At 46.9% G+C, this 142868-nt stretch overlaps 5 protein-coding genes and 4 pseudogenes across 8 annotated transcripts; 5 read left to right on the top strand and 4 right to left on the bottom strand.

Annotated features, from left to right (window-relative positions):
• Positions 1-19139: 19139 nt before the first annotated feature.
• Positions 19140-25759, bottom strand: LOC136549956 (uncharacterized). Its single transcript, XM_066541386.1, has 9 exons — positions 25625-25759; positions 22679-25424; positions 22338-22552; positions 22068-22226; positions 21789-21968; positions 21511-21705; positions 20887-20985; positions 19896-20516; positions 19140-19772 (listed from the first exon to the last, which is right to left on the bottom strand). Exons 2-9 carry the CDS (start codon positions 25392-25394, stop codon positions 19428-19430), a joined length of 4530 nt encoding a protein of 1509 aa, XP_066397483.1. The 5' UTR covers positions 25395-25424; positions 25625-25759; the 3' UTR covers positions 19140-19427.
• Positions 25760-38126: 12367 nt separating this feature from the next.
• LOC136549954 (3-hydroxy-3-methylglutaryl-coenzyme A reductase 3-like) lies at positions 38127-42109 on the bottom strand. The gene is made up of 4 exons (XM_066541385.1): positions 41059-42109; positions 40616-40797; positions 39135-39481; positions 38127-38490 (listed from the first exon to the last, which is right to left on the bottom strand). Exons 1-4 carry the CDS (start codon positions 42003-42005, stop codon positions 38218-38220), a joined length of 1749 nt encoding a protein of 582 aa, XP_066397482.1. The 5' UTR covers positions 42006-42109; the 3' UTR covers positions 38127-38217.
• Positions 42110-51265: 9156 nt separating this feature from the next.
• On the top strand, positions 51266-55325 carry LOC136552043 (cinnamoyl-CoA reductase 1-like; annotated as a pseudogene).
• Positions 55326-80406: 25081 nt separating this feature from the next.
• On the bottom strand, positions 80407-82499 carry LOC136548782 (uncharacterized; annotated as a pseudogene).
• A 424-nt stretch (positions 82500-82923) lies between these two features.
• On the top strand, positions 82924-85754 carry LOC136552042 (phenylacetaldehyde reductase-like). 3 transcript variants are annotated; one of them, XM_066543590.1, is made up of 6 exons: positions 82924-83280; positions 83380-83549; positions 83731-83916; positions 84007-84139; positions 84618-84807; positions 84895-85754. In XM_066543590.1, exons 1-6 carry the CDS (start codon positions 83160-83162, stop codon positions 85088-85090), a joined length of 996 nt encoding a protein of 331 aa, XP_066399687.1. In that variant the 5' UTR covers positions 82924-83159; the 3' UTR covers positions 85091-85754. The 3 variants fall into 3 exon arrangements, with proteins under 3 accessions (XP_066399687.1, XP_066399685.1, XP_066399686.1); XM_066543588.1 differs by having other exon boundaries at positions 84007-84199; positions 84895-85752; XM_066543589.1 differs by having other exon boundaries at positions 84037-84199; positions 84895-85748.
• A 2328-nt stretch (positions 85755-88082) lies between these two features.
• On the top strand, positions 88083-90902 carry LOC136552041 (cinnamoyl-CoA reductase CAD2-like). The gene is made up of 6 exons (XM_066543587.1): positions 88083-88266; positions 88391-88560; positions 88739-88924; positions 89084-89246; positions 90327-90516; positions 90611-90902. The coding sequence occupies exons 1-6, from the start codon at positions 88149-88151 to the stop codon at positions 90801-90803; spliced, it is 1020 nt and encodes a 339-aa protein (XP_066399684.1). The 5' UTR covers positions 88083-88148; the 3' UTR covers positions 90804-90902.
• A 4114-nt stretch (positions 90903-95016) lies between these two features.
• Positions 95017-103360, top strand: LOC136552040 (cinnamoyl-CoA reductase 1-like; annotated as a pseudogene).
• Positions 103361-109821: 6461 nt separating this feature from the next.
• LOC136552039 (cinnamoyl-CoA reductase 1-like) lies at positions 109822-111796 on the bottom strand. Of its 2 annotated transcripts, none has more exons than XM_066543585.1 (6): positions 111593-111796; positions 111347-111516; positions 111039-111227; positions 110763-110925; positions 110451-110640; positions 109822-110360 (listed from the first exon to the last, which is right to left on the bottom strand). In XM_066543585.1, the coding sequence occupies exons 1-6, from the start codon at positions 111708-111710 to the stop codon at positions 110063-110065; spliced, it is 1128 nt and encodes a 375-aa protein (XP_066399682.1). In that variant the 5' UTR covers positions 111711-111796; the 3' UTR covers positions 109822-110062. The 2 variants fall into 2 exon arrangements, with proteins under 2 accessions (XP_066399682.1, XP_066399683.1); XM_066543586.1 differs by having other exon boundaries at positions 109823-110252.
• Positions 111797-117478: 5682 nt separating this feature from the next.
• Positions 117479-139421, top strand: LOC136552038 (cinnamoyl-CoA reductase 1-like; annotated as a pseudogene).
• Positions 139422-142868: the final 3447 nt, after the last annotated feature.

Below are 142868 nucleotides of genomic sequence, written 5' to 3'. Positions count from 1 at the left end.
CTTCACCTGTTTCGGGCGACGCATACCACCAGGCCGATGGGTATGACGGGCACGAGGAAGGCGACGAGGATCGGCGGCTGCACTCTCCAAGTGCGTCAGGACCGGCTGAACCTCTACATCCTAGCCCAACTTACGTCGTCCAATCGTCGCTGGTACTCCAGCTGGTTTTACCTCCGCAACGATGACGGCGGGCTTCCTCCTTATACTGGGAGGGTAGTGGAGGTTCAGCCGGAGCACTGGCGGTATGGCGTCTCGAGCGAGGAGCAACACAGGCTGCGGCCACTGCTGAAGGCACTAGAGAGGCTGCGCGATCATGGCCTTACGGTGGCGGTGGCGATGGCGGCCTTCCATCGCCGAAGGGTGCTGCCGCTGATGGCGTGGCGGCGACGTTTGTTCGAGATGACGCTGGACGAGCCGATCGACGGCATCCGGATGTCCACCGCGCCCCTCTCCGACGAGGAGGTTCTGCGCCGGGTGAACGAGGCGATCAAGGGGTGGCAGAAGATTGGCGGCCTATCCCCGTTCCCGATGTGCCCGACGCCGGGGTACCTTTCCCTGGTGAGTTGTGTGCGGCTGCAGCCTCCGAGGCCTCCTTGTTCCTCTCCTTGGCCTGAGCCCTTATTCGTATTCGTTGTTTTTTGCAGGGGATGAGGGACATACGAGCCTCCCCACCGCCCGTCCCTGAAGACGCACAGCGGCGGGCGGTGAACTGAGCGTACACGGAGGCCCAGAAGAAGAAGAAGGACGCTAAGACAGCAAAACGTAAGAAGAAGATCGTTGAGCACGACGCTCTAGAAAAGCATCACCAAAAGCAGAAGCTCAAGGGTCTCCCAGTGGATGCGTCTTCGTCGACGTCGGTGGAGGATTCGAGCGGCGACGATGGTGGTGAGGTGGAGCGGGGCCCCCTCGACTGCCTCCCTAACGTTAGGGAGATGGTTCTTGGGGCATCGGCGGGCAGTCCGGCGTCCCAAGGAGGAGGAGGAGACGGCGACTCGGGGCAAATGAGCGCCCGCCCCATGGCCGAGGCCAATACGCCCGAGACGAGGGCGTTGGGAAAGCGCACCGTCAGCTCGCTGGGCTTGATGGCAGAGGTGGAGCAGGCGGCTGCGGGGACAGCTCCACCGGGGGTTGAGTGAGCGCCGGAGTCCGGCGAAGGTCGGCCGGCCTCGGCGGATACGGGGGCCGCGCCACCGCCGCCGTTGTAGAGGAGGGACGTGGTGAAGAAGCGGTTGGGCATCCGCTCGGGGTGAGTATTTCGCTAGTGAAGTCTTTTAACATCTCCTGCTTTTGTTTTGGTCGTGGGTCTAACCATGTTTTGCCCTCAGCAAGAAGCATTAGGCGGAAGTGCCTGCCTTTGCGCCGCGCAAGGCGCTCAAGGTGGGCACGGGTTCCATTGCCCCAGGGGCGGTGGAGGTACAGGAGTTGGCCGCCTAGGTAGGGGCTACCCAGGCAGCAGTGGGGTGAGAGGAGGAGGAGGAGCCTACACTCCACGAGGCCGCAGCACCTGCAGCTGTCAAGGCCACTGTGGGTGCGGCCGAGACCCCCTTGGCCGTGGAGGCCACCGAGGGCGAGGTCGAGGTCGAGGCCCCCACGGTCGCCGAGGCCCTCCAGACCTCAGGGGCCGAGGTGGTGGAGATCACGGCGCCTGGGAACTTCGGGGCCGAAGTGGTGGAGGTCGGAGTGAGCGCGGCGAGGGCAGTGGACCTCGAGGTGGAGATGGAGGCGAGGCAAGCCTCAACCCTGCCGCCAATTCAGAGCGTGCTTCCGGTACAAGGGAGCGCCCGGGAGGCGGAGGTCCGCCTGATCCCTGCCGACAATGCTTCCCAGGGGAAGGGGGTGGCTGATGCCGGGGCGGCCAGTGCCGTGGAACAACTGGCTTCGGCTTTGGGCGAGGGAAGTGCGGCCCTTGTGCGAGTGCGGCCGGAGCCATACGGGTGGGATCACCCGCGTGTCTGGTGGCGGAGCTGGGACGACCCCGAGGGGGAGCCCATCTTTGCACTTGAGGATGTGGCCGAGGGGGGTCGCTGGGACACCCTCGAGTAGTACTGCAGCCTAGTGGAACGGTCGCTGCGGACAGCGCTGTCCGTCGTGGCCAATGACCTGCCCGGGGTTTCGCAGGTACGTATCCCCCCTTTCTCGTGTGACGTCGTCTTTCTCCAGGTTTATTCGTAGTGCTCAACTTGTGTTCTGCCTATCCAGGAGCTCGAGGCTCGGTCCTTTGGGAAGTCGCTGTTCCTTCGGCGGGAGAGGGGCGTCTGGGACGAGCTCTGTCGGCAAAGGGAGCTGCTCGCCCATGCTAACGAGCTTCTGTCGGCGCGGAGCACGGAGGTGGAGGATCTCTGTCTTCACTGTGACAACCGGGAGGCTGAGGCGGCCACGGCTCAGGGTCAGGTCGCCCCTTTGGTGGCACGGGTCAAGGAGCTAGAGGAGGAACTGGCCCGGGTGGCCGACGAGCGAGACGCCTCCAACTCCCAGGCGGAAGAAGTGAGGGCCACCGCCATAGCCACCACCGGGCAGCTTGGTGTAGAGCAACAGGCGCACGAGCTGACGAAAGGTGCCTTGGCAGAGGCCACCAAGGCGGCCGAGGCTTCCCAAGGCGAGGCCCTAAAATGGAGGGAAAAGGCCGAGGGTGAGTCCTGTTCCCTTTGTCTCGTTCGTCTTTTCACGCGTTCGACACCTGACTTCTTGTCGCGACGTAGAACTAGAGAAGGAGGCTTCTAGGGCAGCCGAGGCCTCTCGAGTCGAGGTCCAGCGCTGGAAGGAGAAGGCCAAGGGTGAGTCCTGCAGACCTCGTGCCCCCGTTTGGCCTGTTTTCTTTGACGCTTAAACCCATTCTACTTGTTTTGGCGCAGGGTTGGATGATGAGGTCTCGTGGTTGACCGAGGCCTCCGTCGCGCTGCAGACAGTGCTCGATCATGAGATCGAGGAGCACAAGGTGCTGCAGAGCACAGCTCGCGCCGTTTGCGAGGCCTTAGAGATGGAGGGGGTTCAATCGGGCAGCTCCCTTAGGAGCCGCCTGACTGCGTTGATTGGCCAAGCGCGTCAGCGACTACGAGAGGCGCTACACACAGGCATCAAACGCGCCCTGGCCGTCGTCTCCTCACACTACGCCGGCGTCGATGTCGAAGGCGTCAGTGATGGCTATGTCCTGTCCGAGGATGCCGTCGAGGCCGAGGAGGAGCTGACGAAGCTGGAAGCGGCAGTCGAGGGCCCCGACACGGTGTTGGCGAAGCTATTCGAAGAGGAGGTGGTCCCTCCTTCGCCGTCTGCCGACGCGGGAGACCCTACGCCTTGACCTGGGCCGAGGGGGCCATGTAATAAGTTAGATTTATTACTGTATCATGATGTTTGTGGCCGTCGAGGCCTTTGTGAGGTGCTTTTATATATACATTTTTTCTAATCGCTTTATTGTATTTCCGAGCCTCTGTTCTCTGTCTCGCCTCCGAACGTATCATCTGTAAAAACTCCCTTGGAGCCTAAGTTGTCCCTTGGGTAAAAGGTGGTGAGGGAGTTGCCGTAGCCCGGAGGCGTAGGCCATTCTCACGGCTCGGCCGACCTTTTAGCCTTGAGACATACTTTTGGTCCTTAGGTTCTTTACAAATGATCTGTTAGAGCGCGCTAGAGAGAGTTTGGCGTAGGAATTTAACTGAAAATCGATTAAGAAATGGTGTCCGGGACTTAGGGGTTCCCCCCCCCCTTCTAGCCCCCGAGGGAGGTTTGGCCATGCGGAGGCATGGTCGAGTCTCCCTTGAAGCGTTATCGTAAAGCGTTTTACCTTCTGTTCCGATTTCTAGACAAGTCCTTTTGAAAAAACCCCCTCAGAGCCTGGGCTGCCTCTCGAGTGAAAGGTGGTGAGGGAGTTGCCGTAGCCCGGAGGCGTAGGCTTGTCTCTCAGCTCGGCCAGCCTTTTGCTCTTGAGGCGAACCTCTGGTCCTTAGGTTTCTTTTTGTAATCGACTTGTCCTGGTACGGGACAGGTTCCCCTTGATGGGGGTTTCTCGAAAAATTAGAACAACTAAAGACGCTTCTTTAATGTATTTCGAGAAACAAAATATACAATGCTCGGAAATTTAAGGGTAGAAGCGACGTAGCTGTTCTATGTTCCAAGCATTGGTGAGGACTTCGCCCTTCTCGTTGGCTAACTTGTAGGTCCCGGGCTTCAGCACTTGAGCGACGATGTACGGCCCTTCCCAGGGTGGGGTCAGCTTGTGGCGGCCCTTATTGCTCTGCCTCAGCCTCAGCACCAGGTCGCCCACCTTCAGGTCTCGGCTTTGGACGCGCCGGGCTTGGTAGCGTCGTAGGGCTTGCTGGTACCTGGCTGAGTGTAGCAGCGCGACGTCTCGGGCCTCCTCCAGTTGGTCGAGGGCGTCTTCGTGGGTAGTGCGGTTGCTTTGCTCGTTGTACGCCTGTAGCCTCGGGGAACCGTATTCTAAGTCAGTGGGGAGGATGGCCTCGGCTCCATAGATTAGGAAGAACGGTGTGAATCCTGTGGCTCGGCTCGGGGTGTTTCTTAGGCTCCAGATGACTGACGGGAGTTCGGCAAGCCATTTCTTGCCAAACTTCTTCAACCGATTGAATATTCTTGGCTTAAGGCCTTGTAGGATCATGCCGTTGGCACGCTCTACTTGGCCATTCGTCCTAGGGTGTCCTATGGCTGACCAGGCCACCCGGATGTGGTGGTCGTCGCAGAACGTCAGGAACTTGCGACCGGTGAATTGTGTCCCATTGTCAGTGATGATGGTGTTAGGAACCCCAAACCTGTGGATGATGTCAGTGAAGAATAGAACCGCTTGCTCGGATTTGATTTGCATGATCGAGCGAGCCTCGATCCACTTGGAGAACTTGTTGATGGCTACCAGCAGGTGGGTGTAGCCCCTAGGGGCCTTCTGCAGGGGCCCAACCATGTCTAGACCCCACACGGTGAATGGCCATGTGATGGGGATGGTTTGGAGGGCTTGGGCCGAGAGGTGCGTCTGCCGCGCATAGTACTGACATCCCTCGCAGGAGCATACTAGCTTGGTGGCGTTGGCAACCGCCGTTGGCCAGTAGAAACCTTGGTGAAAGGCGTTTCCGACGAGTGTCCGAGGCGCCGCATGGTGCCTGCAGGCTCCCACGTGCAAGTCCCAAAGCAGGGCCTAGCCTGCCTCGGTAGTGATGCATCGTTGGAGGACGCCTGACGGGCTTCGCCTATACAACTCGCGGTCGCAGAGGATGTAAGTTTTGGCTCATCGTGCAAGCCATCGGGCTTCGGTCCTGTCTGCAGGGAGCTCTCCCCGGATGAGGTAATCAAGGAGCGGGGTTCGCCAGTCCATACCCTGGTCGACCTCGGGAGGCTCTGCTTCGATTTCCATGACTTTAGGCTCGACTGCGGTGGCCTCAGCGGCAGGGGGGGCCTCGGGCCCTTCGACAGGCTTGACCGGTGAGCCATCTTCCACCGCCGGGGTGTAGTCGATGGAAGGTTTGCAGAGGTCTCTGGCGAAGATGTTTGGGGGGACCGGGGCCCTCGCCGACGCCATTTTTGCCAGTTCGTCCACGGCCTCGTTGTACTTTCGCGCAACATGGTTGAGTTCGAGACCGTCGAACTTGTTCTCTAGGCGACATACTATTGTGCAGTATGCCTTCATTTTGGGGTCATGGCAGCTTGACTCTTTCATCACCTGATCAACGACGAGCTGCGAATCACCCCGTACGTCGAGACGTCGCACTCCCAGTTCGATGGCGATTTGCAGGCTGTTGACGAGGGCCTCGTATTCGGCCATGTTGGTGGAGGCGGCGAAGTGAAGCCAGATCATGTAGCGCATGTGTACTCCGAGGGGTGAGACCAGGAGCAGGCCCACGCCAGCCCTAGTCTTCATCAGAGACTCGTCGAAGTACATGGTCCAGCATTTTGATTGGATCTGAGCGGGTGGCAGCTGTGTGTCGGTCCACTCGGCTACAAAGTCGACCAGGACCTGTGATTTGATCGCTTTCCAAGGCACGAAAGACAAAGCTTCCCCCATGAGTTCGACAGCCCACTTGGCTATTCTACCCGAGGCCTCTCGGTTTTGGATTATCTCTCCCAGAGGAAAAGACGACACCACAGTCACCGGGTGGGACTCGAAATAGTGATGCAGCTTGCGTCGAGCCAAGACCATGACGTAAACCAGCTTCTGGATGTGGGGGGTAACATGTCTTAGTCTTAGAGAGCACTTCGCTGATGAAGTAGACAGGTCATTGGACGGGTAGAGCATGTCCCTTCTCCTGCCTCTCGACTACTACGGCCGCGCTGACCACTTGGGTCATCGCGGTGTCGTAGAGTAAGAGGTGCTCACCCTCAGTGGGCGGAACCAGGACGGGGGGGTTGGTGAGCAATGCTTTTAGCCTGGCGAGGGCTTCCTCGGCCTCGATGGTCCAAGAAAAGCGCTCGGACTTTCTCAAGAGGCGGTACAGGGGCAGGCCTTTTTCGTCGAGGCGCAAGATGAAACGGCTTAGGGCCGCAAGGCATCCCATGACCCTCTGTACCCCTTTGAGGTCTCGGATTGGGCCCATGTTGGTCACGGCCGAGACCTTCTCCGGGTTGGCCTCGATGCCACGTTCCGAGACTATGAATCCCAAGAGCATGCCTCGGGGAACCCCGAAGACACACTTCTCGGGGTTGAGCTTGATGCCCTTCTCTCTGAGGCATGTGAAGGCAACCTCCAAGTCACCGACGAGATCACCGGCCTTCCTGGACTTGACTACGATGTCATCCACGCAGGCCTCGATGGTTCGCCCGATGTGTTCGCCAAAGACTTGGATCATGCACCGCTGGTAAGTAGCCCCTGTGTTTCTGAGGCCGAACGGCATGGTTATGTAGCAGTACATGCCGAATGGAGTGATGAAAGAAGTCGCGAGCTGGTCGGACTCTTTCATCTTGATTTGGTGGTAACCGGAATACGCATCAAGGAAGGAGAGGGTTTCGTATCCTATAGTGGAGTCGACGATTTGGTCAATTCATGGTAGTGGGAATGGGACCTTCAGGCACGCTTTATTTAGACCAGTGTAGTCCACGCACATCCTCCACTTGCCACTTTTCTTCCTAACTAATACAGGGTTAGCCAACCACTCTGGATGGAATACTTCCTTGATGAACCCGGCTGCCATGAGCTTCTGCACTTCTTCGCCGATGGCCCTGCGCTTCTCCTCGTCGAACCAGTGCAGGCGCTGCTTCGCTAGCCTGGAGCCCACCCGGACATCTAAGGAGTGCTTGGCGACCTCCCTTGGTATGCCCAGCATGTCCGAGGGACTCCACGCGAACATATCGACATTCGCACGGAGAAAGTCGACAAGCACGGCCTCCTATTTGCTGTCGAGGGTGGTGCTGATCTTCAGTCCTTGGCCGTTGGGGACGGTGGGATTGATAGGGATGAGCTTGATGGCCTCCGCGGGCTCGAAGGTCCTGACGCGTCGCTTGGCGTCGGGAACCTCGCTACCAAACTGGCTGAGATCGGCGATGAGGGTCTCGGCCTCCACGATGGCCTCAGTGTACTCGATGCACTCGATGTCGCAGTCGTATGCATGTTCGTATGTGGACTTGACGGTGATGATGCCATTGGGGCCTGGCATCTTGAGCCTGAGGTAGGTGTAGTTGGGGACCGCCATGAACTTGGCGTAGCACAGGCACCCCAAGATGGCGTGGTAAGCCCCCTTGAATCCAACCACCTCGAAGGTGAGGACCTCCTTGCGGTAGTTGGAGGGAGTGCCAAAGCAGACGGGTAAGTCGATGCGCCCGAGGGGTCGTGTGCGCTTTCCTGGCACGACACCATGGAAGGGCGTGGAACCGCCTCGGAGCCATGACTGGTCGAGCTCTAGGAGCTCCAGAGTGTTGACGTAGAGGATGTTGAGGCCGCTGCCTCTGCCATGAGCACTTTGGTAAGCCGGGTGTTGCCAACGATCGGGTCGACAACAAGCGGGTACTGCCCAGGGTTTGGAACATAATCGGGGTGGTCATCCCGATCAAAGGTGATTGCCTCCCGAGAACAATCAAGGTATCGGGGGGTGGCCACCTTGACCGAGAAGACCTCCCGGTGTTCCCTCTTTCGCTGGCGCGCTGTGAGGCATGCCGAGGGTCCACCGAAGATCATGAAGGCGTTGCATACCTCGGGGAACCCATCATCTTTATCGCCGGTGCCCCTTTTCCTGGCGTCATCGTCGTCGGGGAGCCCAAGCCTGGCGTAGTAATGCCGGAGCATGGTGCACTCCTCGAGGGCATGCTTCACCGGACCTTGATGGTAAGGACTGGGCTTCTTAAGCATGTTGTCAAATAGCCCGGGGCCCTGGGGGCCTCGGGGATTCCTACGATCTGCTATGGCGACATGGCCGGCCTCGAGGACCTCCTGCTTCCCTGGGCGACCCTTCTTCTTTCTCTTGGAGACGCGGGTGGGCGAGGCCTCGGGGGCCTCGTCCTTCTGCTTCCCCTTGGCGTCGTTGTTGGGGAAGATGGCCCCAACCGCCTCTTCGCCCGAGGTGAAGTTGGTGGTGATGTCGAGGAGTGCGGCCGCTGTGGTTGGTACGTTCCGGCCTAATTCTCGGACTAGGTCTCGGTAGGAGGTGCTAGAGAGGAATGCTTGGATGATTTCCGAGTCACCGACGCAGGGCAACTCGGTGCATTTCTTGGAGAAGCGCCGGATGAAATCTCAAAGAGATTCATCTGGCTTCTGGCGGCAACCTTTGAGGTCCTAGGAGTTCTCGGGGCGCACGTAGGTGCCCTGGAAATTTCCGACGAAGACCCTCACCAAATCGTGCCAGTCGTGGATCTGTGTGGGGGGAAGGTGTTCGAGCCAGGCTCTCGCTGAGTCTGACAAGAACAAAGGGAGGTTGCGGATGATGAGCAGGTCATCGTCCACACCACCTAGCTGACAAGCCAGGCGATAATCGGCTAGCCATAGCTCGGGGTTCGTCTCGCCGCTATACTTTGTGAGGTTGGCAAGTTGCCGGAACCAGGCTGGGAAGTGAGCGTTGCGGATGGCTCTACTAAAGACCTGAGGGCCAGGTGGCTCGGGAGAAGGACTGCGGTCCTCTTCGCTGTCGTAGCGGCCGCCTCAGTGTGGGTGGTAGCCCCGGCCGGCTCCGTCGTCGTGGCGCCATCGCCTACCAACTACTTCGTGGTCGCCTTGTGCCTCGTGTTGGTCTCTAGGTCGATCGCGCACCGAGGGGGCCCCATTGGCCGTCGGCGCGCGAGCGGGCTCGGGACTGACCGAGGCACCCTGGCCCCGGCGAGGTTGCGCCGTGGGTTGCTCCGAAGTGCCTCTGCGCCGGCGGGTGGTGGAACTTTTGGCCTGTTGCACCGTAGCGGTCTCGAGGAGGTCACGGAGCTCTCCGCGGACCTATTGCCCCTCGGTGGTGGAGGGCTCGGGCATTGCTCGGACCAGCATCGCAGCCGCTGTGACATTCTGGCTAGCGCGATTAAAGATTGGGGGTGGCTCACCCCCCTCGTTGTCGTTGATGCGGTGATGGACGTCGTGGGCCCTCCGTCAGGCTCCTCTGCCCTCACCGCGCCCTTGCTACTCCTGCTCGAGAGTGTCCCGAAGCTGTTGTAGGAGGAGTCGGTCTTGTTCGACCTTGGCTTGAAGCTCGCGGAGCTGCTCCAGGTCTGGGCATCAATGCTCCCCGTGGACGAGATTCTCGTTCCATGCTACCGGGGCTTCGAGACGTGGAGGTGTGGCATCGCCTGCCCCTGGCCGGGGCGGGGAAGGGTTGCCTGTCCTCTCGTCCTCTTCGCCCGCCCTTGGCATCCCGAGCCCGACGTGGAAGCACTCACGAGATGGATCGTAAGTCCCTTCGTCGTCGGAGTCGGAGTAGCCGAAGCAGTAGTCACTTGCAGTCATGAAGCGGCGCATGGCTTTAGGGTCACAAAGACTAGAGAAGTCTGCTCCAGCCCATGTCTCATCTTCTTCCGAGGAGTCGGCGTGGGCGTGCGCTGATGTTGCGGGGGAGAAGTCGAGAGCGAAACATTGGTGGAGTTCTGAGGGCTCTGTGTGCTTGGAAGCGTAGGCGGAAGCGAAGGCGGCGGCAGCGTTTATCAACCCGAAGGGGTACGGGGATGGTGCTACTGCCGGGCGCCGCTCCGCCGGGGCTGGCCCCTCAGGAGGTGGCAGGATAGAGCTTGATGATGAGGCGTCGCCGTGCGTCGCCGGAATCTTTTCCTTGCCCAAGCTCAGGTTAGATAAGTCCCCGACTAGGGACTCTACACCAACAGCTGGGCAAGGGTTACCGGCGGAGCGCGGCACGTCGCCCCGAGCTTGCGTGGTGTCAGAGCGTTCCTGCTCGCGTCGCGCCTAGCGAGTGCTACGGGAGCCACGGCCCGGACGCTGCCTACGCCTGGGCCGTGGGTCTGTGGTAACGTCATCGGGCTGTGGAGCTCGAGGAGCGAGGAGTACCATATCGTATCCACATCCTAGAGACATGAACTCTAGGCTCCCGAACCATACCATCGTGCTGAGACGTAATGGTCGTACGGGGTTTGCCATCCGGAACTTGCTAGGACGATGAAGCTAACACGCAGCGACCCCTACCTGGCACGCCAACTGTCGGTGTTTCGGACTGGGGGGGTCCTTAACCAATGAGTGAATTTGTGCTACGTGCCCCTAATCCCTGATGGTGATGCAAAGAGACACAAGGTTTATACTGGTTCAGGCAATCAACGCCCTATGTCCAGTCTGAGAGATCGATCTTGTATTCCTTGCACCGGAATGCTCGTAGTAGGGGGTTACAAGCTAGGTGAGAGAGGGAGCTAGCCCCAGGTCTCGGCTGGGGGTGGTGCGGGCTGCTTGAGGCGTTGTTCTCACGCAGCGTAGAAGTGTGTGGTTCTATTGGTGAGTTCCTCTTTCTGCTCGTCGTTCTCCTCGTCCCTAGAAATGGCCCCGACCCCTCCCTTTTATACTCTAAGGGAGAACCAGGACGTACATATGTTGCTACATAGCGTCCGATAAGTGGGGATGGTGTGTCCGAGCCCTGCAGCCGGCCACTGTTGTGGTATGGTCAATGGAGTGGCCCCATCCTTGTCGTGCAGAAGTGACGCGCCGGTCATACTTGATCTTGTGCGTCGTGGGGCTCCAGTACAGCTTGAGGCAGGGCATGGCGGGGTGACGTGCCGGTCATCGTGCGATGATGTCGTAGGGGGCCAAGGCTCTGCAGATGCCAAGGCCAAGCCATCGTGGGGGCTCGACGGACATGGATCCCTAGGCTGCCGAGCCCCTAAAGCAAGCTGCCGAGGCTTTGGAGGGAATTATTGGTCCTGGGTACCGATTCCGAGGCTACAGTATCCTAGTCGTGGCTCCCCATGCCGCGTTGTTCTCGGAGCAGGAGTTGGCAGCACAGTGAGGCATGGGCGTCAACCATGTGCATAGCAGCGGGCATAGTGGCGGGTAACCCCTGTCCAGTCCCGCCCCCCGTCCCGTTGGCCATTCCGCTGTACTGTGCCGAGCATGCGGCCGATGTCAGTGGCAGCAGTTGGCTGAGTTAATGCGATGCGACGTTTTGTTAGAGGGACAGGTGAAGGAAGAGGCGACGGAGTGTTGCCGAGCCTGCCTCGCGCGAGGCGGAGGGTCGGCGACCCGGCCGAGGCCTGCGACGAGAGGGGGTCGGCCGAGGCCTTCGGTGGGGGATCGCCCGAGGCCAGTGGTGAGGGGGCCTCGAGCGATACGGAGAATTGGCCGAGGCCTTTGGTGAGAGGTCGCCCGAGGCCAGCGATTGTTAGCTGGTTTCGATCTTTACGAAGTCTAAGCAGTCGTTTTTGGTTCTTGCTTAGGGTACCCCTTCTCACGGTATCCGATAGATGCTTAACTCCGGGGACTCTATTTTCCTTGCAATGAGACTACTACAAACATGATAAGCTTGAAAAAAATGTTAGTCTCAGAGCATCCAACTTGTAGAGTAATCTCCTCCTAAATTTGTGTACACAAGTATGAAATACTTGTAGGAGACATGCACATTGATTTTAGAATAAAAAATACCACTTGAAAGATGACATCACATGAATATGAGAATCATTTTTGAAGGTGATATTCAGAAGAAATTATCTACAATTTAGACTTTGACACATATTAGATGAACAATTGTAAAACAGGCTTTGTGCCATGCTTCTAAACAATTTAAACCATGTAGGTTTGCTTCAAGGGTTAAGAGTGAGACCGAGGAAGCCTACCATGAGATATACCTAGTGTATGCATGACAAAAGATATAATCATGCAAATGCAAACCTTGGCATGAAAAGGAACTAGATGCTAATTAAAATTGCAAGAAATTAAATCTAGTTACCTAACATGGGGAGGGGAATTTAGGACTATAGTATTCACTAACCCACTTGGCAATTGACATGATCCAATGTGATGCACTCCATGAAATGCACCTAAACTTTGCCAAGTCTCCAAATTCTCCGATATCCATTGGACTTCTCACTTCCCTTTTGGGATCCAAACCTTCTTGGTGCTCTTCATGTTAGAAATGATCTCCTTTGACACCCAAACTCGTTTGGGCCCCATTGTTGTCTTGTTTGTTCACCTTGATGGCCACCACCTTGTCATTTTTCTTCTTCTTCAAGAGATAAGGTGTGAAGGCCTTTTTGTCCACCTTGTTGGTGTAGGTGTTGGAGAGCTTTCTTGTTTCTTTTTTGTTTTCTCTTTCTTCTTAGCTCCTCCCACATTCTTCACATTGCACTCATAGGACTTGTGACCCTCCTTGTGGCATACGTAGCAAACCATGGTTTATCCTTCATCAAGCTTCTTCACTCCCTTGACGGTGTTATCTTGATGAAGTTGGGCTTGCTCTGTTTTGCTTTTTTACTTGAGTCAAGTCCTTGGTAAGATGAGCCACTTCTTGCTTGAGTTGCACATTCTCCATTGCAACCTCTTATGTGCATGTATCTATAACAATTTTCTCAACACAAACTTGGTTGTACAAGGGTGAGTCTAAATATAAATCATTGCAAGAAGTTGAGACATTCTTTTTAGGCATATCAAAAATTGAATTTTTCTTTTTAGATGTCCCGGTGGGGGTAGTATCGACGGCTTCAAACATAGCAACTTTATTAGTTAGCTCATCATAATATTTGCACATGATTTCCATTTTAGCAAGCAAACTTTTATAAGCATCTTGTGAGTTAGCTAACTTTTTCTTTAATTTTTCATTTTTTTTACAAGTTGCTCATCATTGATTGTGCAATTATTTGTGTTTGCACTAGTCTTAAGTTGCTCAATTTTAGTAGATAGCTCCATATTAAGATTGGCAAAAAATTCATATTGTTCAAGCAAAGTAGCATAAGCTTGTTGTGAGCTATCTAGTTTTTCTTTTAATTTTTCAAGCTCCTTTTGTTGACTAGTGCAAACTTTAGCAAAGTTAAGATTTTCTTGCACAATTTCATCATAAGAAGGTAGCTCATCATCACTATCACTATTATTGTCACTATTATTAGGGATAGACTATTTGTTACCTTGTGCCATAAGGCACATACGTGAGGTGCTTGATGATGTGTGCTTGTGCCCTCGCCTCTTGTGATGGTCTTCTTCTTCACTTGAAGAATCATTCTATGACCTTATTAATGTAAGGGCTTTGTCCTTGCACGCCTTCTTCTTTGTCTTGGATGTGGGCTTGTTTGGACAAACTTCCACGAAGTGCCCCAACTCGCCGTATCCATAGCATCATTTCTTTATTTGTTCATTTCTTTGATTGGTGAAGATGAAATCTTGAATTTGGATGGGCACACCCTTGACATTAAGCCTTTGGATCATCTTCTCCACCTTATTGATAAGTTTGATTGATTCTTCATCAAGGTCGGAGGTGGAGGAGGAAGATTAATCATCATCACTTGAATCATCATCATCATCTTCTTCTTCTTCTTCATCATCTTCACTTGAGGAGCTTGAGCTTGTCTCAACTTGCTTGCCCTTCATCTTCTTTTTCTCACTACATGTGAGAGCTTTGCCTTTGCTTGATGAAGAGGCTTCTTCTTCATCCATCTTGCGTGGCATTTCAAATGCCACTATCTTGCTAATAACTATGGTCAGGATCATGGTGCTCAAGTCCTCTATATTGTGAAGGATGATGATAATGCTTGCATATTTCTTATGTGGTAGCACGGAGATGATCTTTCTCACGATATCTGCATCATCTAGCTTTGTTAATCCTATTGAATGAAGCTCATTGATAATTAGATTCAAACGAGAATACATATCATGAACAAACTCATCATTATTTATTTTAAAGGAATCATAATTTTGTTTAGCTAGATAATATTTTTGCTCACGGACATTAGATATGTCATCATGAAGCTCTTGGAGTTTTAACCAAATTTTATGTGTCGTTTTTAAAGTGAACACTTGGTTAAACACATCTATGCTGAAAGATTCAAACAAGTAATTTTTAGCTCTATCATTGAAATGAATTTCTTTTTCTTCACACTTTGTGGGTTTATCAGGATTCTTAATATGTTTCATCTCGTCACGAGTGACTCTCCAAACATCCAAATCTACCACCTCAAGGTGACAAGCCATTCTAGCTTTATAGTAGGGAAAGTTAGTGCCATCAAAGTGCGAAAGCATAGAGGTATCCATCCTAACCACTCTAAATAGCGTCGGCTCAATGACGGTGAAGCCAAAGGTCTCAATTGAGCCAACCGGCTTTGATACCAATTGAAAGGGGACCGTGACGCCTAAGAGGGGAGATGAATTAGATAACTAAAAACTCTAACTCTAAACTATGGTCTTTTTCTATTCTTAGCAAAACCTATGTAAAAGATAAACTATCTAGATGTGCAACTATGATTTTGCTAGTGTGTTGCTATCTCTACCGCAAAAAGAAGTTATGCAAATAATGTAAATGCGGAAGCTAAAGAGTAAGGTAGAGATATGCAAATTCCTGTCGATGACTCTGGTATTTTTATCGAGGTATCGAGAAGCGCACAAGCTTCCCCTAGTACTCGTTGGAGGCCCTCGTAAGGAATCCCTCGTAAGGACCAAGCTCCCGGTTGGGTAACTCTGTGGATAGCCCTGGGTCTTCCCCACACGCAAGTGGGTCTCCGGTGTGCCTTCCGGCAAGCCTCTTCTGGACCGCTCGCCGCCGTCTTTACTATCAAGCTTTCAGCCAAAACGCCGCGGGCCTTATTCCCTCCGATACACGGTGGCGGCCACACTACAAACATGGTTGGTGTGATCTCGCAAGACTACAAGCCCCTCCGATGTACAATAATGGTGCGCAAGCACCGAGTGGTAAGAGGTATGCAAACCTCACTAAACACTAGGCCTAAACCTAGAGCAAGCGCATAAGCAGTAGTGTAATCAACCTAAGCACTTCGCAAAGCACCTACGCTAATTACCTATTGAATCACTAAGCACTATACAAGTGGAGATCACTAAAATAGTGTATAAACACCCTTGATATGTTTCCTCGGCTCCACTCAACTCAAATGCCCGGTTGGGGATCTATTTATAAGCCCCACTGAGAAAGTAGTCGTTGGGGACGAAACCCACTTTTCTGCTACTGACCGGACGCTGATCACGTCTTGACCGGACGCGTTCGGTCGTCCCGACCATTGAGTGCGCGTGCTGATCGAACTCTGGGCTGAGTCCGATCATCATCAACCGGACGCGTCCGGTCACGCTGGCGTCGCTCTAGAACTTCTCTGCACTCGATCGGACGCTGCACTTCATGCATCCGATCATCCAGTCTGCTGCGTCCGGTCACGCTGAAAACACTGCTATAATGATGAATAGCGTCTCCGGTGCGTCCTGTCACTACTTCGCTCAGCGTCCGGTCATAGCTGTCGACGCCTTCTATTGCCTGTCACCTGATCGGACGGGTCCGGTCACTCATAGGGTCGTGTTCGGTCACCTCTAACAGGCTCGTTTCTTTACGATCTTGCGTCCGGCTTGGTTCCCATCTTCGTGCTTGGATTTTGCTTGATATCTTGGCCTCTTGGGTCTTCTCTTGTGCTTCTAGGATCTTGCTTAAGGTGTTGATCATCGGATCATTATGTTGCCTTTGTCCAAGTCACGTCTTGCACCTTATTGAACTACAAACAATTACTTGCAAATTTATTAGTCTAATTTAATTGTGTTTGTCATCAAACACCAAAATCCAAAGTAAATTGGCCTAGGGTCTATTTTTCTTACAGCCCCCACCCATGGTTGTACGCACTGGAGCTCCACTCGATGCGTCCCGACCGAGGCTTGTCACCGACGATGGCTTCCACGCTAGCCAGTTTGACCACCATGCAGTTCATGCCACGGCTCCTGGACCCACGGCCGCGTCGTGTGCGTGTGGCATTCCCGCTCCTGCCACCACAGTCTCCGCTCACTTGGTGGTGCTCCCGCTCTTGCCATTGAGTTCTCCATGCCGATGAGGCATGGTCCACGATGACTGCTCCCGCGCGGCGCTCCACCGCACTCAGTTGCCTGTCTGCCGCCATCCTCCATCTCCACTGCACCCCGTGCACCACTTGCTGGCTACCGCAGTTCCCCACCAGTTAGCCTGTGACCGTCGGTGATATCGTGTTTTCAAGTGTTTTATCTGAATGTTGCGTATGTTACAATGGCTATATACGCATGTTGCAACGTATGTTGCATGTTACAAGCATATCTTTCAGGTGTTTCAAACGTATGTTTCAATTATTTCATCTGGATGTTGCAGAAGTAGATCTGGATGTTGCATAACATACATGTTGCAAGCGTATGTTTTCAAGTGTTTTAGATGTTTCATATGTATGTTACAAGTGTTTTATCTGGATGTTGCATATATTTGCAATGACTTTTTAAGTGTTTTGCAAGTGTTTCAGACGTATGTTTTAGGTGTTTCGGATGTATGTTACAAGTGTTTTATCTGGATGTTGTAAAAGTAGATCTGGTGTTGCATATGTTGCAATGGGTGTGTCACCGTGACGCGCATCCACAGGCGGGCTCGTGGATTCCTACGTGCGCGAAATGTAGCAAGCGTGGGCAGGCCCTGCGTATATGCGGGAGCAAAGCGGGCGCGACACGGAAAACGGAGTAGCATCAGTGGCATGGGAAACAAAGCAGCGCGGGATGGCCTGCACCTGTGCGATTGAATCCCGCGTATGCGCGGGCTGGGATTGGGAGCAGCGTCCAGACGAGTCCTACGACCGGACGTCCGGACGCTAGCTGCTCCGTAATTGATTAGTAGAACTCATTAGAAAAAAAATTAATTAATCTATGTTTAGCATATTATCTAATGACGGAGTCCGGTGATAAACAGGCCCTTACATATTCCTTGACTTTGTCGATCATGTGGGGAAAGGGTCATCATATCCGACTTCTCATTGGTTTTCTGTGTCGCACGGTCGCGGGAAAAAGAAAAACTATTGCTTGGGGTAAGAGGCCATCGTACGCAGGCAGAACAGAACGGGCAGTCGCTGGCTCCTTAGAAACCAGCAAGGGGCAGTGTTCGACGTGCGACTGCCCATCACAGTATCACACGGATCAGCAGCGAGAAATTTTCTCTATTTTCTCCTCTCTCTCTCTTTTTTTTTGTGGAGAAGAAATATTCTCCAGTTCACATGCCGTAGATCATCACGGCAGTGGCAACCGGGTCGTGCAGTAGGAGGATGCAGTTGTACGTGAACCTCCTGAAAGTAAAAGACGTTTGCCTAGTCCACGCAAGATAACTTTCATTTTTTTGCGACCCTGTTGGGTCGACTAAAGCTGTTCATATACAATCACCAATTCACCATACCATTCCGACTTCAATTTCAACTGCTGTTCCTTCAGGCTGTCAGCTGGCATACCTCGGCAAGTTGTCCAAGAGCTCGTCGCCATGCAAGTAGCATTGTAGCATGGAAAATGTCAACATAACCTCCTAATTATTTAAAGTGAACTATTTTACCCTCAAACTATAAAATCAGATTTTCTACCTCCTGAACTTTTTCAAAACCAATCAAATAAACCCCACCATCCCCAAACGGTTTTGGACAGGTGGTTTTACTACAGTGACGGTGGTTTTGTCTTTTTCTTTTTTATTTATTTCCGTTGAATTTTGAAAAATCATAGTAAATCATAAAATAGAAAATCCAATTTTGTTGGACTACACATAAGTAGATCTACACAGATAACATATAATACTGGTATGGTTTAGTACAAATTTTTTATTGTAGCTTTAGATATATGCTTTTCTGTAATTAAATGGAATAATTCATAGCTGCAGCTTCTATGGTCTAATTGTGGTGAAATTTTTATCGTGGACTAATTATTCTATGCTTGAATTATAGTAAAAATTTATACTCATTGGATCATGTATAACTTAGTTATAGTATAACTAGTATAGATAAGTATATATTTAACAAGCATAAACCTAAATAAATATATAACTAAGTTATACATGATCCAATGAGTATGAAATTTTTACTATAGTTTAAGCATACAATAATTAGCCCACCATAAAAATTTCACAACAATTGGACCATAAAAGCTACAGTTATGAATTATTCTAATTAATTATAGAAAAGCATAGATTTAAAGCTACAACAAAAAATTATACTAAAACATACCATATTATATGTTCACTATGTAGATTTACTCATGTAGAGTCCAACAAAATTAAATTTTACATTTTATTGATTTTTCTATGATTTACTATGATTTTTCAAAGATTTAGCGGAAATAAATAAAAAAGATAAAGATAAAACCACGTGTCACTGTAGTAAAACCATCGTTCAAAACCAGCTCGGGGGTTATTTGACCGATTTTGAAAAGTTCAGGGATAGAAAATCTGATTTTATAGTTTGGGAAATGAAATAATCCACCCTATATAGTTGGGAGTATGCAGACCTTTTCCTTGTAGCAGGAAGGCCAGGATGCTATGACCTTGCGAGATTTGTAGCGGCTGTGACTTGTGCCTACCTCGTTGAGACTATTTAGCTTCCGAAGACCATATCGATCCAAATGTAGCTAGAATAACCAGCACATGTGCATGGAATCTTCCGAGCCGACCATGGTTCAACATGCCAATTGCCAACAAGCTGAACATGGTCCAATATGCTCTACCTCTCGTCTCTACGCTGGTCTCTACGCTGGTTCTCCGACAACTACGGAGTATGGATGTCCACATCGCACAGAAGATATACATGCAACTTGCCTCTGTCAAACAGAGCGAACAACACCATTCACACTCACACCAGAGACAGCCAAAATGCCATAGGATTAAACATCATATACGCTAAGGCTACCACCAGAGGCCTATGTACAAAAAAGAATCTATAGTCATTATTATCATGTTCTAACGAATATTTCACCACCATCCGGTAATAACTTTAACTCAATGCATCCCCAACTTTCATCACAACCTATATAATATGGGAAAAATAAATACAAATCAACTGGAACAGTCGAAATAAGACGAATCCTCTAGGTAGAAAAACCAGGTTCACCGCTGACAGAATTGGCACCCCCTTTCCTACCGATAAACTCAGGAGTGAACCGACTTGAGCCGGGGAATGTAGTTGCCTGCCACGAACAGCGCCAGCACCGATAGCACAGCCGCTGCAATCAGGATGTACTGCCGCAGCTTCCTCCTGCCCCTGTTGCGTAGGGGCGCTGGCATGGGCTGCAACCTGTTCAGTTGCTTGATTGCCGCTGCTGGCCTAGACAGCCTCTTGGGAGCCGCTGCTGGTTGAGAAACCTCAACTTCCCTTGGGTTGTCTGATGCATTGCTGTCAGTATCCGCTGTAGCCAAAGCCGCAGCCTGGCTGCCGCCAACGGCGCTCGAATCTGCTGGTGCTGTGCCTTTCTTTTTGTCTTTCTTTGCTTTCTTCTGCAGATGTTTGAATAAGGTCGGAGTTAGAATTGGAAACTTGTTGCATGGATGGTCTATCGTACGATTAAGTAATGTAATAACTCAAATATCAAAGCAGAGGACATGTAGAACATATCATACCTTCTCCCTCTCCTCAGCTTCCTTGCGCGCTTTGAACTCGGCTCTTTCCTTGTCCTTCTCTGCTTTCCGCCTCTTCCTCTCCTCAGCCTCCTTAGCCTTAGCCTTCTGCTCCATCCTAAGCTGCTCCTTTTCAGCTGCATCCCTCTCTTTTCTTAATTCCTCCTCCTTCCGTGCCAACTCCTCTGCCTTCCTAGCTAACTCCAATTGTTCCTCCAATAGACGAGCCTTTTCTTTTAAAGTTTGTTTCAAATCTTCTGCCTCTGACACTATAACAGAATTGTTCTCAATTTGGGTAGAGCTACCAAATGCTTTTGATTTTCCGCGCTTACTGGTCTGGGGGGCTGCCAAAACAGGAAAGGAGTCCTCTTTGGCAGGGACTGCAGCTGGAGCAGCCAATACAGGTGCTGGTATTGAAGCTAAAGTGGACACTTCCGGGCTTGAGGCAGACAATGGATAAATGCTGCTTGGTCTTCTGCTTGGAATGACTGGAGGATCCTCATCAGGGCCAAGTCTTCGTCCATCATGGGTCCCTAATCTCTTTAGTGTGCTAACCTTGTTTGATTCAACATACTGCTTGCGGAAGTCCTCGTTTGTGTTCCACATTTCCATAACTCTCTCAATCTAAAAGAGGAAAAAAATATTGGCACATCACAAAATGTTGAGACAAGACAGTGTTGTATTTTAGAACCAGTGCACAGGAGGGTTGAACTTTAATAACAATCAAATGAAAAAAAAATGTAGGAGTCTCCACAACGCTGGCAGTTATTAGAAGGGTAGGACTACAAATACAGTGCTTAGCTATGTATTGGAATACATATAATGCGTAGAAGCACTTGCAAACATTAATAAACATTAATTGTATGAACTTGTACCATTCCTTAATTAGCAAAAAGCATATGAATATCAAACCAGCTTAATCAACAGAAACCAAACCAGATAAAACGCTGATATAGTAATTGCAGCCATATTGAAGACAGCCTGTGCGATTTACCTGACTATTACAGTGTGTTTTAAGTCCATTTGTATCTCCATTAGCTCTGAAAGTTTCTGCTGCATTCCGAGCGTCCCTGTACTTGAAAAAGTATTCATTCTGCAATCCAAAACAAATGCGAAGGAACTTGTTCAGCTTTTAGAAAACTAATAAGCAAACTTTAAACACTACAGATCACATGCTTTCCTACAAGAAACTTGACTGTGTGTAAATGATGACACTACTTTTTTGCTGGCAAGTGAAAACACCCCTACGGAGCAGCATATCACATAGAAAATGCCCGTCATTGGTAATCAGTAATTAAATTCTGATAACATGAGCACAGGCACACAACAGGTGGCATTGATGAGGACCACATCACTGATAGTGGATGACTTGATGAAATTTTAAGTGTAATATTATTCCTAATCCATCAGTTAAGCCTTTCATTCCATGTAACCAGGTATCTTCTCGAACTAATCATGTATCCAATACACCATTATATCCAGTACTTTGTATTTCAGAATATTTAACCATGTGATACTGTTCAAATTTGTGAATGGTGTAAAATGAAACAGACTGAATATTCAATAAACCACTCCCTGAACCAAATGGACAAGAACTGCAACAAGTAAAGATCCGTACCTTCTTGCTGGGCTCATTTCTAAGCTCAGTCCACTCACAGTAGGCCTTTTGACGTATTTCATTAGCTGCTCGGTGTTCCTCTGTTAATTTTCTGAGAGCTGTTCTTTCATCTTCGAAAGATTTTTGAATCTTTCTTGTGTTTTCCTCTAGGGATTTCAGGTTGGTGAATAAAAAATCAGAATCCTTCTTTAACACCTAGACATGATAAAGAAAACTAGTCAATATATAAAGGATGGAATGGCATTAAGAGTAAAATTAGAAATTTCTGCTTTCAATACCTTATGCCGCTCATGAATGTGATCTTTTTGGTCAAATGCCTCATTGATTTCAGCCTTTGAGCCCATAGTGGTGGACAGCTGCTTCCGTTGGGCTTTTAATTCATTAATCTCTTTAATTAAAAGCTTTTCTTCTTTCAAAGAAATTGTCTCGTGTTGCATAGTCCTCTCTTTCTTCGCAATCTAAGACATGAAGGAAAAGAAGAAAATGAGCTAAGATTTAAAGAACAGTGCAATTAAAGTGAAAGGAGCAAAGTAGGTACAACATTGCAGAATACATACCAGCTCATCAAGTTCTTCAACTGAATTTGCTTGGTGCAATTTCCCTAATACCGAACGTACACTATTTAAATCATTCTTCTTATCTCCATGGGCAGTCCTAGCTTCCCGCTCTTCTCGACGTGCTGCCTCAAGCTTCTCCCTGTATTGATCACATACAGCCTGCAATATTTTTTTAAAAAAATAAGAAGCATGGCATGAAGAAAAAAGAAAGAAGATGGACATTTGGAGGTTTGTTTGAAAAAAAAAATACATTTGGAAGGTTATTATTACCTTTTGCTTTTGCCTGCGACGGTTAATCGCATCTCTTTCCTGGGTCAGTTGGTCTAAGTGAGCCTGCGCAGCCTGAATCTTATTCCAGAGATCATCACCAGCAAACTTTGGAACTTTAATTATGTAAATCTTCTGTGGTCCGATGACTTGCGCATGATCTCCATGCCACTCACCAGAAGCATGGTGTCCATTGTCCTTCTGTTCTGTCACTAGTGCTGCTCAAGCATTATGAAAGTGACCCCATTTAACTCCCATGTGGGTTATAATTAGCATTTAAGGAGAATAATACATTTAAATTTAAGAAAAATAAAATGGACACCCAGAAAATAATGGCCGCATACCTTCCACACATTTGGTTTCAACCACATCAGGCTCATTTCCATTTTCATAATTGATAGTGTTGCATGACTTGTCTGAGAGGCAAGGCTCCTCAGTTAGATGAGGAGGCTCATTATGGGAACCATTATTTGCAATTCTGGATGAACACTCATCAGACATATTAATTGGAGAGGGACCTTCATTTGCAATTCTGGAGGAACACTCATCAGACATACCGGATGCATTGCAAATTTCTGACTGATTTTCCAGTGATTTGCTATCTTCAACAATCTCACTAACAGATTCACAGGTTGGATCAAAACTGGGTTGATCATCATCAACCACAACAAGTTCATCTCCATTCAGTTTGACAGGTTCAACTTGATCAACAACAACGTTGCTAGATTTTTCTTTAGATACATTTCCTGTTGCAGAGTTTATTTCAACTTCGTCAACCACCATTGTTCCATGTTCCAAAGAAGCACTGCATATAGGTTGCTCAACAGTGGTCAGAGAAATTTCTTGGGATCTGCTCTTTTCAGTTTGCACATGGTCACAGGATTCCAACACAGTAGTTGGGCTGGAATGGTTACCGCTATCAATCTCAACCAAATCAATGGACCTTGACTCATGGTGGAAAACAGAGGCCGCAGAAGCTGCAGCTTCTTGAAATGGAACGGCATCATCAAAATTCACCTCAAACTCTTTCTTCAGTTCTACTTCTGAAAAATTCTCAATTTCATGAGTTTGACAGACACCTGGTGCTTCTACCTTCTCATGCTCTATAGTTTCCATAACAGATTCACAGTCCTGCTGAAGGTGTAAAGGAGCTACATTAGCCTCATCAGCAAAAGCAAGTTCTTTTACCTCTATTTCATCAACTTCATGAGCTGTTCTTACTTCAACCATATTTTCAGCTTTCAAATCCGACTCTGCTGTGATTTCATCAACTAAATCAACTTCTGCCTTGACTTTATGTTCAAGGCTTGATTCAACATAAGGATCTGATCCTGGCCTAATATGAATTGTGCCTATATAAACTCCATCCTTGGCCAATCCACCATGCATGGTATCTTGGCTTGTATTCTCAGTTACTTCCTCTGACTCACCAACATTAACATTGGGGACAGCTTCATCTATTCTTTCCTTAATAGGAAGCTCTGTTTCCTCATTAGAGGAAACAACACCAACCGTGCGGTCATCACACAAACCCTCCTCACCGTCCTTATCCACTTCTTCAAATTCGAGAATACCACATGTGGCTTCACCTTCTCCCTGCATGGGCTTGGCTTCTTGCTCCCCAGAAGCATCAGCTGTACCTTCTACACTGGCATGCCCATCTGCGTCAACTTCCTCTTCTATGAGTCCCTCAACACTGCCTGCATAGTTCCTTTCAGTTGGTTTTAGCACTCCCTCCAATACTTCAGCTTCAGTTTTTGGAGCTTCCTCTTCTTGCTGATCAGTTTCTTTCCCATCCGTCTCAAATGAATGAGCCTTGGACTCAGAAGCAACTATACAAGAATCAGCACTCAAGGCAACATAAATATGCCCATTTGTTTGTGTTGCATCTGTGGCATCCTGTTCTTCACTGGCAGCATCGTCCTCCACTGATTCTGCAACTTCAGTCAGTTTGCTCTCATTAGCATGGTTCTCAGGCTCAGTAGTAGCTTCAGAAGAATCAACTTGGGTGTCGGCACAAAGATGCCCATTTGTTATCAGCGCTTCTGCCCTACCAACACCCTGCCCCTCAACCTCCACGACACCAGCATTGCTCTGTTCTTGTTTGCTATCCTCTCCATAAACCTCAGACTCAATGTCAGCAGAACCAGACTCGGTACAAATTAGGGCATCATCGTGCCTGCAGGACTCCACAGCAGTGTCCTCTTGACTGTCAGGCTCAGTAGCAGCTACAAATGAATCAGCCTTCATGTCGGCACAAAGATGCTCATTCTCCACCAAAGCACTTGCCCCAACTGTACCCTGCTCCTGTGGCTCCACAACATCAGTGGTACTCTGTTCTTTGCTATCCTCCCTAACAACTTCGGACTCCATGGCAGCAGAAGAAGACTTGGGAAACGATAGGGCGTCATCATTGGCAGAGGACATCACATCAGCATCTTCATCCTGCTCCGTGCTAGCTTCCTGATGCACCACCGCTTCAGCGACATCAGCAACAGCACTTCCATCCACTGTGCCCTCCTTGCCTTCAACCTCAGAATCCACAGCGGGTGCCTCAGAATCAGCACTGGCGATGGCAGGTTCGCACCCACCGGACGACAGAGCAGCTGCCCCACCGTCCTCTTCACCAACAGCCTCCTGCTGCGCCACTTCAGCAACACAATCGGAACTCGGCTTACCCTCAGACCCCTCGGAAGCACGATCACCCCCGTCCGCCGACGAAGCACCGAGTGCCGCACCCTGAGCACCCGCTTCCCCTTCTTCGGCGGCCCCGTGATCTCCGCCCACGGCCGCGTCCGGAGCTGCATTGGAGCCGGGCACGTCGTCCTCCTCGGACGGCGAGTCCTCGTCGGGCGCCTTGCCCAGATCTGAGCCGCGGTCGGAGTGCCCGTCGGAGTCGCCGCCGTTGACGATCACGAACGGCCCGCCGACGTCCTCCTCGCCCTCGCGCTCCCCGACCGCCTTCTCCTCCGGCGAGGCGGCCACCACCACCTTCTCCGGCGCGAATTCCGCCTTTGGCGCCTCGCCGGCGCCGTTGCACGCCGTCCCATCCGCCGTCATTGCCGCTCCCCCGCGGATCGCGCCCCGATCCTGCACACCACAGCAGCAAAAACACGTCCTTTGTCAGACGCCAGAGCCATACACCCCACAACACAGATCGCAGATCAGAGATCACCCCGGATTAACCACTTCCAAGGCTCCCACGACACAAAACCCAAAGCTCGCAGAGAGAGAGAGAGAGAGCCAGAGAGAGAGAGAGAGAGAGAGAGAGAGGCGTGAGAAGCACTTACAGCCGACGACGGCGAGGCGGGTCCGGGAGGCTCCTCCTACCCTCGGCCACCTCCGCGCCGAGGCGAAGAAGCGATCTGGGCGCGGCGGCGGACCCCGATCGGCGAGGGAGGTGGGGCGAGGCGAGAGATGGATCTGTCTCTACCTGTCCGTCGCGTCGCGTGTGTCTTCTGAGTTGTTGTTGTTGTGTGCGCTTTCGGGACGAGAGGTTTTTGAGGACGCGATTTAGGAGATCTGGATTTATACGGACTACGATAAGCTTGCCGTCGAATTCCGCATCACAAGACGCGGCTACTCCTACTGTCAGTGCTAGGCTCTGACAGCGTCGCGTCTGCGTCCGGATCGTAGCTACCACGGACACGGAGACGGAGCTTGGGTCCGGAGTCCGGGCCCGCGGCCGAACAGTGGTTTGGATACGGCGCAGCACGAGCCGCACCACCGACAGGCTCGAGACGGCCGGCGGCGTCTCCTGCTGCGTCAGGGCTCGTGTGACGTCGTCGTCGTCGTGAGATTTTTGGAGACTACGCGTACGCAGGCCATGGGAAGTTGGGGGGTCCAATTCGCTTATAATTCATCTTTTTTTAACCTATTTTTTAAGCTGGAACAGAACGGAGCCCGTATTTAATACAAATTCTGATGCGTGACCGTGCTCAGGTCAAGCGGTTCTAGAAGCTCATGGCCTTTTGCGCTTTTCTTTTTACTTTTTCGCCCCCATGACCATGACAATGGTGATACGGTTAGTTTGTCGACACATCGTGATGAGAGAAAGATGACAACACTCGTCATTCTTGGCCTGCTATTTTAAGGGTGGTGAGTAGTCTTATTTGAAGAAAAATAGCTGGCCTATGGCTGCTTTTGCACACGCTTTTCTTCTGTTGGAATGCGATATATATATAGAGAGAGAGAGCTTATTATTAAGGTTTTCATGGTATTATCTTTTTTTATCTTTGTTGTGTGCAAGATATAGGTTTTTAGAGCGTCGCTTCAACTCGCCGCCTCATAACCGTCTGATTACAAACCAAGGTACATAGTTTTATGAAAATAAAATATTAATTAAACCATGCAGTCTAGGGTTGACCGTTGTCTTCAAATTTGTCGTTATCTAATCGGACAAATACAATTACGACTGTATTAACTCGTGCCATGCAGGATAACGCAAGATAAATTCAAAGTATCAAATACAAAGGCACGTAGATATTGCCTGTATATTGCTTATATATCTTTCATGATACAACATATTGTTGGTAGATTTTAGGCACGCTATGGGTTTTTTTGAAACATTAGTCACGCTATGATTACTCGTTACTCATGAATCAAAGAGGGGCACCCAAAACCTCAACCTAAGTGTATTGTGTAATGATTTTGTAGCTATTTGAAGTGTAGCTAGATACATGAGCACTACTAGTGTTTTTAAGGCTCACCACATCTTTCACTTAAAAACACCACTAGCTTTAAGCATGTAATCTTAGCTATTTAACAGAAGATATATATCATAAAATATGTTACTAAATTCATTTAAATAAAACTTTATAAAGAAGTGGTAACCAAGTTACATCATGCATAACGTAGAATCCTCTCCGTAAATAGATATTTGAGGTTCGTGTTTCTACTCTCTAGTCAGGCAACTGTGTTGAAAAATAACTTAGTCATTATATGAGGGCAAGTCTTATGCTTTGAGTTTAAGAGTTAACCCAAGTTTCAATTTGCAAAGAGAAAGTTTACAATCATACCGGTTATGGCTAGGTATTTATTTTTCCTACTGTGTCTATCTATCTATACCTATATCTCTATACCTAATATTAAAGAGCCAAAATTAATTCTATTTTTGGTCCACCACCTACCAATGGCTGAATAATGGAGAATTTCCGCCCTATTTTTTTTACTTCCTAAACACTGTCCTTACACCCTCCATGTCTCTTATATCACCCAAATCCGTGACCCACACTCACACAAATTAGAACAACTCGCATCAAGCTACGATCGATACGAAGTATCAATCCAAGACGTATTGGATCGCGCCCTCCGTATCTCATATATGACACAGAATTATGATGAGTCGTGCTCGTACTAGTTATAACAACTCGCGCCTAGCGCCAATACAGAGTCTGATTAATATGTATTGAGTTTTGTTGTAACAAACGAGCACATTTGCTAGTCTAATCTACTATTTTCTATTCTAAATTATAAGACATTTGGCTTTTTTAAATACATAGTTTTTTCTATGCATTTAGATATACACTATGTTTAGATACATAATAAAAGTAATGCATCTAGACAAGCCAAAATGTCTAATACTTTGAGACGAAGAGAGTAAAATTTTAAACCAGGCAAACATAAGGTGATCCTAATTATTCGCATGGATTGAACATATCAGAGGTAAGCAGATAATGATATCTGTGACTTCATAATAAAATCTTGAAACGTGTCATTAAAATCTAGCGGTGTTTGGAGGGGAAAAAAATAGACCCTGCCCCCCTATAGAAAAAAAAAATGCACAACATACCAACGCCTACATGAATTGGATGCGTCCTTCCATCGCAATTTGTGCGCCGCACATGAAAGGGACACTTTGTTACGTATGAACGCTCGTGGCGGGGTGTTTGGCAGATGACAACGACTCGATCCACGGTATCTACCAAGACCGTTAGTTCACACGCACGTTGAGATCTTGTATCACCGTACCGTAACAACTCAACCTTTTAGCTGAGTTTTCACCGTACCATAACAGTTGGTGCGACGCTGGTGGTGAAGTATTCCACAGAAGAGAAAATACTGTATGTAGTTTCAACTTTCATTTTTTTCAACCAAAATATGAACAAATGAAAATAAATATAATAAATTACCTTTAATCTTTATCTTGAAATCTATGTCCTTGAATTTTCATGAAGCGATGAACCACGGCATTATTCGTGACTTTCATCTTCTCTTCTTTCTCCACGTAGCAAATAAGGCAATTATTCATAAATTCTCTCTCTCCCTCTCTATGAGATTATTAGGATGATAATTATCGGCTTGTTTCCTTAATTTTGGACCATAATTAATCTCCTCCTCTCAATTGATATCATCCAAACAAGAATTCTAAGGATTATTGGCATTAGAGCAACTCCGAGAGAATGGCTAAAAACACTTTCCAAATTTTCTGATTTAGCTATTCTGTAAAATAGAAACGCCTAAAAAAAGTTAGACTACTCCAACATGCTCTCTAAAAAAAATAGCTATCTCAACATTCAACCCGCCACGTCACTGGGCAACAGGCTCTACTGATTGGCATATTTCGTCGAACAGGCAACAAGCACTGACCAACTTAGCAGCTACTCTCGTCCGTCTCGTACTTGAGCTGATTCCCTCCAGCTGCTGGCACGCACACACACCAAGTTAAGCTAGCTACTTCCTACATGGCTCAACTTAGCCAGCTCACATGATGCCGAAGTCATGGAGGCCGGTGCTCAGCTTGCGTCGGCCACCAAGTGCCACGCGGCGGAGGACACCGCGGTGGCCTCCGACAGCATTGCGCAATCCCGACCGCAGCAGTGAAGCTCTTGCGCCGGCTTGTGTCCTTGAGCTGCGTCTTGTCCCTCGTCAACAGCCTGGCGTCGCCCACCATTGCCCTGTTCGCTTGTTGGTTTCAGCCAGCCCAAACCAGCCAGCCAACAGTGTTTTCCTCTCACAACAAACCTGCACCAACCAGCTCAAACCAGCCTAGAAACTAACCAGCGAACATAGCTGATAAAGACGGCAGCATAAAGGCCAGCGACAGGGAGACGGCGCGCTCGCTACAGCTGCACTCGTTCGGCCTCAGCGAGCTCCGCGGCGCTGCTACGGGCCTCAGTTGCACGTCCCGCACGCGTTCACGAACGCTGACGCGGAGCTCCGACCGTGCGACACCCAGGAGAAGAGGTCGCCTAGAGGTGGAGACAGCATGACTCGGGGTGTAGGAAGGACGAGCGCTGCACGGGAATCACGCGGGGAGGCAGCGGATGGCAAGCCGAGGAGGCTCGCTTTCTTTAGCCACTGAGAAGGACGGAGTGGCTACTTAGCTAATTTAGAATCATGGATAGAACAACTGTTGGAGGCTGATTTCTTTAGCAGAAACTCTAAATTAGCCTTTAAAGTAGAAATAGCAACTCTCTTGGAGTTGCTCTTATTAGGCTCGGGTGCTTTCCTTTTAAAATACCATAACATCAAGTAACCTGCAATTAGCACATAATAAAGGAAGGTAAACATGTAGTGCAACCCAAATAGCCTAAACCTAAAACAGTTGTAAAAGTAAAACAATAACCTATTGTGGTTTTATTTGAAAATTGAAAATCAGATTAATTCAGAAAGAAAATAAAGAAGCACGGAGCACATCTAATTTTTACCTTAAATCCTTGATTCTTGTTGGTTGTTGGGTAATCACTGAATTGCCTGCAGATTTGAATCGGCAGCCCAGCCGGCTGGCCGTGCGGCTGTGACCACGCAGCCTGCAGCTTAGCTGTCCTCGCTCCTCTGGCCTCCGGCCTCCAGGTTCCAGGCTCTCTACTTCTATCTACCTATCTCGCTGCCTGCTGGGTGACTGGTCGGTGGATCTGGTGTGGGCGACCGAGGGAGAGGGAAGCGGAGACTGCTAGAGGCGAGAGAACCGCGGCACAACTGCGAAAGAGGAAACGTAGCTGCGTCGGGATTTGGGAACTCTGATTGATGAAAATCAAAGACGGAGTGGCGTGGAGTCGAGACACGTGCCTTATGGTTGAAAGTAACGTGGACTGATTTATTGTAAGAGAAAAATACTGTTCACCAAGTGAACAGGACGACAATTCGTCCACTGGCCTTCCTGCACTTCTTTGATCGGCTGGATGGGCTGTGTGGGTGGTGCATCTTATTGAGCTATGGGTGGTGCATATAAGGCCAAATCCTAGATGCTATAAGGTGAACAAAATTTGAGTGTGGTGCATCTGCACCCACAAGGCACAATGCGCCTCCGCCCCTGTACGTAGAGGAACAAAACCAGGTCTGGCCTGACTTTTCGCCCTGGAAGGAACGCCACCTGCTGTGGCAGAGAAATTTGCCGGTGATGGAAATCAGAAAACAGCAGCCTACCGGACCAGAGACTTGTCAGCGCCGCACCATGACTTGTTCCAAATTCCCACCGTTTTCCGGCTGGTTTCCAGCTGAAATGCACGTCGGCGAGCGCGATGGTGAGTGATGGCCAGAACAGAACCAAGAACCAACCCAACCGGGCAACCGAGCACCCATATCGCGCGCGGTCAAACGAGCAAAGCCCCGAGTCCGCGACCGGGCCGACCGAGCACGAGAGGGGGGGAGGGTCCGGCGCGCCGAGCAGGCCGTCCAACCAACCACCAGGCCGGCGCCCCCGACTCGCGAAAGCGACGGCGCGCACGCGGCCGCGCGGGGTCGGGACCGGGGCAAGAGCCAAGAGGCGCGTCCGCCACCGCCACTCGCGCTCACGCACGCGACACCTCGGAGGCGTGGCGGGCGAGGGAGAGGGGACCACGACCACCCCCGACCGCGTCACCGTCACCGCCTCGCGCGCTCGCGCCGCGATCCGAGGAGCTGAGCAGGGCCAGGGGCGCGCGCGTCCGTTGGAGAGGGGAATGGTCGAATGGATCCATCGTCCATCCGTGGCGAGAATTCTCTGCCTGACAGTGACGTGGACGTCCGCGTCGCATCGAGATCGCTGCGCGCAAAGGCACGGGGCATATTCCCCAATCCCCTCCGGTGCACCAATCGCGCCGCTCTTTCACCGCGACAGCAGCTAGTTTAATCTGACCGACTGCGCTGGCGCCTGGTGGTAGCAAAAACAGACCTGCGGTGAAGGAAAGGAAAGCCTGCCCGGGGCGGGCTGGAGCTGGATCGATCGGGTGGATGGGCGAGGCCCGCAAGGCAGGCAGGCAGGCAGGCGTGCACGTGGGGTAAAGGCGTAATCCTCGGGTCGTGTCACACACCCAGCGAAGTGGATTAGAAGAAGCTTTGCTTTGTGTCCGGCCAACGATGCGTTTGACCGGACCGGAGGCACCCAGGCCGGACGGCATGGCTTTTTTCGGAAGGACTGAAAAATAAAGCAACATACGTTCCGGCTGATTATCGTGGGAGAAATACTGTTCATGTGAACAGTGAAAGTGTGCCTACGCTGATTGTTGCTTGCTTTCGCTGTTTTTGTTCTGGCTACACGCACCACTTGCTACTTGTCACTTTTCTCTGTTACACTTTCTCAGGCCTTCCCGGATGCTAACTTTTTACTTGTAGTCACAAGTAGCAATAGGATTAGATTAAAAAAAGTAGGTACTCTACACTTGTCGGAAGAGAGAAAGCGGTCCATGCTAGAAAAGAAGGGAGAAGGGAAATAAAGATGAGGTACGATGAAAGAAAAAAAAATCTTTGCAAATCATAAGTAGTCAGAGTTTGTATCATGTGAATAGTAGTTTCAACATTTTTCTAGTATATGTGGATCGCTTTATTTATACTAGAACCACCATTAGTGTTTGTCTACATGGATGGTGTCCTAGGAAAAAAAAAGAAGCAGTAGCAACTAGCACATTATCATCAGTGCCTCATCTTCATCAGCAATTCTGCAGATTGTAGTCTCCCAATCTGCCCTTCAAGTGCGTCATTAGGGTCATCGTTCACCCAGGTTGACTGTACCATGTTCGCTGATGCTAAAATTTAGCTTATGCTGATGTTTATGCTAAAATATTATAAGAGAAAAACAATATTCCATAACTGAAAAATAGTTCTGAATAAGCACATGCAAATAGGGCGATGCATTGAGCGATTGAGCCAGCTCATCCAACATTGATGTACTTCCGCTAGAATTGGATAGTCAGCATATTCACTTATTAATTTCAGCCATAGCTTATCAACTAGTCAACAGTATTTTTTTCTCATGCATCAAATCAACACCAGCCGTCAAAACCACTCGCCCGGACAGGGTCATCCGATGGTTTCCGAGAGAACCGATCGGTCATCCACTTATACTAGTGTGTGGAATCATTCGGCGACGGACGAGTCTGCTCCATGCGGCAAACCAAACGCTGCGCCTAGCCTCGGACGTAGGATCGGATGCTTCTGCACGGGTCCAGTACCCAACCCAAACACGTCGTTTGTGTTGCATTTCCGAAGAAAACGCACATGGTACCAGTACCACCACCGGCACTGTGGAAGCGCCGGTTTCTTCAGGAAACCGTTTCCAAAGCAAGCGCCGATTTTCTTCCTTGCACGGAACTCCATTTTCTAATCAGACTGCTGCTCACGGGGAAGGAACCAATTCCTGTTTTCCCCCGTCACGCAGAGCACCCCCCCACTGGCCACGATTGGGCCGGCAAGGCGCCGACTGCTGTGGCGTGCAGCGCCTGCTTCCCTGCCGTACCCCGCAGGCCGCAGCGTCGAGCGCGCGTGAGTTTGGCGCCTCAGGCACGAAACGATCCAATCCGATCGGATGGATCATCACGGGAGAGGAAAAAAAAAGACAAAACGCTTGGGCTCAGCAGAAACGCGCATGCGTTTGGCACGCGATCGCCGACAACGAGCAATTTGCCAAGGAGAGGCGCGCGTCTCGGCATGCGAGGCGTCCACGGCTCCTCGCGCCCGTCCCGTCGCTGTAACGACGCGCCCGCCCAGGCCGGCGCGGTGGCGTCACCGGGCGCACCGGCCGGCACAGTACCTACCAGCTCACCGGATCAGGATCGGGCTGTTGCTTGCAGGCATCATAAGCAATCACGCGTGCGCGCGCCTGGTGGCGGGCGTGGCCAGCCTCCTGTCGCTCGATCTCTGGGCTCTTCTGGAAACCGGCCGGCCGGCCACGGGCGGAACAGTGAGACTCGACGACTCGCGTAAATGCTCTTGGAGAGGCAGAAACTGGATCTGACATCACGGCGCGCAGATCTAGCCCTTACCCAACAAGATAAGGGAGCCACTAGTAGTCGAGTGCTCTTGTTGGGGTGTCCGATCGAGTAGTGCCTAGAGTTGCTACCATTTCGAACTTGGTATACAGTCACTTTATACTCCTACGTGTACTACTACTAATAAGTACTGTTTATATACTACTATGCATAAACAATGCTGCCGTTTGCAGCAATTTATCGGAAGAAATTCAGATGCCATGCAAGATGTATGGGGGACATGGAGGAAGATGTATGGGTGCCTAGCTTGTTTTTTTTTCCTTTTTTTGAAAGGGTCCTCGCTTGGGACTGAATCAGCCTCTGATTCTCTGAACCCTCACGCGTATACTACGATACGAGTATGAAGCAAGAAAAATAGACCTGAACAGACGTGCCCAGGACGAGTGACGCTGCTCCACTCCAGCCGATGAGATGAGGCCAGTCGTGTGCGCAATTCCTCCACCCGTTCCAGGATCCAGAGAATACAAGAAAACGCAGATGAGATGAACGAACAAACCAACAAAAGGAGAAAAAAAAACAGATGGTATGAGTGCAAAAGGTCATTAGTAGAAACAAATACTAGCCGGCCTACTAGTAGGTGAGAACAGAAGAAAAGAAAATCGTGCGCCACGGCCAGTCGGAACCTGCTCGCGTAGACCTTTTCGGTACATGTTCTCTCGGCCCTCTCCCTCAGTCCCTCTCGGCCTCGGCGCGACGCGAGAGGCCCTCGCCCTCCCGGGCCCGGCGCCATGGCCTCGCCGTGGGGAGCTGAGGCTCCCTCTCAGCATGGCGGCGCAGGGATGGACGTGCGCGATGGGTTCGGCGCACGTGACGCCACAGGTGCAGCAGATGGACGTGCACGCTCTTCCTGGCCAGGGTGTTTTTTTTTATATATATAAAATTTTATCCTAGCCAACAGCTACATAAAGAGTATGAACCTGCAGTGCAAGTTTAGAGGGCTGAATTTTGGTTTTAAGAGTTTGTGGACCTAAGTGGCACAGAGCCACAAGTTTAAGGGCCGCCAGTGTATTTAGCTCTTTCTTTTTTATTTATTTTGGCTGAATTTTTAAAAAATCATAGTAATCAAGAAAAATCATAAAATTAAAAAATTTAATTTTCTTGGACTCCACATTAGTAGATCTACACGGTTTTGAAAACACACCATATTATATGTTTACTTTGTAGATTTACTCATATGGAGTTCAACAAAATTGAATTTTCGATTTTATTATTTTTCTGTGATTTACTATGATTTTCTAAATATTTAGTCCAAAAAAAAGATAGAATCATCTTTGAAAACCACCTATAACCGGGTCAAGAAGGTAAAATAAACGGTTTTAAAAGTTGAGGGAGGTGGTTTATTCGATTTTCAAGCTAAGGGAGGAAAACTAAACTTCCAAGACAGTTCGGATGTAAAATGGATTTTTTTCAAAAAAAAAAAATCTCGGCCAGTGGTACTGTGCAACGAAGATAAACAGGACGCCTACCACACTAGGGTCTAGGGCCGTCGCACGTGAGGATTTCGCTCGGGCCGGCCCACTTGTTTAATCATGAGTTCATAACGCTCGGCTCGATGGTGCCACTGCTAGCCCACCAACCGGATGACAAACGGGGCTGGTGATCTGCGGGGTGCCGGGCCGTCGTGGTCCATTTGCGACTTCCGAGTTACGTATCAGACATCAGGCATCCCGCGTCCGTGTACCGCGAACCAAACCAACCCCAGCCAACGGCGGAGCGGAGGTGTCGAGGAGGGGACGGCGGAAGCCCGTCGTGGGAATGGTTCGGACATGCGCGCCTGTGAGTGGACCGACATGCGTGACTGCATCGTTGGTGGACAAGAGTGCATGTCGGTCCACTCACCGACGACCGGGGCACCTTCTGATGACACTGGGAAGCGTCAAGTCATCAATCGTGTCTGTACTCTCTAGCTGCTTTAGGGAGTCGTCAGGGACACGGGCAATTGATGTGGTGGCACTGTGGCAGGCAAGAGCACAGACGAGCTGATGTACTCGCGGACTGGAGCAGGTGTCTCGCCCCGCCGGCGCCGGGCAACAACAACCGACTGAGGCGGCCTTAATTGGCACTCGCACACCGTGACGAGCGATTGAAGGGTCGTTTAATCGGATCACCAGCTAGCGAGGCGTGAGGGTTGGGGAAAGGCCTGCTAAAAAGGGGGGACAGACTGCGGCAGTTAAGCCCATCTAAATTCAGAAATCCGGGGGCCATGCCGGCAGTGGACCAACTCGAGCCTTCGGGGACGCGTGAGGACTCAAGTGTGAAGACTGAAGACCAGCCTGTTCGCTGGCTCGTAAACGATCGTAAATTTCCAGCCAGAAACAGTGTTTTTCTCTCACATCAAACCAGCCAGCAGTAAATAATCCACGATACGATACGGCCTCCCGAACAGGCTGAGGAGCACGCGAACCTCGTTCAAAGGTTGGAAACTTTTCCATGTACCCTTGTGTTTGACAAGCGGTGGACCATTTTCCACGCCAGTATTCCTCGAAGGAATCTCCTTGCAAATTGCTGAAATTCCTGCGTTGCAAAACAGAGACAAATCTTTGCCTTGTTAATATTACTCCTTGTCGAGATAGAAGAACCTTTGGAATTTTGGATCCCAAGCATTGACGACCGATAGAAAATGGCGAACGGCATCTGGCTTTGCTAAAGTACCAGCTTTATATTTAAATCGTAAACCTGATCCGTGGACAGGCAGCCAACCGGAGCATGCAATTGAGATGACCACGATATAGAGAAAGCAGAGAGGCAACATGATGTATAAAACTGTTCTGAACCACACCCTTTTCTTTACAACCACATCACCGACTCCACTGACTCTTCCAACTCAAAAGGATTGGATAAAAGCAAATTTACAAAGCTGAAATACAAAGCACCCGGCAGTTGCCAGCGCAAATTTTTTCTGCGACGGAACCGCGGCAAAGCAGAGATCCATCCCGAGGGTCACTGGATACGCCACTGTGATGACAAAACCCATGGCCAGATCAGATTCTCCAATGCCCAAGGGACGGACGGGCAAAACAAGACGCAAGCGGGGTCAACGACAGGTAGAGGAACTATAACAACAACATCAACGAATTAAATAGGTCATACTCCAGGATCCACAACAGGTCTCACACCGCCTCGTAAATATGACATGTCGACTGAATTCTCTCTTTTGGCCTGAAGGGTTTTTTCCCTTTCCACCCGAGCATGCCGCAAGGAAATCATCCTGTGAGACCCTTTCTGCTCCTTTCTCCCAAGAGGCTTTTACATGTACGTCATTAAAAAAGTTTGTAATTACACATAAGTCATTAAAAAAATTGACCGCACACGAGTGCCATCGTTGTGAACTTATTTGCTCTCCAAGCCATTCCGTCGGAGTTCCGTTCGTTTTTCACCATTTAAAGTCCTGACAAGTGGGTCCGGTCAGTCAAAACGTCCATAATGCCCCTCATCCCTATCCTTTCTCTCTCTCTCTCTCTTCTCGTTATTCTTGGCCGCGGCGTCCAGCGTGCTCTTGGGAGACACCCGCCATTCCGCCGCAGCAGCCGCCCCCTCCGCCTTGACGCCGCCGCAGCCGGCTGCTGACGCCAGCAGGAACGGGTGCTCCATGCGCCGCCGTGCACCGGTCGCGCGGGTTCCTCGCGAAGCAGCAGCAGGCCAGGAAGTCCTTGGCCTCGGCGGACATCCACGCGGGCACCTCCGGCACGACGTCGGTGCACGGCCGCGGGGAAGCTGTCCACCACGTCGCTCCACGGCGCGCGGCCTGTGGCCATCTCGACGACGGTGCAGCCCAGCGCCCAGATGCCGGCGGCGGGGCCCTGCTCCTCCCCGCGAGCCACCTCGGGTGCCATGAACGCCGGCATGCCGCCGATGATGGTAGGGCGCGCGGAGGCGGAGCCGAAGCCGGAGCTGCCCACCGCCCTGGCGCACCCGAAGTCCACGAGCTTGGCGCGGCCGTCGGCGCCGACCATGACGTTCCTTGACATCCCCATGCACGAGCGACCGCGCGTGGAGGTACGCCAGGCCCCGCGCCACGTCCGCGGCGTACGTGGCCACCGCGCGCTCGTCGTCGCCGAGGCGCCCGCCGTCGCTGCTCCGAGCAGCCACGTCCGCGAGCGAGCCCCCCGGCGCGAACTCGAGGAGCAGCTGGCAGCCCCCGTCGGGCGCGGCGCGGACGTCCAGGCAGGGGACGACGTGCGGGGACCGGAGCGCGGCCAGGATGCCCCCCTTGCGCCACAGGTGCTCTGCCACGGCGCGGACTTGACCGCGAAGAGCGCCCCCGAGGCTTCGGCGGCAGCGAGCGACACCACCACGCCCGATGCGCCGCGCCGACACCACCACGCTCGATGCGCCGCGGCCGAGCATGCGGATGCGCGTCCACCCGCCGCTAATGACCACTGTTGTTCCCATTTGGTTTTGCGCGATTTGTTGCCGAAGGTGGGAGACGCGGATGAGAGAGGGAGAGAGATTGAGAGAGAGAGAGAGAGAGGATAGGGATGAGATGGGTATTATGGACATTTTGACTGACCGGACCCACTTATTAGGACTTCAAACGGTGAAAAACGAACGGAACTCCGACGGAATGACTTGAAGAGCAAAGAAGTTCAGAACGATGACACTCGTGTGCGGTCAATTTTTTTAATGGCTTATGTGTAATTCCAAACTATTTTAATGGTATACATGAAGGGGGGTATAAAACAACAACTTGATATTATTCAGCATTTCTTGGGTTTGACTGCTGTTGCCTCTGCAAGGGCCTTGGACATATCTTTGCTTGATCTGTTGTATTTCATGTGGCTATTAACGAGATGGCCAGCGGCCTGCGCAGAGATGAGGGACAGCTCCCCAGCTAGGACCGCACCGGCAACCATCGTGGCCAAGAGCCTCGCGTTGGACCCTGGAAATTCCCTGCTAGCACGTTTGACGCCAAGCAGGTCCAAGCAGCCAGACTGTGAGGCCAGCTGCGTGCCTCCACCAACTGTGCCAACCTGTGTTTGGGTTAGGACAACACCCCATCAGTTATAGCATAATGCATGGCCATAAGATAATGACACTAGCAAACAATCTTCTGCAAGTGTCTGGCATAGACCCATGCCATTCCAGATGCCATCTCAACAATAGCAAACAGAAAATTACAAGATTACACGCTAATCAAACAGACATGGACTGCTATTGCCAGCGCCTGCTGATTATGAAAACAAGAATGAACAACTGCTACATATTTTTTATATACAAATCAGATCATGTAGGAATATAATAACTAATATAGGTAAAGGCCATGATGGCAATGGCATAGACCCCATCCATTATTATTCTAAATATCATAACAGCATAGCTAGTCATCTAAACTGTACAATGATTTGATGATCAAATTCCTAGGTTCCATGTATATACTCAATGAAGGGATACTTTAGCTCGAAGCAAATAGTGTTACCATGAGAGTACCACATATTAAAACAAGGGCACTTTCTGTTATCTTAGTGTAATTACTAATTAACTATTTTCAAGTGGGGCATGGTATATAATTGTTTCAATCAATCACTAGGTCTTAAAAAAACTCATGGATGCCAAATTATTAGGGATCATAAATTCCACGAAGAGCAAGACATCATTAACATAGGAAGTTTCAAACCTCAATTGATGGCATAGTAACGGAGATGTGGAGATCTTTGCCATCATTTATAGATTCTAACATCGTGATGCACTGGGAACTCTCCACGTTCTGTGCAGGGTCCTGACCAGTGGCAATGAAGATGGCTGTCACAATGTTACTTGCATGGGCATTGAAACCCCCAAGAGCTCCAGCAACAGCTGAACCAGCAAGGTTCTTGATCATGTTCAATTCTACGAGAGCCTGAACGTTTGTCTTGAGAACCTTTTTCACAACTTCTTCCTTGATTACTGCCTCACAAACCACCGACTTCCCACGGCCATCAATCCAGTTCACAGCAGCTGACTTCTTGTCAGAACAGAAGTTACCTATTTTGTTACAGATTATATTAGTTAAGAAAACACAAGGCATCAAAGATACATGGAAAGAGAGAAATTTTCGGGTTCTAATAATGATTCCACCAAAAAAAACATATCTTCTGTTCTTCCTATCTCTCTCATATCAATAATTAATTGTTATTTTACACTTTGCTAGGCCACTTGGTTACTGTGATGTTGGAAATCAGCTCACTGCTATTACTTATGCTATGTACAAGATATGAGTTGACATTTAACATATCATTTAAAAACACTATACAGTAGAACACAGTGGTTCTCTTATTTTTTTTTTATTTTGTGTGAATTCTCCATAGAAGTACCAGGCCACGTTTAGTTCGGCGGAGTCAGCGCCGCCCGAATCACTGTAGCTACACTGTAGCTACGGTGTCGTTTTGTTTTTATTCGGTAATAATTGTCCAATCGTTGACTAATTAGGCTCAAAACGTTCGTCTCGCAAAGTACAACCAAACTGTGCAATTAGTTTTTGATTTCGTCAACATTTAGTACTCCATGCATGTACCGCAAGTTTGATGTGACGGAAAATCTTCTTTTTACATAGTGCCAAATTCTGGAATTTGGGGAACTAAACACCCCCCTAGTACTTCAAATGTTCATTGCATATTGGTGGAGGAACCGGACAGAAAGGCACAACTGCATAAGTGAGAGCAACTGAAGTCAACATCAGTTACTGGGGTCATGCCTAGAATGTTCCAAGTCTATATGAGTTAGAAAAAATGGCATTCACAAATAATAGTCCATCTAGGTTTGTTCCAAGTCAAACCTTTTTTTTTACCTTTGTACTATCAATATTTAAGATTCTTTATAGATTTCCAACATAAGATAAGCATGCTAGACTGATTATGAACAATATTTTTCATCATAAACTATACTTCTTTCATTTAAGATATTGTATTTCATAGATGATGCTAGCCATAGTGTCGTATTAGAGATCGTGTCGATGCCTGAATGGACTTATATTTCCGATCAGATGAAGTATAATTGGTGAGAATTTTTCTACCTGGTTTCTGAATTTGAATGTGCTTCTCTCAAACAAAAACAATTAGATGCACAATAAAGCAGGTAAAATTCGAAAATAGAATTTAAGAAACTATAACATAGGAAAACCTGATATGCTGATGACATCCATATCAGGGAAGTCAGCCTGGAGGTAGTCCAGCACGTTCTGTACACCTTTGGAGACCATGTTCATCCCCATGGCATCCCCTGTGCTGCAGCTGAACCTCATGTACAGGTTCCTCCCTGCAATCGCACACTTCACTCCCTGCAGCCTTCCAAATCTGCTCGATCTGCACAAATATTTCCCAAAACAGGCCGGTCACATGATCCCAGTCTAAATCCTCAAGTTCAAAAACAGGGCAACAGTACAGGCAATTTATGGGTTCAAAAATTGTCGGATGGCAACTGTTGCTTTGATCGGGATGGATGCACAGAGACGTGTCGCCAAGCACAAAAGCCGCCCTAGCCTAATGGCAATCGTTGAGCGCGTGGAGCATGGGCGGAAAGCGAAAGGGACAATGTGACGTTGCTTTGGAATCTAGCGTTCTTACCTGTTAAACACCACAGCCAGGGTGTCAAAGTTGGCTGGGTCCTCCAAGAAGGCCTTGAGCTCGGCGGCGCGGCGTGCAGACGGGAACCGGACGACCGGGGCTCGCGTCATCCCGTCCTTGAGCACGACACTAGAGGCGCCACCGGACTCGGCAATGGCCTTGCATCCGCGGTTCGTGCTGGCGACGAGGCAGCCCTCGGTGGTTGCCATTGGTACGTAGACGCGGCGGCCGTCGAGCAGGAGCGGGCCGGCGACGCCCACGGGAAGCTGGACGTACCCCACCGGCAGCTCGCAGCACTGGCCGAGGATGGACGCGTAGTCAAACCCGTCGAGCGGGAGCCCGTCCATGTCCCTCCCGGTGATCCGGCGCAGCGCCTCCCGCCTGATCCCGGCGGCCCGGCGGCAATCTCCCAGCCTAGTCTCCAGCACGTAGGACGGGATCTTCCCTGCGACAACCGCGGCCACGATCTCCTCGTCCTCCTCCGGCATTTTCTCGGGCGCGGCGGCGGGGCTCCCCAGCAGAGCGCACGGGGCCGGCGCGGGCGGCGGCGGCGCCGCCCGCGCCTGCTTGTGGCGGGAGTCGATGATGAAGTCCTCATCGTCGTCGCTGTTGGAGACGACGGAGTGCACGAAGGCGATCCCGAAGAAGCTGAGGAGGTAGATGAGCGACGCCACGAGGCCGCAGATGGCGAAGATCTCGGCGAGGGAGACCACGTGGAGCGGCGTGGAGGCGCGGATCTTCTCCCGCCACCGCCGCATCAGGTACACCAGCGACGCGGCGAGCAGCGCCGAGAAGATGAGGTTCGTGTGACGGATCGGCAGCGGCAGCGGCAGCGCGTCCCCCGCCTGCACACGCACCCGCTCCCCCTCGCCGCCCCCGGTCGCCGGCTGGCGCCGCGGGGCGCTCCCGTGCGGCGGTGGAACCCTGCGGCCGACCTCCATGGCCATAGGGCGGGCGAGGCAGCGGCGGGCTCGCTCGTCGGCGCTCGACCGCGCGGCGGAGCGGAGGAGGAGCAGCAGAGCAGTGGCCGGGGGGTTTGGGGATTTGATTTGGGAGGGATCGATCTCGAGCCGGGCGCTCTCATATAGCTTCGCCGCCGCTACCCTGAGCTCAGAGGACTCGTTGACAGGCTGGGCCTACCACGGTTCGTTGGGCCCCAGCCGTGCCTGGCCTCTCCCTCGGCTGGATTGCTGTTGCTAAGGATGGCCATAGGTAAATCCTCATCGGGTACGGTCACTTCAGACTTATTTTCGCTATAAAAAATTAATACCGTCAGAATATCCATATTCATCATTGGGTGGAGAATTTTCCCCAGACCTATACCTGGCCGAGTAAATCATACCCGTCGGGTCACCCGTACCCGCCAACAATTTATTTACGCACATGAAAATCAACAATTCAACAGCAACCACCACTAACCAGAGGACATAAAATTAGACAAATAATAGCATATAATAATATCTTCTGTAAATTAAGGCCCCGTTTGGCAGGGCTTCTCCACCGGCTTCAGAAGCCGTTGGAGCCGTTTTCTGCCAAATGGGGTAAAGTGAAATAGCTTCACTGGTGAAGCCCCTAAAAACATGCCCTCATAGTGATTTGGGGTGGGATGGAGCAAAAAAAAAAGTGGCTTCTTCCGGCTCCTTCTCCAGGCCCCTAAAAACATGCTCTCACAGGGAAGCCATTTTACCAAATGGTTTACCAAAACCGCTTCAGCTCCACTGGTGGATCTGTTCGTAGAGCTGAAGCAAAAAAAATTGACTTCACTAGTTAAGTGAAGCTCTACCAAATAGAGCCTAAGATTCCTTTCTATTTAGTTACCCTGTTCGCTTGTTGGTTTCAGCTAGCCTAAACCAACCAGCCAACAGTATTTTTCTTTCACAACAAACCAGCACTAGTCAGCCCAAACTAGCACAGAAACTATCCAGTGAACAGGCCGAGTTTCTCCTCTACATTAGTCATGATTAATGTAGAAGTTATTGATTATAGAAATGGTTTCGGGACTTTCAAGTAGAGTATTGGACTCGTTGACTCCAGAACAAGTGATGCACTACAACACTGAAGAAGAGTGTAGCCATCTTGCAAGTACCCTACCTCCTATTGAAGCAGCATTGCTTGAATGGGTCATCAATCTCATGGCAGATGTGGTGGAAAATGAAAGCTACAACAAGATGAATGCTCGCAACATTGCTATGGTTTTTGCACCAAATATGACTAAGGTTACTGGCAAGCATATTTGTTTCTCGCTACCTGCATTATTTTTCAGAATTTGTAGTCTAACCACGGAGCATTGATCTCTTTCAGATGGCCGGGTATTTTTCACCCATGGGTAAACGGTTACGGGGACTGCTGGAACATACCCATACCCGCGTACCCGATGGGTGAAGGGTTTGGTCCATTTACGTACCTGTGGGTAGTGTGTTTAGTCCATATTTAGATCCTAATGGAGTAAATACCCATCGAGTATCGGATCGCGGGTCCCCATTGTCATCTTTAGCTGTTGCTGCTCTGCTCTCGCCCTGGCCCGGGCCGTCAGATGGAGGGGTTCTGCCGTTTGGTTTGGCTGGGCCTACCACAGTTCATTTGGCCGTGGCTCATCGTAAACGATCGTAAATTTTTAGTTAAAATAATATTTTTTTCTCATATAAATCAACTAGCAGTGCTTCTTCGTGAACCAGGCTGAACTGTTCTCTTGTCTGTCTGGACTCTGGACAGCCGGACATGTATGCACGCAGCACGCCTAGATGGTGTCCACTTTCCAGCCCGTTTCTAACTTCGTTTCTGCTAGCATAGGAGTATAGTGCACTTCCGTTGCTAGTTCCAGTGTCACGTACGCACGTTACGTGACTTGAAGGGCCAATGCCCTCTCTGCACGTCCTAGCGAGGTAGGTACCAACGGGTTAGTCGAGTGCCGCCGTCAACGAGAGCGGATTCTCTTCTCAGAGCTCTAAATTATAAGGTAAAATTTTAAATAAATGGTCTAAAAGTTAGTTATAAATTTTAACCCACCTTACATTAAAGCTTTAGAGTTCAAAAGTAAGATATAGTGCTCTAAAAAATTTAAAGCTCTAAAGTTTAAAGAGGTGATATAAACAGGCCATAAGTCTTCTTTGTTTGCTAAACAAATATGGCTCCTGTTTTTTTTTTCAAAAAATAATTGTAAAATATATTTTCATATTAAATCTACCGAAGGCATAAATATTAATATTATTTTGTTTATAGACTTAGTTAAAATTACAAAAGTTTCTTTATAACAAATGGTCTTTGATGTATCTCGATAGAAAAAAAAACACTCTTTGATGTGTGTGTTGTTATCCTCATTATTTCATTTTTTTCTCTATGGAGGTTAATTGTTTGCCAATTTCTTCTATCCCTCTACCAAAAAGAATGCACATCTTTTAATTCTTTTGAAGTATCAACATTTGTATCTCTCTACATATATGTTTATTATGAAAAATATATTTCACTATTAATCTAGTCATACTCATTACGAACCATAAACATTATTTTTTTGTAAATTTGGTCAAACTAAAAAAATGACTCCTTGGAAAACAAGATTTATATTATTTTTTAGAAAGGAGAGAATATATATGAATAAAAGCATGTACTGTCGTCTCAATTTTCTGTTGTGTTCAAATTCTTAGAGAATAATATTATTGTTTGATGACATGCCTGGTTGGGATTGCTGGCGCAATTATGGCTTGTTTGACACAGCTCAACTTCACTAGTAAAGCTGTTTTTTTTTAGAAAACAGTTTCATAAGCAACTTTCTAGGTGAAGCTGAGCTATTTTGGAAAAATTATTTGACAAAAACAGATTCACCAACAGCTTGATGCATGGATAAGAGAGAGAAATGAGGGAGAGAGTTAGGATAAGCTACTTTTTTTTAGCTTTACCCCAACTCATGTCTTTGTGAGAAGGGGAGAAAAACAACTTCATAGGTAAAACTGTTTTGACAATGAGTGTTTGGCAAATAAAACAGCTGATAACAGCTCATGAAGCTACTGTGAATTAAGCTCATCTAAAAGTTTTCGTACTGTGTCCACGTCCACACCGCCATAAAAGGGGTCGTCGCAAGTCGCTACACGAACAACGGCGTCGGTCAGCTTTCGTTCACCAAATTGCAGTTTCCTGTCCCAATTGATTGAATCGTCGACGGTCGTCGTCATATACTCCTTTTGTTGTAGCCGTTTTTTTTTTCTCCCGATATATACATGAGAATACATTGTGTTCCTGTACTAGTAGGCTACTACGGTGTACGGCCGACGAGGAGTGCAAATTACTGTAATAAGTGTAAACTCGTTTGCCGATCCCTATCTATTTAGCATTTTAGCCGGCGGCGGCCAGTGGCTGTGCCCTATATACGACTCGAGCTCCTTGCAATTTGCTGGTGCCTCGGAGCAACGTGGTGACTGCTATTACGACGTACGTACACACTACATATATATACAATATATTAACATGTAGACTGATCACGAGTCAAATAGTGGCGGAGCATATATGTCTCCCGATTATATTACTACTTAATACGGAGTATTACGTTTGACCATCGCTCGCGGAGACGGGGAAAACGGAAACAAGCATTTGACTATCGCCGTCTTCAGTTAATTGCTCTTGTCGAGCAAGTCTGATGAGCTACCCCAACCGATCCTGTTATGATAGCTTATGAATATTATCAACACTTTTAGAAAAAGATGATATATAAGATGGAAAAGTATTGTGATAACACGTTAAAGTTATTAGCAATGTATTAAATTAAATAAGTTTGCAGGTGAATCATGATTTTAATTTTGTCTATTTTCACATCCAAAATATGAACTGTACTCATTAGAAAAAATAAAGAATAATGCTAAATTAAAAGCAAGATTGTTATATATATGCTGATTGGATTGATCCAAGGTATTAATTGGGTCAGTAGGTTTCAATTCTATCGGTCTATTTTAAACTTTATTAAGCTCGGTTTCTGTGGCATGTAATAACCTTATTTTTATGGACTAGATCAACTCGCCAATAGATCAATCCTGTCTATTGTCATCCCTATCTGCCATCATGTAGTCGTCTGACCCAAACCTACGACATTCATTTGGCCTGCAGACCACAGTTCACTCACTGCTGACTTTAGACGCGACTTGCAGTACGAGGAGTAAGTATAATAGTAGGCTTTTCTTTAAGGAGGACGAGTGCTGAGGTGGAAGCGAAAGCGCAAGGGAGGAGGGAGAATAGAAGCGGATTGTAGGCTTATAATCAGTTTAGACATAAGAATAAGAAACTTTAAAAGAGATAAGAAAAAAAAAACTTTGAGAGAGATAAGTGTGGATCATATGTTACTAGTAACAAGTTAACTACTATATAGGTAGACTGAGAGAAAAGCTACAAAGATCCATGCAGCCAACTGTCGGATGTATATTATTATTAGTCTTGCTAGAGCACGTTGAAGCAGGAGTACATGGTACCGGTATGGGGCTAAGGGCATGGCAGTTGCAGTATCACGATTCGGGGCGCCGCGATATATTTGATTAAGAGGTTTGGGGACCCTGCAAATTATTTTGGGAGGGCTCCAACAACAAATTTCAGTTTCATCTGTTAATTAATTATATATAGAGGGATCCATACTAATTAACTAGATGTGCTGCGCTCAACCAGGAGGGCCTCCTGGGCGTGCGGAGAGGGAGGGGCCTACTACTGCCATGGATGCGGCGACATGCGCCCGGTTTATTTTTAGCTGGTTTGGCTTATAAGTCATGACTGAAATTATTGTTGGCTGATTTGATGTGAGAGAAAAATACTGTTCGTTGGCTGATAAGCCATGGCTTATAAGCCAGATACGACCAAACGAACAGGCTGACGAGGTTAGCCTTTTTCTAGGTAGAACCGAGCCTATTATCTATGCTTGGAAACCTGGAAGGGAACATACGATGGACTTGTTGGCAGCTTTAAAAGGGAGATGTGAACTCAGAATTGCAGGCTATACCCCCAATCTCATGAAGGTATTTTTCTTTTCATTCCTCCAGTAGCTTATATGCTGTCAATGATGTTTTTTTTTAATGAAACTGGCGACAAAATTGCATATTTAGGACACTGTAGTTCCTTGAAGTAAATCTGTCTTGAATACCCGGAATCCTTGCTAAGACACGATTATCAAGCCAAAACATAACCCACTTCTTGAAAAAAAATGACCAGCAAGCATCCCTACATGAATTTTTTTTATTGCCAGAAGCTGGCAGCATGGACAAATACATGAACCAGATGAGCATGCTCATCAACAATCTTCTTCATTATGCACTGTAATTAGTATTAGTTAGTTATTAGATCAGTAAGTCATATAATTAGTTTCTGACCCTTTTCCATCTTTGCGAAAGTGTTTCGTTTAATCTGTCCTGGTTCTTAATCTTAGTTCTTTTCTGCAGGTAATGAAGATCAAAGAGTAGAGCAGAAAGAGCTTAACTCTTAGATGTGTCATGGAATCTATGTGCGTTGCAAAGCACGGAGTTGGATTGAGTAGCGAGATGCAGAGGTGAGAAACCTTCTCAGGATGCGACGATCGAATCCCATAATATGATGACGACGGTACGTCTTGTCGCCTTCGGAGCGAGAGGGACGCGCACGATGGAAACAAACAGTGACGGAATGGCGTCGTCGAGGCGAAGGATGGCTGCCACGCACCAGGAGAGGCCCCCCGCGCCAGCGCCACTGAATGCGGTCAAAACGACGACGGCGGGCGGCGGGCGGCGGTTGGGGCGGCGACGGGCACCTGCGCTCGCCCGAACCGAAGTGGGACGTGCAAATTTAACGCGGTCGCGGACCGGACACACGCGGGCAGTACGTAATCGCCGGGACGGCGGGAAGCGAACGTACCGCTACCACTACCCTGCGTGCATGCCACCATGCTGAGCTCTTCCGTCGGCTAGCTAGTGACGTACTACCTGTTAGCTGTTAGGAGTTAAAGGACTACTAGCTACCTGCTCGATCAGCACGGTCGTCCACATGATATCACGTTTTGCCTTTCGTTTTTGCTCAAACTTTGCGTGCCACACTCAGTCCCAAGCTTGCTCCTATATACACCGCCGGAGTGGCGGCGCTGGCCCTCACTTCACCAGCGGCCCCAACACGCCGTGCGCGCACGTACATCCGGCGACGCACGCGATCCGTATAGCGGGAGTCGTTGGTGGCCAGATTCCTGTAAAAGTATATAATTAATTCTCGTATTTTTATTAGAACAAGCTAAGTTAGTAAACAACAACTAAGGGCACGTTCATATGTTTGGAGTTTTGGTTTGAGGAGCCAGCTTATTCGTAGCGTTAACTTTACTACAGAAAAAAAAAAACCTCCATACACCACTAGCAGAGAAGAGTTGTTGTCTCGTGAGGCGATGGCATGGATGTGTGTTCCAGTTTCCAAAGTGAAATCGCCGGCTGAAGCAGGATTGTACGAGAAGCTCTCATTCGACGCCTCCTCTCTCGATTAGGTCGACGCCGCCGCCTCTCTCGATTCGGTGCGACGGGAAAGGTGGAATCAACGACAGCGCCAATCTTCCCACGCCAAAATTGCTTCTTTCTCCATCTCCTTCCACTAACAGCGGCCACAATATCTAGCTTGTTCTCTTCGGCATGTTGCATCGGACTGTTGATTGATTGCATGGATTTTTGACCTGATCTAGATATAACACATACATAAAAAACAGCCAATAATCTGCATTACGCCAGCCACGTCCGTGAGAAACGGATTTTAATCAAGTTTCTACAAAATTATGCCACCGTATATAATCCTGCATGAGCTGAGCCCTGCCCAAGTCAACATATAGACATCCAATCCAAAGAACCCTTCATTGCCGACCCATATAAGCCCAACAAACACGCCGTAGAGATCAAGAGAGAGACGCGTACCTTCCTGCCCATGCAATCCAAAGGCTGAATGCCGGCTCAGTACTCCCAAGACGCTTATTGAGGTAAAATTTGCGTACGCATGTTTATAGCGATGAATGTGTACGTGTTGTGAGCGTCTATGTTCTGTATAATAAAAAAAAAGGCTCAAGGGCAAAATAAAAGACAGCGCTTCGTCCGTCCTGCACGCACAAGCCGCAAGATACACTGTTCCTGCTGCATGCGTTCGGTGACGGTGTGCGATCAAGCCAAAATATACGTTGTTGTCTAGTAACAGTAAAGTAGTTCGGCAGGCATATTAGCGCACAGAAGCATGCAACAATGGCCCCGGCTTACCTAGAAATCAGCCTGTTCGGCTTGTTTTTTTAGTCGAAACAGTATTTTTCTCTCACAATAATTCAATCAGAATAATATTTTTCTGGCCGGTTTCAACCAAATTTAAGCCAGCCCATCGGAAATAATGTTACCGTATCTTGCTTGCTGGACATGCCGACATGCGCATCGATTAGAAATATTGTGGGGGCCGGGGTGTCTAACTGTATCTGACGTGCAATCTCGTCGGAGGATAAACACGAGCTGACTCATATAGCCATGCGTTCGTCTCGTTGGTTGCCTGGTCAGGCCGGGCAGCCAGCATAATACATGTAACTCGATGTCGTATATATATATATATATATATATATAGTCTTGTGGAGGCAGTGTTAAGCGACTTCAACTGAAGAGCTATTAATATTTGATTATTTTAGGAAAAAAGAGAAAGTCAAATAGCTATTGTATCTTACTTTTTAAAATAGTAAATCATGTATCTCGGAATTATCGTATGCTAGATATAGTTTGTATGTGCCGCTAGCCATTCGCCTCACCCTATTGAAAAGGCTGTTGAAGTTTTCTGTTTTTTGGCTGGGGTTTCTATTTTAGAGGTCAGCTAAATCATAAGTTTAGCTCTCTATTTTTACCAACTCTGTTGGAGTTGCTCTGAGCCGCTATAATCGACGAGGTAATAATATGATCATCCCAAATAATTTTTTTCCTAATAACTTTGGCGGGGGACTAATTTTCGATGGGTATAACTATTCTAGCATATGAAACTCAGTTAGTTAGGTTCATTTTAATACTTATTAGTAGAACCTATACTTAGAGTGGGTGTATTTTTTTTAGATTTATTCCATGATTTATCTCGTTTCTTATTGTAGAACCTGACATATATAGGGCGTGGGTAGATATTCAGATTTTCTAAAAATATTTTAGATCTAAATCCTCTCCATAAATGTTTTTCTGCTCAATCAGAATCACTTTGTGAAACCATTTGTCTAGCTCGTTGTATTCTTAAAAAGTAGAATTAGGAGAAACTTGGTTGTTTCTCTAGACTAGTACGAAAATGAGAGTCCATTCTAAACTCTTTGAAACATTTTTCTCTTTGTGGCGTTTGGCGACAATTCTAAGGGCCTGTTTGGCATAGCTCACAACAAACTGTTGTGAGCTGTTTTATTTGTCAAACACTCATTTCTAAAACAGCTTCAGCTATAAAGCTGTTTTTCTCCTCTACTCACAAAGACATGAGTTGGGATGAAGCTGAAAAAAGTAGCTTATCCTAGCTCTCTCCCTCGTTTCTCTCTCCCATCCATGCATGAACCTGTTGGTGAAGCTGTTTTGCCAAACAGTTTTTTTAAAACAGCTCAGCTTCACCTAGAAAGTTGCTTATGAAGCTGTTTTAAAAAAAACAGCTTTACTAGTGAAGCTGAGCTATGCCAAACATGGCCTAATGATTCTACAGAGAATCCGAAAAGTTTCTCGTTGCAAAACGCAATCTTAACTTGGGTACTTGTACTTTTTCGGATTTATTAAAAAATTTAACGACACTATTTTTTGGTAGTAGGTTACCTGTTTGTCAAAATTAAGACATTTATAGTGACTTTGTTAATCTCAAGATCTATCGGTCCAGCCCAGTTAGACAATTACGTGTGCATGTATATAAATGTCTACATGTTCTGTGAACTGAGAATAGCTCAGCTGGTTGGGTTTCTTACGGTGGAATCTGTCCATTCGGGTTTAAGTTTTCGATTTGACCCATGAGTATTCGTATTTTTTTAATGTTTATGAGTGTCTGCATCTACTTTTTTTTGGAAGGCACATGTGTTCTACTTATAGTAGAAGAAAAAAAACTCCCAGTCGTACATGGGGGCAGGAAATATTCATGGCCTGGGCTCTGTTGGGCCGATAGATCGTGTGTGAACCCAACCATTGGCTCGTATGAACCCACCAGGCCCAACTAAGCCCAATACAGCGCTACCGTTTCTTTTCCTGCGGCATGAACGTGAGAAACTGAGGCATGCCATCCCGCTGCGGCGGCGCCTATCGGCGGCCGCGCTGCGGGACTGTCCGACGGAGACGTCAATCGCTACCCGGGAGTTCATGAATCGCCGATAACGGATGCCTCATGGCTGCAGAGGTTGGTGACCGCGACTCTGCTGGGTGCTCCTCTGCTGAGTCTGCTCCACGTGATTTTGTTCCCTTCTGCACTTGTCTTGATGGGCCAAATTGATTTATTCGGCGTGTTGTTTAATCGATCTGCGCGTTCGAGGCCCCATCGATCTGCCGATTCGAGCTTAGTTAACTGCAGCAGTCATATACAATCCCGGCGATGTCAAGTTGCGAGGTTCTCGCTCTGAAATCGGTGAGCGGTGGTAGAGCAGTGGAGGGGGGAGAGGAATGGCGCCGCCGCGGCTTGTGTGCGTGACCGGAGGCGGCGGGTTCATGGCCTCCTGGCTCGTCAAGCTGCTCCTCTCCCGCGGCTACGCCGTCCACGCCACCCTCCGCGACCCAAGTACGCTAACCTATCTATTCCACTGACAGTCTGACAAAACTGCTACGTACCTTGCTGTTGATTTGGATTCCTGTGCAAAGACGTTCTTTGCAATCGCATTTGTTATTTATCTGATAACGTAGAGAATAATTGGATTTTGTACTGAGAAGCGTGTGATATCCAAATGCCTCATTGGTGGTACTAGGAGCCAGACTGTGCTAATTAACTGCGGATGCTTTTTCAGGTGATCCAAAGATTGCCCATTTGAAGGAGCTGGAGAAGGCCCCAGAGAATCTGCATCTGTTCAAGGCCGAAAATGCTAGACTACGACACGCTAACACCTGCAGTTGAGGGATGTGAGGGGATCTTCCATCTCGCCACTCCGGTGCCTGAAGATAAGGTTGTTGATCCTGAGGCAAGTCCTTGTTTGCTTGACACCAATGCTTATCATCAGATTATGTAGTACTGTATCTACACAGATTTATGGAGTACAGAAATTAAGCTTGTATTGATAGTATTATGAATTGGCATTTGGATCAGTGTGTTTTGTTCTAGTAAGCCCTTGTTTAGTTCGCGAAATTTGGATTTCGGGGTGACTGTAGCACCTTCGTTTTTATTTGGCAAATAGTGTCCAAACATTGACTAATTAGGCTTAAAACGTTCGTCTCGCAATTTCCCACCAAACTGTGCAATTAGTTTTTCTTTTCGTCTACATTTAATACTCCATGCACGGGCCGCAAACATTCGATGTGACAGGTACTGTAGCAACTTTTTAGATTTTGAGGTGGAACTAAACAAGGCCTAAGATAATATCACTTCTCAATTATTGCATTTCCAGCCTGCCCGATGTTTTGTCCTTTGTGCCCACATACAGTATGCTCTAACTGTTGAAGAATTGAAGGAAGTGTGTAAGTGGATTTCATCCTTGGAAGTCATTCATTCTTGCAAAACCAAGCTGTTTTGTGACGCATGCTTTTAACACTAGCACCTGGAGAATATTAGCACAATATTTTCTTTTTTCTCTGAGGTGAAGGAAAACAGCAAGGTAGACCAGTCTAGGAAGGGTGTACCCAGTGCAGAGAGCTCCCGCTCTGTGCGGGGTCTGGGGAAGGGTGTCAGTGGCAAGCTTTACCCTCGCCTGTGCAATGCGAGGAGACCGCGACTCGAACCCGGGACCTTCCGGTCACAGGCGGTAAGACTCTACCGCTTGCACCAGGCCCGCCCTTCGTAGACCAGTCTTGGAAGAAAAATAAAAATGCTGTGCATAGGAAAACAAGGAGAAAAAGAACAAGTGGAACTAAGAGGCTTATTCTTCAGAACTGTAGCCACCTAAAGGTAGACTGACAGTCTTTCTGAATCTGAGCTTGTAGAAGTTCATTTCCGAGTCCTTTTTTGTCCCAAAAGAAGTGCCCCCCCCCCCCCCCCCCCCCCCCCCCGGTTCATGCTGTTGACATGTCACTTCCTCAACTTTGTATCCCATGTGAATTCTGATGCCTAAGTACTGCCAACACCTGACAATAAAATTTCACTCCAAGTAAAGGTGAAAGCAAGTTTTTTCGGTGTTGATGTTGTATCCCTTCCTCCTGAGCAAGTTTCTTGTGTTTATTGTTTGTTCGCACTGTGAATCTTGCTGAAAGTTTTGTGGTTTACAGAATACCTGTGCTCTGTACTCACCATCTGAACGCATCAATGCAGTCAGAAGTACTCGATACTGCTGTGAAAGGTACCTTAAATGTACTGAAGATATGCTCCGCTGCAAAGGTTCACAAACTTGTTGTGATGTCCTCCAACGCTGCTGTGGATTTTAACCTGAATTGGCCTCAGGATATAATGAAAGATGAGAGTTGCTGGTCAGACAAGGAGTTCTGCAAGGAAAATGGGGTTAGTAATACTATTTAGTACTTAGTACATCAAGCTTTGTGATAGCAATAAGCATACAGGTTTACTCCATTTGTTGATCCATTCCAGTCATATCTACCTTGAAAGGCGTATTGTGATTTTTCTTAACATAAGCTAGTCTTTTCTAGAGATGGCTTACTGAGGGAGGACTATATTGGAACCTTCTCTGCTTTTTGGTGGCAGGACTGGTATTCCGTCGCCAAGATTACTGCAGAACAGATAGCTTTGGAATATGCGGTTGAAAATGGCCTGAATGTTGTTACACTTTGCCCGCCTTTGGTTTTTGGCCCACTGTTGCAGCCTACGGTGAATACCAGTAGCAAATTCCTCATATATGTTATAAAAGGTTCCCTAATGTTCTCACAATCCTTCTCATCTGCTACTAGGATTATCATTTATTTGATGAATTTTCTGTTCTGGCTCACTACGATGATGTGCTCCTGACCACCAGTCAAGTTGTGTTTAAATGTGAATTGTACCTATCCATCCATTCTTTCTGGACTGCATTTATGAGGTCCAATCTAAGGCCCTGAGATTAGATCACATTAATAGTTACTGTCGCGGGACGTAGTTTTTTTTTTCAAATAGAAATGATGGCAATGTTCAAATATCATGGTACTGATCATCATCTAGAATCTGTTGATTACCAGTTGTCTTTTCTGTCCCATGTTTGCCCTTTATGTTCATTAGAGAAATATTAGCTGCCATGCTTTTTCTAAATGCTCTACAGCTGTTTAATCAAAACCTTCATCCACAAGCAGATTCTTCACAATCTATTGCATGTGATTCCCCATTTGGCTCATTTATTGCTTGATATTACACGCTAAAATGAATACAAACGACAAAATAATGTATAGCATATGCCATGCTAGAATTATTGCATCTACAAGAAGGGCCACATTTCATTCGCGTGTTCAGTGCATTAATGATGTTTTCTGGAAATAAGTAGTCCTTGAAGAACTGCTATTTCTCTTGCATGTATATCCGTTGCACACTGCAAAGTGCTACTACTGGGTATATGTTGCTTTCTCGCTACAATAACTCCATTGGTTGGATTACAGGAGGTCCTGATGTGATGAACAACAGACTGTGGCACGTAGTAGACGTCCGTGACGTGGCGGATGCTTTACTTCTGCTGTACGAGAAGAAAGAGTCGTCAGGGAGATACATCTGCTCGCCGAATCACATCTGCACAAAGGATTTGGTGGCCTTGCTGAAGAAGATGTACCCAGAGTACAGCTACGTAAATAAGTAGGTTTGCCATGGCACAACTTTGAAACGTGCATTGCTTCTTTACGCGACCTGCTGAACCACTCTCTTTTGCGTTTTCAGCATCCTCGATGTCGATCAGAAAGCATCGTTAACATGTCAGAAGCTGCTGGACCTGGGCTGGGAACCAAGGAAACTGGAGGAGACGCTCTCGGACAGCGTCGAGTGCTATGCCGGGGTGTGGACGGGCATCCTTGCCGCCTTCCCCATCTCTTCCGTCTGGGTGTGGACGGGCATCCTTGCCGCCTTCCCCATCTCTTCCGTCTGGCATGTGATCAGTGATGAATCGAGTGCGTTGGTGCCTTGGTGCCTGCTTAGTTTCCAAAATTTTGCAAAATTTTTCAAGATTCTCCGTCACATCGAATTTTTAGATGCATGCATGAAGCATTAAATATAAATAAAAAATAAAACTAATTACACAGTTTAGACGAAATTCGCGAGACGAATCTTTTAAGCCTAATTAGACTATGATTGAACACTAATTATCAAATAACAACGAAAGTGCTATAGTATCATTTTTCAAAAAATTTCGTCAACTAAACGAGGCCTTGGCGGTGCTTTTTCGTTATGAGTTTGTGGGTGTCACTCATGGCTTGGAACGTTGCTGAACTGTGAACATGCCTTGAAATAATGAGGATGCATTCTATCAGATCGGGGAGAATGGGATGCTCGTGCCTCGTGGTCGTGGCCCCGGACAGCGCGTAGGCAGGGGTTCCATCCATGCACCGCCTCAAGTGACGCCAAAAAAATGCCCATCCTGCTGAAGCCAATGGCTGGGACAGGACCCCGGCCCGGAGAACGTGCCTCCGTTGGAAGTCGACGTGTTCGACCACGACGCACTAACAGCGAAGATGGAGGTGCTTGACCGCAACACACTTATGGCTACGCGTGTACATCGACTCTTTTTGTTTGGTTTGAGGACTCTAATCGGCTAGTACCATTTAATCAATCTTTTTTTTTGAAACTACCATTTAATCAATTCTATCGTAATACAAATCTACAGTATTTTTCTCTCACAACAAATCAGCCAAATCCAACTTATCAGCCGACTTTAATATCAGCCGAGCAGGCCTAATATCCAATGCTAAGAGGAATTGGATCCCAACCCTGTCTTGGTATGCGGGTGGGACGCATGACAACCGTTGACCGTTGTCATGCGTTGCTGGAGTTCGCCCAAAACAATGGACTCATGGACAACGGTTCTGTTCGCTTCTTTATAATCTATCTTTTTCAGCTTGTTTTTTTAGTCGGAACAGTGTTTTTCTCTCACAACAAGTCAGCCGGAACAGTGTTTCGGCTTGTTTTTTCAGCGAAGCGAATGGAACCAACATCAATGGCGGCAGGTCGGACAGTGGACAAAGCTGCTACTGCTCCAAAACCATATTCAATGGAACATTAGCTTAGTTTAATCGCCCATGATACCTTGTAAGTCTTTATTGAAGATTAAAAAAAGGAGTATTGTGGCATGGAACTATTCATATCCGGTTTGCTTGCATAATTTTATATAAGTTTGCGAACGGACACTAGGTCGGCTGGCTTAGTGCTCTCAGTAGCACTCTCGTGGTGTGGGTTTGAGCCCAAGGTGTAACGCACACACATGTTGTTTTCGGGGATTTTTCCCGAGCGAGGTAAAAAAAACTTCCTCATCTGCCTCACGTCCACAGGTCCGTGGCCAGCTCATATCACAGAGCTGCGGTGCCACTGTGTATGGATAGACCAGAGGCTCGGGGGTTTTCTCGATCTGTGTGAGAAAATCTTTTTCTTAAGCCGAAATACCGGGAGCTGTTTAGCCACCATGAATGGAGTTTTTATTTTTTACTTTGTTACGGTGCTTGGGAGGAACCACCACCATTAAAATCATTTGCCGCATGTGTTAATTAATAAAATTAATTCATTGTAATTAAGGGTAGTTTAGTACTTTTTCCTTTCCTACCGTACAGAATTCTGACTCTCTATCCCAATTCCACAAGCCTCCATACTTCGCAAGATCTCGCTTCCTGCGTCGCCGCCTGCCAGGTCGCTGGGTTGCCGCCTCCCAGATCTCTGGCCTCTGGTCTCTTCTCGTCGTGCCCGACGCCGCCGGCACACGCGGAGGATGCGTCGTGACGCAGGCGGCCGTTGCCGCGCACGGCTACGGCTACGGCGGCGGTCATCGTGAGGACGTCAAAGCGAGACGCGACGACGGAACCAGCCTTGGCCACGGCGAGGATATCGAGAGAGCAAAGGAGAACGAACGAGACGAGGATAATAATATGGAAGTAAAGGAGAGGGAACAGGAAGACGAGTTGGTTGGATTCTGGGTGTTGTACGGGCAGCGGTACCCGCGGCGCCGGCTACCCCCGCCCATCCCGACGTTGGTCGCCCATGGCACTATGTTAGAAATGCTTTGTAGGGGCAGTTAATGGGCATTTGTAGGGGCGATTTGGCCAGCCGTCCCTACCGAAACATGGCTACAAATCATCGATTTGTAGGGGCGGCTGGTGCCAGCCGCCTCTTCAAAATCGATTTGTAGGGGCGGTCGTAGTACCAGCCACCCCTATAATACATGTTTGTAGGGGCGGTTCAATCTAGAACCGCCTCTACAGTATATTTTTTCGTAAAAAAAAATCAAGCTTACAATTCAAATTTGACCAGAACATATATTTTTTCATGCACAACTTCATCATGCACAAATACAAGTAAAACTACAAAAGCAAATCTAACCTGTCCCTGAACTCAAAATAGTGTCACCGGAAGAATCTATCATATCTGATAACTTCTTTTTCCTCACATCATCTAATTTCTTGTTTCAATGCAAATTGCAACCCAGGTTAGCGTTGAGGAACGAACAAGGGGCACCTTGTTTTTTACCACCACCCGAACATCTGGATTACCAAAAGACAACATTTTCTTGCTCAGATTTTGATCAAAGCTGAAAAGTTCATGTCTTGAGATTCAACAAGAATTGTAAATACTTTTTTTGGCCAACCTTTGGTAGCTTTCCCTTAATCACTTATTAAGTTACAAATGGTCAGCATCTAAAAGTTATCAGTCATTAAATATTTCAAACTAATTCAGATTTAATCTTGCTTTGAAAAGGTTTTGGGAACTTATATGCGCAATTCTCAGGTTCAGGGAACAAACTATACAAATTTATAGGGACCTATGGTGCATTTTTGTGAAAGGAAGGTGGTTACACAATAATATGCTTTAGAGGAAATCAAAATATGTTTCAGACCAAAAAAAACCCACAATCATAAAAATAATGCTACAGACAAACATGTGCAATAAGATTGCTAGAAAATTACAAACCTTCAATCACATCCGATTTTTTTTATTTTTTAGCCCTTTTATTGATTTTTTCATAAATATGCCCCTAGAGGAAAGATTTCAAAATCTGGACCCTTATCTCGGCGCCATCATTGCTGGCGCTGAGCTTACACGTCTCGGCGCTAGCGTTTCTTACGCTGAGCTCTTGGGCTTGAAGTAGACGTTGCGGTGACATGACAGGCATCTCGGCGCCAATAACCCTAGCACCGAGCTCGGCGCCGTAGATCTTGACGCCGAGCTCAGCGCCAGGGTTCCTGGCGCCGAGCCTTTCTTACGTATGGGCCCCAATCCTTTCTCTTTTCCTCTCCCTCTCTCTCTCACACCTCCCTCGCCCGAGCAGCGCACCGCCGCCGCTGCCCGCGCCCTCTCCCGCCCCCGGTCGCCTGAGCCCGCGTGGCCTCGCCCTCGCCCACGCCCGCTATTCGCCGCGGCCCGAGCCTGCGCCAGGCCACCCGCGCCGTGCCGTGACCATGGCCGCGCCGTGCCCCGAGCCCTTGCCGGGCCGCCGCGCCCCGCCCTAGCCTCGGCCGACGTGCCGCCCGCGCCCACGGCCGCCTTGCCCGCGTCCCGCCGCGCCGGTGCTGTGACTGTGATCGTGCCGCCCGCGCGCGCCGAGCCGGCCTCGCCACACGGAGCGCCGGGCATCCCACGCTCGCCGCGCGCCACCGCCGGCCCCGGCACCTGCAGGGCCTAGCCGTGCCACCGTCGGCCTAGCTCGTCGGCCTGACCCACGCCTGGCGTCCGCTATGACTCCGTCGACGTCCGTGACTCCATGGTTGGACAGGTAAAAAATATGAATTTGCAATGTGCGTACTTAGTTAGCTTTGATTGTAGTGTAGTAGTTTTGGCATTTGTTATTTACTAGTTAATGTGATGACTCAGGTAGTTGATTTAGTTAGTGATCTAGTGAGATAGATATGTAGATAGATAGAAACATAGATACATAGGTACATAGATATAGTTAGATAGCTACTTTGATAGGTAGTTACATATTTAGTTAACTAAATAGGATCTAGCTATTTAGTTAGTACACTTTATCTATGTTTGTAGTTATTATCTTATTTACTTAGTTTGTAGTTAGAAAGTACTTGTTAGGTACTATCTATTGTCTAATTTGGACTAAAGGACATGTGTTTTGTTATGTGTTTGAACTACATGGACAACCTAGTGACCATATATCATGGAGGCACCGTTGAATACGATCACTATGTATATGTTGAGTTTGTTGACATACAAAGTGTGCCTGTGCTATTCAATGATAGACCTTCATTTAGTTAGATGGTTGGGAGGGCTCAGGAGGAGCTGCATTGCCTTAGAGATGATGGTATTACAGTTGAGGGTGTACTGCACCTAGGTTCTCCTCCCAACATCCTCAGGCGAATGATCCCAATTGGTTGTGCGGATCAGTGGGAGAACTATGTGAGATCGACTATGAAGAGCCAGCTGTAATGTTTGGACGTGGTTGTGCGTTGGGTGTTAGTTGATCCCATCCCTTATGGGTTTTCCCCACCAATGGGTCAGCAGGCACACATCGACCCTCTCGTCCCAGAACCTGATATAGATGTGGAGGTTGCACCTATGGTTCCCGATGCTCAATCTGCCTCCAATGACGTAGTTGGAGATGCTTGTCAGACTCATGTTGTTGTGGCAGATCCTCCTCATGAGATCCCTTTGACACAGAATCATCCGAGTAAGTGTCTTAACCGCATGGTTATTGGGAGCTTACCCCCTTCCTTACATCCATTTCTTTCATTATTTCCTCATTTCTCTACTTATGTTGTAGGAGACATTCCTAAGAATGTGGATGTGCCCCCTATTGCTATGCAAGTGCACTTTGGAGATGGATTCCATGGCTCCAATAGTATTGAAATTATGCATGATTTGGAGCCATATGAGATGGCAAGGGCTCTTGATTCTGATGATGATCGCCTTGTTGGAGAGCTGACAGAGAGTGATGTTGAGATGCTGAGGCGTATCTTTCCCAGCCGCCGTGATCCAAGAGTTCATGAGTTTAGTGATCTTGCTCATTCTGATCCAGCGTGTGCAGAAGGACGTGATGATGAGCTCCTAGAAGCTCCTGAGGCCGGCCCTAATATGGTAATTAAGAATGGGAGGGTGTTCAATGACCTCCCTGCATTGAAGAGGTGGTTGCAGGCGTTTGTAGTGATATGAAAGAGACCTTACAAGGTTTTGCATTCATATGCAGAGCACCGTTACACAGTTGTGTGTGACAAGGAACGCTTCCCATGGAGGGTTTGTGCAAGGAAACAAAAGGTCACCGGAAAGTGGACGATCATAAAAGTTGTCAGGCCACACAATTATGTTGATCATGAGCTGACACTGAGGCATCGATAGTTGACATCTACCCTCATTGCCAAGAGATTGATGGGAATATTGCAGGGAGAACCCAACATGAAGGTTAGGACAATTATCAGGACCGTTGAGGCGTTGTATGGATGTTATGTGATAACTTATGGTAAAGCTTGGAGGGCTAAGCAGCGAGTGTGGAAGATGATATATGGGGTCTGGGAGGATGGGTTCGAGTAGCTACCAGTACTTTTCAATGCAATCAAAGCGGTGAATCCATGCATGCATTATGAGTACATCCCAAAACCAAATGCATAGAAGGATGGGAGGCATATATTCTTTCGTGCTTTCTGGTGCTTCCCTCAGTGTGTCGAGGCCTTTAGGCACTGTCGTCCTATCTTCTCCATTGATGGTACATTCTTGATTGGCAAATACCAGGGCACACTTCTTATAGCCATATCCTGTGATGCGAACAACAAGTTGGTTCCTTTAGCATTTGCTTTGGTTAAGAAGGAGAACAATGATAGTTGGGGATGGTTCTTGAGGCTAGTCCGGATACACATGGTTGGGCTTGGCAGGGAGGTTGGCATCATATCTGATAGGCACCAGGGCATACTTAATGCCGTGTGAGAGCAGATAGAAGGGTATGCACCTTTGCACCATCGTTGGTGTACTCAGCACCTTGCCGAGAATCTACTTTGGAAGGATGGTGTGAAGGGTAACTTTGAGCTATTTTAGGAGGTTGCTCGATAGCTTGAGGATAAGTACTTTTAGAAAAAGTTGGAGCAGTGAAAGGATCAAGATGCCCAAGAGGGGGGGGGTGAATTGGGCTAATTCTAAATTTCTTTGCAATAATTAAACTCTACGGTTAGCCCAATTAACCCCTTTGTGCCTAGAAAGTATTTCTATTGATCTAACGCACAAAAGTTTAGCACCCTAAGTTCCAATCCTACTCTAGCATGGCAATTCTAGGAATGTAAATGACAAGAATTGAATTGCTTAAAGTAAATGCTCAAAGTAAAGAGAGAGGGAGGAATGCGGCGATGTTTTGCCGAGGTATCGGAGAGTCGCCACTCCCCACTAGTCCTTGTTGGAGCACCCGCGCAAGGGTGTAGCTCCCCCTTGATCCATGCAAGGATCAAGTGCTCTCTACGGGTTGATTCTTCGATACTCTATCGCGGTGAATCACCCACAACCGCTCACAACTTGAATTGGGTCATCCACAAGCTCCACCAGATGATCACCAAGCTCTCCAATCACCACCAAGCCGTCTAGGTGATGGCGATCACCAAGAGTAACAAGCATGAACTCTCACTTAACCACGACAAGCCTAATGAGAAGGGTGGATGCACACTTTGCTACTCTTGATCTCACTAATGATGGCTCTCTTTGGGATTCTCAAATCTCAATCACCTCACTAGGACCTTGCTCTTCTTGACACTCTCAAAGGTGTTTCTTAGCTATTGGAATGAGCAAAAGTACCCCACACATGAATGGAGGAAGTATTTATAACATGGGCTGAAAAACAAACCGTTATGTGCCTCTGTGGGGTAACCGGACGCTCCTATCATGTTGACCAGACGCGCCGGTTAGTTCACCCTGAACTCCAGTGTTTACAGTGTGACCGGACGTTGGCCAGCGTTTGGTCAGCACTGATCGGACACGTTTGGTCATGATTTTCCCTCTCTAGAACCTTACTAAAGTCGACCGAACGCTGGCCCTCAGCATCTGGTCACTTGACCTCTCAGCGTCCGGTCGCACTAGACGAAAACACCTCGATCAAATGAACTGACCGGACCCTGAGCCAGCGTCCGATCACACCGGAGCCAGCGTCCAGTCAGTATTTGACCCTCCATTCACTTCCAACTCTTGATCATACGTGAATGAAGTTTGCTCTATTGGATCTAAGGGCTATTTTGGGGCTACCTAGTGCTAGATTGAGCAAGTGTGCACCACACCTAACTCACTAGACTCACCTAGGTCAAGCTACCTATCCATACCCCCCTTAATAGTATGGCCAAAGGAAAAACAAAGTCCTAAACTACTCTAAGTGTCTCTTCAACTCCAAACGACACTTAGAACTAGTCCATCCTTAACCTTGTCGTCCATCCTTTAAAAATCAAAACGATTTCCATCGTAGGGGCATGACCAGCATGATTGCCCAATCGATCTCCATTACCATGACCTAACTTAATTGCCTCTGCAAAACACACGTTAATCACAGTAATCACATATTGTCATTAATCACTAAAACCCAACTAGGGGCCTAGATGCTTTCAATCTTCCCCTTTTTGGTGATTGATGACAATTCCACCTCGAGTATGTGAAATAGATGAGGTTTTTAACATGCTTGGTTCATATAAGCTTTTGGCAATAAGAACAAAAATGTTAGGCAAGCTTATATGACCCAAGCCAACATGATGTACTCAAAAGATATGAAATAAGCATGAGTACAAGTAATGAAACTCATTTGCATCAGAGTGAAACACGGAAGCAAAGCAAATAAGCATGGCACAAGTGATATGACATATAACTAATTCAAAGTAGAGAGCACACATGTCATATAACACGATCACATAGACATCACTATCACATAAATAGTTTAATGCATAAAAGTAAACACACGACGAATGCATAATAGTGTATCACATATGAAAACCAAATATAATAGATAGTCTAAGTAAACTAAGCTCCCCTAAGTCACTCCCCCTAAGTCTAGCATACTCAAACCCTCTCCCCCTTTGGTGTCAAACACCAAAACCTAAGGGTCGGTCGGCGGGGCTGCAGCGGACAAGTCGGGCGCTGAGGTACGAGGAGCAAGATGGAACTGAGTGCCATCATCATCTGAGCTAGAACTCTAAGCTGTCTGACCCTCTATAGCTAGAAGCAATGCTGAAGCGGTCTGGGTCGGATCAACAACTAGAGCTGCGGTAGACTATGTAGGTATGACTGGAGCAGCTGGCTTTGATGATGCCACTGAGGAATGGAGCATCTTTGTAGTCCCGGTAATAGGGGCAACTGTAGAAGGACCTAGGACATGCAAATATGGTGGAGTAGGCTGCCCTGTCAACTCACTGAAAGATGCACCAAGGCTCTTGGACACTGTAGTTTCTAGCACTAGCAGTGAGGAAGTCTAAGCCGGTGTGAAGCCCGTCTGAAGAGGTGTGAACTATGGGGCTAACACAGGTGAAGCAAACCTCTAGGACACCTACTCTGTAGGTGAAGCAAACTATGCTGGTGGTTGTCCCTAACTCTAAAGCCCATTAGGCTATAACGCTGGAGTCATAGAAGTGGTGGTAGGCTGACCAAGCTGAGGTGAAGGCTATGGCGGTGGAACCCCAATAGCTGTCACTACATGTTGCATAAATCCAAGGAGCTGCTGCTGCATGAGGAGCTGCTGCTGATGCATGGCCTGCTACTGCTGCTATATGGCCTGCTGCTACCACTGAAACTCATCCTGTCGAGCTTGAAACTGTGCAAAGGTAGCGGCGGTCTCTTGAGCCTAGCGAGCCTGATCCTGCCTCATCCGCTCAAGTATGGCAAGTAGAGTGGGGTCAGTTTGCAGTGCAGATGGAGCTGAACTAGAGCTACTGACCTCATGATCATGTCATCGTGGAGGCATCTGAGGAATATCACGGTAGTCCTCATCTGAGCTGTCACTGGGGTCGCTCTCGACCATCCCCTCCTGCTAAGCATCTAACTGCTCCTCCTCTATAGTTATATGCCCCTGATAGTATCATCCTATTGGGCTGGAGACTCTGGCACCTCTGGACGATGGTGCGGCTGGCTAGGTGCATTCGGTGTACTATGGCGGATCATCTGAGTCAGGTTATATGTAGTGAACTCTGTCGTAGCACCACTATACTCAGCTAGCATCTCAGGCGGCCTCACTGTAACTGCCCTGTGAATAAGAAACATGATCTAGTGGGCATAGGGCAACTGTCGGTGACCTCTGAACCCCTCAACAATAGTGTCCTCTATCTCTGATAGAAGAAGACCCCAAATATCAAACACTGTCTGCTACATCAGATAGTTCAGTAGCCACAACTGTATGCGAGTTAAGCCCTCACGATACCCCATCCTTGGAAGCAGTGTCCTCCTCATAATGGCATCAAGCACTCTAGCAGTGGGAGTAAGATCACTAGATGTCCTGCTAGACCCCTCGCCGAATGGCTCTGTGAAGCAGTGGCGGACTAGATCTGTAGGGGGCACCATCCCACCATGAGGACGTCTGGGGGACGCTGTCTATCCATAGCAAACCTCATGTAGCCAGATGGGCTGCTCCTAAAGCCTGAGTATCTCTCTGACCCTAGTGCTTGTTAGCCTGTAATATCTGCCACTGAATGCAAAGTGTATGAATCTGTGTTGTAGGTCAGTCTAGAGAGAAGCATAGAACTGACGGACCCAAGATGGAACATACAATCCTGTCTGTCCAAGTAAATCTGTTAGCCCTGGCAAGTAAGAAAGGTAGGGGCGAATGTGCTCTCCAGCTGCTGCAACAATAGACTCTATGCTGCACACCCTCTGAGATCTAAAAATAGCTCCACTGTTAAGATATGCATTGTAGAAATCCTCCTACAGTGGTGTGTAGAAGCCCTCTGATGCACGCTCATCTCGCCTCAATGGAAACCACTGCTCAAACTCCATAAATCTGAGTTGTTGCACCTGCTTAGCCATGGTAGCCCTTAGATCTAGATGAGTCACTGGAGGCGGACCCTATGGTCTGGGTGGTGGACGAGAACCCCTCCGCTGTGTATCTGCCCTCGGTGTGACTAGAGCACGGGTACGACCAGAGCGACGAAGCTGTGGCTGAGGTGCCTGCTGTATCTCCTAGGCCTACTGTCCCTCCTGAGTATGCTCTGCTGCCTGTGGCTGCCACTGAGGCTGACCCTCATCCATGACAACTCACTGTCCCGCTACCATAACAGTCCTAGCTGGACCACCATGACGGCGCTCAACCTGCTCAAGTGCTTCTATTGTCGCTGGTGGAAGCTGCTGATCTGCAATAACTACACCACTGTGAGCACCTCCTCTCTCGGCATGCTTTGTGGCCTCTACAACTATGGCTACTCTAGCTGTGTCTAAATCTGGATACTTCCGCTTCTTTGTTGCAAGTTTCTTTGTCGCCTTGCCTTTTGGATCTACAGGCAAGCGAGGTGGACGCCTCGGATCCTCATCTCCGAGACCACCTCCAACATTCTTGACATGAACCATCGATTGGATTTGAATAGAACAATGACTACCTATCACTTCCGAGGCTTGGCCTCGATCCGTACTCACGAGCTTGGCCCCGAGTTGACTGACAACTACAAATAGGACCTCAACGACACCGACTCGCTGCATGATAGAATAGAGGATATATAGATAATCTTAATTATTCATCTAGAGATACGAAACCCTAAGAAAGCAAGCAATTAGGTACGAAATAGAAACCAAGGGCTTGCTACCTGATGAACCGATGATCCGAAGAGAAAAGAAGCGACACGCGGGGAACCACTGGGTCGGCTAGGGTTTGTAGTGGCGTGAATCAGCGATGCACTATGATGAATAGGCATGGTGAGCAGGGCACGGCGGTGAGACGATGGTGCTAGCATGGGGAGCAGGGCGCGGCTAAGAGACAGTGGCGCTAGCATGGGGAGCAGGGCGTGGCGGCAGCGGCGGCGATGGCGGCGGCTCGGGCATGACTAACTACGAGTGGCGGTGGAGGCGAGCTTGGCGATGTTGACGCGATGCAGGATGTGGGTTAGGTCAAGGAATAGTGCACGCGGTGTTATATGGGGGCCCCCCCCGTGTCAGAAAAGGAAACGGGAAAAGAATCCAGAACACGCACGTTTTCTACTGACCGGACGCTCCGGTGGCAGCGACCGGACACTGCCACCCAGCGTCCGGTCGATTCTAGTAAGGTCCAAAACCCCTAGAATCACGACCGGACGTGTCTGGTGGACACCGACCAGACACAGCCAGAGTCCGATGCAAGCTATCTTCATCGTCTTCGATTGACCGGACACAGAGCCACCATCTGACCGGACGTTGGGAGAACACTATTTTAGCGTCCGGTCACTCCTTCACAGCAGCAATTCACCACCTATGAACTGACCGGATGCTGGACAATCAGAGTCTAGTGTAGCATTCGATCACTCCTTTTCCAGCGAATCTTCAAAGTCCTTCGTGCTGCCTATTCCCAATCAAGTCTCAACTCCAATAAGATCCTAATAAACACCAATTGGGACTGATGTGAGTGACCTCTCTCAAACCCTCATGTTTTTTCAAAAATATTTTGCCTTAGGCTATTATTCTTTTTATGAAAATAGGCAATAACAGGGCAATTGAAGATGAACGATAAAACAACATTCATGCATATGCAATACAATACTTGGAAGATAAATCTAGTTGCTTGTCAAGTTTGATCCAAGGTCAAGCTTCTTCACACGCTTTACGACGGTTATCTTAACCATGTTAGACAAGCCCTATATGCATTAACAAAACATGTTGTATATTACAATGCAATGCAAGGGACAACACAAGCTCATCTTTTAGTAAAGTTACTAAAATCAAGAACATTGAGCTCATTCTGCAATCTACAAAATGTTGCCTCATCTAGCGGTTTAGGGAAGATATCCGTCAATTGATCTTCGGTCCTTACACCTTCTAATGATATATCATTTTTAACAACATGATCTCTAAGAAAGTGATAGTGGATATCTATGTGCTTGGTGCGAGAGTGTTGAACTAGATTATTTACAAGTTTTACCGCACTTTTATTATCGCACAAAAGAGGAACTTTATCTAGAACTACACCATAGTCTAGCAAAGTTTGTTTCATGTAAAGTATTTATGCACAACAAGAACCCACGGCAATGTATTCCACTTCAGCGGTGGACAAAGCCATACTATTTTGCTTCTTGGAGGACTAAGACACAAGTGATCTACCAAGCAAATGGCACCCTCCAAATGTGCTTTTTCTATCAACTTTGCAACCGGCATAATCCGAATCGGAATAGCCAACTAACTCAAATATAGCTCCTTTGGGATACCAAAGGCCAATGCTTGGTGTGTGCTTAAGATACCTAAGGATTCTTTTTATGGCAATTAAATGAGTTTCCTTAGGATTAGCTTAAAATCTAGCACACATACACACACTAAACATGATGTCGGGCCTAGATGCGGTTAAATATAGCAAGCTACCAATCATAGAGCGATAGAGAGTTTGATCAACCATGTTACCTCCCTCATCTAGGTCGAGATGTCCATTAGTTGGCATTAGTGTCTTGATTGGCTTAGATTCATCCATCTTGAATCTCTTGAAAAGATCATTTGTATATTTCTCTTGAGAGATAAAAATCCCTTCTCTCATTTGTTTGATTTAAAAACCAAGAAAGAATGTAAGCTCTTCAATCATTGACATCTCGAACTCCTTCGACATCAATTCACTAAACTCTTTGCAAGAATCTTCATTTGATGATCCAAAGATGATATCATGAACATACACTTGACAAATGAAGATATGCCCATCAAGCTTCTTGGTGAATAGTGTGGTGTCGACCTTTCCGATGGTGAAGCCCTTCTCAATGAGGAAGTCCCGAAGACGCTCATACCAAGCTCTTGGGGCTTGCTTAAGCCCATATAATGCCTTGGACAACCTATAAACGTGATTAGGATATCTAGGGTCTTCAAACCCGGGAGGTTGATCAACATAGACTAGTTCATTAATAAAGCCATTTAAAAATACACTTTTCATATCTATTTGATATAGTTTCATTTCATGATGTGATGCATATGCAAGGAGGATACAAATGGCTTCTAGTCTTGCAACTGGTGCAAAGGTCTCTCCAAAATCCAACCCTTCAACTTGAGAGAACCCTTTTGCAACTAGTCTTGCCTTGTTCCTCACAACTACGCCTTGATTATCTTGCTTGTTGTAGAACACCCACTTTGTTCCAATGACTCTTGCTCCTTTTGGCCACTCTTCAAGAGTCCAAACTTCATTGTAGGTGAAATTGTTCAACTCTTTATGCATGCCATTTATCCAATCTGGATCTTGAAGAGCTTCTTCTACCTTGGTAGGCTCATAGCAAGAGACAAAAGAGTGATGAGCAATAAATGAAGCAAATTTTTGTGAGCGAGTCATTACACCCTTTGATGGACTCCCTATGATGAGATCTTGTGGATTGTAGTAGAGGTGTATTTCTTCTATTGACTACTTGAGGAGGAGGTTGTGGAGCATCAACATCTTGTGCTTGTGCCACCATTTGATCATGAGAGACATGGGTGTCTTCATTTTCTACTCTCCCATCTTTATCATCATCTTGTGGCACACTTGATGAAGAAGGTGGATCAATCACTTGTACATCATCTTCATCATCTTTAGGCTTGATGTCTCCAACAGGAATGTTCTTCATAGCCTCCCTCAATGGTTCATCAACTACATCATCAAGATTCTCATGTGCTCCTTGGAAGCCGTTAGATTCATTAAATTCCACATCATATATTTCTTCAACCAAGCCGGTGGCATGATTAAATACTCTATATGCTTTGGACTTTGATGAGTAACCAACAAAAAAAACCAATATCACGTCTTTAAAACTTCCCTAGGTGTTGTCGCTTCTTGTAGATGTAGCATTTGCAACCAAACACCATAAAGAAGGAGACGTCTGGCTTCTTCCCATTGAGCAACTCATAAGGTGTCTTGCCAAGAAACTTTTGAAGGAATAGGCGGTTGGATGCATAGCATGTGGTGTTGATAGCTTCTGCCCATAGAGCTTCGGGGGTGTTGTACTCATCAAGTATTGTTCTTGCAAGAGTGATCAAAGTCCGGTTCTTCCTCTCAACTACACCATTTTGTTGAGGAGTATATGTTGCGGAGACCTCATGTTTAATTCCAACTTTATCACAATAGGCTTCTATGTTTGTGTTGTCAAATTCCTTCCCATTGTCATTTCTTATCTTCTTGAGCTTCACTTCAAATTCATTTTGTGCTCTCTTGGCAAACTTCTTGAAGCATGATGCAACTTTAGATTTGTCATGAAGGAAGAATACCCATGTATATCTTGAATAGTCATCAATAATCACAAGACAATAAAGATTTCCTCCCAAACTCTTGTATGTTGTTGGCCCAAATAAGTCTATGTGAATGAGTTCTAGCACTCTTGTGGTTGACATGAAAACTTTGGTTGGATGAGTATTTGCAACTTGCTTGCCGGCTTGACATGTACTGCAAAGCTTGTCCTTCTCAAACTTCACATCCTTTAACCCTCTCACCAAATCATTCTTCATTAGCTTTTTGAGTGAGCTCATCCTAACATAGGCAAGTCTTCGATGCCATAGCCACCCAAGTGTTGTTTTGGTGAATAGGTAAGTCTTCAAATTTGCATCTTTGGAGGTGAAGTCCACTAGATATAGGTTGTTGTATCTAAATCCTTTGAATATTATTTGATCATCATCCTTCTTAGATACAACAACTTCCTTCTCGGTGAACAAGCTTTGGAAGTCAAGATCACACAATTGTCCAACGGATAGCAAGTTGAAGCTCAATGAAGCAACATATAGCACATTTGAGATAGAATGATCATTTGATATTGCCACTTTGCCCAATCCTTTAACCTTGCCCTTTGAGTTATCTCCAAATGTGATTCTTTCTTGTCCATCTACTTTTTTATCTAGTGAGGTGAACATATGAGGATCACCGGTCATATGTTGTGTGCAACCACTATCAATAACCCAATGACTTCCATCGGTCTTGTAGTTCACCTACACACAAGAGATCAAGCTTTAGGAACCCAACTTGTTGAGGGCCCTTCACCTTCTCAACAAGTGACTTAGCAACCCAAATTTTCTTAGGACTATTCTTATTGGGAGGTCCTAAGAACATGACTTTCATCTTTCCACTAGAATTCTTTCTAAGCATGTAGTGAGCATTGAAGGCAAAAGATCTAGCATGCTTGGGCAAGGGTTGTGGTGGTGGAGTTTGGCACTCATGAGCAAAGTGACCTTCTTGTCCACACTCAAAACACTTGTTTGGCTTTGGCTTTTGTTGTTGTTGAGCTTGAGCCTTCTTCTCTTTGTTTGCCATGTACCCAATGCCACTTCTATCCATCTTCATGATGGTATTCATTAGTAGCTCACTTTGAAGATACTTGCCTCTAGTGAACTTGCTCAATCCAATCTTGAGATGCTCTTTCTCCAGTTGGAGCTTCTTGATTACTTCTTTGAGCTTCTCATTCTCAAGCATCAACCCATCATCATGAATAAGAGTTTCTAGCACTATAGACTTGGTGGTTTTGAGTTCTTCAAGATCTTTCTTGAGCTTTTCATTGTCATTCTTGAGCTTGACAAACTCATCATAATCATCGGCCTCAACCACTTGCTTGCCCTTGCTACTAGAACTTTGCTCAATGCTCTCAATGATCAAATCATCACATGATGTAGCTATATCAATCTTAACAACATTGTTAGTAGCATCATGTGGCTTATTGGATAAATATTCTTGGGCAATAACAAGGTTATCATGATTAATCTTAAGAGTTGTATATTCTTCTTTTAGCTTGTTATGGCTAGTGATGAGCTCATTGTATATCCTCTCAAGTTTATCATGTTTTTCTCTAAGCTCTTTCTTAGAAGATTTGAGCTCCTTGAGTTTAGATGATATAGCATCATTTGCTTTTCTAAGCTCAATACTAGCCTTTTCCGCCATATCACATTTTGCTAAAAGTGAATCATTTTTAGCTTCTAACTTGTCATTCTTAGCTCTAGTCTTTATAATGATCTTGGAGTATTTATTTAGCAATTTAACAAGATCATCATAAGAAGGTGATTCATATTCATCATCACTATTGCTATCATCATTACTAGCATGTTCATCACCACTACTCTCATCATCATTTGATACCTTATGTTCACCCTTGGCCATAAGGCATAGGTGCGTAGAGGATGATGATGATGGTGGCGGTGAAGATGATGAAGAGTCAATAGCAATGGTGGCCACCTTCTCGTTGTCACTATCATCATCAGATGAGCCACTAGATGAATCAATGTCTATGAGCCAATCACCGACGATGTATGCCTTTCCACTCTTCTTTTTCTTGTGGAAGTCCTTCTTCTTGCCATCTCTCTTCTTATATGGCTTGTCTTTCTTCTTCTCATCTTCATCACTTGAGTCATCTTTCTTGCCCTTGTTCTTGTTCTTGAACTTGTCTTTCTTGGGCTTTGTGCATTGGTGAGCTAGATGACCAAGTTCTCCACAATTGTAGCAATCTATCTCGGAGATTGTCTTCCTTCTAGAGCTAGTGAAGAACTTCTTGCCATCAAACTTGATGCCACTCTTGTTGAGCTTCTTTAGCATCTTGGCAGTTTTTCTCACCATGAGAGCAAGACTTGCATCATCAACTTCATCATCACTTGAGCTCTCATACTCAAGCCTTGCTTTGCCCTTCTCTTGACTAGCTTTGAATGATAAGTCCTTTTCTTTCTTCTTGTTAGAGGTTGAGCCATCTTGAGGTGTGATGTGTATGTACATCTCATGAGCATTGATCTTTCCCAAGATTTGTGTCGGTGTAGCAGTGGAAAGATCACCTTAATGAAGCACGGTCACAATATGTCCATATTTGTCAATGGGGAGGACACTCAAGATCTTTGTTACAACATCGGATGGTTGCATTTGAGTGAGTCCAAGCCGATTGACTTTCTCTATAGGAACATTCAAATGTGAATACATTTCATTAGCACATTCTTTAGGAAGCATCTCAAAAGAATTAAGCTTTTTCATGACAAGATGATAGCGTTCCTCATGCTCACTCTTTGTTCCCTCATGGAGCGCACAAATGTCCGACCATAGTGCATGGGCATCTTTGTGGTTTCTCACCCGGTTGAACACATCTTTACAAAGGCCTCTAAATATGGTGTTTCTAGCCTTTGCATTCCATTTTTTATAATTCACCTCATCGCCTTGTAGGTTAGTAGCATCCCGAGGTTTTGGGAAGCCTTGTGAGGTGGCTCTAAGTATTCCAACATCTAGAGCTTCTAAGTATGCCTCCATGCGAATTTTCCAATATGGAAAATCATCCCCCTCAAAGATAGGAGGAGGTCCATCCCCGTGAGACATTTTTCTCTAGTCGGTTAAGCCTAAATACGTGAGCACGAGGCTCCGATACCAATTGAAAGGATCAAGATGCCCAAGAGGGGGGGGGGTGAATTAGGCTAATTCTAAATTTCTTTGCAATAATTAAACTCTACGGTTAGCCCAATTAACCCCTTGTGCCTAGAAAGTGTTTCTATTGATCTAACACACAAAAGTTTAGCACCCTAAGTTCCAATCCTACTCTAGCATGACAGTTCTAGGAATGTAAATGATAAGAATTGAATTGCTCAAAGTAAAGAGAGAGGGAGGAACATGGCGATGTTTTGCCAAGGTATCGGAGAGTCGCCACTCCCCACTAGTCCTCGTTGGAGCACCTGCGCAAGGGTGTAGCTCCCCCTTGATCTGTGCAAGGATCAAGTGCTCTCTATGGGTTGATTCTTCGACACTCCATCGCGGTGAATCACCCACAACCGCTCACAACTTGAGTTGGGTCATCCACAAGCTCTACCGGATGATCACCAAGCTCTCCAATCACCACCAAGCCATCTAGGTGATGACGATCACCAAGAGTAACAAGCATGAACTCTCACTTAACCACGACAAGCCTAATGAGAAGGGTGGATGCACACTTTGCTACTCTTGATCTCACTAATGAGGGCTCTCTTTGGGATTCTCAAATCTTAATCACCTCACTAGGACCTTACTCTTTTTGGCACTCTCAAAGGTGTTTCTCAGCTATTGGAATGAGCAAAAGTACCCCCACACATGAATGGAGGAAGTATTTATAACATGGGCTGAAAAATGAACCGTTATGTGCCTTTGCGGGGTGACCGGATGCTCCAGTCATGTTGACCGGATGCGTCGGTCAGTTCATCCCAAACTCCAGTGTTTACAGTGTGACCGGACGCTGGCCAGCGTCCGGTCAGCACTGACCGGACATGTTTGGTCATGATTTTCCCTCTTTGGAACCTTACTGGAGTTGACCGGACGCTAGCCCTCAGTGTCCGGTCGCACCAGATGAAAACACCTCGGTCAAATGAACTGACCGGATCCTGAGCCAGCGTTCGGTCACACCGAAGCCAACGTCCGGTCAGTATTTGACCCTCCATTCACTTCCAACTCTCGATCATACATGAATGAAGTTTGCTCCATTGGATCTAAGGGCTATTTTGGAGCTACCTAGTGCTAGATTTAGCAAGTGTGCACCACGCCTAACTCACTAGACTCACCTATGTCAAGCTACCCATTCATACCCCCTTAATAGTATGGCCAAAGGAAAAACAAAGTCCTAAACTACTCTAAGTGTCTCTTCAACTCCAAACGACACTTAGGACTAGTCCATCCTTAATCTTATCGTCCATCCTTTGAAAACCGAAATGATTTCCATCGTAGGGGCATGACCACCATGATTGCCCAATCGATCTCCATTACTGTGACCTAACTTAATTGCCTCTGCAAAACACATGTTAGTCACAGTAATCACGTATTGTCATTAATCACTGAAACCCAACTAGGGGCCTAGATGCTTTCAAGCAGGTCAGAACTGCATCAAATGCAGAAGGTAGACAATGGCTCATAGGTTTGATGAGGGATTTGGAGAAATGGATGAGAGCTCACGATGCCGGTGGATGGAGGTATGAGTTTTAGTGTAGCAACATGGCAGAGTCATTCAATAAGTTGCTATTAAGGATACGTGGTATGCCTGTGAATGCAATCATTCAATTCACCTTCTATAAGCTTGTTGTCTGGTTCAACAATAGACACGCCCATGCATTGAAGTTGCGGAGTGATGGAGAGATATGGGCTTTGAAACCAAAGACACCCCTAGAGAAGGCAAATGAAAGGGCTGGCACACATGAGGTTACATGCTTTGACCACGCCACAGGGACTTATCAGGTCAAGCATAGGGGTGGTACAATGTCCGGTGGTGAGGTCCGAGAGTCGAGGATGCATGTGGTTGTCCTCCAAGATTTCAAATGCACTTATGGTAAACCAAGGCAGTACCACTTTCTATGTCCCCATTTGGTGGCAGCAGCTAGGCATCGCAACTATAATATCGAGAGCAGGATACCTCATGAGTTCAGTGTCGACACGCTTGTGCACACGTGGAGCCCCCACTTCGTGCCTTTTTGGGACCCTAGAGAGTGGCCTCCATATGATGGGCTAAAGTACATTGTGGATCTAGCTTACCGTTGGAACAAGCGTGGATCAAGGAAGAGGATGTGGCATAGAATGGTTATGGATCAGATACCCGGATGAACGAGGCATGGAAGAGGAACCCCATTTGTTACTAACCCCGATCAGTACGAGTGCAGCAAGTGTGGTAGACTTGGCCACAATTCATGAAGTTGCCATTGACAGATTTGTGAGGTGCGACTATTGGTTGATTTTATTATTTCATATTTGTCGTATTAATTTAATTAATTATGCATGTCTCAATTTATGCATGTAATTGTGTCAATTACTTGTACATTTCTAAGTTTATGTTTCATTGTATATTGAATTTCTAATTCATTGACTTTTTTTGTAGGATGGCGCAATTCCACCTGCTCGACCCGACGTACGAGGCGACCCACCGAGGACGTCTCATAGCACAGGGACAGGTAATAATCTATATGTTTTGTTCAAATTTTGGTGAGCGTACATGTGTTCATGAAGTAATAGGAGACTATGTTTTATTCCATACAGGACCTTCCGCTCCTTCGTCCTAGAACCCACAATGGGTTCTTGGACATGCGGTACAATGATAGATACACTCCTTTCCTCCAAAGAGCTGGCCTAGATGCCATCTCTTTTTAGGTTCGTCGTGGGTTACCCAAGTTCAACTCAGCGGCCATAACTACGTTGGTTGACAGGTGTTATATTCAATCATTGCCTCCATTCATGGCCATTTGTTCATGCGCTTGCCTTTTTGACATGTAATCTTGCTTTCTCTAAAATATAGGTGGCAGCCGGAGACTCACAACTTCCACCTACCTTTTGAGGAGATGATAGTCATGCTCCAGGACTATCAGAAGATGCTAGGCCTAAGGATTCACAGCAACCCAATCACCAGGCAGTGCAGGTCAGAAGGCTGGAGAGCATGAGTGGAGGCCTTCCTTAGGCGTGAGCTTGGCGAGCAAGGGGCTCGTACTTCTAGAGTTCTCATCTCCTGGCTCCGGCAATAGTTCGCATAGTGCTCCGAGGAGGTAGATGAGGAGATAGTTTGGTACTACTGCAGGGCGTGGATCCTACACCTGTTTGCCTACATTCTCTTCCTCGACGCCATGGGTGACATTGTATCCTGGATGTGGGTCCACTGCCTCAGTGACTGGGACTAGGCGGGTCACTATAGCTAGGGCTCTGTAGTCTTGGGTTTTCTATACCGGCAGCTGTGCGAGGGGTGTTGTCGGACTTCGTCCACAGCGTCACTTGGTGGATGCGTGTACCTGCTCTAGCTATGGATGTGGGCTCGTCTTCTAGTTGGTCGTCCAGAGGTTCTAGCTCGTCGTGAGTGGTTCCAAGGTCAGTCTCCACATCGACAGCCGACGTGGGCATACCTTTGGGACTAGGTCAGGGTTCCACACACAAGGTTAGAGTGGGCGTACATTGAGTTCACGAATGAGCTAGACACGCTCACATCGTCTAGTGTAAGTAAATTTTATTTCCCATACTGGTTTGAAATGGATTAGTATACCATCTAACATCTTATTTGGACATGTTGCAGGTGGAGTGGGAGTCGTACGATGGAGAGGGGGCACTTCCTTTTCAGTTGAGCAACATTTGTGGGTTCGACGACGACTTCTATAAGATGAGGTGCCCTCTATTCTGCTTCTATGCTATTGAGTTCCACCTACAAGATAGAGTTGCACGCCAATTTAGAGTGAGACTGCTTTGGCCAATGACTCCGTTCTCGACTGGCGTTGACTTACACAAGTGTTTTGCTATTTCAAATGTCTCGTGATGGTCCATTTCTATTAATATGGTGACATGTACATGGATTCAAGTAATGATGACATACGTGTAGGTTGGATCGTTAGAAGGACAGAAAGATTTTTGACTAGGAGAAGCACCACCAGTTCTACATTGAGCAATGGGAGGAGATGCACAACAACGTGGACGAGAACAACAAGCCGCACATGAACTGAGAATTTAGGCGGTACCAAACTTGGTACCAACGTGTGACATGTTGCAGGCTGAGGGTACAATGGACAGAAGATGACTACACCGACATCGAGTCCTCCAACGATGAAGACACGGCGTACGACCAATCTACTCGTGCAGGAAGGCAGGTGGAGGCAGGACCAATCTTGGACAGAGTGGTAAGTCAATTGCCTTATTTTTCTACGTTAAGTTGCATACCAATACATTAGTTAGTGCCACCTTCGAGCCATATCATCCTTATAATATGTTAGATTCTTGTACAAAAGAAAACAAAACCTATTGCTATCTGTTCAGAAGTATTATTCCTAAGAACTTTGTTGTAGGGCAATACACTCAAATGCTTCATTGAAGACATTGAGCACTTTTGACCTAGAGTCAGGCACGACGACATGTGTAGCTTTCTAGATGTAAGATTCAAAATATTCTTTCAAACATATTATTAATACGTTATATTCTTTCAGTTAACATAATTTTGTACAACAGAGGCTGTTATGTCGGCTACGCTGTTCGGCTGCTCGTTGTGGTTGTAGGACAGACACGACGCAAGATGTGTACATTCCTTCCACAGGCAGAGGAGGCTTAGGTTCCTCTAGCCAAGCAGCTACAGGGGACGGGGACGAGGACGAGGACGATGTGGACCAGAGGCATGAGGAGCTTGGCCCCTCTCAGCTCCATGACGCTCCCTCGACTCAGCCTACACAGCCTCTAGGCACTAGGTGACGCCGTCCACCTGACCCTTACACTCCAGGTATGAGCGCTCTCGGTCACAAGGGTAAGGGTAAGACAAGGAGGCTGTGAGGGTTGTGGTAGATGTTAGTATACACTATTATGGATTTTATATTTACTTTCCTGTAACTATTTGGGACTATATGGACATTGTGGACTATTTAGACTGTGCAGGACATGTTATGTTGATTGTGATGTTCATTGTGGTTGCATTGTGCTCTTTGGATGATTAAATGTTTGGATTATATAATGATGTCTCTGTTTGTAACTGTGGATAACACACCTATGAGATGTAGCAAGATCCAACCACCCAGGAAGTCCCTAGCTTAGCTGGTAATGCTTGCACGAAGAATCCGAGCACCAAGGAGTCCCCAACTTAGCTGGTGACACTTGCACGAAGAATTCAAACGCCGAGGAGTCTCTAGCGTAGCTAGCGAGCCCCTAGCGTAGCTGACGATGAAGCCCATGCGATGAGCAGTTCAACCAACTGGTCAGCGGCGAAGTGAACTCCGAGCAGGAGTGAGCGCTGAGCAGGAGTGAGCATCGAGCAGGAGTGAACATCGAGCAGGAGTGAACGCCGAGGAGGAGTGAGCGCCGAGCAGGAGTAAGCGCCGAGCAGGAGTGATCGCCGAGCAGTTTGACCAGTTGGTTGGCGGTAAAGTCTGTCTGATAGATGGTCTGACCACCCGGACAATGATCATCTTGTCCAATCCCTGAGCGTAAGCTCGTTGACCGAGCCGTGCCCCTACGAAACAAATGTGTAGAATGGGTAGTACATGATATAAAAATAAAATATATGAACTCCGGAGAAGAATCAGCAATGGTGATGAAATGGCGTATGCAGCTCGACGATCAGTTGGTGTGAACACTTAGTGTTATTATGAAGATGTGTTTATATTTAATATAAACCGTCCGACCAGTTAGTGTGTAGCTGAGTCTCTAGCTCTAGCTAGCCTATTACGCGGGGCCCGTGTGCGTGTAGGAAGAACAAAGCGTCACCAAGGAGCCGCTGCCGACCACCCGTAACATAGAGGGCAGATGCTCATGCATGTGTAGGGAGAAGCCAGAGACAGGGCCATCTCTAGGGACATCCGAGCGTCAACATGACTGTTAAGGGATTTGCCTTAGACTTAGTTGTATGCCATCTTTAAGATGGTATACATGAAACAAAATCGTTTGGAGAACAAACATGGAGAAAACAGATCAGAGAGACATCATGGAGATATATGAAGGTTGGGGAATATTTAGAAAAATGTTAAAGCGTGACTTAGCTTTAGATAGAACGTCTGGTCGGCGCCGTATGACGTTATTTGGTCGGGGTTGGAGCTCTCTGGCCTGTCGTCATGGCGGCGGCCGTGGTCGTCATAGCACCATTCTATGCGGCGATCATCATTGCGATGCAGCTGGCGTCGGAACGAGTAGTCCAGGCGATGTCATCCTTATGGTGCAGGTCGGCCTTAGGTAGACCAGTTTCGAAGAGATTGTTGACGTAGCCACATTCGATCTGATCGGAGAAGCGATACTACATGGCATTTTGATAGACGGTCAAGCGGAGTAGTCGATGTGTAGGATGTCAGAGTAGACAAATACACCACGAATGGCTCGCTCGCAGCTCGACGGTGGCCATCTCGTGTTGAAAGCAGGTGAGGATGTAGATCTTCGTTGATCGTTTTTGGCTTGCTTGCTTGCATCATCTCCACATCATGGTGATGTAGACTAAGCAAAATTTGCTTGCTTGCATGGCTCTGTAAGACACAACGGTGGCTCCTTATTTGCTTGCATGTAGATTGAATCTTGGTAAGTGGGCGTCGATGGGTACGATGATGAGCAGCAGTCATCACATATGTACGATCGAGTCGGGGTAGGACTCCTGCGTGGGTGCAGCTCGGCGTGTCATCACGCGGTGGTACGAGGGGTAACACGATGCTGTGGGAAGCCGAGTTGCTACGGATCGACCTTGGCGCAGCTTGTGGACGGGGCATCGGCTCGAAGATGAGGCACATCAGCCATCGAACAACATACATGTATATGCGTGCATTGCTTCAATCTAGTTAGCCTGCCATATGTAGATCGAGTATGCCCCCTTTTTCGTTGCTGGCTTGTGTGGTGATGCAGATCGGACGTGGCCTTAGTCTTCGTGTTGGAAACATAGATGAGCAGTAGCCGATCTGACATAGCTTGGCGAGTAGACGAGCTATAGGGAAAATCACTCCGTAGGTGGCTTGTGTCGTTCATGCATGTATATGCATCCTTGCTTGCCTTCAGGGTCTCAAATCTTGCTGATGTCGTGCGTTTCGTGGCCGTGCAGCTCCTCGTTGTCGGTTGACTGGCTCCATCCGTGCAGCTCTCGCGACCGGCTGCTCGACTCCATCGTAGGCCGTCTAAGGCTAGACCATGAGATTACGTTACGGTGTCACCGTAGGATGTGTCGACATGGAGTCTCATCAGGTTGTCAAAGAACGCCAACGCATCAGGACGAGTTGCGACAAAACAACGTTGATTTTGAGGTTCGCCACCTGGTTCATTACGGGATCAGCAGGCACATCCCCTACCTAGCGTGCCACTATCGATGAAATCTAGTCGGCAGTTTACCGAGGGGTATACCAATGGTAGTAGATGAATCGATGGAGGTGTGCGTGATACGAACCAGATGGTAACAGAGACACAAGACATAAGATTTATACAGGTTCAGGCCGTCAGCAGACATAAAACCCTATATCCTGTGCTATGTTATTTTGTATTGATTGTGTATCAGATTCGATATATCATCTAGGGGACCCCTGCCTCTCTTTATATACTCTGGAGGGGTAGGGTTACAAGGAAAATATCATATTTGGTATTATCTTATTGTAGCCTTGCGGTGCACGCCGACCAGTGCCGTGTGCCGTATGTCTTGATCTTGTGGGCTGGGCCACCTCTGATGGTGCGGCCCATGTTTTGTCTTATGGATACCAAGGGGTATATCCCCCACAGATGTAATTGTTGAACACCTCACAATTGTTGTTCAATAATATGTCACATTTAGGAAATTCTGAGAAAAGAGCTCTAACCCAAGTATTGGGAGGCATCATCTCAAGCCACTTGAAGGCAGCCTCATCCAATGCTTTTATTTTCTCCATGTTCATATTCCACTGCTGCACAAAAGATGACCTTGCACATGACCATAGTTGATTCTTTAGCACCTCACCCTTAAACTTCTCTTGGAAATTTGAGTAAAGATGCCTGACACAGAACCTATGTTCTGAGTCAGGGAACACCTACTGCACAGCTGGGATTAGGCCCTTTTGCTTATCAGTCATGATTGTCCATGGTTGGGTTTTATCAATTTTTAGATCATCTTTCAAAGTGTGCAGAAACCACTTCCAAGATGCAAGAGATTCCACCGCAACAACTGCCAATGCTATTGGATATATGCAATCATTTGGATCCATTCCCACAGCTGTTAGTAGCTGCCCCCATACTTGGTTTTGATGTGGCATCCATCTAGGCAAATAATGGGCCTGCAACTAGCCATGAAACCCCGCTTACATGTATCTAGTGACATGTAGCATGTACTAAATGTGCTCTCACAAATATTCAGATAAAATGTAGAGCCAAGGTTGCTTCTCCTCAATTCCTGTCCATAATCCCATAACAAGTTGTACTGGTTCACCTCGTCACCATGGATTGCTTTCATGATGAGCCTTCTAGCTCTTGCTAATTTACTCCTAGAAGGTGTCAAGTTGAGGTCTTTTTGCACTATCCTACCAAACCTGTTGATGCTCATCTTATCATTTGCTCGAAATGAATCAATGTACTTAGTTGCAAGCCACTTGGAAGTGCATCTCTTCAGCACCCACTCTTTATGGCAATTGTGACCCCCATAGTATGTCTTCACTACAAATGATTTGACCCTGCTATCAAGTGAAGCATAGAGGTTCCATGGGCTGCCAGCAACACAATGGGCCCTTAATGTCCTCTGGTCATTCCTTGGCATCTTAATGTTCACTCTATTTCTCACACTGTATTCTGTTATTGCCTCCCTCAGCTTCTCTACTATTGGGAACACAAGGCCAACAGAAAAACTTGGCTGGTTGACATCAGCTTCAGTCCAACATTTCATCCTAAGCCTGTCTTCTCCCTCACCATATGAACCAGGAAGGTATAACTCTTCTTCTTCAGTGTCTTCATCATCAGAAACAGCTACCACAACTATCTCCACCCCCTTCAGCTGGCTTCCTCTTGCCTTTTTATTACTTTTCTTCTGATCCACAACACTGTACACTAAATCCTCAAATAATTCTTCATCACCTTCCAAAACCTCATTATCACTATCTATGAAGTCCTCATCTTCAGATGTTCCGTGACCTCCACTCTGCCCAACTACTCCTTTATCTAGATCAGTATAAAACACATGCAACTTCTCACCAGGTTTTGGGTCTAATTAACCTTCCTTGGGCTCAAGACTTTAGGTAGTTCTGCCACTGAATTCAGCACTATGTCATTCCATGTATTGTCTTCAAATCTATCTTGATCAAGATAAACTATCACAGTCTTGAACCTGTCCACCATATTGGCCATCACAATAGTATCACGGTAAGATTCTATCAGCCTTAGTCCATCAGCTATTGTCTTCTGAGGCAACAACCGGTAAAACTTGAACCTTGGGCTCATCTCATATCCTAACTGCTCGACAAAATCCTCAAACCACAGTGTTGACCATGTTTCAGTCTGAATCCCATCAAACCAGTTCACTCTCTCATACACATAGCTTTTTAGTCCACCAGACCCAACAAAGAACCCTCCATGGTGAAACTCAATACTGAACTCATCATTACCATTACCTACATTAAACACAAAATTGAACTTTTGATCAGCAGAAGGAAAAATCTAGAAAAATTGCCCCAAATCAAGACTACAGTAGCAACTACATAAGACATCCTATGAACCCATACACCAACAACCGATGAACCCTACAATCTACACAGCGGAGGTCGGCGATCAACTTACCGTACTCCGGCGCGGCCTCCCCTTTCTGCCGCAACTTAGCCACCATGGTTCACCAACTCGACGATGGAGTGGTCCACTGTCGTATCCTATCCGCTGCAGCCTTCGCACGGTGGATCGTCGTCGTGGTCTCCGCTTCACCTCCGCTCGATCGCCCAAGGCCGTCGCCGTCGACCTCATCGACCGCGGTGACGGAGAAAGGGGGCGGGCGCACCTGAGTCGCGACTCATGATGGGAGCGGCCCCAGGCCCTTCTAATGGCCCTCGCGTCTTATTAGGGTTTTTTTTTAAGATTACAATGCGAGTCGGCTTCTAGTTGGACTAAAACGAGATGATAGCAGTGATTAGGCACCCAAACGATCGTTTGACAACCTTAGGGACCGGGATGATACAGTAGCGCAAGTTTAGTGGTGCACTCTACTCTTAATTTTATATAAGTTTAATTTTGATCATCTGGATTGATTCGCGGTGGAATCCAGACTAACCGCGAACAGGGCCTCAATCTCGCGGAAGAGGTTCCCCGCGCGTTTGTCTCCTTCCCGGCCGGTTCATTCGGCGTGTTTTGCTCGTCGATTTGCGTCTTGTATTTTGGTGCTGGGTTGGGACAAGCAAATGGCAACTCGAAAGCGAAAGCCGTGGCGCAGATATACGGACGGAGAGGAGGTCCGGAGGAGGAAGCAGTGAGGCCCTGTAGGCTGTAGTGGAGAGGGATGGCGTCGCCGCCGCCACCGCGCGTGTGCGTTACCGGGGGCGGCGGGTATGTTGCCTCATGGCTCGTTAAGCTCCTCCTCTCCCGCGGCTACGCCGTGCACACCACTGTCCGCGCCCCAAGTAAGCACGCGCCCCCTGCGCATGCGCTGTTCGTCTTGATCGATCGATGCGTTGGGAACTGGGGACTCATGTATGACGTCTGGCTCTCTGCTTCCTCAGGTGATCCCAAGAACGCCCACCTGCAGCTGCTGGACGGGGCCCCGGAGAGGTTGCTCCTGTTCACTGCCGACATGCTCGATCGCGACGCCCTGGCGGCCGCGGTCGCCGGGTGCGAGGGTGTCTTCCACGTCGCCTCCCCTGTTCCCGCGGACAAGGTCCATGATCCCGAGGCAAGTTTTGGACCAGTCTCTTTGGATTGACACCACTGATTCGCTTTGGTTCTGAACCGTGCAAGGGAATGGATCAAGATGCATTTAATTTCCGTTTGTCCTATTGAGATTTATTGCCTAATATAGTTGCATAAAAGCTTTTATACTCCTTATTAAACATATCTTGAGAAAAACCATGCAGTCAGAGGTATTGGCTCCTGCTGTCAAAGGCACTTTGAATGTCCTTCAGGCTTGCTCGGCGAACAATGTTCAGAAAGCTATCGTGGTTTCATCCACAGCTGCTGTTCGTTTTAACCCTAGTTGGCCCCAAGATAAAATCAAAGATGAGAGTTGCTGGTCAGACAAAAATTTATGCATTAAGAATGAGGTTAGAAATACTATTTCACTTTCTTTACGCAGAAGTACCCATCAATTTTGCAATTTATTATCAATTCATATAGCTAATTAATACTACCAGGGAGGACTAAGCACCAAGTTGTGCTTGCAGGACTGGTACAGTGCTGCCAAGACAATTGCTGAAGAGACAGCATTGGAGTATGGAGAGAAGAATGGACTAACTGTTGTTACAGTTTGCCCTTGTCTCGTTTTAGGTCCACTCCTGCAGCCTCTGGTCAATACCTCGAGTGAATTACTCATCTACATTATAAAAGGTGTCCTGTATATATTCCTGCTAGTTTCAATTATTGATTAACTGGATGATTACTCGTATGGTTACTTTCTTGCCTTTGATTGTCTGAAACTTACTAGCATTCAGTAATTAGTTCCCAACTTGATGTGGTTAATGGGTTGTAGAAGGGACCAGAGTCAGTAGATTGGTTGTAGTGAAAGCTAGGCTACTCTTTTGAAAGTTCATTCCCAAATAAAGTTTATGTACTTGATGAATTGGCATTGAAGGGAAGAGCCCTAACCATCTGTATATTCAGTCTTGCCTTATGCCTAGCTGCAAGCATAGGGAACCAATTTTATCATGATAACTTCAGTGCTGAAATTAGTTTCTGAGTTTCGTCTCTAATTTGATCGGGTACAACAGTTTTCTTGACACAACTCATTTCATTTGCTTGATTATAGGAGGACCTAGGGTGATGAAAAACTTGACCTGGAACATAGTTGATGTCCGTGACGTAGCTGATGCTTTGCTTCTGGTATATGAGAAAGTGGAATCATCTGGTAGATACATCTGCTCACCAGATCGGATCAGCACAAGCGACATGCTGAACTTGTTTAAGAAGGCCTACCCCAACCACAATTATGTGAACTGGTGAATCTCTTACTATGTCCCTGTTGTTTGACTTGAATGTCTAGCTCTCAGCCCTTCTTTTACACTATATGCAACTATCTGCTGCAGCGACAACAAAGACTATGAATCTGCAATTTCGCCATTTACATCAGAGAAACTTAAGAATTTAGGCTGGAAACCAAGGAAAGTGGATGAAACTTTGTCGGACAGCATTGAGTACTTTGAGAAGGCAGGGCTTGTGCAGGATGTAGAGGGTTGTCCCTGCCGTCTTCCTCATCTTTTTCATTTTGGTTCTGGCGAATGAAAAAAATATATGTAACCAACCTAGGAGGAGCTATGTGTTTTTTTATCAAGAAAAAAATGTGCATCCAAATTTGAGTTGGAGAGGGCCTGAACTTGAGTGGTTACGTACATGACCACACTTTCATAAAAAAAACATACATGACCACACCTCCATCCAATCACTTAAGCTCACTTGTTTGATTTTGACAAGTGAACCAAACTCCAAATAACAATTACTCTGCACTACTTTTATCTGTATGCTTTCAATACAAAACTACCTTTGGACAGTTTGCTTGTCTCCTCTGCTGTGCTTGTTTTCTCTTTCGGCATGTTCGCTGGTTGGTTTCTAGGCTGATAAGCCCAGCTGGTGCTGGTTTGTTGTGAGAGAAAAACACTGTTGGCTGGCTGATAAGCTCTGGCTGAAACCAAAAAGCGAACAGGCTGTTTATTAACTCGAAAAGGAACTGACAAGAATTTGCCGGGCATATATTAGTAGAGAAGGAAGCAACATACATAACAAAGACAGCTACAACAACAAAACAGGAAGGTCCTCATTCTCAACTAACGTTTTTGTTGCACTATAAGAAGGATGCAACTTGTTGCTTTTATGGCTTTCTTTCAAGTTTCCACCATCTACTACTACATGAGAGATGCTTTAGCAAGTTCTTTATTAGAATACCTTCACCTGCGGCAAAAGTAAACTCATAATTCTTGAAGATCAAGATGCTTACAAGTTAAAATAGACATCTCCATCCATGACAGACAACGATCTCCATTGTGGTAGTTTCCAAAGAGCAACATGCCTGCCCACAAGTTCCAAGTCCTCCTTTTGTCGATCTAAACAATACTACTTGCATATAAGATTGTATACATGGGCATCTGTGTTTGTGGGGTACATGTTAATCACGCTTTGATGTTTTTCCCTAAAAAATTGCTATGTATTTTCTTTGGAAGCTATTGCCATATATTCGATAGTTTGGGTTGTAATTTAAAAGTATTGAGGTATTGTGAGCTGTTACAACCAGAATTGGGATTTTTGACACCATGATTTTTTGTACATGCTGCTTACATGATTTTTTAGCCAAAACTTAATTGGGGTTTTCAACCCTTCAGAGAGACAATGTAAAATTTATTAATAAAACTCTGCAATAACTAATGTTCCACCACTGGCGTTCGTCCTGCCCAGATGCCAGATGCTACGTGGCCTCACGTAGTCCACGTATTTTTTCCACCACACAAATATCTGATACTCCCGTCAGGTGGCCATTTAGACTTATCCTCTCCTATTCCATCTCATCTCTTTCTCCTCTGTCTCTCCATTCAAAGCAATAGGGAGAGGAAGGATGTCGTGAAGCCTGTGCATCTCCTCCCCGTCTCGAATTCACATAGCCACCCGCCCCCGCGCATGTCACGGCCATATCCCACCGGCTCTCTGTGCGCCGCCGGCAAACTCCACGCGCGCTGCCACCGGAGAACCCCGTGTTGCCAGCGAGCTCCGCGTCGCCGACATCCACGCCTCGTCGCTGAGCTCTACGTGCACTGCCACTGGCGAGCTCTGTGCCGCCGAGATCCGCGTCACCGATGAGCTCCGCACTGGCGACCTCCATGGCATTGAGCTTCGTTCCGGCGTCGAGCTCCGCGTCGACGAACCTCGATTCGCCCAAGCAACAAGAAGATGTTGCACTGAAAGCGCATGTTGCAAACATATGTTTCAAGTGTTTCATATGCATGTTGCAAGTATTTCATGTGGATGTTGCAAGTGTATTGTTCTAAATGTTTTAGCTATTTCAAACGTATGTTACAAGTGTTTTATCTGGATGTTGCATATGTTTCACACATATGTTGCAACATCTGGATGTTGCATTTGCATATGTTTCTCTATATGTTGCAAGTGTTTTATCTGGATGTTGTATATGTTTTGCAATGGCTAAACACATGTTTTCCTGGTGTTTTCAGACGTACGTTGCAAGTGTTTTAACTGCTTAGGACATATGTTTTAATTGTGTTTCATCTAGATGTTGCAAAAGTAGATCTAGTGTTACACATGTGGCAATGGGCCCTATCTGCCGTAGCTGCCTGCTGCAGCTGCTGGGCCCGCGTGCATGCTCATGGGTGTGGAGGGGCGTGAGCGGCAGGCGCGAGCGCGGACGTAGATTGAGATGCGGACCCACATGGGCACGCTCAGGTGCAGGAACACAGAAGGGCACGGGCCCCCGCGTGAAGCAGGCGTAGGCGTGCTGGCGGGCGCAGTGACATGCGTTCGTGGGGGCGCGCGGCGCCCGGACGCTAGCCCTCATCCGGACGCTAGCGTTTCTCTAATAGAAAACCTAGTAGCAAACATAAAGGAAAGAAGAAAAACTTGTTCAAGATCTCTGTTACCAGAGGAATTCCCATTACAAAGAATCATCCGTGCATGTGCATTGCATCTTCCTTACGAGCAAAACATCAAGAAACTTTATGCACGGATCCTAGGCTATCACAAATTAGTCCAATGCATTACCATGAGTATAAATCTGAGCATTTATGCAAATGCAACTTGCTGACCAGATCAGAACAAAGAACTCATCAGAAACTGAAAGAAAAAAACGAGAACTCACCTAGGGTTGGCTCGACGATTGGACGCCAAGGCCAAGATCGACCCAAACCGAGACAGGTTTATGTCCCATCCTGACCAGATCGGGCCATCCCATGGCCCAAAGTCATGGACTTGTTGCCGGAGTTGGATGTGAGACAGAGGGGCGATGGGCCTATGGTCTTGTTGAGCCACGCCTTCAGAGGACCAAATATACCTCAGCCTTTTTGTTTGGCGGCCCATGGGGTCCACTTCATTCCAGCAGCACGAATTTTGCAGCACCACGCTACAGAAAACATGCCGGCCCGGGGCGGCGCGCCGGCGCCTTCGGGAAATTCACACTCGTTTTAGTCGTTTGTCTCCATCCCGGGCGGTTCTTTCTGCGCGTTCTTCTCGTCAATTTGCGCCTTGTATTTTGGTGCTGGGACAATGAAGTGGCAACTGGCAAGCGGAAACCTGTCGGAGATATTATACGGACGAAGAGGAGGAAGCAGTGAGGCCGAGCGGGATGGCGTCGCCGCGGCCGCGCGTGTGCGTCACCGGGGGCGGCGGGTACGTCGCCTCATGGCTCGTCAAGCTCCTCCTCTCCCGCGGCTACGCCGTGCACGCCACTGTCCGCGACCCAAGTAAGCATGCACACCCCCATGCCGCTCTGGCCGTCTGTGACTGAGCGTGCGCTGCTCGTCTTGATCGGTGGACGCGTTGGGAACTGGGGACTCATGCATGGCGGCTGGCCTGGCTCTGCTTCAGGTGATCCCAAGAACGCCCACCTCCGGCGGCTGGACGGGGCCCCGGAGAGCTTGCTCCTGTTTAAGGCCGACATGCTCGATCGCGACGCCCTGGCGGCCGCGGTCGCCGGGTGCGAGGGGGTCTTCCACGTCGCCTCCCCTGTGCCCGCAGACAGGGTCCTCGATCCTGAGGCAAGTTTCGGTCCTATCCTATCTCTTCGGATTGACACCTAATTCGCTTGTTCTGAACCGTGTACGTGAATCCAGAATTCACTGGTTGTCTGGTTCCGTGGTTTACTGCTATCAATTTGACTGTATGGAAGCTTTTACTGCTTAAAGTCTTAAACATATGTTGAGTAAAATCATGCAGTCAGAGGTACTGTCTCCTGCTGTCAAAGGAACTCTGAACGTTCTTCAGGCTTGCTCGGCAAATAATGTTCAGAAAGTTGTCGTGGTTTCATCCACAGCTGCTGTTCATTATAACCCGAGTTGGCCCCAAGGTAGAATCAAAGATGAGAGCTGCTGGTCAGACAAAAATTTGTGCATTAAGAATGAGGTTAGTAATATTATTTCAGTTTCTTTACATATAAGTACCATCAATTTTTCTGGTTGCTAACACAACTAGTTTTTTTTTACCATTTATTATTATCAATTCTTATTGCCAATTGATGCTGTCTGGGAGGATTGTGTTAGGGTTAACTAGTTGTGCTTGCAGAACTGGTACACTGCTGCCAAGACAATTGCTGAAGAGACAGCATTGGAGTATGGAGAGAAGAATGAACTACTTGTTGTTACAGTTTGCCCTTGTATCGTTTTAGGTCCACTCCTGCAGCCTCTGATCAATACCACCAGTGAATTCCTCATCTACATTATAAAAGGTGGCCTATATATATTCCTGCTAGTTTCAAACATCCATTAATTGGATAATTATTCGCATGGTGGTTTTATTTATTGCCTTTGATTGTGTTGAACTTACTAGCATTCAGTGACTAGTTCCCAACTTGATGTGGTTAATGGGATCAGAGTCAGTAGATTGGTAACAACTAGTGAGAGCTAGGTTACTCGTTTGGACGTTGATTCCCAAATAAAGTTTGTTTACTTGATGAATTAGGGGAAGAGCCCTAACCATCATCTATTCACCTTGCCTTGTAAGTTATACCAAGCTGCAAGCGCCATTTTTCGAACCAATTTTTTCATTGATAACTTCAATTCTAAAATCAGATCCTGAGTTTCTTCTCTAACTTGTCATTCTCAAAATCACAGAGGGTGCATTAGTTTTCTTGACACCAGTCATTTCATTTGCTTGATTACAGCATGGGTGGCGCCAGGGGTATGCACCTGTATGCCATGGAATACCGATGTTTTGGGAACAAAAACAAATACATATACAAATGTATAATGGTATAGCATGTTGGTATACTGGATGTTGCAAATATGGCCCACAAGCCCAATAGAACAACTAGCAGTAGCAGCCCACAAAGTCATAGATTCCAGAAAAACCCATTGACATCTCCTGACGCTCTGTGCTCCCATCGCTCGCATCGAGCCATCAACCGGAAACAGCTGGCGGCACAAACTGGCGGCACGGTAGCACCTCTCTGGCTCTCTCCCTCAGCCCCCCTCGCCTCTCCTAGCTCTGCTCAACTGCGCCTATTCGGCCCCAGAGGCTGGTGTCGAAGCCCGCTAGGAAAGGAGCCTGCGGCGGCCTGCAGCAGAGGAGCATCTCCCTTTCGGGCTCCGACTGATCAACCCTCCCCTCTGTCCCCATCCCAGCTTCGGCTCGAAGAAATGTGAATAAAGATTTTGTTTTCTATTTTTTTTTTGCATTGTATTTGTAATTAGATGAAGAAGAAGGGTGCCAGCATATTTAAACTTTGCTTATTACTCATATTTGCATTGAATTTTTTTTAACATGGAATACCCTGATGTGAAATCCTGGCTCCGCCACCGGATTACAGGAGGTCCTAGGGTGATGAAAAACCTCCCCTGGAACATAGTTGATGTCCGTGACGTAGCTGATGCTTTGCTTTTGGTATATGAGAAAGTGGAATCATCTGGGAGATACATCTGTGCACCGGATCAGATCAGCACAAACGACATAGTGAACTTGTTGAAGAAGTCCTACCCCAACTACAATTATGTGAGCTGGTGAATCTCTTACGATGTCCCTGTTGTTTATTTGGGCTTGAATGTCTAGCTCTCATCCCTTTACATTTACACTATATGCAACTCTCTGCTGCAGCGACAACAAGGACTATGAATCCGAAGTCTCGCCAGTTACGTCAGAGAAACTTAAAAGTCTAGGCTGGAAACCAAGGAAAATGGAGGAAACTTTGTTGGACAGCATTGAGTACTTCGAGAAGGCAGGGTTTTTGCAGGATCTAGAGGGCTGCCTTCGCCGTCTTCCTCATCTTTTTCATTTTGCTTCTGACTAATGAAGTAAACTCTGTAATACTCCCTCAATTCCAAATTATAACTCAACTCAAACTTTCTTAGAAAGTCCAAGTATCTTAAGTTGGACCAAATTTATATAAATAAAATAATAACATTTATGATACCATGCATAGATAATCTACAAGGGATACTCAAGTATCTGAATTTGGATCATAGTGATAATGAAAACCTATTTGAACTGTTCATCACATGCCTTATTTTGGGTTTATCGGATAGCCAGGTGGGTTATATATATATATTGGTACCAATTATATAATTTGTTCACAATAGGCTCCAATTTAATTGTTAGAATGGTTATGGCGAGCCTACATACCTTTTGTTCACACACAAATTACACAATACAAGTATGAAGTATGCAAGCTTTTAACACAATTTATCTGAAGTTACTCTTAAATTCCCGCAGCAACGCGTGGGGAACTCACCTAGTTTTATATACTTTTTTTTATCCCACTCATAATTGCCCACTTTGCTCTCACGGTTATGTGTGTTAGTCATGTGTATAGTTAAAAACTATCTCTCATGTGTTTATTATAACATAACACTGATAAAGATTTTCTTTTTTCTCTATCTTGTTGGGATATAATTTGGTCACAATTATTTTATCTACTTTTAATCCCGATTCATTTTTTTTCATGTTTGCATCACACTTCCATAGTTCCATGTGTGTTTGACATGCGTTCACTATTGAGTTGATATTCTCTTATGTTTTTTATCTAAATAGAATACTTACATAGTACTTTCTTATCTTTATCCATTTATGTTAGGATTTAATTACCAATTATTTAATATCCTTTTCCATTCACTTAGTATTTTCCAGCTTTGCTCGCATCTTCATGTGTACTCGACATGTGTTTAGTTGATACCTTCGGTTTAGCTATGTGTTGTCTTGGAATTTGACATGTTAATCGATTCATGAACATGTTTATATATAATCCGCATAGTCACACACATTATACATGAAGTTAGTTTTTTATATATTAGTAATCATAGAAATGGGTAGCTTAGAAACAATATATAAGTAATTTGATTTTTTTTATAGCGACGAACTTTTTACAATGACCGATGTAGGTAATTTTAATTTAGGGGTTACTATATTATTTTTAATACAAGTGGAGGCGCATAGTATAGATAGAAATTTAGGGGCTACTCTATATTACTTTTATAATGCCACCTATGGTAATAATCTAGACAAAAGATTAGAGGTGCTTTAGGTTCTTTTACATAATAGTCGTGGTTGGTAATTTATTTAAAGATTGGGTTACTAATAGATATTATTCTTATTGTTGATTACAGTCTGTCGATTAGAATGCAGAGTGATTAATACTTTTTTTGAGAATGTTTATTTTATTTCTCTAACGTGCCTCAAGATTGATGTGGAGGCTCAGCCTCCAATAATTAGTTAATGTGAAAGATTACCGAATTATTGGAGGCTAAGCCTCCACTTGCTATTAAAGTCTGTCAGTTATTAGTGCAGAGTTCTTTCTTCGCAAGTCTACTATGAGGCCAAGAACTTGCTCATAACTGAGAGCATGTCATTTTTAAAATGATTAATAATCTTACAAGGGGTGCACAACTTTTCGCGCAAGTGAACGAGGCCACCGTCCATACGTCTCGTCGATAAATAAGGATAACTCATCACCACATCCTTTCTCATATAGTTGGCTAAACCGTCCAATAAACGAGCAAAATGTGCGGGAGTACTAGATTTCTAGTTACTCTTTGCCCCAAATCGCATCGAATCCACATGATGACCCTGCTAAATATGATACTCGGCTTGCCAATCCCATATATAACGTGGGGTCTATATGAAAGGTGTTTAAAACTCACTACGACATATGCAATGGTCCTTAGTCAGCTAAAGCGAGTTATGCCATTCGAGGCCTGGGCTTGCCATGACCCTACTCCTCGCCAAACCTTCGATGACACTCATTCTCTTAGTCATCTTTTTAGCCATTTCTCGTCCTAGTTGTTTATTAGCTAAAGCAATCAACTCCTAATTTGCATGAAGAATGAGAAACCCATCACATGCTCGATTTTTATTGGGCTAAGCAAGCTAACCATGTATTACGGTCCAAAAATTAAAAAAAACAACACTTGAAGGCATGATTATGAACAACGAGAAATAAAGACTACAAGTTGGTGCATCTAGGAGATTAGGACATGATCATACAAAAGTAAACATGCATATATATGTAACATTCAGTCAAGTTTATGCATAAGAATTCCTAAGGACTGGAAATGATATGACCCAGTTTCACAACCAAAGAGTTGGGCATACTCATGCTCATAATGCTTAACATGACCATGACAAAAATTCCATTCTTGTTGAAATTAATCTTTGGACTTGATAGTTATTCAAAGAAAACACTGAGCAATAATTTTATATACTTAGCATGCTCCAAATCATGATCCATAAATAAGATTATATAATCTGCGTAGCAAAATGAATATTCCGTGACCAATTATATAAGTGAAGATTAATATTTGTGTGGTTGCTGTCCTTGTTTGGCTACATGGTGCACCTGTAACGATCTTTGTTTCTCTAAAAAACATTTCACTTCTTTTATGTGGGTTACCTTTTGCCTATAGTTGCGGATGTTGCTACAATGTGAGAATACAAGGGATGTTGTCAGCCTGGTGAGTACAACTTTAAAGGCTATCGCTCTAGACATTTTCGTCTAGACTGGACAGAGAAGCCATAGGGTGTGTTTGGTTGGCGCTTAGGCGTGTTGCAGGCTACCACACCGTAAATGTTGTGAAGTCTGGTTGGCGTTTGGCTAGTGACATAGTTAAGGCATGTGGCGTGCCACAACGAAACCACACCAATGTAGTTCGAATTTGCTGCCACACCATGCCAAATGTATGGCGAGCGTTTTGAACGCTAGAGATTTGTCGTAGCCGCAGGTGTGGCCCGACAATCGTAGGCGTCGTCCAAACAGGTGCATAGATCGCTCATTATTTTCTTTCGTTTGTGTGCTCTTTTCCCTTATGTGATCGGCTATATATTAAGTATAAAATATTGTAAGAATATAGATTTTTAGAGTCACATAGGCAAAACATTTCTATTTTCAAGAAAAAATAATAGTATTAGTATAGGATTATGGGTTACTGAGTCATCACAAAATCTACCCATCACCTATCACCATCCACGTGAACGGCGCCATCAACCTCTAACGCTGCAGTCGTTCACTCGTTCTCGCTTGCGTGGAGCACAAACGCTCCTGTTTTGGCAATATTCATTAATCTATTATTTGCGCCTGGTGGGACTAATTTGTTGATCTCATCAACCATTTTATAGTGGGATTAATTAGTTGGTGGACATGGCGTAGTGTAGTGGTGGTAGGACTAAAATTGGTGGCACGACTAATTGATTAGTCGTATACTCCCTCTGTCCCAAAATAGGGGTCGTTATGGGATGCGTGCAGATCAAACTTTTTTAACTTTGACTAATTTTGTAGAAAATTTGTGCAACATTTATATCTCTAAATGAGTTTATTATGAAAATATATTCAACGATCTACCTAACGATCCTAATTATGTATTATAAATATTAATATATATTTTTATATATTTGATCAAAGTTAAAAGTATTTGACTTTCCAAGATGTGAGAATGACATCTATTTTGGGACGGGGGAGTATGCCCTTTCTGGCTGCACCAGCATTCAGTCATCCCCGAGATGCTGTGTGTATGGGTGTGTTTAGTTGGGGAGGTGAAAATTTTTGGGTGTCACATCGGATGTGTCGGAAGGATATCGGGAGGGGTTTTTGGATACTAATAAAAAAATAAATTACAGAACTCATCAGGAAACTGCGAGACGAATCTAATGATACTAATTAATCGATCATTAGCACATGCGGGGGTACTGTAGCACTTACGGCTTTTCATGGACTAATTAGGCTTAAAAGATTTGTCTCGCGATTTTGTCAAGAACTATGCAATTAATTTTTTTTTCGTCTGCATTTAGTTATCCATGCATGTGTCCAAACATACTCTTTTACTGTAGGGGTAAAAAAAAAAATTGAAAACTAAACACGCCCTATATATACCTGCCTCTGGCTTCCTGCCTGCCTGGACGTGGCCGGTGCCCACAGGCACAGATCGAGCTAGCGGAAGACCGAGGCCGGCAAGTGTTAAGCAGCAGATCGAGGGACCGGTGCAGGGGCGCCTTGCACGTTGCACTGGACACGCAAGATGGCCGGACGCACGGAGGGGGCTCGCTGGAGCGGGGAGACGACGGTGGTGTGAGTGACGGGCGCCGGCGGGTACATCGCCTCGTGGCTCGTCAAGCTCCTCCTCTCCCGCGGTTACGTCGTCCACGCCACCGTCCGTGACCCGCGTAAGCACCCCGTCCCGTCAGCCGCCGCTGCCTTTCCGGGCCGAGGTGCAGGACTAATCGCGGCCGACGTACGATATATTTCAGGTGATCCCAAGAACGCCCACCTGGGGCGGCTGGAAGGGGCCTCGGAGAATCTCCGGCTTTCAAGGCCGACGTGCTCGACCAGAACGCGCTGGCTGCCGCAGTCTCCGGGTGCCAGGGGGTCTTCCATCTTGCCTGTCCGGTGCCCACAGATAAGGTTCTTGATCCGGAGGCAAGTGCCAGTGCCACTTGGTTCATTGCTTTGACATTTTTTTTTTTGCGAGAGGTTCATTGCTTAGTTTGTCTTTGTGATCGGCTGCACAGCAATTACAGATTCCTTTATATAACTTTTCCATCTATATACTAACATTTTTCACCTTTGCATCGCAGTTTTCGTATATGCTCTGCGTGTATTTACTTGGAACCTTAGATTCAGCTAGATAGGATGAGAATGGATCTACCTGGCCCCTTGGCCTTAATAAGACCAATTTTAGGGGCCATATGTTAGATCCATTTTGCTTAAACTATATGCTCCCTCTGACCCATTGGTTAGTATGTGTCGGCCCAAACATTTTATACCAATAACTGTGAATATATATTTTTTTTTGATAAAAACCGGAGGGGAAGCCCCCTACTGTGCTTTTATTGAATTAAAACAGACAGTTTTTGAAAAGATAAGATATAAGATTAAACAATATATATGTTTGGTTTGGGGAGTGGGTCCATGCAGAACCTGTGTCCAAGCCTAATATAAACATAACATAATGTTTGATTTGGCGCACAGAGTCGAGTCGTCCGTCACCAGATGATTCCCTACACCAGCATAAACACGTGATTGACTTGCTCCTTCACAAACCGCCGAACGACTTCGATCCTACCATGAATGAATCCATGTCGGATGTGTTGATACCAGACATGGCAACTCCCAGAACCAAATATAGCCTAAAAAAAGTACCTTAGTAACACATTAAGGTTATTAGCAATGTATCAAATAAATAAGTTTGCAAGTGAACCATAATTTTAATTTTATCAATTTTTACTTTTAAAGTATGATATTTTCCGATCTACTTCCAAGCACATATGTGCTTATAAGTAATGACCAACCGGGGTTTATTCAAAAAATAAATAAATAAAGTCACTTTTCATGATGTGCTTTCAGAATGTAATCTTAATAACATGGGTTTCCTGGGGGATCGCTTTACTTGGCGGCGAGGACAACTCTGGGAAAGACTTGATAGAGCGGTGGCTAATGTGCAATGGTCGGACCTCTTTCCTCAAGCGGCTCTGACTAATTGCGAGATGACAAGGTCTGATCACCACCCAATTTTGATGGATGTTAATTACCTACGGGGAACTCATGGGGGCTAAGCGGTCCATTAAAGGAGGTTCGAGGCTCGATGGTTACAGGAGGACGCGGTGGAAGAAATTATTAAAATAGCTTGGGCAAGAGCAGCAGCACGTGGGGAAGGGCCCAAGCTAATGGACAAAGTAAATGAAGTGCACGAAGAATTACATCAGTGGGATAAAGAGGTTAAGAGCTCGAGCAAACTGATTGAAGCATGGAGATAGAAACACTAGTTTCTTCCAAAACTATGCATCCAAACGTAAGAGGAAGAATACCATAAAAGGTTTAGCTGATCATAACAGAACAATCCAGGAAGATGGGGCGACGATGTGCTCCATTGTGCGAGACTACTTTGGTAATTTATTTACCTCGGAGTTGGGTGAGCCTGATCCAGCCGTTCTGGCAGATGTGCAGCGTTGTGTAACGTAGGACATGAACACAGGGCTGCTGGCGCCTTTTTCCTACGAGAAAGTAAAGAAGGCTCTCTTTCAAATAGGAGATCTCAAGGCACCGGGTCCAGATGGACTGTATGCAGTATTTTTTAAAAGGTTCTGAAATCTATTGGGTGATGACTTAGTAGCCGAAGTTTTGGAGGCAGTGAACCATTGTAAAGTCCCAGATAGTTGGAATGACAGAACAATTGTTTTGATCCCCAAGGTAAATAATCCAACTTTGGTGTCACAATTTCGTCCAATCAGTCTTTGTAATGTGGTGTATAAGGTCATTTCAAAAATGCTAGCGAATAGACTGAGAGCGATTTTGCCAGAGATTATTAGTGATCATCAAAGTGCTTTTGTACCGGGGAGGCTTATCATAGATAATATCCTTATTGCCTATGAAAGTATTCATAGAATAAAGAAGAAATGTGGTAAGCGAGGCCTTTGTGCTATAAAGTTGGATATGCATAAATCTTATGATAGAGTAGAATGGAATTTTCTAGAGAAAATTATGCTAAAAATGGGTTTTAACTGAAGATGGGTGCAGCTGATCATGGCTTGCGTGTCCTCAGTGAAATATAATGTCAGGTTCAATTCGATGGAGACAGGGGTGTTCACACCAACAAGAGGACTACGTCAAGGTGATCCTCTATCCCTTTACCGGTTTCTGTTTGTGGCTAAAGGCCTCTCAAGTCTGCTGAAGGGGGCCGAAACAAAGGGGAGAGATAGAGGGAATTCGGGTCTGTAGAGATGCACCAGAAGTATCCCATCTTTTATTTGCAGATGATTCCTTGATCTTGATTCACGTAGATAAGAGAAATGCTGATAATCTAAAACATCTGCTAGACAATTATTGTGCAAGTTCAGGGCAGATGGTGAGTGATGCAAAATCAAGTATCTTCTTCAGCGAGAACACCTCTATATCAGATAAATTAGAGGTGTGCCAATCCCTGAATATCATGACAGAATCGCTGAACGACAAATACCTGGGTCTCCCTGCGTTGGTAGGAGCAGATCGCAGTGATTGTTTTCAACATCTAATTGATCATGTCCGATCTAAAACAAAGGGATGGAAGGAGAAGCTATTAAGCATGGGAGGTAAAGAGATTCTTATAAAGTCTATCGCTCAAGCCGTACCAGTATATGCGATGATGGTTTTTAAAATCCCAAATAAAATTTGTAAAGGGATATCATACGCCATATCACAATTCTGGTGGGGTGATGAAGATGACCATAGAAGAATTCACTAGAAGGCATGGTGGAAACTTTGCATCCCGAAGAAAAGAGGTGGAATGGGTTTTAGAGACTTGGAAAGTTTTAATCTGGCTTTGTTAGCCAAGCAAGTCTGGAGACTACTAGCTGAGCCGGACTCTCTATGTGCTAGGATTCTATGAGCAAAGTATTATCCGGATGGTAACTTGTTAAAGGCTAAATCGATAAGAGGAAGCTCATACACTTGGCAAAGCATTTTGGCGGGTTTGGAGTGTTTTAAATGAGGATACATTTGGAGAGTTGGAGATGGTTCCCAAATTAAAATATGGGAAGATTGTTGGATCCCATCCCGTCCCAACCTGAAAATTTTGACCCCTAGAGGAAATAATCTGATAACTAATGCGGAGGAATTGATAAACCCTATCGACGGGAATTGGGATGAACAAATGATCAGAGACTTGTTCTGGTCTGCATATCATCAACAATGGATGTACAAGTTTAGAGGAAACCTGATTCAGGGACAAGCCAGTGGAATAGGCGATGAGAAAGTATGGGAAAAACTATGGCAATTGCAAATCCCAAACAAGATCAAAATTTTTGGCCGGAGAGTGTTGCATGGTGACTTACCATGCAAGGGGATTCTTGCAAATAGACATATTGAAAACTCCAACAGTTGTCCTGCATGCCATGATGACTGCGAGGATATAAAACATCTCCTTTTTACTTGCTCCCGTGCAAAGGAGATATGGCAGAGTCTTGGAGTATGGAGGAAATTGGAAAGAGTTCTAGAATCAGATAGATCGGGTTCGATGCTTGTTGCTGATTTGATCAAGATTTCTCGGCCGCTTGAAAAGCTTAACTCTATTGGTCTGGCTGAACTGATCCTAACGGGTGGCTAGTACATTTGGTGGGAACGTCAAAAATTTGTTCACGGCGTACCGATCCAGCCCCCGGTGCGATCAGCCCTCTCTATAGCTACTCTTGCCACTAATTACCAAAGAGTGATGAGAAAAACTATCAGGCAAAGAGAGGGATGGAAAAAACCTCCAACAGGGAAGTTATTAATAAATGTTGATGGTAGTTTCAGAGAACAATATGGGGATGGAGGAACGATCGTCATAAGGGATTCGGATGGCTCCTTCATTGCAGGCTCCTACACTTACAGGGAGCATGTGGTTGATGCCCCAATGGCGGAAGCAATGGCACTGAAAGAAGGACTACTACTTGCTCAACACATCGGATGCAGCGGCTTCATCATTCATTCAGACTGCACGGAGGTTATGGACACTATGAAAAGTGGCATCTCATCTACAGCGGGGGCGCCAATCTTTGATGAATGTTTCCAGCTATGGCAGAACTTTGAAGCAATATCTCTTGAGAAGTGCGATCGAGAAGCAAATAAGGTGGCGCACGAGTTAGTGAAAGTAGCTTTATCAGCAAAAGAAATTTGTATTTAGGTCGATGAACCCCCTGATTTTATTCTTGAGAGTCTTGTAAATGATGTAATCCTATTTGATAATCAATAAAGTGCGCCGTATGGCTTCTAAAAAAAATTGTTATGTGACGATTGGGTAGATCCATTCCTATTGATCTATTTTGGACTTTGAAACCAGTCACTATGTCCCGTTGACCTTATTTTTATGGATCGAGTCAACTATCTGATGGGTTGACTCGACTTGTATTTGGCTTGAAAGTCAACATGCTCATCGATTCATTTATATGCATGTATAAGGTCTGCAAGTGACACATACTACACATGCATACCTTGGACTAGTTGTTTCTATATTAAGAATGATAGAAGTAAGTAACTTAGAAGCATTATATATCTTATAAGTATTTTGAATTTTGTTTATAATGACATGTGTAGGTAATTCAGATTCAAGGTTACTTTAAGTTAATTATAATAAAAACTTATGTGGATGATTTAGATAAAAAAAGGGGATTGCTTTATATTGTTCTTATAACTATAATGACATACATAGGCAATTTAGATAGGATTAGAGAGGTTACTTTAGATTATTTTACATAATGGTGGCGGTTGGTAATTTAGTTGAAGGTTAGGGGTATTTTAAACTATATGTAATCATGGTATATATGGGTAAGTTTTTTAAAACACATACCAGTGTGGCTATTATTGTCATCGATCCATGATTGGAATTTTGCCCATGAAACGGCTAAATCTTTCTAATTTTTGTTGAAAATTTTCAAGATTTCTCTTGTTTTCCTATCATGGCTTTTAAGATTAACGTGTAGGCTTTTTCGGGGCTCCAATTAGCAATAGTAAGAGTGTAAGACTGAGAGTAGTGTACAATCCAGATTTTATGTTTTCTCACAGCCATAGTTTCACTGACTTATTGATACCAAGATGCAATTTTTTATTTGAATTTTGTGTCGTTCTGAGCTGTTTATACATAGAAGATTTCTTATATATATTTTTACCATAAACCATGCAGTCAGAAGTACCGGCTCCTGCTGTGCAAGGTACCTTAAACATTCTTCAGGCTTGCTCGGCTAATAATGTTCAGAAGGTTATTGTGGTTTCGTCCACCGCCGCTGTTCATTTCAACCCAAATTGGCCTCAAGATAGACCCAAAGACGAGGAGTGCTAGTCGGACATCAACTTCTACAAAAAGAATGAGGTTGGTGCTAGTGCCAGATGCAAGGAGGGGTTCATCTCCTTCCTCTGTCCTCCTCTCTTCAACTACTAATAATTAATCTCTCTCTCTCTCTCTCTCTACCCTGTCCTTCCTCTCCATTGTGTTCTAGAGTGTAGAGGGTGGGCTAGGCTTAGGTGGTGGGTTGGGAAGCTTGAGCCCATAATAATAATATAATCCCTCTGCTTTGTTCCAGCCCTATATAGAACTGCACGATTAGGAAGCTACTCGGGTAGAATGATGAATAAGCACAAACTAGAATAGCTCCACCTCCACACGACTCACACATTGGGCAAAGTCAGGTATACTAGGTTTAGTTGTTTATCCCTTTGGTACTCCCGTTTTGACCACAACTTGGGTCTCGAATAAGTCGCAATGAGATCTCTGTTGGAGAGTCAAAGTTCTATGTTCTTCACGGTTACACTAAAGAAATTGTCCATCCACAGAGTGCATGTTGGCACAAGAATAACAAATTTATGTTTATCATTACATATTCTTATTGTTAATTATTGTTGCATAGGGTGGTTTTACTTAGGACTAACCTGGTTTTGCTGGCATGACTGGTATATGGTTGCCAAGGTTATTGCTGAAAAGACAGCCCTGGAATATGCAGAGAAAAATGGACTAAATGTCGTTACAGTTTGCCCTACTATGGCTTTAGGACCACTCCTACGGCCTATGGTCAATGTTAGCCATGAATTCCTCCTATACATTATTAAAGGTTGCATCATATTCGTTGTTATTTTCTGCTATTTCTTATTAGTTATTAGGATTATCACAGATATTAAATTTTCTTGTTATTTATTAGAAAAATTAGTTGCATTCAGCAACAACCAACTTTATTTGGCTGGAGTTTTTTTTAGCTAGAATTACTGTATACTAGTTTAATAGACTGATGATAGTGTTAGTTTACTCACCTAAACTATCATTAAATGGAATACCGCATTACTAATCATTTTAGGTTATGGACCGAGTAGAGCCCTAGACACATCAATATTCTAGGGCAAAATATTTTATGCAAACCATCCCTTCGGTGCAATCATGAAAGCCCCTTGAAGCATGCATGTACTTAGAAGTTTCCGTAAATTTTGAAATGTAAATTGTAGCAATCGTGAAAGCCCCTTGAAACATCCATTGTGCATCTATAGATGTAAATTGTAGCAAAAGTACATAAAGGTGCAAATTAAACTCAATCTACAAAAAAAAATCATGCATACACAGTTGAAGAAGAAATTCCTGTGATTAGCCGGATAAAGAGTAAGAGTCCATACCCAACTAAGGCAGCGCATGGTGGTTCATTGCGTCCTATTAAATGTAACACATGATTCCTCTTGGGACATAGAAGCTCTTAGGGTTTAGTTCTAGATGCATTGCTCTCACAATTGTAATAGAGTGGACCACAATACAAGCCATCATCCCTAGGCAGGCCCAAACTATATAAAAAATCATTGCATGCTCATCTGTCCTTTCGTATACAATAGTTCATAGTGAGATATTAAAAGTTTCATAAAGTATTCATACTTAAACAATGAAAGGCTTATATTAATTTTATAGCTATCGATGTAACTTCTTATCTTAATTTTAAGTCATTGAGATGATAAAATAATCATCCTAAATTTTAGCCAGCAAGGGTCCAAAGGAAAAAAAAACTCCGATTTTAATCAATAATAAAGTATACGTGGATGGATTAACCAAATAAGGGAAAGATAGTGGGGTTCGGATCTAAAAAAATGTATACACATATATTTCACGTTGATAATGTGTGATTGGTAACTTGCTACGTGCAAAAAATTGGGGGTTGGCATCCGGATTTCATCTCTCATGGTTCCAGCTTTGAATCATGGCATAGCTAACTTTTTTTATGAGAGGAACATAGATAAAAATCTGAAGCAGAAAAATAATAATTATCCGTATGTAGTAGCGTAATAACCCTAGTGCTACTCAGATTCTGTTTTTTTAATTCCTCTATGCACTGAGCTGCACTAGACTATATGCTTCATGCTCTCAAAAGTATGGAAAAAGTACAATACACTGAAATTTCATTAGCTTGGTTAAAGGAGGTCCTACTGTGATGAAGAACATTCCCTGGCACATAGTTGATGTCCGTGATGTGGTTGATGCTTTGCTTCTGGTATACGAGAAAGAGAAATCAGCCAGGAGATACATCTGCGCGCCAAATTGCATCAGTGCAATAGATCTGGTGAACGTACTGAAAAAGGCTCATCCTAATTACAATTATGTAAACTGGTGAATCTCTTACCACACATCTATGGGTAGAATTTTAATGGATAGCTGTTATTTTACATGGTTTATATCTCTTTGCTGCAGCGGCAATGATTTGGTTCCTAACTCTATAGTTACGCCACTTATGTCGGTGAAACTGAAGAATTTGGGCTGGAAACCAAGCAAGACACTAGAGGAAACATTACTGGATAGTGTTGAAAGTTATGAGAAGATGGCGCTTCTACAAGATGTTGAGGGATGCCCTTGCCGTCTTCCTCACCTTTTTCATATGGATATAGAAAAATGAAGGAAACTCTCCATTGCTTCTAGTGTTACCTAATTACACTTAGAACATTGTTGGATATGTGTTCTAATCACACACCAATAATGTTGGTGTTCAATGGAGAGTGGTTGATTTCAAATAAATGTGTGGTTTATGATGTACTCTATATGGAATAAAGTGCACCTTTCACTCAGTTTCGTATGGAAGTTCTCTTCCATCTTTTTCCTCAAAAGAGATGGCAGAAACATCACTCAGTTTATAATAGAATTAGCCTAGTCTTAAGGAAAAAATGAGCCCAAAAACTGAACATGTACATAATTTATCGGTGGGCCACCGAGAAACCTGCAATTAGAGGAGCACCACAACAAGTACGGTTCATTTGAAAGAAACCGTGACATCCTGACCAAATTTGAATTAGGTAATACATTGAAAGCCCTAGTTTGGTTTTGGTAATAGGGTGACAATTAGTGGACTAATGCTTTCAATAGAGATGATTTATCTAGGTCCACATGAAGGAGTTGAGCAAGGCTAGGAGATGGTGGAGATGATGATCATGACATGAAGCAAGTGCTCAACATTGGAAAAGAAGTGAAAATTGAGATGGAAACAAGCCTGAAGACAAATATATACGCAATAGGGGTTTTGTTTTGCCAGCCAAGGTGCACGGTCGAGATTAGGATAGATAGTCACACTATTAAGAGGAGATCTCTAAAGCAATTATGGTTATCTAGTGTCACTAGATTGAACTAACTTTGCATATGTATTAGACCTAGTGACGTGCTAAGGAAGCAAGTGAAAAGCTTTGGAAAACGTTTTTGAAAATGCCACTAACTCAAGTGCTAAATGTGTTGTAGTCCCTTGTGTGACAGAACCGCCCAATTTATACAAGATCAAGTACGGATGTCCCCGCTTAACACGTTGACACGCGCATACTCTCACTTATATAAACCCGGTAGTCCGCCGAGTGTCACGCAGGACCTCGGTAAATCAACATCACAACCAAGATCACGTGATTAAGCAAATACACATCACATACACAGAGTGGTAGCGGAAATAATATTACAATGAGTCACAATTAATAGTACAAGTTTGGGTTTCAAAACCGATTAGTGAAAACAACATTGCTTTCGAAGGATTTCATTAATATGAGTTCCAAATACATTGTCGGCATAAGTGACATCCTCAGACAAAAGCATGTAGATGAGAAGTGAATATAGAGTCACCGAGCCCACCGGTGGTTAGCCACCATCTTCAGCAGGCCAAAACCTCACCTGCAACATGGTGGGATAAACCCTGAGTACTCGAATGTACTCAGCTAGACTTACCCGTCATAACCAGAAATAAAATTGACTCCAAGGAGTATGCAAGGCTTTATAAGTGGAGGTAGCTTGACAACATTTTGCATAAAAAGCGATTAACTCAATTATACAATTATAATTCTGTCATCAAGTTAATTAGAACTATCCATCTCTAGATTAGCAACTATCCTGTGCCAAACATGTAGTATATCTTTTTAGAGCATACAATAGTAACTATAGCAGGTATAGAAATTCCATTTTTATCTAAACCATCACATTCCATAATCCAATTACTACGATGTTGGGACTAGCCAAGTTTCTCACTATCTGGGAGAGACGGCGATTCGAATCGATTTCAACCAGCTGGGAATTTATTCCTAACACAAACCCAGGCAGACCAGATCAACGGTCACCTTAGGTCACCTTTGGTACAACTCAGGTCCACATTTCGTGGGTCCGTACCATGTCGCACAATCTGGGACACCAGATGCCAGGACGTTCAGGCCTAGCCTGCCCTTGGGCTCAGTCTGATCACCCCCCCGCAAGGAGCGCACAACAGAACAGGTCCCGGCCTGAGTTGAGCTACTTGGCTTCGTGGTCGGAACGAGTTATCCTTCCAGCTAAGTGATAGGCATGCGTTCAATCTTGTCAGAAGCGCCAACAACGGTATGGTCCTTAATCGACACAGATGGAATCACATGAGTCAACCTACACATAGACTCCGCCCGGCCTCGATTTACTTTTACCCCATGGTTCTTTTCCACGATAGCAAATATAGCCAACCGTGCTTCGGTATCCACCTATATCTCGCAGGTGACAGGAAATCACCCGACTTCTACCGGTCTAAGCATGGCTAAGCATATATTCGATCCTGGACCTACACAGGGTTAACGGTGTATATATCTGGACAAGGAATTTATATGCATCAAGTGGTTCCAATCAACTCTTATAACCTAATGCATCAATCATAAGAACTTTGAGTAATATTTTGTAATTTACTGGGAGACTTAGAATGCTCCGAGGCTTGCCTGGGATCCGACATAAGTCAGTTCAGTTAGCTTGCACCGACTTGGTGACATCTCCGGTCCTAGCACTTGCTTAGTCCTTCCATCTTCAGGATAGATCCACCAAACACCGTCTTCGGGTTTGACTCCACATCACATCCTTCACATGGTTCATCTAGCGTACCTAAATGAGATGCGAGATGCATGTGTATGAATACATGGAAGTGCAATAGACAATGCATCGCATGCAGTAAGTAAGACAAGCACAAGGTTACGTTAACATGCACAAGCACTTCGCATTGCTTACTTTAAATATCGCACAATTTATCATGCCACGATAGCAAAGAAGATGACAACACCAAGCATGACACCAGTTTCCCAAGATTTCAGGTACTCTAACTCAACCATCATCAAAGATATGAGCCACACTTAGCAATATACAAGCAAACAACTATAATTGGAATCTGTCAATTTCTGAACATGCAAACAGCAGCTACAAGATTTAGCTATAACTGGAGTTACACAAATCCAAATGACTTGCAAGAAGATAATCTGAAAATATTATGGAATTTTCTACAATTCATCTTTAATCATCTTATCATTATTCTCAAGTTAACTAAGTCAAATATACCCATTTACAGAAACTGATCCACAATTGACAGAAAGCAGTCATTTCTGAAACCCAACTTTAAACAGACATAACTCACAAACCACAAGGCCAAATACCACCAAATTTTAACAGAAGCTAGATACATGAATTATCTACAACTTTGTTATTCTCATATTAAGATGATTTTATAGTTAGAAGGGTCAATTATTCCAATAATTGCACCTCTGTCCAAAACATAGACAGAAACTGGCATGCCATTTTAAATAGCTATAAATGGAGTTATACATGTCCAATAAATGTGGTTCTAGACTTTTTAGAACTCTTAGCAAATTCTAAACAACTTTGTTGTAAACACCTAAAGCTAATTCTACTACTAAGAAGGCCCCACAATAAGAACAAGGAAACCCTCTCTGGTTTTGGGCAGAAACAGCCACAGAGATTTAAGCAAGTATAACTCAAGATCTACTTAGCCAAAAATCATGATATTTAACTTTTTGGAAAACTTAAGAAAAGTACCACAACTCATGTATTTTCACAAGTCATGATTCATAACTTAACTGAGCCAATTAATTCAAACATGCAGAACTGTTCAGAGTAGAGGCAAAGCAATACAAGGCATTTGTTATTTTTATAACTCTTAAACTATAAATCCTAAACTCCTGAAATTTTTACCAGACAACAAAAATCACCTTCGTAGCGCTCCACAAAAATTTCACATTTATTTGAGCATAAAAACTGCAATTATGAAAAAGACAAGACATGGCAAGTATCAAGAACCTAGCTGCATAGATCTATTTTTACAGCACAATATTTAAACTAAAACATGCCACATTATAGATCTAATGCATAGACAATTTCACAAGGATTCCAAAAAGTCCTCATTTGTTATTTTATGATTTTTCTACTAATTAATACGAATTTTCCAAGTTCATCATTCAAATCTGTAAAAATCAAAAGAAAAGGAATGTAAACTTGCATCGGGGTCCCTACGGAAAATATAATTCAAACATCAGCGAAGAGGTCCTCTTGAGCACTATTCACATGAGTCACAACTTCGTAGAAAGAACCTTCCCTTTTGTCGAATTGTTGCACGAGGTCCTTGACGGGGTCTGGGAGCAGAGGAGGCACTGGACTTCGCCGAATCCGGCCGGAGAGGCGGCAGTCGATGGCGACGAGTGGCGGGGAGCAAGTACGGTCCCGTGCGCACCCGATGGTGCCCTCGGCTCGGCCCGAGGAGGAGTGTGGAGGGATGGCCACGTGTGCATGCGGCTCGGCTGCGCGTAGACTGACGGCGGTGACGCTGTGGGGCGCGACGGCGACGAGTGGCTTCAGGCGAGGGGTGCGGGAGTTGCGGCGCGACGTGAGGGAGGTGGTGCTGCGGTCTATTTGGGCGGAGGGAGGCTGGAGATGAAGGAACAACGGCGGCCATGGAGCTGGCACGACTGGCCATGGCGGCGGCGCCTGCACGGGAGCGAGGAGAGCGCGAGAGGGAGCGAGTAGGGAGTGGAGAGGGCGTGCTGGTGCCCCTCCTCATCGGCAGCAGGGCGCAGGGCGTCCACGATGCATGGAGCAGCGGCAGCGAGCATGGCATCCGCGTGTCCCCTATGGGGCCCGCCATCGAACACCTAGCGCGCGCGATGGAGCCCGAGTTTAGACGCGTTTTTCAGCATATTCCCGGTAGTTTTGGATCCGTGGGCCTGTACCAAAGTTGTTGCCCTCCTAATGGTCTACCAAACTCGTTAAGGGTGCCTAGTCATTAGGATAGAGGATCAGTGGTTAATTAAGCCCCAAACTGCTAGTGTTAGCGTATTGACAGCGACAAGTAAACGTTCAAATTGATGGTGAAAATGAGGTCAAACTGGTGCCATCTTTTTACATGCCCTTCTCCATGAACTTAGCTCCAACTTCCATTTTGGGGTCAAGTCAAGTTACTTAACGAAATTTGGAGAACGCGAGACGTCAATGCCGATGTCGATGAATTTCTAGACTTAGAATATTTCAAAGTGCTGAAATCAGCAGCAGGTTCCAACTTCGAGCCTCTGTTTGACTTATTTCCAAGTTGATCTAGCTCTTGGTACAAAAACAAAGTTTGTTCTACATGATATGGACTACAACTTTCATTTAAGGTCCAACCTCAAAACTGGTATAGAACCTACTGTTCTACTTTGACCAAAGTAGGATCACGATGAAGCTTAAATTATCCTTTTTGATCCATTGGAGCGTTTTCTTGGCATTTGCCCAACATGAACCTTTCATGACTTTTGTTGTAGAATTCATCTAGAGTCATTTTGGCAAGGTTGCAAGGTTTGGTTGACATCTCATGCTCTCATTCACTTAATAGTGCAATTCAAGCACTTAGTAAAATCATTCCAACAAAGATATAACTTATCATTTCATGTGACTTTTTGATTCCAAACTTCATGAAACTTTTCCATAGATCAATATAGATGGGTATTGATGTGAGACACATGAAGATATTCCAATAACACCAGCCAAGCATATATCTTGAAAAGGGCCTATATGTAAAGCAAGGGTGCAATATCCAAGTTTAGGTTGAGGCTCATTTCTATAGGTTGGACCTTGGCATCTTCATCATCACTTAATATGCCATGTTTGAGCTCAAACCCATTGCTTAATTGGTGGCAAACACCTGGGGTGTTACACCTTGGGACTCAATTGGAGTCACTGCATTTGAAATTATGTTCAAGAGAGTGGTTGCTCTGGAGGGTTTTGAAGGCCACTGGATTTATCTAGTACCAGGCCCTTGGGGGCACCGAAGCTTAGGCTCAGCACCCCAGCTCCCTAACTAATTGGCTTTGTTTACTGATTGGTGGGTCAATGAGTGTGTTGTGTAACATGCCTGTTAGCTTGTGAATGTGTAGGTGTTGGGTGCATGTTGGTGGTTGACAAACAATGAAGAAGATCAAGAGAGTAGTTCATGTGTAATTGATTAAGAAGCGGTGAAGGACGGACAAGAAGGCTTGTACCAAATGACCAAAAGGCCGAGGAGGGACCATAGGCGGCTCACATTGGACACATAGAAGAGTAAGAGTACATGGGTGATGAAGACGACGTTGACCAGAGTCAAGATCAGGGATAGACCAAGTCAAGAGACGAGGTGTCGTGGGCACTTATTGAACCACTGGCCAAGCTCATGAAGGTTGGACACGCGTTGACATTGGTGAGTGACACCAAATGACGCGCCCTACCACAGATGTCTCTTGTGGCGTCGCCATGGCTGAATGCTACCTCTCCATGGATCTGAGTGCGCTCCTCCTGACATAGGGAGACAGAGAGGGAGAGCGAAGAGGTGACGAATGCTAGGGTTTTGGGCACCGCCAAAGCCACCGTGCGGTGGTGTGGGGTGGGGGCGAGGCTGTTGGAGCAGCTTAGGACCACAGAACTTAATTCATACAGCCAATCCAATCAATGCAATCAGAGACACACAATAGCATCACCAAATTACGACGACAGAGTTAAAACCTAAGCTGGTACATGACCACAAGAGAAACAAAAACTTACAAAGAAATAGTTGTCCCAAGATCCAAAAGGTTTCCATGCTTTTCATAAGAAATAAGAAACAAAATTGGGACAAGAATCGGAACAACCTCATACATACTAAGGGTGTTTCATGCATTTTACGTGGAAATTGAACACGTATAAAGTCTGACAAGTTCGAATGAACTTCAATACACACATAGCAGCAGCACCGAATACAACAGCATGCAATGAAGTTTATTTAAAAGCTGATGCTTGTCCACAATAAGATAAGCAAAAGCATAGGCAATAATCACAATCCATACTTTTGCCGAGGCTAAATTTTGTTGAAAATAGGAGGGAGACGACAGGGAGTCTCCCCAGCCACATCGTCAAGAAACCCAGCCCGCTGGCAGCACTCGACTGTGTCCAGGATCGTCTCCTCCAGCGGCCGGCAGCTCCACCCGATCTTCTTTAGCTTGTCAGAAGTCATTGGTGCTGGGTGATCTCTATCACATATGCCCTCCCTGCCAACCAATTGGGCACCAGATTCAATCGGCCGGCAGCTCCACCCGATCTTCTTTAGCTTGTCAGAAGTCATTGGTGCTGGGTGATCTCTATCACATATGCCCTCCCTGCCAACCAATTGGGCACCAGATTCAATGTTTAACAAAATGGAAGAGTAGCATTTTTCGTATTTTTTTAATAATAAGCGAGACTTTTACTTGGTAATGAAAGGGTACTCAGGGTACATGCTCTTCAGCAAGTCCAGCAGGTCGCGAGCGCTGATAACATGAGGCGCGCAGATGTGCCTGCCGGCTGCTTCAGGCACCTCGTAGAGCAGCAGCAGCGCGTCGGCGAGGTCACGGACATCGACGATGTGCCAGAGCTTGTTCCTCACCAGGTCGGTTCCTCCTGCATCGCCGCTCAAAAGATTTATAATAAGGTGGTGCTCGTGTCAAATTCAAATCGACTGTGAGCTCTGAATGGATCTGGAGACAAATAGAAAGCGACGCCTTGGTGAGTGTCGTGTCAACCTTTGAGGAAGTAGATGAGGAACTGGGTGCTTGTGTTAACCGTCGGCTGCAGCAGGGGGCCGAACACCAACCCTGGATTGATAGTCACCACGTCGAGCCCAGTTTGCCGCCCGTATGCGAGCGCCGCCTCTTCTGAGATGATCTTGGCGACCGGGTACCAGCTCTGGAGTACACATGGCAGCAAATCGACTAAGCAGATCTTGCAATTTGTCCAAATAAAAAAAAACAGATCTTGGCTGTGCGTACTCTAATGCAGAAGTTAGCAGTACAGGTTACCTCAATGCTCCTGCAGAATTCTTTGTCTGACCAGCAGCTCTCATCTCGGATCTTACCTTCAGGCCAATCTTTCGGGCTGATCTCAACGGCAACTATGGATGACACAACCACCGCTCGCCGGACATTCGCGGCAGAGGCAGCCTTGAGCACATTTGTTGTGCCAGTGACAGCAGGACCCAACATTTGTAGCTGCACGTTGTTTATGCACAGAATTTGTGAAGCCATTTTTTTAATCAGAAACGGTTAGATGCCTGTTTCTGAATTAAAAAAGGACATCAGATTTGAGGACAGTGGAAAACAGGACTTGCCTCTGGGTCAGTCAGGTTCTCTGAAGGCACTGGAGTGGCGACATGGAAAACTCCCTGGCACCCGACGACCGCAACTGCCGTCGCGTCGTAGTCCAGCAGATCAGCCTTGAAAATCCTGAGGTTTCCGGCAGCATTCTCGAGGTGCTTCAGATGGCTTGTCTTCTCGTCACCTGAAATGCCAGTCCTGAATACAAGCGAAAGAAACCAATCCAACAGAAAGGAAGGGTATAATGCCAGATTGCGCACTGAGGTCGCGGACGGTGCCGTGCACGGTGTAGCCGCGGGAGAGCAGGAGCTTCACAAGCCACGAGGCGATGAACCCGCCGGCTCCGGTCACGCACACCGTTGCACCTCCTCCAGCCATGGCGTTGACGCCTCCTCCGAGTCACCGCCACTGCTAAGCTGCTCGTCGTATATCGATAGTAGACGATAGCTAGCGCGAGAACCAAGTTCTGAGCAGGTTTATCACATGGCAAGGACAGTGCTGACTGTGTATAGTACGAAGTTAATAATGTATCTCGGGGACCAGTCTCGATTATCATTGCGTGCTGATCTGAGACTTCTCATTCACCACTAAAAAAGATTTTAGTAGACAAACTCTCTGTTTAACAGAGTTTGATAGTTCTAGGAGCCGTATCTAAAATGGTGTTTGTTTGTTTTTCAACAAGTTTGAATGGAGAAATGGGAACCAAATGGAAGCTTAATTCTTTTCGTTGAATAGTCTCTTTGAACTTTTGTAGCAATGTATGGTGAGGTGGTGTAAATGCTACATCTGTGCAGTGTGTTTGTTAAACCGCTATACAGTACTCATTCACTTGTGAATGCTGGAGGCCGAAATATTGTGTATTCCTTGATCTAAATAAAATCAGAAAATGGTTAGGCGGGTGTCACACAAACAACCATCTCTGTTTTATAGCCTGTGTTAATCGATCAACAGAGGTAAACGTTCTAAGAACCTTCTCTAAAATTCGATTAACAGAGACGGTGTTCGCAAGGCCCACTTCTAAAAATAATTGTATCAAAAACAACTTCAAATTTTTCATATCAAGTTGGATACAAACAAACTTTATAATAAAAATTGTAGATCTCAATGTGATCTACAAATTTATAGTTTTTTATTTGAAACTATTTAGAGCCCAAAAGTTCGTTTTAAGTTTTCAGATTATGAAATTTAAAATTTTGAATTTTGAATTTTGAAATAACCTCGGATGTTGTCATAATATATACCAAAGTTGTAGTTCTTAATACAATATATATCTTTATAGTTGACAAGTTCTTTATTAAAGTTGTTTAAAGTCCAAAATATGTGTTTTTATGTTCTTAGATTTTAAAATTCAAATTTAGAATCTCCAAATAACCTTAAATGTTCACACATTTAATATCAAAGTTGTAATGGCCAACCCGATATACATGTTTTTAGTTGATAAGCTTTTGATTTGAAGTAGTTTAGAGTCTTGTTGACGAAATATGGTCAGCAGTCTACTGAGTGGTATGCCTACGGTAGTAGATGAATCAGTGGAGGTGCGCGTGATACGAACTAGATGGTGACATAGGCGCGGAGACAACGATTTAGATAGGTTCAGGCCGTCAAGTCGACGTAATACCTTATGTCCTTTGTCTTTGGTGGATTGTATATTATGATGAGGTATGTGAAGATGCCGACTAGAGGACCCTTGCCCCTCCTTATATACTCAGGAGGGGTAGGGTTACAAAAAAGTATCATAGTCGGTTATATGGTGGGTATTCTATTAAGATTACAATGTCAATAAGAGTCATAATAAATCATATCTTCTAGATATCTTGCAGTGTACGTCGATCGGTGCCGTGTGCCTCAAGTCTTCATGTCGTGGGCTGGACCGTCCCTGATGGTGCGGCACATGTCCTTTGTCGTGGGTACTTGGGGTTATACCCCCCACAGCTAGTCCCCGAGCTCCTTGTATTCGTTTGAGCAAAGCTGTCTTGAACAAATCCGAGCAGTTTGACATGAAGCCGACCAGTTTAACTGGCGACCCGAGTGGTGAAAGTGGATGCCGACCAGTTTAACTGGTGAGCTGACCAACGAAAATAAATACCGACCAGTTTAACTGGTTAGCAGACCTCAGACTTAACCAACTAAGGCTCGCCAAAAGGATGTAAGGGGCTTAAGATAAAATTTAAAAATCCTTTCCCTCAGAAGAAGTGTAGCCACTTAGTTTGTGAGGTCGGATGATTGTCATCCATGACTTAGTCAAAAAGGAGGATAAATCAGGAAAAAAGCACTACATGCACCACCAGGTGAAGTGTAGCCACTTAGTCCCCTGAGCCTGGTGGTAGGTGAATGATTCACGTAGTGCTAGGGTAAAAAAAGAGAAGACTCCAGATGCTAGCCGATCACAGCCAGTCCTTAGCTTAGCTGAAAACCATTAACAAGAGAAATTAGTACATGCACCGCAAGGTGCAGTATACACACTGTAGTCTCCGAGCCTGCTAGAAGATGGAACAATAAATCTTGTAGCAGGGTCAAAGAATTTCAATGAAAGCTTGCCAACGTCATCTGCCATGTATTTATCAAGACCCCGGACGTGCTGCCCAAGATTAGCACCCTGATCCGAACAACATGGAGCAACTTGATAGCACACCAATGAGACATAGCAAAATTCGACCACCAAGGAAGCCCCTAGCTTAGGTGGCAACTCTTGCACGAAGAATCTGAACACCGAGGAGTCCCCAGCTTAGCTGGTGACCCCTCAACGTAGCAGATGATAAAGCCGAAGCGACGAACAATCTGACCAACTGGTCGGCGGCGAGGTAAGCGTCGAGCAGTCCGACCAACTGGTCGGTGATGAAGTCCAAGAGCCTAACGTTCCGACCAGTTGGTCGGCGTCGAAGTCCGACTGCAAGGTGGTGCGACCACCCGGACAATGATCCTCTTGTCTTTCCCGACTGATCCAGCCCCCAAGCGTAAAAAATAAGCTCGTTGACTGAACCAGGCCCCTACAAAATAAATATGTAGAACAGGTAGTTCATGGTGTATCTTGTCGAGCAGTTGTAAATAAAATATTATGTTTGTTTGGAGTTTGTTCATATTTTAAATATGAATGATTTCCTTCCCGTTGGTCCTGTATCGCATCACCAGCCCCGACTAACTCATACCACATAGCGTAGAGTGGCTGGCACCCGTTTGAGTACTAGCATAGCCGAAGAGCCGTTGCTGACCACCCATAACAAAGAGCGCTCGAACCCGTGCTAGTGTAGGTATGAGATCGAGAACAGGACCGCTTCTGGATAACACGAATGGGGACGTGGCTGGTCGGCGAGTCGGTAGAGAATATCTTAAAGATATTACGCATGGAGAACGAATGGAGCATTTAAAGATGTTTAAACATGGAGATTAAATGGAGTATCTTAAAGATATTAAACATGAAAAATGACCGGAGAAATAATAATTGGAGAAACACCGAGGAGAAAATTGTATTAAATAGAGATATAGGAAGAGTACTTAGTATTAAATGGACATATATGAAGGGTGCTTATCTTTATTTAGAACGTCTGGTTGGCGGCAAATGACGTTATCTGGTCGGCGTCGATGAAATTGCCCGGCCCTCGAACTTTTTGGCCTATTGTCATGGCGGAGGTCACGGACGTTATAGTGTTGTTCTTTGCGGTGATCATCATTGCGACGTGGCAGGGCTCGCTTACGACTCGGACGGGTCGCTTAGCTGCTCAGTTTGACGACTCGCTTGGTGGCTGGGACGGCTCGCTTGATGGCTCGATGGCTCGATGTGTGCGTGCGTCACGTTGTATGCCGGCGGAGCAGGCTGTCCGCGATTTGCTTGCATGTTTTCACATGTTGACGTCACGAAATTATTTCTATATATGCTTGATGCCATATGTGCAAGTGCACATGCAAGTGCAGTAGCAATGCCGTAGCAATCTGTAGTTGGCCTTCCTCGCATGTAGATGTATATACGTAAGCATATGCAATTAGCTTTGCATGGCTCTGGTAATTGGCTTGCATTCATGGCATGACTGTAGATTAATAAGCATCTGACCATCTTGGCTTGTCGTGAAGCTCCAGTCCAAGGTAGACGTGGTGATGGCTTTCTCTGCATGCAGTCGACGCGTGGTCTTGATTGGATCTGCTGGAATACTCCCATGCGGATGCCGCATTTTGGGCGTTTCAGGCTGCCGTGGAGGCCGAGCTGTGGGGCCAAGCTGGATATCTGGTGCCGGCTAGTAGATGGAACGAGTTCATAGGGTGTAGATCGATGTTGTCCATTCGAGTCCGCCGCTTTACTTCCGTGAACATCGGTTGCCGTCGCAGGTAGCCTGGAATCATGGAGCCCGTGGCCGAAAGCAAGTCGCCGCTGGATGCCGAGTTATCGCAGACAATGTTGGTATGATCAGCGATCTTCCTGTACGGCTTCTTCGATCTTCCCATCGGGTTCGTCCTAGAATCAATACGCACACCTTTTACTTGACGCGTCACGTTCGATGAAATATGGTCGGTAGTCTACCAAGGGATATGCCCACGTACGGTAGTAGATGAATCGGTGGAGGTGCGCGTAATACGAACTAGATAGTGACACAGACGCAGAGATAACGATTTAAACAGGTTCAGGCCGTCAAGTTGACGTAATACCCTACATCCCATATCTTTAGTGGTGGATTGTATATTATGATGAGGTATGTGGGGATGCCGACTAGAGGACCACTGCCCCTCCTTATATACTCTGGAGAGACAGGGTTACAAGAAAAGTATCCTAGTCAATTAAATGGTAGGTATTCTATTTAGATTACAATATCAATAAAAGTCCTAATAAATCATATCTTCTAGATGCCTTGCGCTGTACGCCGACTAGTGCTGTGTGTCGCTAGTCTTCATGTCGTGGGCTGGACCATCCCTAATGGTGCGGCCCATGTCCTTTGCCGTGGGTACCTGGGGTTATATCCCCACAAGTCTTAAATATTTGTTTTGTTATAATATTTGTTTTTAGTTATTTAGAAATTTGACAAAAGCAGTTGGTCTAACCGCCTCGATAAAAAACTGTTCGCTTATCACATACATGACAAAAGCAGTGGACCAAACCGTGGCGTTGGAGCTCCCAGTGGGCTACATTTGTGGCATGAATACTCGAGCAACCGGATCTCCGAGGAAGAGGGCAGCATCGGGAGACGACAGAATAGGGCAACAACGTAGGAACGCGGTGGTGTTGGGCCGGTTCGTGACCGGATTAGGGGCAGTAGGTGAAGCTCCGAGCAGGGGGCGAAGGAGGAGCTCCGAGCATGGGGGCAACAACGAAGCTCTGAGCAAGAGGATGATGGTGGACCTTCGAGTAGGGGACGGCGGTGGAGCTCCAAGCACGAGGGGTGAAGGCACATGGGGGTTTGACTTAACACTATAATTAAAATTTTCTTTTTGACAAGGGGCTAGTACCAAACTTCCTCCTCTCCTTGTACTCAATAGCACAAGTCGAGGTCTCTCCTTCGATTTTTTTTATTCATAGTGTCGGGTTGTTGCCATAACTTCTACTCCACGTTGGAGCATCTTGAATTATAAATACTCGATTAAACTCCTATCCACTAGTGAATATCCATTTATTTGCTACTCCGTCATGGTGGGTTTCAAGACCATGTACAACTTCTAGAGCCTCCTTACAATAGCTTCCCTAATGGAATCCACCGGGCCATCTAGATGATGGCAACAATCACTAAGCTAAGAGTAACAGATCTTCAAGTTTCTACTTAAGAAACACGGTAGCACTCAAAGTTAACACTCAATTCTTCACTTGATGAGACCACAATGGTGCAAATGGATTTGAAACAAAACACAATCATTTTTAACCGTTGATATCACCACCGATGTCATCTGAAAACGACATGCACATGGATTTTTCTCCCGCCATCGTCTGTCTGTCCGCATGGTAAAACCGCCCCTCCCTAGACGACAGGTCGCGCACTCACCTTCACACGCGACGGGAACCGTATGCGCTTTAACCCTGTCTTTTTTTATGTTGGGTAGGAATGGACTTTAACCATTTTTTATATTTTTACTAAATTTCTATAGATTCGAATCGTAATCCATCATCACGTATAGTCACAGTCACACCTCACACGACCAGCAGCGGACGACAAGACAGGTGCAGAACAGCAATGTCCACCGGACGCACAGAGGAAGCCGCCGGGAGCGGGGAGACGGTGTGCGTGACGGGCGCCGGCGGGTACATCGCCTCGTGGCTCGTCAAGCTCCTCCTCTCCCACGGCTACACCGTCCACGGCACCGTCCGCGACCTCAGTACGTAACAAAGAACTCCATCGTCTGAGTACTTAGCAGCTCATTTTTGTTTATGTGCACTACGGAGAGTCGGAGACAGCTTGCAGTTCAGGAAACTACCGAGACAGCCTCGAGATCGAGCTGACTATTTTGCTCTGTGTCGTACCTGTACGTGTTTCAGGTGACAAGAAAACTGCTCATCTGAAGCGGTTAGAGAATGCTTCATAAAACCTCAAGCTTTTCAAGGCAGATCTCCTTGACTACGATTGCTATGGCAGCTGCGATCGCAGGATGCCAGGGAGTCTTTCGTGTCGCCACTCCAGTTCCTTCAGGGAAAATAACCGATCCAGAGGCAAGTTTTCTGTGAGATGTTTAACATTCGTTTACTTTTAATCAGGTGGATTATTGAAGCAAAGCCCATCTCATGCCACAACTCACAAGTCCAGTTCCTTCAAATAGTTAGGCTCAAAACCAGTTATTTCTCATGAACCCATTAAAAATCTTTTGACCAAAAAAATCAACTAAAGATTTAGGAGACATTTTGGGCAAAAAAAGACATGAATGCTTATCCTAGAAAGGACACACCTACAACAGTTATGGTGATACAGAAGATGGAACAAAGAGCAGTGCTCCCTCCTGGAATAGGTTGGCACCGATCAAGTCCACCAACATCGGGATCTCAGCCTTTGGAGTTGGTCTACAACGCTGTGATTCAGTCGAGTTCTGATTCGATTTTACTTGTGGACAATGTGTTTGATCCTGGAATGGTTTAGAACCTTTTTGGCTGGCGGGCGCGCCTATACGCATATGCTGTAAACGTTGCTACAAATTGCTTTATGATAAGTAAAGCAGGGGAAACCTCCTTTTCTAAAAAAATAAATAATATTTATGACATTCCATTGACAGATTATGACATTCCATTAGAAAAAACAAAGTGATACTAGCTATTCATCTGAAATTAAGCGAACCAAAATGTCATTGGAAAAAGTCTACTTAACCCTCCACCTTTCATACTTGGTCTACTTCACTCCCCCAACTATGAAACCGTCTGTTTTACCCCCTGAACTTTCTAAAACCGTCTATCTTACCCCCTGGGCGGTGTGTTTGCTACAGTGCCGGTGGTTTTGAATTCCTTTTTTTATTTTCGGTGAATCTTTGAAAAATCACAGTAAATCATAGAAAAATCATAAAATAAAAAATCTAATTTTGTTGGACTCCACATGAGTAGATCTACATAGTGAATATATAATACGGGGTGATGTAGACCAAGTATGAAAGGTGGGGGGTTAAGTAGACTTTTTCCAAATGTCATTTGTCCAAAAGCAATGTGCATTTCAACTTCTTGTCACAGCTTTCTGCTATATTTATCATACTTTGTGCTCCAATATCATGTTGTCCGTGTAGAAAGTGACCAACACGTAAATATTTGTATTTTTGCCGTACGTTGTGATCGGATGTGGCCTAGCACTCAATGACACAGGGTTTATACTGGTTCAGACAACGTGCCTTACGTCCAGTTTGAGTCGGTCGGTGACTTTATTCCTGAGCCCAGATGCTCAAAGTTTGCTGTGGGGTTACAAACGAGAGGGAGTAAGATGGGGGTGCAAGAGGTCCGGTCGAAGTCTGGACCGAAGGGCCAAGAATGACGGGAGCTCCTGCATGCGCTAAGTATTCGAGCATGTGCTCTGTGTAGCTTTAGAGTGAATAAAGCTAACAGAGGGTGAATCGATCGTTGGTCGTTCGAATGGTTCCAGAGTCGTGTATCGATCCTGGTGGTTGAATCGTCCTTATTGGGAGAGAGTGCATCCCATTTTATAGATGAAGGGAACGGCCTTACAAGTGAGTGAAAGAGAGAGAGAGAGTATACGTATGCTACTAAGTCTTGTTGCTCACGCCGTCGGGTACAAGATGATTGTAGGCGCCCACAATCCTGTTGACGCCCAGACGCATGTGGTAGGCTCCATCGTGTTTGTCATGTATGGCAAATGACGGCACCCACAACACTTTTGATGCCTAGAGGCATGTGGGGGGTTTATCATGTTCGCCTGGTATGGGAGCTGAGGGCGCCCACAACATTGTAGGGCAAACGTCGGCGTCCACAATACTGCTTGGGTTCTGTTATGCCTAGAAGGTGGCAGGGCACCCTTCTGACACGCCCTGTCGGTACTGTGCTACAGGTGTACAGGGTACGGTCCTTGGTATTGTGGTTTTTACTTGAGCGCCCTGCTTTTCTTGCTCTGTCTGTTTCCTAGGTCCTTACCGAGCGGGCGTCCCTGGTCGGTTGGTCCCAGTTGGCTTCGACTGCGCCAGTCGAAGAAGAGCTATAAACAGAGGTTTGGTGCATCCCCGGTCGGAGACGCGGGTCGGAGTCGTAAGCGAGCGTCGTTCCTCCTTGGCCAGGCCTTTCGGTCGGAGAGGCAGGCTAGAGTCGGAAGCGAGCGCCAGTCGGAGAGGCAGGCCGAAGTAGGAGGCGAGCGTCGTTCCTCCTTGGCCAGGCCTTCCGGTTGGAGTCGGAGGCGAGCGTCGTTCCTCCTTGGCCAAGCCTTCCGGTCGGAAGTGAGCGCCGGTCGGAGAGGTGTGCCGGAGTCGGAAGCGAGCGCCGTTCCTCCTTAGCCAAGCCTTCCGGTCGAAGCGGTGGGCCAGAGTCGGAAGCGAGCGTTGTCCTTTCCTTGGCCAGGCCTTCTGACTTTTGGGCTGGCCCAGGAGTTGTGCATCATTCACAATGTCGTTTTGCTGGAAGCAGGTCCATGAGGGACCCCGGGTTTATGAACCCGATAGGAGCTTTGTTTGGGCCAAGGGATTTTTGTCTTGACAACGGGTGCACGCGAGCGCACCCGCGGGTGTAGCTCCCGAGCCCCCGGGTGATTCGGGTAGAATCATCTAGGGGGTTTCGTGTTGCCAGTGGGGGAATTTTTTATTTCGACAGCGGGTGCGCACCCGCTGGTGTAGCCCCCGAGCCCCTAGGTGATTCGGGCAGAATAGCCTGGGGGGTTTTGTCAGCGGGGCATGTGTGTGTGCACCTTGGTGGGCGAAGCCTCCTCTTTCCAGTTTCTGACCCATCGTTTCCAGGAGCGCCGTCCTAGGCATTTGGTCACGGCCGAGGGACTGGGCGAGACGGAGTCGTCAACCAAGGCGTCGGGCATGCTGAGGGATCGGTCGAGATGGACTCATAGATCCAAGCATCGGGCGTAGCCAAGGGATAGCCAAGGGATCAGGCGAGATGGACTCGTGGACCAGGCGTCGGGCACAGCTGAGGGATCGGGTGAGTCGGAGTCCTGGATCCAGGCATCGGTCGCGCCGAGGGATCGAGCAAGATGGACTCACGGACCAGGTGTCGGATGCAACCGAGGGATCGGGCAAGTCAGAGTCATGGATCCAGGCGTCGAGTGCACCGAGGGATCGGGCGAGTCAGAGTCATGGATCCAGGCGTCAGGTGCACTGACGGATCGGGCGAGATGGACTCATCAACTAGGTGTTGAGCGCAGCTGAGGGATCGGGCGAGTCGGAGTCGTGGATCCAGGCATCGGGTGCGCTGAGGGATCGAGCGAGTCAGAGTCACGGATCCAGGCGTTGGGTGCACCGAGGGATCGGGCAAGTTGGAGTCACGGATCCAGGTGTCCTGAGCCCCTGAGCCCCGTTCTGCTCGGTAGGGGTCGGTTGAGTTTTTTGTGTTACCCCGTCCGTGGTTTCCGCAACCAGAAAGGCTAAGCTAACGTCGCTTGCCTCGATGGCTCAAGTGACGCGCTCGGTGAGCTCGCTAATGGGTACGTTCGAGTGGAATCCGGGTCTGTCGTTCATGATGGGTTTGGCATAGCCCTCATGTGGCATTCCACTGGTCCTTAACCCGCGTCCTGGTAGATGCCCGGGTCATTCCGGAGATCGACCCAGGTGGCCTGCTAGCCTCCCCACGATGGAGATTCTGTGGGCATGGCTCGAGGTTAGGATCGAATGAGAAGGTTGGGATGACCCTGTCTGCTTTAGAGCAGACTGGGCGGGGGCCGTTGGGGCTCATCTGCATTTTCTAACCTGGCTCTTTGATGCGAGGAAGCCTCGAGCCCTTCGTGGGTCAGACTTCAAACCTCGGTCGGCCGTTGCTCATGTTGAATGAGACAACTGCCGCTTCACGATGCAACACGGAGCGTTGTGATGCATCAATTGCATATGCAATGCTTCAGATGTATGGGATGAATGAATGACTTGTATGAATGAATGTGTGAAATGCGTTTATGAGAATGGATGAATGAATGTTTTTGCATTCAGAAAATAAAATGAAGGAAGTGGGATTGGTAGAGTTACCTTGATAACTCTAGTGACAGGCTTTGGAGAGCTTTTATTTGAGATGTTCGAATGGGATTCGTGCTCATCATTCATGACGGAGTTAGCATGGCCTGCATGGGGCATCCCTCTGCTCCTTACCTGTCTCTTAGCATTCTCCTAAGCTGTCCAATCGACTCGGGAAGCCCGTTGGTCTCTTCTGGGCGAAGATCCTGTTGTTGGGCCCTTCCAAGTCTTGCCTGGGAAGGCGGAGGGCCACCTACATGTAGTTGCACCTTGTTTCTCATGCCTGGTGTGCGGTAGTGGTGGGCCATACCTAGGCCATGTCCCATCTGACCAGGCACCACCTCATCGGGCAGGGTGCGTCCCATCGGTTAGGGCGCGTCCTGTCATATCCCATCTACATTGAACGGGGGAAGGGAGAGAGTTTCTCGCCCCAATCATTCACCTTTCCTCAACTGTTGCGCCTCCTCTTTAAATAGGGGAAGGGAGAGGGCTTTTGTCCCATTCCTTCGCCTATTCCCCAACTACCACCTTTCCTCCTTCTTCTTTCTTGCCAAGAGCATTCGTGTGCCGTGGTGGTTCCTAGGAGAAAAAGGGGAGAGAGAGGGAGAGGAGAAAACGCACAGATCCATTCGCTAATACGGAGCACAATGTCAAGCTAGAGGTCATCTGTTGTGAGCGAGTCGGTGCTGGCCACCTTTGCCAAGAAGGTGGTGCTACCGCCGAAGGAGGTGGCGCACTGGAGGGTTCCCGCGGGGGAGGATTTTCCACGACCTCGGGCCGGCGAGGTCGTCTCCTTCCTCACCTTCCATGAGCGTAGACTAGGACACCCAGCGCACTGGTTCCTGTGTGGGCTCCTCAATGAGTGGGGCCTAGAGCTGCAGCACCTCAATCTGACTAGGGTGCTTGCGTCTTGGTATGCTTTCTCTGTTTTTTTATCTCATAGTTGAGCTTTCGGAGTGCGGCTGACCTATTCTTTTTTATAGCAGCCAGATGCTGATAGGACTGAGCATCGCCCCAACTCCCATGCAGGTGGAGTGGACACCCAGCCTGCATCAAGCCACGGCGAGTGGTAAGAAGAGCAGGCTGGTGGTGGCATGGCCTTCCCTTCTGGGGTGGTGCCTTCCTAGCTGGTCGCAAGTACGGCGGTGATGGTGGAGATGATGGTGGCGATCTCGGTGACGGCGGAGGCTGGGTCGGAGGTGACCCTCATGATCCCTCCTGCACTGGCTGCAGCGGAAGAGGGGAGGGAGACTAGGCTCCCCGTCTCGCAGGTCGAAGGGCCGCACGGCTCACCCTCCTAATCGGAGCTGGAGGTGTCGGGGGGAGACGTGGCCAGGCCAGAGGCAGAACATCCACCAGTGGGCTATGAAATTGAGATAGTGGAGGTCTCCTCCGATGGCAAAGCAGGTGACAGGGTGGAGCTGCCGGTGCCATCACAGGAGCTGGCGATGGTCCGATCATCGGCTGGGCCTTCTAGCGAGCCAGAGGCAACCACCGACCTGGTGTGACCCTGCCCCAAGGACCCAAGGAAGGTTCGATTCATCCTTCGGGATGAGCAGGAGCTATAGCTTTGGGACGTGCTTGGGGGGAGAGGACTCACCATGGAGTCTGATCTTGCCCAAACTAGGGTGAAGCTGTTGGAGGCCCTAGAGCGGGTCAAGGTCATCCAGCAGGCAGTCACAGTCAACCTACCCTGGGTCACAGAGGTAAGTTTTCTACGTTTGTCCTTGGCTCCTTGGTCTTCCACCGGTTGTCTCGGTGCGCCTGCCTCTTGCTTTGTAGGGCCTAGAGGAGATGTCAAGCCGAAAGTCCTGTTTCCTCAGGGAGGAGCACGCCTGGGAGGCCATGATGTCATGGCGGGTCATCGAGCTCGAGCATTAGCTTGAGTCCACCCGCTGTGAGTCCCAAGATCGGGCGGAGGAGGTGACTGAGGCATGGGCGGTGGAACTACTCGCGGCGGAGCGGGCGACAGCCACCGAGCGGGGACTTGAGGCGGTGAAGGTCCACCAAGAGGAGGTAGAGGTGGCACTCTAGAAGTCCCTAGTGGAGACCGAGGCAGTGCTCTAGAGTTCCCTGGAGGCCCTAGAGTCAGAGCGAATGGCCCTGTCGGAGGTCGACCAGGGAAGTGCTTGCGCTCTAAGGCTGGGTGCTAGGGACGGAGGAGGCGAACGCTCAGCTACGTGAGCAGGTGACTCGACAGGAGGAGGGACCCTCCATCCTCGAGAACACCCACCTTGGTATGTACCTATTCTGCTTTTGATGTCTTGGTTTTTTCCTTTAGCCTATTTTTGAGCTTGTCATCCTTCTTCTAGAGCTGGGTAGAAACGTTGGGTCGCTGGAGCAGGACCTAGAGATGGCCAAGCCGATGATTGGCCAGAATGTGGAGGCATTGGCCAAGTCCCCTGAAGAGCAATGTGCTCTCAAGGGGGAACTTGACCAGATGCGCAATGTCGCCCAGGTCATCGTCTCGGAGGTCTTCGGGTCGGTGCCAAGTACCAGCACGCCCACCATCCGGCTGGTAGAGGTTCTAGGTGAGGTTTGGGCCCTCATCTCCGATGGAATGTTCTATGGGACATCAGGGTGTTGACTTCGGTGGCGCCGCACCACCTAGACCTAGACTTCACCACCATCTACAGCGGGTACGCCGATGGCTGGAGCTCGGAGGCCATCCATGTGCTCAGAGAAATCTTGCTGCCACACGCACAGTTGGTGGTCGAGCAAGTCTCCATGCAGTGGGTGATGGATGCCAACCATGCGAACGCGACTGAATGCGCGCCCTAGGAGGACGTCGCCCAGCCTACGGATGGAGTGGATCTTGGATCGAAAGTGAATGTCACCCTGCCTTCTACTGAGCCTAGTGTCGTCGTGCCGGAGAGCGAGCAGCCCTTTCCTTCGCTGGTCGCGTCGGCAGCCGATGATGCCAGGTAGCCATAATAGCATGTAAAGTAGAAGTACTTTAGCATATGTAAAGGATGAGTTCATGGGGAAGCCCCTGTGTGAATGTTTTTGTGTATTAATGAATACAATCAGTTTCATTTTTGTGATGGAATCACTTTGTTCGGGGAAGCTTGTCACGTTCATTCCTTGTTTTTACCCTAGCATAGCTCTGTTTTTTATTCCTTCTTTTTCACACCTGCCCGTTCATCCCATAGACTGCAACCTTAAGAGCCTGGGCATGGCCCGCGAGGCTTAGCTACTCGTAACCATAGGTAGACGCGGGGTGCGGTCGGTCGGAATGTTTAAAGCAAAGTTACATAGGGTAATTTAAAGGAATGGACTACCCTTTCGTTCAAGTAAAAATGTATTTATCATATGATAGTAAAAAGAGGGGGTAACATACCCCCGTGGAGCCCCCGAGCAACCTAGGCCGAAAGTGTTCGGGTCGGGGTGCTTCGCAGGAGCGAACGCTAAATGAAAGAAAACGGTAAAGACCGAATTTTAGGGGAAGAAACGACGTAACTATTTGATATTCTAAGTGTTGGTGAGAACATCACCATTGTTATCCTTGAGTCGGTAGGCGCCCAGTCGAATCACTTCGGTCACCATATAGGGTCATTCCCAAGGCAGAGAGAGTTTGTGCTTCTCCTTGGTCGATTGGGTCCTTCGAAGCACGAGGTCTCCGACCTGGAGGATCCTTCCTCTAATTTTCCTCTCGTGGTACCTATGGAGAGTCTGCTGGTAGCGAGCAAAGCGGATGATGGTCGTCTCGTGGGCCTCCTCAAGCAGGTCGACTATGACTTGCTGAGCCTCCGTGGTTTGGTCGTGGTCGAAAGCCTTCACTCTTGGGGCGCCATGGTCGAGGTCAGAGGGCAGCACTGCTTCAACTCCATAGGCTAGGAAGAAGGGTGTGAACCCTATGGATCAGTTTGGGGTCATTCTTAGGCTCTAGAGGATCACTGGGACCTCTGTGATCCATCGCCCGGCATACTTGTTGAGTCGATCGAAAATGCGTGGCTTAAGTCATTGGAAGACTATGCCATTGGCACGCTCGACCTGACCGTTAGTATGTGGATGTCCGACCGAGGCCTAGTCGATCCTGATGCCATATCCATCACTAAAGTCTAGGAACTTCTTCCCGGTGAAGTTAGTCCTATGGTTAGTGATGATACAGTTAGGAACACCGAACTGGTAGATGATGTCAAGGAAGAATTTGACCGCCTCTTCTGAGCGGATGTTGGTGATGGGCTTCGCCTCTATCCACTTGATGAATTTGTCCACTTCTACGAGTAGGTGAGTGAAGCCTCCTGGGCCCTTTTTGAGGGGTCCTACCATGTTGAGGCCCTAGACTACTAATGGCCAGGTGATGGGGATGGTTTAGAGCTCCTGTGCTGGCAAATGAGTTTGCCAAGCGTAGAACTGACATCCTTCACACCTGCGGATGACCACCTCTGCATCTCGTAGCACGGTGGGCCAGTAAAAACCTTGGTGAAAGGCTTGTCTGACTAGTGACCTTGGGGCCGCGTGATGTCTATGGATTCTGGCATGGACCACGAGGAGGAGCTGCTTCCCTTGGTTGGTAGGGACGCACTTCATGAGTACTCCTAATGGACTTCATTTGTAAAGTTCATCGCCGAGTGCGACGAACGTCTTGGCGTGTCGAGCGATCCATCACGCTTCAGTCCTTTTGGGTGGGAGAACCTCCTCGAGGATGTAGGCGAGTAGCGGTGCTCGCCAATCGATTTGATCGAGTGCTAACACGGCGATGTCGGCGGGCGACGTTGCCACGGAGGTACTAGGGTTAGAGCCCTCGAGCGTCGGGGTGGCATTGGGGCATGTCTAGATGGGACCTTCTAGGATGCGGGTGTACGGTTCATGGAGGTCGTTGATGAAGACCCCATTCGGAGACGGATCCTGCCTGGCAGCCAATTTTGCAAGAAAATTGGTGGCATTATTATCCTTTTGGGGGACATGATGCAGCTCGATCCCCTAGAATTTGTCCTCAAGCTTGCGCACCTTCTGGCAGTATGCTGCCATGAGGGGGCTTTTGCAAGAGGACTCCTTCATAACTTGGTCGACAACCAGCTCCGAGTCACCGCGAACATAGAGTCGCATGGCGCCAAGCTTGATGGCGATTCGTAGTCCGTTGATGAGGGCCTCATACTCCGCGGCGTTGTTTGAGGCTAGAAAGTGGAGGCGGATGGTGTAGCGAAGCTTACTCCCATCTGGGGAGATCAGAACCACTCCAGCCCCCGAGCGGGGCGCCATTATAGACCCGTCGAAGTACATTGTCTAGTACTCGTGGGTGACGTCTGGAGTCGGGAGCTGGACCTCCATCCATTCGGAGACAAAATCCATGAGAGCCTGAGATTTGATAGTGGTACTAGGGATATACCTAATGTCGTGGCCCATGAGTTCGAGTGCCCACTTGGAGATTCATCCCATGGCATTGCGGTTGCGGGCAATGTCTCTGAGCAGGTATGAAGTAACGACCGTGACTTCATGGTCAGTGAAGTAGTGCAGGAGCTTCCGGGTCGCCATCAGCATGGCGTATAGGAGTTTTTGCACCTGGGGGTACTGAACCTTGGGGTCGGTGAGTACTTCTCCGATGAAGTATATGGGGCATTGGACCTTAAGGTGGTGTCCCGGCTCCTCCCTTTTGAAGACTAGGGCGGCGCTCACCACGTGGTTGCTTGCCGCGATGTAGAGGAGGAGGGGTTCTCCCTGTTTGGGAGCGATGAGGATTGGGGCCGATGTCAGTGACACTTTGAGGCTCTCTAAAGTCTGTTGTGCTTCCTCAGTCCAAACGAACGTGTCTATCCTTTTGAGTAGCTTATAGAGAGGCATCCCTCGCTCGCCGAGCCAAGAGATGAACTGGCTCAGGGCGGCCAGATAACTAGTGAGCCTTTGTACGCCCTTGGCGTTGCGTATAGGGCCCATGTTGGAGATGGTCGTGATTTTTTTGGGGTTGGCCTTGATACCATGTTCGGACACGATGTATCCAAGCAGCTTCCCCTTCGGAACCCCAAAAACACATTTTTTTGGATTCAATTTGATGTTGAACCTTCAAAGGTTCATGAATGCCGTGGCCAAGTTTGTGATCAGGTCACAAGCTTGAGCCATTTTGACCACTATGTCATCAACATAGACGGCGATTGTTGGTTTCAGCCGCTCAGCTTGATCAGGCTAATCGAGTGGGTCGATTTGATCGGCGAAGCATTGCTGCATGCACCTTTGGTAGGTGGCGCTAGCTTTCTTTAGACCGAAGGGTATGGTTGCATAATAGTACGAACCATATGGGGTGATGAACGAGGTTGTGAGCTGATCAGACTCTTTCATCGCGATCTGGTGAAAGCCTGAGTAGGCATCCAGAAAGGAGAGGATCTCGTATCCCGAGGTGGAGTCGACTATCTGGTCTATGCGCGATAAAGGAAAATGATCCTTTGTACATGCTTTGTTGAGGCCAGTATAATCAACGCACATTCTTTATTTCCTAGTCTTCTTTTTAACAAGAACAGGATTGGCAAGCCAGTCGGAGTAGAATACCTCTCTAATGAAGATGGCTGCCAGAAGTTTGGCGACCTCCTCGCCTATGGCCCTATGCCTCTCATCATCAAAGTGACACAGGCATTGCTTGGTGGGCTTCGAGCCTAGGACGAGGCATAGTGTGTGCTCGGCAACCTCCCACGGTATGCCTGGCATGTCGGAAGGTTTCCATGCGAAGACATCGCGATTGGCACGTAAAAAGTCGGCGAGCTCGCATTCCTATTTGGCCAAGAGCTAGGTCCTGATCCGCACCATCTTGATAGGGTCAGCAGGGTCGATCCCCACCACCTTAGTTTCCTTGAGTGGGCAGAAGGCAGTTGAAGAGGTTGGCTTGTTGTAGTCAAGGACTGCTGGGGTTGACAACTCCTTGAGTCATGGGAGCTCGAAAGAGTTGATGACGGCAGTGGCGAGCTCGTAATGCTCACGGTCGCACGTGAAGGCATGTGAGAAGGTACTACGCATAGTGATGACGTCGTTCAGTCCTGGCATCTTTAGCTTTAGGTAGGTGTAGTTTGGGACCACCATGAACTTGGCGTTGCATGGGCACCCCAAGATGGCATGGTAAGACCCTGAGAAGTCCACCACCTCGAAGGTAAGCACCTCCGAGTGGAAGTTGGCTTGGTCGCAAAACATGACAGGTAGGTCGATCTGCCCGAGTGGGTACGCCTGTGCTCTCGGGATCACACCATGGAAGGGAGAGCTCACCGGATGAAGCTCCGACCGGGGGATGCACATGGCATCGAGGGTGTTGACATAGAGGATGTTGAGGCCGCTGCCTCCGTCCATCATCACCTTGGTGAGGCACTTCTTGCAGACGATGGGGTCGACAACGAGTGGGTAGCGTCCTGGTCTAGCGATGTGGGAGGGATGGTCCCTCTGGTCAAAGGTGATCGAAGATTCTAACCAGTGAAGGAAGAAGGGGATGGTCGTCTTGGCGACACATGCCTCTTTGTAGCGCACTTTGTGCTAGTGCTTGGAGTAGATGGCATCGGATCCCCCGAAGATCATGATGCATTCCTTGGGTTTGGGAAAGTTGTCCCCGTCCTTGCCCACTGCGCCTCCCTTTCTTAGTTGTCGCACCTTGCCCCTTCCTTCTTTCGGCCCGCCGGCTTGTCATAGGAAGAGCTTGAGGAGCTCGCAATCCTTGTAGAGGTGCTTGACATGGTAGACGTGGTTGGTGCAGGGGCTATCCATGAACTTGTCAAAGTGGTCAGGCAGGCCCTGCTGGGGCTACTTGCCCGCACGATTAGCTACGGCGACCAATGTGGAGTTGGTCTATCGGCGCCAATTCTTCTTGTTCTTCTTGCCCCTCTGCATGGAGGGGCCCTCATCCTGGTCCTCGCGCTTGGCCTTGCCCTTGTATCAGCCCCCGTTGAAGACCGCGCCGACCACCTCTTTGCTGGAGGCGTGGTTTGTACCGACATCAAGCAGGTCGCGGGTGGTCTGAGGCTTCAGGCATCCAAGCTTGTGGATCAGGGACTCACAGGTTGTCCCGGAGAGGAATGCGCTGATGACGTCCACGTCGACGACATCAGGAAGGGAGTTGCACCGCTTCGAGAACCTACGGATGTAATCCCGTAGGAACTCGTTGGGCTCCTACTGGCAGCTCTTGAGGTCCCAGGAGTTCCTAGGGCTGATATATGTCCCCTGGAAGTTCCCGACGAAGACCCTCTTGAGGTCTGCCCAGTCGTAGATGCTATCGTGTGGGAGGAATTCGAGCCATGCTCAAACATGTTCCCCTACGTAAATGGGGAGGTACTGAATGATGAAGTGGTCATCATCCACTCCTCTGGCTCGGTAGGCGAGCCGGAAGTCTTCGAGCCATATACCGGGGTTCATCTTCCCGGTATACTTGGCGATGTTGGTAGGCGGTCGAAGATGTTATGGGAACGACGCTCTCTGGATGCGCCAGCCAAAGGCTCATGGTCCCGGGCCATTCGGGTTGGGACTCCGTTCATTGGGTTGGTGATCGCGCCTAGGGTGCGTTTCACCAGTCTCTTCGATGGTCCGGCCAGAGCCCATGTCGCCTGCTCTCACCACCGCCCAATGGACGTCATCATCATGTCAGGCCCAACACTGATTGCTGATGATGCTGTGAGCGTCTCGGTTCAGCCCGAGGCTTTTGTGCATAGGTGGCTGGTGTGGAGCGGGCGCCATGTTAGGTCGTGGCATAGCTGCGCCCTCCCATTCCATTCTCGGCGCCCGCAGTGGTGAGTAGATGGAGCGGTTGGACTGGCGTGCGCCCATTCCCCTGATAGGGAAAGAGGTCGTGAGTCAGTGGCGTGACGTGGAGTTTTCTGCCTGTTGAACGATGGCGATCTCCACCAGCGCCCATTAGCGGAGCCAAGATGAGCACCTCGGGGGGGCTAATCAATAGAGATTTAGAACAAATGTCAAAGATTAACGGTGAAATCACGTTTTTTCTATAGTAAATACATAGGAATATCACTCTCACAGGGGGGGCTGCTGCCCCCCTAGCCCCCCCCCCCCGTGGATTCGCCACTACCAGCGCCCGATGGTTCCGATGGACCGCCTGCTCCTGTGGGTCAACAGGCTCAGGAAAGCCGTGTAGAAGCATCGCCGCAGCGGCGATGTTTTGGCTAGCTCAAGCGAACTGTGGGGGATCGTTCCCCCCGTCGATGATGTTGCGTTGAACCTGGTGGGCGTGACCCCAAGCATCGCTCACCGGGTTACGTGCACGGGGCATGGCATGTTGCACCGAGCACACCGGCGCAGGTGGCGGCTGGTTCTACCCCCTTTGTCGTAGCTCCTCGGTGTGCTCCTAGACACATGCGAGGGCATTCGTGTGAGGGTCCCGAGGGGTGTGGGTCTGAAGAGACTCCACTACCACTGGCGGCTGTCTCGAGGCGTCCGCCATAGCGCACTCCCAAGACAGAGGGTGGCTAAGTGCCACAACATCACCGATGCTAGAGCCATCGCTCTCAACATCATCACCCATGAGGTCGTGAAAAAGAGGCAGGAGCGTAGCTCACCATCCCCACGAATTTGGATGTGAGAGGGGGTGGCACTAGCATCCTTCAAAGCCCCTCGGGCGTACGCGTCCATGGGGGACGCAAGGCCATAGGGGAACCAACCGCATGGCAGTCACGGCAGGGACAATGGGGTTCCTCTGGAGAATCACCAGAAAATAAGAAATAGCGAGTAAATAACAGTACGTACGTTACTCATAGCGGGGTTTGAGCCCAGCGTAGGCTTAGAGCGAAGCGCAGGCGCCTCATCATTGAGGTCACTGGGAGTCTCGGAGCCGACGGAGGACGTGCCTCCTCCGACGGGTGCTAGAACAAGTGCCTCCTCGTGGAGGCGCAGCACGCCGAGCCGGTCGGCGACGAAGTCTAGGCTTCCGAAGAGGAAGGACTAGGACGGCTCAAAGACAGGTGGAATCCACATCCCAACAGGTGAGAGTTTGGGAAATTCCAGTGAGCCAAAGCGAGTCATATTGCTTGAGCCCACCATGGCGAAGGTGGCAGAAAAGTGGGTCATCCGATGACCAAAAACGTGAACGTACGGTGTCCTCCCCACGGAGGGCATCAACTGTCGGTGCAGAAAGTGACCAACACGTAAATATTTATAGTTTTGTCGTACGTTGTGATCGGATGTGGCCTAACACTCAATGACACATGGTTTATACTGGTTCAGGCAATGTGCCCTACGTCTAGTTTGAGTCGGTCAGTGACTTTATTCCTGAGTCCAGGTGCTCGAAGAGTATGTGCTCTGTGTAGCTTTAGAGTGACTAAAGCTAATAGAGGGTGAATCGATCATTGGTCGTTCGAATGGTTCCAGAGTCGTGTATCGATCCTGGTGGTTGAATCGTCCTTATTGGGAGAGAGCGCATCCCCTTTTATAGATGAAGGGGACGGCCTTACAAGTGAGAGAGAGTGTACGTATGCTACTAAGTTTTGTTGCCCATGCTGTCGGGTACAAGATGATTGTAGGCGCCCACAATACTGTTGATGCCCAGACGCATGTGGTAGGCTCCATCGTGTTTGTCATGTATGACAAATGACGGCGCCCACAACACTGTTGATGCTCAGAGGCATGTGGGGGTTTTATTGTGTTCACCTGGTATGGAAGTTGAGGGTGCCCACAACACTGTAGGGCAAACATCGGCGCTCACAACACTACTTAGGTTCTGTCATGCCTGAAAGGTGGCAGGGCACCCTTCTGACATGTCCTGTTGGTACTGTGCTGCACAGGGTACAGTCCTTGGTATTACGGTTTTGACTTGAGCACCCTGCTTTACTTGCTCCGCCTATTTCCTAGGTCCTTACCGAGCGGGCGTCCCCAGTCGGTTGGTCCCAGTCGGCTCCGACTGCGCTAGTCAGAGAAGAGCTATAAGTAGAGGTTCAGTGCATCCCCGGTCAGAGACGCATGTCGGAGTCAAAAGCGAGCATCGTTCCTCCTTGGCCAGGCCTTCCGGTCGGAGAGGCGGACCGGAGTCGGAAGCGAGTGTCGTTCCTCCTTGGCCAGGCATTCCGGTCGGAGTCGGAGGCGAGCGCCATTCCTCCTTGGCCAAGCCTTCCGGTCGGAGAGACAGGCCGGGGTTGGAAGCGAGCGCCGGTCGGAGAGGTGGGTCAGAGTCGGAAGCGAGTGTCATCCTTTCCTTGGCCAGGCCTTCTGGTTTTTGGGCTGGCCTAGGAGTTGCGCATCGTTCGCAACGTTGTTTTGCTGGACCGAGCTTTTGTTGGAAGCAGGTCCATAAAGGACCCTGGGTTTATGAACCCGACACATGCTGTGCACAACTTTTCAACGAGAAATGTCGGGTCCTGCTGTTACTGGCACCATAAATGTACTCAAGGCTGCCTCTGCTACAAATGCCGTCGAGTGGTCGTCGTTTCATCCATGGTTGCCGTTGAGGTCAACCCGAAAGATTGGCCCAAAGACAAAGATCAAAGATGAGGGTTGCTGGTCAGATAAAGAATTCTACAAGAATGATGAGGTAACTGGTACTGTAAACTGGCGGCAGTAATGGAAACAAGGAAATAGCTTAATAAACAGATCAAGACCTGATTTCAAAATATACTCCATAGTCAATTTATTTCCAAATTTGAGTTCGTCACTTTGCCCTATTTAATTGCAGAACTGGTATTCTGTTGCCAAGATTTCATCAGAAGAGGTTGCACTTGAATATGTGAAGCAAACCGGGCTGGATGTTGTAACTGTCGACCCAACTCTGGTCTTTGGTCCTCTTCTGCAGCCAACGCTCAACACAAGCTGCCATTTCTTTCTTTCTTTTTCGTTTAGGTTCCTAACTATTTCCTCTGTGGTTTTGTAGTCTGAACTCCGCCTATGGTGGGGCACCATTGGTGTCCCAGCATAGCAGGTCCCAAGCCCTGGTAAAGGAGGGTTGTATTAGGCGTGGCGAGCCAATGTAAAAACTTAGCCACTTTAATGGAGATGAAACCCGAAAGAAAATCGTTGGGGCGTAACCCTCTTAGCGACGCACCATATCGGAACCTGGGTATGGTGTTAAATGGGCAAGGGTCGGGTCGTCACCCCCGTGACGCGCCGTGTCGTGATCTGGGCATGGTGTCAAGTGACCAAGGATCGGGTTGTCGCTTCCTTAGTGGCGCGCTACATCGGCGCCCGGGTGTAGTGAAAAATGAGCAAAGGTCTTCGCATCTGAGTTGACGGGTGCGAAGGGTAAGGAAGCTAGTCGAACCAACTAGGATCCATTTAGGTAGTTGGAATGTAGGGTCACTTACAGGTAAGTTAAGAGAATTAGTTGATACCGTGACTAGGAGGCGTGTAAATATATTATGCGTTCAAGAGACTAAATGGAAGGGTCAGAAGGCAAAGGAGGTGGACAATACAGGTTTTAAGCTTTGGTACACAGGGACAGTCGCGAATAGAAATGGAGTAGGAGTTTTGATTGATAAGAGTCTCAAGAATGGTGTGGTGGGAGTGAGAAGGCAAGGAGATAGGATTATCTTAGTCAAGCTTGTCGTTGGTGATATGGTCTTGAACGTAATTAGTGCGTATGCCCCCAAGTAGGCCTCGACGAGAGTGCTAAGAGACAGTTCTGGGAAGACTTAGATGGCTTGGTTAGAGCTATACCTAGTAGTGAGAAGCTTTTTATAGGAGGAGATCTTAATGGGCATGTAGGTTCTACAAGCGCATGTTTCGAGGCAGTTCATAGAGGTTTTGGGTATGGTAATAGGAGTCAGGAGGGGGAGGAAGTTCTAGACTTCACGGTAGCTTTTGACCTGATGATAGCCAACCCTTTCTTTAGAAAGAGAGAACCTCATCTAGTGACCTTCAGTAGCGGACAACACTGTAGCTAGATTGACTTTGTCCTCGCAAGAAGAAAGGACAAATGAGCATGCTTGGATTGCAAGGTGATACCAGGGGAGTGTGTTGTTTCTCAACATAAGCTTTTGGTGGTAGATTTTCGTTTTCAGGTGCATGCCTATAGGGATAAACAAGCTAAGATTGAAAGAACAAAGTGGTGGAAACTGAAAGGAGAGACGTCAGAGGTATTCAGGGAAAGGGTTATCAAAGAGGGCTCTTGGAAGGAAGAAGACGACATAAACAACATGTGGGACAAGATGGCAACCAACATTCGGAAGGTGGCCTCAGAGGTGTATGGAGTAACCAAAGGAAGTGGACGCGAGGCTAAAGATACTTGGTGGTGGAACGAGGAAGTCCAAAGGGCTATTAAGGAGAAGAAAGAATGCTATAGACGCTTGTACCATGACAGGAGTGTGGACAACATAGAGAAGTACAAGGTGGCAAAGAAGACTGCAAAGCGAGCTGTAAGTGTGGCAAAGGGTAGAGCGTACGAGGATCTTTACCAACATTTGAGTACGAAGGAAGGAGAGAAGGACATTTATAGGATAGCTAGGGTTCGTGAGAGAAAGACAAGGGGCTTCAACCAAGTTAAGTGCATTAAGGATGAAAGGAGCATCTCTTGGTGAAGGAGGATGAGATCCGACATCGATGGCAAGAGTATTTTGACAAATTGTTCAATGGTGAGAATATGGACACAACCTTTCAGTTGGATGACTCTTTTGATGACACCAATAGGCACTTTGTGCGGAGAATCTAAGAATCTGAGGTCAGAGAGACGTTGAAAAGGATGAAAGGAGGTAAGACGATGGGACCGGATGGTATCCCAATCGAGGTGTGGAGATGCCTCGGGGACATAGCTATAGTATGGCTAACCAAGCTGTTCAACCATATTTTTTGATCGAACAAGATGCCTGATGAGTGGAGGAGAAGTATATTGGTATCGATCTACAAGAATAAAGGGGATATTCAAAGTTGTACGAATTACCAGGGAATTAAGTTGATGAGCCATACTATGAAGCTATGGGAGAGAGTTATCGAGCATCGCTTGAGAGCAATAACGTGGGTCTCTATGAACCAATTTGGTTTCATGCCCGGAAGGTCAACCATGGAAGCCATTTTCTTAATAAGGCAAGTTATGGAGCGGTATAGGGAGAAGAAGAAGGACCTACACATGGTTTTTATTGACTTGGAGAAGGCTTATGATAAAATACCAAGGAATGTTATGTGGTGGGCTTTGGACAAACATAAAGTCCCAACGAAGTACGTCGGGCTCATTAAGGACATGTACAATAATGTTGTGACTAGAGTTCGAACAAGTGATGGAGACACGGATGACTTCCCAATTAAGATAGGACTACATCAAGGGTCAGCTTTGAGCCCTTATTTGTTTGCTTTAGTGATGAATGAGGTCACAAGGGACATACAAGGGGACATCCCTTGGTGTATGCTTTTCGCGAACGATGTAGTGCTAGTTGATGAAAGCTGGACAGGAGTGAATCAGAAACTGGAGTTATGGCGGGAGACTTTAGAGTCTAAAGGTTTTAGACTCAGTAGAACTAAAACTGAGTATATGAGATGTGACTTCGGCACTACTACTCGGGAGGAGGAAGATGTTAGTTTGGAAGGTCAAGTAGTGCCTAGGAAGGATACCTTTCGATATTTAGGATCAATGCTACAGAGGGACGGGGATATTGATAAAGATGTTAGCCATAGAATCAAAGCAGGGTGGATGAAGTGGCGGCAAGCGTCCGGTGTCCTATGTGACAAAAGAGTACCACAGAAGCTAAAAGACAAGTTTTATAGGACGACGATTAGACCTGCTATGTTGTATGGTGCAGAATGTTGGCCTACGAAAAGACGACATGTTCAACAGCTAAGTGTCGCAGAAATACGTATGTTGCGTTGGATTTGCGGTCATACAAGAAGGGATCGAGTTCGGAACGATGATATACGTGATAGATTAGGTGTAGCGCCAATTGAAGAAAAGCTTGTCCAACACCGGTTGAGATGGTTTGGACATGTGCAATGGAGACCTCCAGAGGCACCGATGCGTAGTGGAATCCTAAGCCAGGATAGTAACGTGAAGAGAGGCAGAGGAAGACCGAAGTTGACTTGGGTAGAAGCAATAAAAGGAGACTTGAAAGGATGGAATATATCCAAAGACTTAGCCTTAGATAAGAGTGCTTGGAAGACAGCTATTCACGTGCCTGAACCTTGATTGCTTCTGATGGGTTTTAACTCTAGCCTACCTCAACTTATTTGGGACTTAAAGGCTTTGTTGTTGTTGTTGTTGTTGGTTTTGTAGTCTGCGCTACGAGACCGCCGCCATGTATGCCGTTCTTTGTCTTTCTCTCCCCTTAATGAAACACGGCTGAGTTCGAAGCTTGAAGACGACTTCACGACTTGGGCCGACCTGGCCTTTAATTTCCTTCTCATTTCACTAAGTATCTAAGCCTGTTCTTGTAATTCAGCCGAAGCCCAATAAGGCCCATGCGGTGTCCGACATCTCACTTCTCCGAAACCCACAACGGAGCCCTCTACCCGATCCCCGTCCCCGTTAGGCCCTAGTCCCCGACTCCCCGTTCCCCCGACGGTCGCCGACTCATGCATCTGTTTGACGGCCGCCAACGCAGGCGTGCGGCAGGCGACGGCGCGACGATTCAAGCGGAGTGCGGAGGCGCAGAGCATGGCAGCAATCTGCAGCGCTGCCAGCTGCCGCCACAACCCGCAACCGTCAAGCCCCCAGTGGGCAAGGGCCAGGGGCACGACGCGCACGGCCGCAGGGGATGGCGGGCCGGTGGCCTTGGTGGCTCTGCGGCAGCATTGGGGGCTGGCAGAGCTGCAGACGCATTGCGGTAGGTCTGTCGGTGCGTCACATGTGTGGCCGGCTGGCAGCATCTCCAAATCTCTGGGCGCTTGGTACGGTGACTCAACAATTTCTTTTTTACTCATGACATTACATTGATAAAACAAAATGATACTGGCTATTCATCTGATACGAAGCGAACCGAAATGTCCTTTGTCCAAAAGCATGTGCATTCCAACTTCTTGTCACAGCTTTCTGCTATATATAGGGGGGGTTTGGTTCTATAGTCGCTTCTAAAATTTATGTCACATCGAATATTTAGGTATTAATAAAGAGCATTAAATATAGATTAATTATAAAATCAATTATATAGATGGAGGCTAATTTGCGAGATGATTTTTTAAGCATAATTAATCTATTATTAGCACATCTTTACTGTAGCACAGCGTTGTCAAATCATAGACTAATTAGGCTTAAAAAAATCGTCTCGCAAATTAGTCGCAAGTTGTGTAATTAATTTTGTAATTAGTCTATATTTAATACTCTATGTATGTGTCTAAACATTCGATGTGATAGAAATTTTAGGAGATCATGTAGAAACCAAACAGGGCCATATATCTATCATGCTTTGTGCTCATATCATGCTGTGCACAACTTTTCAGCGAGAAATGCTGGGTCCTGCTGTTACTGGCACCATAAATGTACTCAAGGCTGCCTCTGCTGCAAATGCTCGGCGAGTGGTCGTCGTTTCATCCATGGTTGCTGTTGAGATCAACCCGAAAGATTGGCCCAAAGACAAGATCAAAGATGAGAATTGCTGGTCAGATAAAGAATTCTGCAGGAATGATGAGGTAACTGGTACTGTAAACTAGGACGGCCTCTTGGTTGTTTAGCTTCTGAGTAATCAGTAACTTGTATCAGAACATTAGAACGGTCTGACCTTACGCAAATCTTAATTGCAATGATACGACCAAGGACGTTTGTATGTTTTATCTCTTTTATCTTAATTACAATCGAAAAAAATGGTACTGTAAAAACTGAGAGGCAGTAATGGAAACAAGGAAAGCCTAATAAACAGATCAAGAACTGATTTCAAAATCTACTCCACAGTTATTCATTTCCAAAGTTGAGTTCGTCACTTTGCCCTGTTTAAATGCAGAACTGGTATTCTGTTGCCAAGATTTCATCAGAAGAGGCTGCACTTGAATATGGGAAACAAACTGGGCTGGATGTTGTAAGTGTCAACCCAGCTGTGGTCTTTGGTCCTCTTCTGCAGCCAACACTCAACACAAGCTGCCAGTTCCTCGTCTACTTCCTGAAAGGTTTTTCTTGTCACACAAATCACCAGACAATGCGCTGAATTCATATCTTTTCATATATACTCGTATTTAAGAAGGGCGATCCACTAAGTTACAGTTTACTGTATTGTTGCTTTGGCTTCATCCTCTTATACTACCTTTTCATCTAAATGCAGGAGGACCTGATCAAATGAGGAACAAACTTTGGCACATTGTTGACGTTCGGGACACTGCTGATGCTCTTCTGCTGGTCTATGAGACACCCGAAGCCTCCGGCAGGCACATCTATGCTCCTCATTTCATCAGCGCCCATGGCCTGCTGGACATGCTGAAGAGCATGTACCCTGATGAGTACCCTATCATTAGCAAGTAAACCTTCTCTTACTTAACCACTTCTCTTGTTCCTTTATATACTGAAGTTGGGATAGCTGACTTGATTTCAAAAATTGGTAGGGAGAGCATCTATGACATGGACCACCCAGCTCCAATGACGTTCGATAAGCTGAAGAAGCTGGGATGGAAGGTCAGGCCGCTAAAGGAAACAATTGCGAAGACCGTCGAGTTCTGCCAGCAGGCTAGGTTTCTCGAGGACCTGGAGGGGACTCCCTGCCGTTTTCCTTCCTTATACAACATAATCTAGCTGTCATGACCTGATCCCTGCCGTTTTCCTCCCTTATACAACATAATCTAGCTGTCATGACCTGATGGACAGAGATACTGAAGCCGGGGCTCAGGCTAGAGCAAGGAGAAAGAACCAGATATTGGGCCTTGGGGCATTTTTATAGAGAAGCTATTCAATGAGGGCTTGTTTGGAATGCATGGAAAATTTTCTATTCCAGCGTTTTTATGTGAAATTGAATTGTTTCCTATGATACTCCACGATTCTTATAAAATTCCCAGGTTCCAAACATGCCATGAGTAGTTCCAAGTAGGACCTTAGTTGCCAATCCCTCATTTTAACCCTTGGCCAGTTGGGATTAGTGAACTCCTCTCAACTCTGACATAGCTGGGGGAGCCACTATATCTCAAAGGGTTCATTCTCTTGATTGATACGATTTGTCGGCCTCCTGGTCCTTGCACCACGACGCACACCTTGTTGTCCAGTTCTCTCCATTTGCATTTCGACCCCTGCCCTTCTCCCACGCGATGGTGATGTACCAGGGGCTCCTTGCACCACGGCAGCTGCTATAGGCCGTCTCTCACCCATGTACTCCAAGGCTATGCGAGTATGCTTGAACAGCTCCCGTTTAAAGACTTCCGTTTCAGGTGTAGGATGCACTGATGCGAACTCTCTTGCCAGTCTTCGTATCTTTTTAATCTCGTACACCTAAAACGGAATTGTTAATGAGATCTATAAAATGTTAGAGGATGTGAAGAATAAAAAGATCAATGAGTTTTGTGTTGACCCAGTGCAAAATTTGAGCATTAAATTGCGACCATCCTACTAGAGCTAATTGGAGTCTTCTTATTAATCCTCAAGAGACGCAGTAAGAAATAATAAATCCCAAAACCCTTTACAAAAATCAAAGCCTTCCATGGTTTTAAAGGCGTCGCCTAGGCGTCCAGGCGTACCCAGCTCGCCTTGGGAAACAGTGGCGCCTTGTCGCCTAGGCGCCGCCTAGGCGTCCAGGCGTACCAAGCACTCGCCTGGACGCCTAGCCGCCTTTAAAACACTAAAGCCTTCATTTCATAAACTCTAACTATCACCGATAATAATAGTCATATAATCTATTTTTGTTATCCCCTCCATCGTTATGCATGAGCAATAATCTGAGGTAACCCCTATATATGTTTGCATCTAATAGCCACCCTTGTCGTCAGTATAGAGTATAGATTATATAAGCAACAACTTAAATTGACATCTACTTCCCACATTTTCCATCCTTAAATATATACTAAAAATATTGCCTTATTTTTTATTCTAAAACTAACACATACTATTATGTAAACCAGCCATAAAATACACTTCTGTTTGTTTCTAAATAGCCACTTCTATTACTATTAATATACTAAAAACTAGTTCGAAATAAACATACATGTTGTGTGCCATAATGCAGAATAAGTATACATGCATTTACAAAAGATAATATATATTTCTAAAGTTTAGTTTAGTAATCATGAAAATTATTACCTTGAAAATCACATAGTAATAATTAATTTTCATTATATTTAAACTCCATGGCAATAAATTTTGTAACTTGCTACATTAGATAGATTTATGCAATCGCACTAGACTTTTAACTTAAAATATGGATAAAAATTGTTAGCCACTAATAAAATCATAATTTAAAAGCCAAAATATAGACTCATGACATCCTGACATATGGAGCACGTGTTGAAGACACATAGAGATACTATACAAGGTGGAAGAACTAGAATAGTAATTTGTAAAATGAATCACAAATGTGTAGATATTATTGCATAGTATCTATATGGGTATTATGTCGGAAAATAGATAGAGAGACAAAGCATAAAAAGATGAGCAATTTCGATTAGTTGTGTACTAAATTTATCCACGAGCTTTTAACACTTATGTTTCATATAAGATTGTAACCCATACATGAGAATGGATTGATAGACTAGTAAAACTAATGCAATGTCATAAAAAAAAGAAACTTGATGCTCCACACCACGAGCCCACGCCAATGCTCCCGTGCCAAACATGTAGCAAATGATTTGTTACATATGTTTTGTTTGCTGCCGAACATTGTCACACCTAAACTTTGATAAATTATGGCTGCTAAAAGTGTAGCTATCAAAATTGAATACACATTCATGAAAAAATCTAGTAAGAAAATGAATCTATAACGTGAGAAATAGGGTGCTAAGAAAGTATGCCAAAACATAATTACCGTAGTGAACCAAACATATATATACGAAAACACTGTAGCATAACTAACATATTGTGGGATAATATTTGACGACGGACAAATAAGGCCCTAAGCTTTCAAAGCCCACAGCACAGGAATGAACAGGGATGCTGTAGGCTGTAGCCTACAGCGCGCCGCAAGTGCGGCAGCAAAGCAAACAGCCACTGCAAGTGTGCTACTTCGGTAGTGAACCAAACACAGGCATGGACGTAGCGACGAAGCCAGAAAAAAAATTAGAAGGGACTGAACAAAAGAATAGAGTTTTTTTTTATCTTTTCTTAACCTTAATCTCTCATACCTAGTATATATATGCATAAAATTTTAAGAAATAATTTAGAGGTGCTCCACGTGCCCAGAATTGGTAGGGGGGCTAGAGCCCCCCAGCCCCACTGCGGGCTCCGTCGCTGCATGCATGCATGAGCATATATATATATATATATATATATATATATATATATATATATATATATATATATATATATATATATATATATAGATAGATAGATAGATAGAGAGAGAGAGACGCACTACTCACCGCGGCTTTACTACGGTGCTGTTCATAGACACTAGTGCTTTCCTTGTAGAACGCCAAGATCACTGAGCACGCGAATGACTGCATAATGACAGCCACAAAGGCTGCGACGAGGGAGAACTGTAACATTTCGGCAGCCGTGTCCTCCCTGATATAACTGCTGCCTCCACTTCTCCCTTCTCATGCCCCTGAGAAAATGTCATCCACAAAGCATACTCCAGAGCTTCCTGCGTCAATACAAACGTCAAACCAAAAACGGAGACGTCATCGTATCTGGCAACCACGAGTCCCCATGCCCTGTCGATAGCACCAAAGCCGTATAGGCCTTCTGATGAAATGACCACCACGGAAACCAGATGCACGCAGGCAATGAAGTCGGTCAGTTTTCGGAGGTGGTCCTCTAGGCCACTTTCTTCCAGCAACACGAAAGCGAACATCACCAGTGTCTGTCCGGTGAACACTACAAGAGCCAAACTCTTCACCTCCCTCCAGGTCAAGGGTAGAAGGAAAATACCTATGATCGACTTCTTTGACCCTGGTGTTACATCTCGTCCTTGTCTTACCATCTGATTGGTTCCATGGATCGGATTAGACGGAACAGGACCATTTCTTAGGCATCCTGTATCTGCATTGTCAATTTGAGAAACACATTTAATAATTGATTTTGGTTACGCTTTGTTTCTTTTTATT

This window comes from Miscanthus floridulus, chromosome 4 (assembly GCF_019320115.1).
Source record: "Miscanthus floridulus cultivar M001 chromosome 4, ASM1932011v1, whole genome shotgun sequence".
NCBI lineage: Eukaryota > Viridiplantae > Streptophyta > Magnoliopsida > Poales > Poaceae > Miscanthus > Miscanthus floridulus.
This window is presented reverse-complemented; position numbering and strand designations above follow the sequence as displayed.

Excerpts from the sequence above, each read along its gene's own strand:
- LOC136549956 (XM_066541386.1), bottom strand. The coding sequence starts at position 25,394 with ATGACGGCGGATGGGACGGCGTGCAACGGCGCCGGCGAGGCGCCAAAG. Across the intron at positions 22,553-22,678 it reads TGAAACCAAATGTGTGGAAG|CACTAGTGACAGAACAGAAG; the intron begins GTATGCGGCCAT and ends ATGCTTGAGCAG. Across the intron at positions 21,969-22,067 it reads TTGAAGAACTTGATGAGCTG|ATTGCGAAGAAAGAGAGGAC; the intron begins GTATGTATTCTG and ends TTCATGTCTTAG.
- LOC136552039 (XM_066543585.1), bottom strand. The coding sequence starts at position 111,710 with ATGGCTGGAGGAGGTGCAACGGTGTGCGTGACCGGAGCCGGCGGGTTC. Across the intron at positions 110,641-110,762 it reads CCTCATCTACTTCCTCAAAG|GAGGAACCGACCTGGTGAGG; the intron begins GTTGACACGACA and ends GCGGCGATGCAG. Across the intron at positions 110,361-110,450 it reads GAGTACCCTTTCATTACCAA|GGAGGGCATATGTGATAGAG; the intron begins GTAAAAGTCTCG and ends ATTGGTTGGCAG.
- LOC136552041 (XM_066543587.1), top strand. The coding sequence starts at position 88,149 with ATGGCGTCGCCGCGGCCGCGCGTGTGCGTCACCGGGGGCGGCGGGTAC. Across the intron at positions 88,561-88,738 it reads ACAGGGTCCTCGATCCTGAG|TCAGAGGTACTGTCTCCTGC; the intron begins GCAAGTTTCGGT and ends AAAATCATGCAG. Across the intron at positions 88,925-89,083 it reads ATTTGTGCATTAAGAATGAG|AACTGGTACACTGCTGCCAA; the intron begins GTTAGTAATATT and ends TTGTGCTTGCAG.
- LOC136552042 (XM_066543588.1), top strand. The coding sequence starts at position 83,160 with ATGGCGTCGCCGCCGCCACCGCGCGTGTGCGTTACCGGGGGCGGCGGG. Across the intron at positions 84,200-84,617 it reads ACTCATCTACATTATAAAAG|GAGGACCTAGGGTGATGAAA; the intron begins GTGTCCTGTATA and ends GCTTGATTATAG. Across the intron at positions 84,808-84,894 it reads AACCACAATTATGTGAACTG|CGACAACAAAGACTATGAAT; the intron begins GTGAATCTCTTA and ends TATCTGCTGCAG.
- LOC136549954 (XM_066541385.1), bottom strand. The coding sequence starts at position 42,005 with ATGGCCATGGAGGTCGGCCGCAGGGTTCCACCGCCGCACGGGAGCGCC. Across the intron at positions 40,798-41,058 it reads CTGGCTGTGGTGTTTAACAG|ATCGAGCAGATTTGGAAGGC; the intron begins GTAAGAACGCTA and ends ATATTTGTGCAG. Across the intron at positions 39,482-40,615 it reads GGATGTCATCAGCATATCAG|GTAACTTCTGTTCTGACAAG; the intron begins GTTTTCCTATGT and ends GTAACAAAATAG.